The sequence below is a fragment of the Manis pentadactyla genome, chromosome 11, assembly GCF_030020395.1.
Source record: "Manis pentadactyla isolate mManPen7 chromosome 11, mManPen7.hap1, whole genome shotgun sequence".
Lineage (NCBI taxonomy): Eukaryota > Metazoa > Chordata > Mammalia > Pholidota > Manidae > Manis > Manis pentadactyla.
Window position 1 is genome coordinate 80118232 of NC_080029.1, and position 141834 is coordinate 80260065.

At 41.2% G+C, this 141834-nt stretch overlaps 4 protein-coding genes and 2 non-coding genes across 21 annotated transcripts; 5 read left to right on the top strand and 1 right to left on the bottom strand.

Moving 5' to 3' along the window:
- The first annotated feature begins 1300 nt into the window (after positions 1-1300).
- TEP1 (telomerase associated protein 1) lies at positions 1301-41498 on the top strand. 9 transcript variants are annotated; one of them, XM_057488626.1, is made up of 56 exons: positions 1567-1686; positions 5187-5687; positions 6789-6971; positions 7243-7377; positions 8218-8379; positions 8786-8947; positions 9237-9314; positions 9986-10110; positions 10326-10483; positions 13432-13541; positions 14064-14154; positions 14385-14571; positions 16929-17097; positions 17528-17686; positions 17871-17948; positions 18747-18877; positions 19207-19266; positions 20083-20241; positions 20901-21077; positions 21248-21368; positions 21928-22052; positions 22248-22361; positions 22452-22569; positions 22726-22920; positions 23046-23221; positions 23321-23477; positions 23590-23769; positions 24236-24328; positions 24578-24710; positions 24828-24978; positions 25228-25361; positions 25571-25659; positions 25933-26047; positions 26458-26698; positions 26889-27012; positions 27455-27579; positions 27707-27806; positions 28018-28173; positions 28317-28529; positions 28775-28928; positions 29035-29247; positions 29860-30020; positions 30218-30331; positions 31169-31276; positions 31631-31763; positions 31849-31925; positions 32052-32184; positions 32301-32437; positions 32597-32721; positions 33892-34035; positions 34173-34269; positions 34989-35094; positions 35197-35399; positions 35528-35632; positions 35860-35998; positions 41387-41498. In XM_057488626.1, the coding sequence occupies exons 2-55, from the start codon at positions 5211-5213 to the stop codon at positions 35980-35982; spliced, it is 7794 nt and encodes a 2597-aa protein (XP_057344609.1). In that variant the 5' UTR covers positions 1567-1686; positions 5187-5210; the 3' UTR covers positions 35983-35998; positions 41387-41498. The 9 variants fall into 9 exon arrangements, with proteins under 9 accessions (XP_036736441.2, XP_057344609.1, XP_057344607.1 ...); XM_036880546.2 differs by lacking the exons at positions 1567-1686; positions 41387-41498 and adding an exon at positions 1301-1433 and having other exon boundaries at positions 35860-36094; XM_057488624.1 differs by lacking the exon at positions 41387-41498 and having other exon boundaries at positions 35860-36094.
- PARP2 (poly(ADP-ribose) polymerase 2) lies at positions 40195-50738 on the bottom strand. Of its 4 annotated transcripts, none has more exons than XM_036880555.2 (16): positions 50600-50738; positions 49572-49730; positions 48563-48633; positions 47932-47982; positions 46437-46533; positions 45915-45990; positions 45107-45209; positions 44199-44361; positions 43807-43945; positions 42265-42328; positions 42049-42183; positions 41667-41794; positions 41405-41504; positions 40950-41048; positions 40584-40708; positions 40195-40465 (listed from the first exon to the last, which is right to left on the bottom strand). In XM_036880555.2, exons 1-16 carry the CDS (start codon positions 50640-50642, stop codon positions 40306-40308), a joined length of 1713 nt encoding a protein of 570 aa, XP_036736450.2. In that variant the 5' UTR covers positions 50643-50738; the 3' UTR covers positions 40195-40305. The 4 variants fall into 4 exon arrangements, with proteins under 4 accessions (XP_036736450.2, XP_057344619.1, XP_036736451.2 ...); XM_057488636.1 differs by having other exon boundaries at positions 50615-50734; XM_036880556.2 differs by lacking the exon at positions 40950-41048.
- Positions 50739-56630: 5892 nt separating this feature from the next.
- Positions 56631-79337, top strand: CCNB1IP1 (cyclin B1 interacting protein 1). 3 transcript variants are annotated; one of them, XM_036880614.2, is made up of 6 exons: positions 56631-56931; positions 62014-62090; positions 63091-63205; positions 69362-69695; positions 76238-76571; positions 78364-79337. In XM_036880614.2, the coding sequence occupies exons 4-6, from the start codon at positions 69399-69401 to the stop codon at positions 78564-78566; spliced, it is 834 nt and encodes a 277-aa protein (XP_036736509.1). In that variant the 5' UTR covers positions 56631-56931; positions 62014-62090; positions 63091-63205; positions 69362-69398; the 3' UTR covers positions 78567-79337. The 3 variants fall into 3 exon arrangements, with proteins under 3 accessions (XP_036736509.1, XP_057344620.1, XP_036736506.1); XM_057488637.1 differs by lacking the exon at positions 56631-56931 and adding an exon at positions 64609-64680 and having other exon boundaries at positions 57801-62090; XM_036880611.2 differs by lacking the exon at positions 56631-56931 and having other exon boundaries at positions 61770-62090.
- On the top strand, positions 62275-62351 carry LOC118909897 (small nucleolar RNA SNORD126). The gene has a single exon (XR_005023766.1). It is a non-coding gene; the product is annotated as a small nucleolar RNA SNORD126 (small nucleolar RNA).
- Positions 64039-64186, top strand: LOC118909896 (small nucleolar RNA SNORA79). Its single transcript, XR_005023765.2, has one exon. It is a non-coding gene; the product is annotated as a small nucleolar RNA SNORA79 (small nucleolar RNA).
- A 1905-nt stretch (positions 79338-81242) lies between the features above and the next one.
- TTC5 (tetratricopeptide repeat domain 5) lies at positions 81243-114385 on the top strand. Of its 3 annotated transcripts, none has more exons than XM_036880624.2 (10): positions 81243-81339; positions 84329-84461; positions 85378-85589; positions 85976-86150; positions 87195-87286; positions 98682-98738; positions 99343-99489; positions 99649-99863; positions 109359-109503; positions 111814-114385. In XM_036880624.2, exons 1-10 carry the CDS (start codon positions 81289-81291, stop codon positions 111931-111933), a joined length of 1347 nt encoding a protein of 448 aa, XP_036736519.2. In that variant the 5' UTR covers positions 81243-81288; the 3' UTR covers positions 111934-114385. The 3 variants fall into 3 exon arrangements, with proteins under 3 accessions (XP_036736519.2, XP_036736522.2, XP_057344621.1); XM_036880627.2 differs by having other exon boundaries at positions 85976-86126; XM_057488638.1 differs by lacking the exon at positions 111814-114385 and adding an exon at positions 108809-108861 and having other exon boundaries at positions 109359-109500.
- Positions 114386-141834: the final 27449 nt, after the last annotated feature.

Consider the following 141834-nt stretch of genomic DNA (forward strand, 5'->3'; position numbering starts at 1 on the left):
CAATGTGACCAAAGAAATTGACAGCAAAATGTTCTTTGGGGTGAAAGGATTTATTACCCGGCTTGTTCTCCTGGTGGTAGGTAAAGCACTAGCATCTCTGCCTCCACCCAGAGCAGTGGGCCAAGCTCTCTATATAGCACAATAATAGCTTAGTGCCTAAAGGTGTGGAAGTGGTAGCCTAGCAACAGACCAGTTACATCATCATGTGGTTTAAGTTCAGTGAGGATCCTGGCCATAGGAACCCCAACTTCCCCACAGGGGACATAAAAATATTTGTCATAGAAAGGGAGTGTTGGTGATAAGGGAGGCATCTTCCATCTAAGGAAGGAAGATGGAAACTGGCTTAATAATTGAGAAGATAGGACGCCTCTAATTCTGAGCTGAGGCTCAGCTGTCACCTGAGAAGGGTACTTCTATAAGGAAAGGGATATTTTCCAGAAGACAAATGATCTGTTTCACATGAGATAAGTGTATTTCTCCTGCTCTTTATGAAATAGCACTAGCCGTACCATCCTAAAGGTCACTTATGTCTTTCCTGAGCCTGGTCCCCACCTTCTGGAAAAGAGTTCTGCATTAGCAATTCAGGATGGCTCCAAATCAACTCTCTCCCAGTGGAGGTTGGCATGCTCTCATTTCACTAAGCCTTAAGCATTTCATATCTACACCTGGTCACTGGGCCATTGCTTTATAGACTTTCCATTTCCTTTTATTTCTATTTTCATCAAGTAACTTTTGGGTGACTTAATGTCTTGCCAATGGGTTTCAGCCCCGGGCAAGTTCACTATGGATTCAGTGTGACCAAAGAAAATGACAGCAAAACGTTCTTGGGGTGAAAGGGTTATACCCAACTTTATTTCCAGGTGGCAGGTCAGTCACTAAAATCCCATTCACTCAGAGCAAGTCTGCATGCAGCAAGCCGGTCTCTGTCTCTGGGCCCCTCTGAATGCACAGCCGTCCTCTGGGCCCCTCTGTCCACACAGCCGTCCCACACAGCCGTCCTCCGGGCCTCTCTGCACAGTGGTCCTGCACAGCCGTCCTCTGGGCCTCTGTCCTCGGCGCTGCCACCACTCCAGCCTCTGCTCTGCTCTCCTGCAGCCTTGCAGCTCTGCCACCGTGTCATGCCCAGAGCACTGGGCGGAGCTCTTTTTATAGAGTCCACAGCCATGTATTGCCCACAGGTGTGCAGTGAGCTAGTCAACCAGGGCCAGGTGAGAATACTGGCCACAGGAACTCTCATTTTATCCACACTTAAGAATCTGCTATCTTCGCTACGAGGAAAAAGGTGCCCAGATAGGCAGCGAATATGTCAAAATCTTTTTCATGAAACGGTGTCCGAAGATTAACAGGAGAAAATAGGAAATTCAGCAACAGCAGAATTTGATAGAAGGAAAAGCTTGAGGAACAGGAGAAAAGAGGATCGGGAAGAGGCAAAGGTGGGGAGCGGGGGAACTAAACTCGGGTCCCGGGAAAAGCTGCAATGCGCTCCCTGCACTCGCATCGCCCCCCGGGCATCACCTGCGGCGGCGCCCCGTGTCGGGCGGGCGCGTCTCGCCGGCGCGCAGTCCCCTCCCTGCCCTTCGCCTGCTCCTCCCTCGGCTTCCACGCTCCCCACTAGCCGGGAGCCCGGAGCCCGCAGCCCGGCTTCTGCTTCCCGGTGCCGAGAACTGAGCCCCGCTGGCTGCGCAGGTAGAAGCGGGCTGCGGCCCGGGCAGCCCGGGCCGGTGGGAAGGCCTAGCGCAGCCAGTAGTACCCCCACGGGGCTCGGGCGGGCGCCGGGGCGCTGGTCGGCCCGGCGGGCTGTGGATGGGGACGGGAAGTGAGAGGGGAAGGGGCGCCGCAAGCGGCGGGGAGGCGGGGAGCGGAGGGGAAGGGAGAGGCTGGCGCGGCGGGCGGTGGAACGACCGGAAAGAGGAAGGAAGAGCCCAAGCGGGAAGGAGTCTCTTACTTCCCGGCTCTGGTGCCCCTGGGGAGGAGAGAGTAGCTGGACGCCAGCAGAGGGGCGTGAGAGCTGGCGGTAGCGACGGAGCCCGGGGGGGGGGGGGGGGGGGAGAGCCCGGGGGGGGGGGGGAGGGCCCAAGCGGGATGGACCGTCAGACAGCCAACTGCAAAGTGAGGTGCAATGAATGTGTGAGCACGGCAAGGCCTCCAGGATGTACTAAGTCCAAAATAGTGTCTCAAGTATACTCCTCTTTGTGTAAAGTGTTAGTCTGGAGAAAGGAAAAACAAGGACATGCAAACAGAACAGAGAGATGACATAGGGGGAGAACAGACCAGACCCCAAAGTCCATGCCTTATATGGAAAGGGGACAGCTCTCCCTGAATTCCATCCTGATGTGCCAACTAAGACCCGGATGTCAGCCTCCTCCCTCTTGGAAGGAAAAAAGTTTCTAGTTGTCTATTACGTCACCTTTAGCCAATCATACCTCTCCACCCCCCCTAGGATAGCTTGCCCACTCCTCCCCCTCCTAACCCCTTATAAGCCCCCCACCTCCCTAACAGGGTGTGACTTCTCTGACCTGTGACAAGAAGGCCACAGAACCTCACCCGGGGGTATGTAAATAAATTACCTGGCCCTTTGTTGCCCCTCTCTGCCTGCTTATTCCGGCTAGAATTTATCTTACATAAAGAAAAATAAGAAAGGGGGGAGTTGGGGGGTGGGGTGGAGGAGATATATATATGTGCACAAAAAGTGTCTGAAGCTCTTCAGATAAAACTTAGCAATGGTTACATCTGGAGAATGGAACTAGTAGGAGTTTTTACTTTTCATTTGTGGAGGTCGTACATTTTATTTGTAGTTCAGCTGTATCCCCCTTCGCAAAAAATATTTAACTGTATTTTTCTGTTAACTTAATTTTTATTGTGAGATTTTTTTTTTTTAATCTTGAGTCAATTCTGGGTTATCCCACTTTTACCCTGCTGGCTTGTTATATAGTGCAAAGACAGGAGGGAAATGTACAGGGCACAGAGACCATCATTCTTGCTGTAATTTGCCCACAATTTTGTCCAGAGAAATACCCATTGTCATCCTGGGTCTGGCCTTCTGACCTTGCCTCAGAGGCTCCAGTCACTTCCTATGGCTGCACCAGAGCATGGGGTTTTGGCGTTAGGCTCCAGGCTGTCCTTGCTGGCCCACCCTCCCCATCTTCCAGAGTGACCTTTCTAATGGGAATGAGAGCACAGGACACTGCATGTCAGTCCATTCGAGTCTTCTTGAAGTATTCTACATTCCTGACCATAAACTCTTGCATATTAAGTAATTGGAACAACAAACTTAATCCTAAAATATTAAATGCAAAAGGAGCTAAGTATTTGTCCAAAAAAAAATAAGTAAATACATCCCTCATAATATAAATTCAAGCATTCTTTCAGGCAGAAGTTCTTAATTTGCCATTAATGTGGATTCTAAGAGATCCATGGATAGACTCCCTGAAATTTGAATAGAAAATAGTATATACTCATGTTTTTCTGTGAAGAAGCTCCATAGCTTTCACCAGATTCTCAAAAGCCCACTGACTAGGTATTGTAGAAACAATGGTGAAAAAGGCTAAAACGGGTCTGTCCTCAGGGACTTATTGCGATGGGACAAAAGACAGGCAATTACAATACAGGGGATGTTCTATGATAGAGGAGATGTGGTGTTGTGACGACATAGAATGGATGTTTTCTATGATAGAGGAGGTGGGGTGTTGTGAGAACATTGAGTGGGCCACCTAATGCAGACTAAGGGCTGTCTACAGAGGTTCCTTAGAGGAACTGACTATCACACTGAGGTCTGTAGAGTGAAAGAAAAAGTAGAATTTGGCCTGGTCAAGGAGGAGTTGGGGAAGGGGGTGGTCTTGGTAAAAAGGAAGAGTGTTCTAGGCAGCTGCATGTACATAGATCCAGAGTCAAGAGATATCTTGGCAGTTCATAAGCTACAAAGAGTTCTGTGATTGAAGCTTAGAGTTAGGAGTAGCAGTAAGAGAGAAGGCTGGGAGGTGATCCGAAGCCAGGCATACAGAGGTGAACAAGACAAAGGAGCTCAGGCCGTCAGGGAGTTTTATTTTAGTAAGGATAGACCATGAACATGTAGGCAAGTAGGCAACCAAAATAATTTTTTATCATGATAAAATAAACAAGGTGGCATAGTAAACAGTGGCTGATGCTCAGAGTTTATGTAACGAGCCCAAGGTCTTGAGTGTACATTAAATTCCCATCAGGATTCAAACTGAAGTCTGTTTACTCCAAATCCAAACCCCTGTAAGCAGAGGGAGCAAAGGAGGGGCAATGGATTTGAGGAAGAGGTGAGAGTGGGGGAAAGGTAATACATTTGGGATCTATGATGTTTGGAGTCTTTCTGAGCAAGTGGAGAAACCCAGCAGGCAAATGGATAAATGGGTGTGAAGCTCAGATGAGATCTAGGTCAAGTAACGTGTTTGTGAATTGTCAGTATAGAAATGTTATTTGGAGCCACAGAGCAGGTGACAGCACCCTGGGAAAGTATATAGAAGGATTAGAATAGAGCTCTAAGGAGCACCAGCATTCAAGGAACGGCTGACAGGGAACCCCAAGGAGGAATGGTCAGAGTCGTAAGAGAAATGCCAGGACAGTAGCACCATGGCAGCCAAAGGAGAGAGTTTCATGAAAAGAGTGACCAACATTGGCACAGTTGGCTTGAGAGATAAAGGATGTTGAGGACCAAGATGTGTCTAGTCTTGTTGTAACAAGAATTCCATCAGTTACCTAAGAGAAATAGTGGGGACAGAATCCTATTAGGTGGTTGAAGAGTGAGTAGGAGGCAAGGAAGTTGAGATGGTGAACGAGGACAGCTTGATCAAAATGTTTGTTTCTCTGGAGATAAGAGTCCAGAGTCCAGATTACAAGTTGAGATCACACTGAGCACTGAGGGTCTCCTTTACCTGTTCATGAGAAGACACATCCCTTTTCTCTCCAGTACCTGCCTTTTTTAAAAAAATTCCCTGTCCTTAAGCTTCTGCCTTACCTTTTCCCTACACCTCTCCCATAGAATACCCCCTGTATTATCTCTATGGAACACTCCTGAATACATCCTTAGAATGAACCCAGTCCTGGAAAAAGACATACTGGTCATTCTGTACCTTCAAGTCACTTGTACTGCCAGGAGGGCTATGGGAAAGATACACTACCACTTTTTGCAGTGAGGTGCTCATCAACTGTCTCTCTTCTAGGCTGATACTGGTTGGGATCCAACCATGGAGAAAGTTCATGGGCATGTCGCTGCCCACCCAGACATCCTCTCCTTGGAGAACCAGTGCCTGGCCATACTTCCTGACCTGAAGACTATGGAGAAACCACACCGGCATAATGCTACCCACCCAGACATCCTCTCCTTGGAGAACCGGTGCCTGGCCACACTTCCTGACTTGAAGACTATGGAGAAATTGCACGGGCATGTGGCTGCCCACCCAGACATCCTCTCCTTGGAGAACCGGTGCCTGGCCACACTCCCCACTCTAAAGAGCTCTGGGTCTGCCAGCCCCTTGCTCCAGAGTCTACAGACATCTCATCTGGGGCAAGCTGATCTAAGCAGCCTGAACGCTAGCAAGCACCTGCTCTCTGAGCCTCCAGTCTGGAGGACTCAGAGCCTCTCTGAAGGACTAGGCCTTTGGACCTACCCCAGGGCCTTGAAATCCCTATCTACCACAGACAGAGCTCAGGAAAAAGCTTTGGTAATAGCTCCAGGCCGTGTCCTGACTCCAGCCATGTCTCTTGGATGCTCTTCCTCAAAGCTTTTGGTGCCACAGGTCCCCTCTGTGCTGCCTTGTGTACCCTCTCTCTGCAGAGCCTCTTCCTGAGGTGCTTTTTACCTGAGGGCTGTCTTCATCACATTATTACTCTTAATCGCTGGTTCAGAGATTCTGGACAATAGAGCTCAATTTGGGCCCTGTCCTTAGAAAGCCTCTGCTAAGGACAGCCAGCATGCCGTTGCAGTAGTGGAGTCAATCAAGTGCTTTTGAGATCCTACATCAGGCATGAGATGCATCTGCTAGACTCTGGCCCACTTCCCTGTGTGTGCATGTACAAACACATGTCTACTTGTACACATCTATATAGTCATATTTAGTACACAGGTCAGAATTGGTAGACAAACCCACATTCCTTCTGTATAGTTTGGGATTTGGACTGGAAGAAAGACTAATCTAAGCGCTCTACTGTCTCTGCCAGTTATAAGCCATACAACCTTGGTTGGGCAAGACTCTTAACCTTTGAAGCTTTAATTTTCTACCTTTAAATTGAGGTCAATGAAAATCTCCCTAATAGGATTGTCAGGGTTATAACTACTGACATCTCACATTTATTTTGGGGTTTGCAATTTTCAGAGTCATCCATACGTTATCCCATTTAATCTTCTATCAGCCCCATCAGGTAGGTTGTAGGGAAAGGGGAAGTTGAAGCTCAGAGGTGAAGCACAGCAAGGTTGCTGGGGCATTGACATGGGACTTGTCCCATTTTCTTAATATCCAAAATATCTTAATAGCATCAGAGGAGGTGTGTTGTGAGAGGCCCCAGGTTCCTAGACTGGGATGCTAACGAGGAGGTGAAAGCAGGGGGAGGATCACAAAGCACCTGAGCAAAGGCTCAAAGTCAGGAAAGGTGCCACAGTGAGAGAGCACTATGTTAGGACACATCAGTGCTGAGGTATGAAGTGAGAGGGGTGGTGGTGCTAGAAATTAGATGGGGACTCTTCCATCCCTGGGAGCTGCTTCTACCCTGTCTGTGTTTGAGGGCCTGTGGGTGCTTGCTGGGACCATAACTGCTGCTATCCCCAGGGTCACTGGTCCTCTGCAGAAGAGAAAAGGCCAGAAGAGAAGGAATGGGCAGAGGATCAAATGCCTTCTTACAGTCTAAGCTTGGGAGAGGAGGAGGAGGTGGAGGAACTGGCCCTGAAGCTTACACCTGGGGGCTCTGAATCCTGTTCTGAGCCTACTGATCCAGCCCTTCAGGAAAAGAAGGTAAAGTTCCCAAGTTGGGGAGAGGTTGATGGTGGTGGAGGGGAGCTGAAGCAGAAGCCCTGCACAGAGGGAAGGGGGAGGAGGGAGCATCACCTGGCTCTTACTTCTCACTTCCTTATCCCCTTCTCTAACCTCTTGGTTGGACAAACATCTTCCTGAACCCGGGGTCCTGAACCCTGAACTCTCTGTCCTTGGTTTTGTAAGTTGGCTGAGTGGATGCTTGTGTTGGTCCTTATTACTTCTTTCCTTCTCTCTCTTTCCCAATTCCCAGATGGCTCTAATGAGCTTGCTGTGCTCCACTCTGGCTTCAGATGTGAACACAAAAGTTGAAGCTCATTCTACCCAGGCTTTCCTCCTTAAAGTCTGTAGTGAACTTGCCCCCTTGGAGCCTGAGTTTATCCTCAAGGTATTGTGGTGGGAAGGGGTGGGGGAAGCTGGGAGGTAGGGAGTGCGGTTCTGGTGTGTGATGGGGATGGTGACAACCTTCCTCCTGGGGGTGGATGAAGCTTCACTTAGGGAGTAGGAGCTCTGGGTGAGTCTGAGCCTAGCCCCTGGGGTTCTCAGAGTAGAGGAAAATGGGACTTGGAAAGAGTTTCCTAGGGTTCCTTTGTTTGGTAATACACTGGCTGAGTATCCCATGCTAGGCCTTGAGGGTCATACTCACAGATATAATGAAACTTGGATCTGGCTCTTAAGGAGCTTACTATAGTGTTAGAAAAGTAAAACACTCCCAAATACTATATAAATGCAAATAGAGTAGTAGACTGAATCTTTCAGTAGAGAAGGGGAAAAAAATGTTTTCTTGGAGCCTTTGGAAGATGACAAGTTTAATCTGCAGTTTGAACCCTGGGTAGGTTTTTGATAGATCTTGATGGTGGGAGGTCTTCCAAAGAGGGAAAAGGGCCTGACTGACTTGGGAGACAATCAAGATACTCAGGAGAAGACATACTACACAGGTGGATAAGGGTTAGATTATGGAGGATGGAGAATGTAGAATGTCAGGCCAAGACACTAGGACTTTCTTTTTTATTTTATTTTATTATTTTATTTTATTTTTATCTTATTTTGTTATCATTAATCTACAACTACATGAAGAACATTATGTTTACTAGGCTCTCCCCTACCCCAAGTAGGACTTTCTATTTTAAAGACAATGTGGAGGGCCAGGAAAGGTTTTATGCAGGCTGGTTAGATAAGTAAGTTAGTTTAGGGCATGGTGCTAACCCTCCTATACCCTGTGCCCCAGGCTTCACTGTACGCTAGGCAGCAGCTGAACCTCCGGGATTTGGCCAACAAAGTCTTGGCCATTGCTGCCTTCTTGCCAGTCTGCCGCCCCCACCTTCGAAGATATTTCTGTGCCATTGTGCAGCTGCCTTCTGATTGGATCCAGGTAGCTGAATTCTACCAGGTATGTCATTCAGTGCCCTGAGCTTCGGCTGTCACTTGGTCCCATCTCCTTGGCTCACTGCATCCCTGGAGAAAACTCTCAGTTTGGCTTCCCCTCAGTTGTCCTCAGCTGTGGGGAGGACAGCTTCTTCCTGGGCCAGGCTAGGTTGCCCAGCAGGGAGAATATGATTAAGAAGGATGGAACTACAGTTTGAGAAAAGCTGGTCTTGGGCTGGACCTCATGTTTACAATGAAGAAAGTGAGAATTGGAGGAGTCCACTGACTTGCCCAGTACCACAGAAACTGTCGTTTTTGAGCTGGGGCTGCAAACTCACTCCCTACCCTGTCTCACTGAATTGCATGAAGGGGTCTGGTTTTGTTTTGTGGGTTCATGTCAGTCTCACTACTGATGGTCTTCCCTCTCACAGAGCCTGGCTGAAGGAGAGGAAAGCAGGCTGGCACCCCTGCCTGCCTGCCTCCGTGCTGCGATGACTGACAAATTTGCTCAGTTTGATGACTACCAGCTGGCTAAGTACAATCCTCGGAAGCACCGGGCCAAGAGTCATTCCCGCCAGAGCCCCCGGCCCCCAGTTAGTCCCTGCTCAGCCCTACTTTTTCACAGGAAAGGAAGGGATGAAGGAACACGCTGATACTGGGGGACCCCACATTAAGCATCTGGCATGTTCCTACCACCAGGAACAAAAGGAGGCAGAGAAATGCAGAGGAGCAGGGCAGAGTTTAGAGGGCAGAGGGCAGAGCCTGCCACCTTCCTAGCTGGCTTCCTTTTTGGCAGAGATGGGCCTTTGTGGCTATAGGACTGAATCTCTCCAGAGACAACCTCCATTTCCCTTTTTGAAACTGCTTCCTGTGTCCCTACAGAAGACAGAGCTTCCATTTTCTGAGACACAGCAGTATTTGCCAAGGGGCCTTCAGTTTCTTAAAGACAAACAGAAGGAGGTAAGGGCCTTGTGCATTGGGGTTCTATATGTGCATGTACAAACTTTCTTTAACTAATACTTAGAAATGGAAATCCATTTGGTTTGGAAATACTAACAGTGGGTATGGTAGGCACATGCCAATTTCCCACCTGGGTGATTCTCAGGTGTGATTATGTGATTTTACAAGCAATGGCAGCTGAGTGAGTTAAAAACACTATGAAATATCTACCTTCCATCGGAAATTTAAAAAACAAATCAAATTTTTTTTTTACATTAATGACCAATTAGGCACTGCACTTGCCAGTGAGGAGTATGGAATGTGGATTCAGATGACTTGGTTTTGAATCCCACAACCACCACCACTTGTTAGCTATGTGTCCTTGGCTAAATGACATCCTCTGTTCCCTCAGATAGAAAATGGGGATAATAGTGCCTACTTCTATCAGTACCACTGATAGTTCAAACTTGTGTAAATGATACACAGTGACCCAAAGAGCTACTCTGTTATGCTCAATTCAGGAACCCTTGTTGCTGGAGCTTTTTACCCCCTGTTCCTACCCTTTGCCCAAATCTACTTTGGGCAAAGAAATTACTTTGTAGGTATAGGATGGTTTTAGGTTCTGGTTTCTGAAGAAAGTGATTATGATCATAGATTAAGTGACCCAAATGGGATGGGGGCTATTTCCACAGTTTGAGGCAACCTATAGTGCAGTACCAGAGAAAAAGACTCAGCCGAGGTTCACCCTGAAGAAGTTGGTACAGCGACTGCATATCCAGGAGCCTGCTCAGCATGTCCATGCCCTGCTGGGCTACAGGTGAGGAGATACACCCTGAACATACATCCCATCTGGGTAATCCTATGGCTTTTCCACACTGCAGCCCCAGTCCCTGTAGTTCTGACCCCAGAAACATTAGTTTCGGCAGACATGGCCTGTAAATATGACTGACTGGCTTTGACTGACTCACCTTTCCTTTTTTGAGTTATTTTCAGCTGGCTTCGAAATGATAAGCTTTTCCTTCTCTGTCCCAGATACCCCTCCAATCTACAGGCGTTTTCTCAAAGTCGCCTCCCAGGGCCATGGGAGTCTAGCAGAGCAGGGAAGCGGATGAAGCTCTCTCAGCCACAGACCTGGGAGCGGGAGCTGAGCTTGCAGGGGAACAAAGCCTGCGTCTGGGAGGAGCTCATCGGTAGAGTGGCCTTGACTATCACACTCCTTTCCTGTTCATGCCTCTGCCTTTGGACCCTGACTGGATTTCCCTGGCCTGATCCAGTTATTCTCTGGGCCACTGGTGGTATCACTGAAAATGATTGGACTTAAAAGGTTTGCCATTGAGCATGCACACAGGTGGATGTGGCTCCTGCTTTGAGCAGCATTGGCATCATGGATAGTTGTGTTTAGGTGATACACAGCCTTTATCAACACATGATGAAAGTCGTACCTTCTCTCAGATTTCACTCCATCATATCTGTGTAACTCACTGAGACAAGGCAGGACTGGCACACGGCCTGTGGGAAGCCTCACCACAATCTGTATTTAGGGCATGGATGTTTTAGGAAATTTGTCCACACTGATAAAAAATTCAAATCGAGGACCAATTCCTTTCAATCTTTCTTTCTCTCTCTTTTTTTTTTGTTAGTTTATGTGTAACTATAGAAGGCTCTTTCTATTCTGTTTTGTTTTCCTTTAGTTCCTCTTTTATCTGTGAAATTTTAGAGTCAGCTTCTCTCTGTTGAAAAATATCTAGCTGTAGACCTTTTGACTTCTTTGAGTTTTATAGACTTCATCCTTTGGATCTGCAGAAGCCCAAGCTGTCTTTTACCTTAGTTCTCTTTGAACTGCCACATGTAGATTGTACTCAGGGCATCACAAATTGCTCTGCTGCTTATCACTCCTCTCACTGTGTGGTTGTCACTGGTAGTGTGTGCATCAGAGTCACATGGGGAATTACACACACACACACACACACACACACACACACACACACACACACACACACACACACACACACACACACACACACACACACACACACACACACACACACACACACACACCCTGACAACCTCTTCCCCACTATTTGATAGAACTTCAGGTAGAGTAGGTAAAGACACCTGGATGGCAGCCAGTATGTGTAGATGATTCTAGTAAAAATCACCTCCACTTCCTTGGCCCTGAAAATTAAAACTGTGTCATTTATCTTGGTTGAGACAAATGCCCATCATTTAATCGAGTGATCCCCACAGTTTTTTGATCATATATTACAAAATAACTTTGAAGTACTCCAGAATGTATGTATATGTATTTTTTAAAATTTTGTAAATGTATTAATCATGTACTTTATGAAATATATAAATATAATTAAGTAAATATAGGTATGTAAGTAAATATAAAAAAGTAAAATATAAAAATATAAGGATAAAATATAAGATAAAATGTAGTTAGATACACAGACCCCTCTTTGGGGACCACAGGACTCATTAATAACTCATTAACAATTTTTGGGGGGAATGAAATCAGTGAATCTTTCAGTCGAAAGGATAAATATTCAATTTATTTTCTAGTATCGGACTTAATTTCTTATCAAAATGATCTAGAAAACTTTTATACAAGCAGCAGTTGAGAAAAACTTATGATTCGACAAAGGATACATGAGTTCATCAGATATCACACATTATTTACACAATGTAATTGTTCTACACGGTTTGCAAATCAAACTTATGACTGGAGAACCCTTGGCTGGAAAGATGAAAGCTTCTAGCTATAATTCAAATGAGACTTACATTACCTAAAAAGGGGGCCACCACTCTCCTGATGTAGGCACACTGGTGCCTAAGGGGGGGGTTGGGGCTGACAGACTTGATCTCTAACATGGTCTGAATGCACCCTTGGGGTACCTGGGAGAAGTGTCACACCTCCTCCTTATGTTTGCCTTTATCTAAAAGAAAGAATTTTTCCAATATATCCTATACAGATGGAACTCCTCTGGGTGCTTAGTCCCTGTGTCACATGGTAAGGAGCCACGTCTGATAGTGGAGGTTCACTGAGGGCGAGCAGGCCCCCCACCCCCCGAGGGTTGTCACGGTGCCTCTCTCTTTTCTTGGTTTCTGCATCATGTGACTTATCACAGCTTCTCTTTGAATTATAAATGGATTTAGAATTGTTATTATTATTATTGCGTATTAGCCAAATTAACCTAAAGTGACATAAGCCTTAAAAAGATTATTATTAAGAAACTATGACTTTAAGGCAATACTAATATCACAGGGACAAGTGAAGAATAAGAAAGTGACAGAGGTGAAATTCTTCTTCAGTGTAACTTTTTTTTTCTTTGCAATCATGTTATCTCCTGTGTTTATTTATTTTATTTATTATTATTATTTTTTATTTTGATACCGTTAATGTACAATTACTTGAACAAGATTATGGTTACTAGACTCCCCCTATTATCAAGTCCCCCTCACATACCCCATTAGAGTCACTGTCCATCAGCATAGTAAGATGCTATAGAATCATTACTTGTCTTCTCTGTATATATTCTCAATGCAACTCTTTTCCACCTATATTTCAATGAAAAGTCATGACTAATCAGATCCTACAAGAAATTTGCCAGAAAACTTAAAAACTATTAACTTAAAAAACCAAGAAAACTATTTGAAATACGGATTTACACTCACTGCTACTAATGGTGAACCTTATCTTAAGTGTATATTGTGCTTTGAAATATTAACTGATAATTGTACTACATGCATATGATTTATAAGTAAGCAAACATACACATACACAAACACATACTAGATGACTATTTTAGTCATCTAAAAAATTTGGAAACTATTACTCTAGGTTAGAGAATATATTTTGCCAGTTGAGCCCAATTTCAGACTGGAGCTGGCATGCAAAGTGACAACATAAGTTATTAAAACAGCCATCCCATAAACAGTGTTACATAAATTTTACTGCAAACCTCAGGCCAACCCTGTTTTTATCTTTCCAGGCCTTTGAAACATTTTGCATAGGAGAGCTCTTCATTCCCTCCATCTGCAATTTGTTGCATGACCTTGGAACTTCTTGCTCTAGTCTCTGACCTCTCTCTTATCCTCTGTTTGCTTTTCTCCCCCTATGCCTGATCTTCCACAGACAACGGGAAGCTTCCCTTCATGGCCATGCTTCGGAACCTGTGCAACCTGCTGCGGGTTGGAATCAGTGCCCGCCACCACAAGCTTGTACTCCAGAGACTCCAGCATGCGGTATGTGGGAGGGACAGGCAGAGGTGGGTGCCAAGATGCAGCCACACCTTTGGAAGCTCAGCTTTTCCTAGTGGCAGGGAAGGTCATGGGAAGGTCATGGCCACCAGCTATTTGCATGTGGGTCATAAACAGGTATGGAGATACAGATAAGATAGGTTGGGAGAGACAGGTCGGGGGCTTACCAATACTTTGAGAGATGAGAGTGTAAGAACTTGTTTGTTTTTCTGCAATCAGTGATTTACCAGGAAGCAGCACTTCTGTGATTTAACTGAGTGTGGTTTAACTGTGATATAAAAGAAACAGGGCTCCTCTGCTACTTCCTTTCCTTTTGTCTTTACTCCTCCTCATATTCTCACATGACTTTTTTCTCCATTCTTCTCCACCTTTCTCTGTATCTCTTCTCTAATATACATTTTGTTCTTGCTCACCTTCCCACAAATCCAGTGGTGTTTATCTCATGTGTCCCTGATGCCCTCTGTACCCCCTGGTCCTCTGCTCATGACCCCACCCATTGCTTTCTAGAAGTCAGTGATCCACAGTCGGCAGTTTCCATTCAGATTCCTTAACGCCCATGATTCTATCAACAACCTTGAAGCTCAAGTCAAAAATAGAGGTATTATCTCTCTTCTTCCAACTCCTATTTGTCTCTCCTATCTGAGAATAGATGGAACAGCAGCATGGACATTTTTAGCCTCTCGCCTTGTCTCAGGGTATAGGGTGGGGTGGGCAGAAGCCAGACACTTGCTGGCCTCATGGGTCAGGGCGCAGGACAGGTATTGAGGGGAGGACAAGAGGAGGGAATAGAAGCTGCCTGACTCAAGACACTTACCTGTTGCCTCACAGCATTGCCATTTCCTTCCAACACAAAACTGGTGAGTCGGATAATGATTAGAAACTCAAAAAATGTCAAGAGGCGTAGCTGTGGGAGGCAGCCTTGGAACCCAAGTCGTCGTGAACTTCGGGCAGCAATGATGATGCCTGTGATGTACGAGCAGCTCAAGCGGGAGAAACTGAAAATACACAAGGCCAGGTGTGTGTGTGTGTGTGTGTGTGCATGCGTGCACACACGCTATCTGTGTGCAAAGGGTAGGCAACAAGTGGTATCCTGATAGGGGCTTGGGAGGCATCTGGGAACCCCAACTTTTATTCTGTAAAGACACGCTTGTCAGTCACCTCAATGGCTCAGTTGCCTAATGCCATGGCCTCTTCTACAGCAAGCCTTGTCTTTAACATCATCCTAGAGAGACAGCATGAAACAAAATCTGTGATCGCTCTGTTACCTGTGATAATTTGATGAGATTCCATAGATTCTGAGTCTGTGTAGCATCTCCCTTTCTCTTAGTTTAGGCTGATATCCTTTCTGCTCCTGCCCTTGTTAATGGTTTTCTTTTTTTCTTCTCTGTGATACCTCTTGCTTTTCCTTTCTGTTTTTCTCGCTCTCTTTATTTTCTGACCCATTCACTTTCTCTCTTCTCTTGACATATATAAAGATAGCTATCATTGAGCAGACTCAAGTCAGACATAAAACCTGTTCTGTGAGTTTGATGAGGTCCCAGCACTCTGTCCTTTCAGGTTCTTTGACAGTATCTTCATTCACTTTCATTCAAGACAAATATTGGCCTCGCCTAACCTTCCTAGGACTCAGTGGCCAGGGATCTCCTGAATCAGTGAATCGGTGGCTGAACACAGGGCCATTTAAGAATCAAGCCTGCAGTGCAGTTCAAACGGTGTGCCTTGGCTGGCCAGCACAGGAGCCAGTAGCCGCATGTGGCTGTTGAGCACTTGAAATGTGGCTAATCCAAGCTGAGATGTGTTGGGTTTTGGTAACACTATGGGAAAGAATATAAAATATCTCATTCATAACTTTTGGATTAATTATGTATCCAGCTGAAAATATTTTTATATATATCATGTTGAATGTAATAATTTCTGTTTCTTTTTATTTTTAATGTGGTTACTAAAATTTAAAAATTATATATGTAATTTAAACTTCATTTCATTAATTGTAATTTAATTCTGTTGGGAAGCTCTGACACAGACTACTGAATTCTGTAGATTAAAGATTATTATGAAAAATTTTAAACATGCACACAAGTAATAAAAATAATATAATGGACTCCCATAAAACTGTTAGCCATATTAAGTGATTATCTAAATCATACCACACTTTCTTTCCTGATCCCTTTCTCTGTTTTGTTTTTTTTTGAAGATGTTTTAAAAGCAGATGCCAAATAATATGATACATTTTATTTCACCCCTCCATACTTTGCATGTATCTCTTAAAACAGACATTTTCTTACATAATTAGAATATCATAATATACCTAATACAACTGAAAATAATTCCTTGAGATTATCATTTATTATCTAGTCCACATTCAAATTTCCCAATTGTCTAAAAAGTATCATTTCACAATTTTATTCAAATCAGGATTCAAACAAGGCATATGCATTACATCTGGTTATTAAGTCTCTTAAATCCCTTTTAATCTTTTAATTGTTTTCACACCATTGATTTGCTGTGGAAACCAGGTTCAGGGTCCCCACAGACTGTCTCACATTTTAGATTTGTCTTTTTCTCCATGGTGTCATATGGCTTGTTTCTCTGTTTCGTGTATTGGCATAACTCTAAAGGCTTGAATAGACTTTTATAATTTAACTTTTTTCTTGCAAGAATATTTCATAGTGGATCCTTTGTATGCTTATCAGTGAGATTGTTGGTCTTTTTTTGCCTCCTAATAGGATACAGAATCAGGAGGTGCAAAAAATCTGGTGGTCCCACTCACAGTGATGCTAAGATTGATCAGTGCTTTTAGGTGACAGTAGCCTGGTCTCTGCACTGTAAAGTTAGTGGTTCATCCATGGATGATCTTTGCCTGAACCAGTTGTTTCATGAGCAGTTCCAGAAGGGTTTTTCTATCACCCTTCATGTTTATTAGCTGGAGTTCTAAAGGGAACCTCCCTCATCCACTGAAGCTATTCAGTTACCCTGAAATAGAGATTGTATTGGGAAGGTAGGATGAATGTACAATTCTTTCTCCTGTAATTGACAGTTTTCAGAGTAAGGAGTTAGTATTTGTTCTTTAAAATACAACTTAAAAATATGTAGCAGTTAAACCGTGCCTCATGAAGTAAGTGTGGCAAATGATTTCAGAGAGTGGTCTACAGATGGCTTCCCTCCTGCCATGAGAAGGGGTTAGGAGAGTGCTGCCCAAGGGGGGCAAAGGGAAGTTCTACCCCTGTTTTCCCTATGAAGGCAGGGGAAGCAGGCTGTGGACTACAGGTGAAGACTCAATAACTGAGTGGCAACTTCTTGACTACCCATCTGCATCAAAGTGGCAAAGAGAGAAGTCCCTGAACCCTCTGTCTGTGTCTTTCCTGCCCGCAGACAGTGGAAATATGATGGTGAGCTGCTGGCTCAATATCGACAGGCCCTGGAGGCAGCTATGGACCTCTCAGTGAAGCACAGCCTGCCCCCATTGCCAGGCCGCACCCTCTTGGTCTACCTGACAGATGCTGATGCAGACAAACTCTGTCCCAAGAGCAACCCACAAGGGGTAAAGAACATAAAAGGGCTGGTGGTGGTAGGATACTGGGGATCCTGAGAAGTGTCCCTGGTTCTCCTAAGCAAGCACTTGGAACTGAAGTAAATGAAATGCTTTTGCTTCCCAGCATCAGACCTTGGTTCCTATGGACAATCCTAGAATGACATTTGGCTGGTACTTAAATTTCTCAACGCGGTCACCAAACTGTGTCTCACTTTCACCTCCCTACATCCCAGTGTTGAATTTGGGCAGGGATCCCAGTCCCTCTCCACCTCCCTCCCTGGTCAGCTCTTCCTGAGGGCTGTGGAAGCTGTCCCCTCATAACTGGGGATTTTGCTCCCTTCCCCCCACCAATGGAGGTGTGTGACCTCCAGGGCCAGATGGGCAAGTGAGGATTTCCAGAAACAGGAGCCTTTCTTCAGTCTGATGCTTGTCCCATCAGCCCCCACTGAACTATGTGCTGCTATTGATTGGAATGATGATTGCACGCGCAGAGCAGGTGGATCTCGTACTATGCGGAAAGGGTGCTCTGAAGACCACTGTGCTGAAGACAGAAGAAGGCATCCTGGAGACTGCCATCAAACTCCAGGCTCAAGTCCAGGTCAGACCCCTACCCCCACTATGCAAAAACGTATGAATAGACACAGGCCTGGGAACAGTCTGAATGGTCAGGGAAGGTTTGAATATACATAGTTCTGAATGTTCCCCAAGCAGAAAATGGTGTTTGTTGTGTATGGATCATCTCCCATGCAACTATGCACATAACATGAGACCCTTTCCTTCAGGAATTGAATGAAAAGAATGAATGGTCTTTGTGTACTTTTGGGAAGTATCTGCTGTCTCTGGCTGCACAAAGGGTCCCTGTGAGTACTGCCCAGTCCCTGAGAAAACATCCTCTCCCCCACATTTTCTTCCACAATGGATGTATCTCATTTCTCAAAGCTAACTTAAACTATATGGTATCCAGACTGGCTCCTTGAGGGCTGCAGCCCCCTACCTAATGCTGGTAAATGCTTAACAACCAGCTCTCTGGGAAAATGAGTTTTGGTTAATAGCATTGTCTAATTTCTGTTGTGTAAATACTCCTGTCACAGCTGATTTGAAGCTACCAGCACAATGTCTGTGAATGGAGTTGGGAAGAGATGCTCAGTAGCTCACCAGTATATAGTGTTTGCACAATGCAGGTAAAATAGATTTATATAAGATCAAGTGTTAAGTGTAGGTAAGGGTAAAATGTAGTAAAATAATTAGGAAGTGGTGAGTTTTGATTATTACCTATGTGTTTAATACAATTTATTTATAAATGTATATTATAAAAAATATTTAATTTAAGTTTATACAATTTAATATTTAATAGTGGCCATGTTTAATAACTGGCTCACAAAATTCCTAAAGACTCAACATTCAACCCTTGTGAAATGGAATGAGCCAGATACAGCACACCCCTGCCCCTTGCCAACATCTGATTTGATGCCCCTCCAAGTCAGGGTGTAGTGGCGTCCCCCCATCCTAAGTGCTCTCAGCAGAGGCAGTTTCCATCTCCCTCAGAGTTCTCCCAACTCCCCAGTTCTCAGGGATTTCTTTCTTGATGTTCTTAGCTTTATAGCATCTCTTCTATCTCTCCGTTCCCCGGTCTCAGCCCCTCCCCTTTCGCTCTACAGGTGGACAGGGTCATCCTCTTTGGCCAAACTATGACTGACAAGCTGATAAATGAGGCCAAACAGCTCTTCTGGCGGCACGTGAATTCCAGGTGCCTCTTTGTTGGTGTTCTCCTAAGAAGGAACTATTATATGTAAGGATGCTTACATTCTTTGCCCAATGCCAGAAGAGAGTTATCCATATTTTCTCTCTACCCCTACTAAAGCTTGGGACACTCCCACTCACCAGTCATTGTCCCACCTCTGCATTTTACCTCTGTTGCACTTCAAGTGCTAGAACCTTCTCTGAGGTCTTCATCCTAGTGCTCTACCAATTTGCAAGGGTCAACCCCAGCCCAACCTAGCACATAACCCATTAAAAGTGCAAGGGTGGGGTACCCATCCTAGAGTGTTAGGCTAGGGCAGTGACTCTGTGTGCCTAGCTCTATTTCTGATTGGTAATGGCTGTTTCTTCCATTGCCAGATTACCAGATTTGAATCCCAATGATGTGACACTCTCAGGCTGCACTGACGGGATACTGAAGTGAGTACAGTACACTGAAGAGGTGGGGGCTTTGTTAAAACATCTTCAAGATTATCTGTGGCCTCCACTCTGTTTACTTCCTTTTTAAAGCAAAGATAAAAAGCTATTCTTCTTTTATAGCTGTCTAGGCATAACAGCAACACTGTGTTCCAGGGATGCAGGCCTCTTCTATCTTTCTCCACCATTCTCAAATTCTCTGCCTCTATCTCATGGTTCAAGATGGGGACATGGGAGATTGCACTATTAGCTTTTAAGGGAAAACTCCAGTTGGTCACATCACTTCTATTCATTTTCTGTGGTTTCTGTTTGATTCTTGATCTAGAGGAAATCCCGTGCTAAATTTATTTATGCCAAGTTTACAGAAATCTTTTCACTTTGTCTTTCCTTCATGCTTTCACTCTCATTTACTTGTTTTTCTGCTTTTTTTTTTTAGATGTCACCCATTACCCCCAACTCTATTTAGGAGGCCTCATGCACCTTACTCCTCCAGGGGGGTTTCATGGCAGGTATAGAACTGACCAAGCCCAGACTGTGATGGCCTTAATCTTTACACCTTTATGAGCCTAATTGCCTCTGACCCAACAGAAAACCTATGATGACCATGCACAGTAGGAGGGGCTAGAGCTGGGTTTCTTCTCTGTCCCTTCATTCCTGTGGTTCTGCTCCCTCATTTATTTTAAGTCTACATTGCTTCTGGTCATCTTAAGGAGCTCCAGTTAACTCTGTGGCCTCACCTAGTCATATCTGTCCTTAAAAGACCTTCCTGATTCTGACTCTGGTATTCTGCTCTTATTTATTTTGTTGAATATGTATCAGGTTCATTGCAGAGCGTGGGGCCTCCCATCTTCTAGAACATGTGGGCCAAATGGACAAAATATTCAAGATTCCACCACCCCCAGGAAAGAGAGGGGTTCTGTGTCTTCGGCCACTGGAAGAGAATATGCCAAGCTCCATGGCTCCTATGTCCCAGCCTGGGTCAGTCTGTGTTTCTACGTGTCTGTGAATTGGGAGGGGCTACTGTCAAAACAGAAACTAGGTGACTGAAATTCTGGCTTTTGCAATACTGATCTCTTTCCTAAGGCAGGCTTCTTCTTTCCTAGGCAGGGGCTTCTCTAAGACCGAAAATTGTCAGACAATGAGCATGTTTCTTTCTCTACTGGGGAGAGGGAGTCAGAATGTGAGGTCGGCAACAGGCACCTTGGACATAGCCAGGGCTCAGGCAGAGGGCTTAGCAAAAACAGGCTCTGGCTTTCTCATCCTGGTTTTGCCAAATAGTAGCTTAAATCTTGGGCTAGTTGCTTAATTTCTTAAAACTGTACTTTTTAAATCAGTAAAATAGATATAATGTTTGTGCTTACCTCATAGTGTTTTCATGAGCATTCCATGGGCAAATAGTAAGCACATACAAATCATTAGCTGACACAGAAGGGTGCATGAGAAATGGCAAGCAGGGTTTAATATCCCTGGCTGTGCAGTTGAGGCTACAAGCAGTTATTTTTTGGATGCCTAGTGGGTATCCCACCACTGCCTGTCATGCTGGCTTGTGTTCAGTGCTGAAGGGTGAGCACAATTGTGGCTGTGGAATTGGGCGGAGCTGATTCCTAGACCTAGCCCAGGCCTCTGTTTACCCCCAGGTGGCGCAGCATCCGGCTTTTTATTTCCTCCACTTTCCGAGACATGCACGGGGAGCGGGACCTGCTGCTGAGGTCCGTGCTGCCGGCATTGCAAGCCCGAGTGGCCCCCCACCACATCAGTCTTCATGCCATCGACCTGCGCTGGGGCATCACTGAGGAGGAGACCCGTAGAAACAGGTCTGGGGGCCACAGAATGAGGGCTTGGGTGGTGGAACTGAGGTGGGCAGGGTTGGGACTGAGGGCTGAGGGCAGGGGGGTGCTCCTTGGTTCCTAACAAGAGCAGCCTGCCTTCACTTTGCTCAGTTTCTCTTAATTTGTGCCTGTATTGCCTGACACAATGCCTGCAGACAACTGGAAGTGTGTCTAGGGGAGGTGGAGAACTCACAGCTGTTCGTGGGGATTCTGGGCTCCCGCTATGGCTATGTGCCCCCCAACTACAACCTCCCTGACCATCCTCACTTCCACTGGGTAAGACAAACAGCAAGGTTGGAGCAGGGTCTGGGGAGGAACCACGGTCTGCTAGCAACCCTGGGACTATGTACAGCCAGGTCCTTGAGACTTGAAGTGAAACACAGGCAGACAGTTCTGTGAATGGCCCAGTCCTAGACGAGGGAATTCCCTAGAGGAGTACCCCCGGGTTGGCCAAAGGATGAGAGAGGTAGGAAGGTAGGTCTGTTTAGGTTTTGCCATCAGATGAATCTGGGTTCTGATCTCCCTTCTTCACTTACAGATTGTGTGGCTTTGTGAGAAATGGCTTAATCCTAATCTAGGTTCAACTTCCCCATATGCTAAAGAGAAACAGTGGTGTCTCCATTGCAGGTTTTCTATAAGAATTAGAAATATTTTTTTTAAAATGCCCAACACATGATAGGCACTCAATACATGTTATGATGAGCTATATTTTATTGGCTTGTGTCTGGAGAGAGGAAAAGTCCTGAGATGAAGGTGTCCTGGGTCTCTGCAAGTCTTGGGGAGGGGTTAGAGTGGCCTAGCACTCACCCAACCGCCCTCTACCCTCTCCCTGCAGGCCCGACAGTACCCAGCAGGCCGCTCGGTGACAGAGATGGAGGTGATGCAGTTCCTGAACCGGGGCCTCCACCGGCGGCCCTCTGCCCAGGCCCTCATCTACTTCCGGGATTCTGGCTTCCTCAGGTGTGCCTTCTGTCGCCTCTGGGCCTCAGTCTCTAAGAGAGGGCAGACAGACTTAAAGAGCTTGCCTTGTGGCTGAAGTCAGGAGATCTCCACTTGAGGAGTTTCAGGGAACCACAGCCAGGTCTGATGGTTGGCGGTTGGAGAGAGGCTGGAGTCTGAGTCCAGCCCCACTCTTGGGTTATCTTTGGTGGTCAGCTCTGTGCCAGATGCCTGGAAAGCTGACTTTACCTCCGAGTCTGAAGAGGCTGCACATCGGATCTCAGAACTGAAGAGCTACTTGAGCAGACAGAAAGGGATTACCTGTCGCAGGTGGGCTGGGGCGTAGGAAGGCCCCACTTGGAGAGATGTGGTGAGGGGACAGGCTTGCTCTGACTCTGCTTGTGCTTGCTTTGCCCACAGGTACCACTGTGAGTGGGGTGGCGTGGCAGCCGGCCGGCCCTTTGCTGGGGGACTGGAGGAGTTCAGGCAGTTGTTTCTGCAAGATGTGTGGCATATGATCCAGAAGCTTTACCTACAGGTGAGCAGGAACACTGGTGGCGAGGGCAGTGGAGAGGGGGCAGGGTTGTTTGGGTAGCCCTGGGGGGAAGTAACTTGGTGGGATTCTGGGAGTTTTAGGCCTAGGGGTCCTGAAGGGCATGGGAATGTAGTCAGTCACTGCCCCATGTGCTCTCAGCCCGGGGCCCAGCTGGAGCAGCCAGTGTCCATCCCCGATGATGACTTGGTCCAGGCCACATTTCAGCAGCTGCAGAAACCACCGAGTCCTGCCCGACCATGCCTTCTTCAGGACACAGTGCAGCAGCTAATGCTGCACCAAGGGAGGCTGAGCCTAGTGACCGGGCAGTCGGGACAGGGCAAGACTGCCTTCCTGGTATAGAGTCTTGGGAGCCTGGGCAGGAGGGAGGGCTGTGTGGGCTAAGGAGGACTGAGGCGGCAGTGCACGGGGAGCTTGTGCATGTAAACTGTGACCATGTTTTCTGTTTGCTTCCCATGCAGGCATCCCTTGTGTCAGCTCTACAGGCTCCCAGTGGGGCCAAGGTGGCCCCCTTAGTCTTCTTCCACTTTTCAGGGGCCCGCCCTGACCAGAGTCTTGCCCTTACGCTGCTCAGACGCCTCTGTGCCTATCTATGTAGCCAGCTGCGAGAGCCACATGCCCTCCCCAACACCTACCGGTGGGTGTCTCCCCATGAGCCCAGCCTTGCTGATGTCACATGATATTGCCCTGGTGTCTCCCTCTCCTGCTGACCCTAGGCCTTGCCCTCCCTGTGCAGAGGCCTGGTGTGGGAGCTGCAGCAGACTCTGCTGCCCAAGTCTGCTTGCTCCCTGCAAACTGGCCAGACGCTGGTGCTGATCATCGATGGGGCTGACACGTTGGTGGGCCAGCACGGGCAGCTGATCTCAGACTGGATTCCAGTGACCCTTCCCAGGGTAAGTGTGAGGAGGAGGTGGGGCTGGGCTGCAGTAGGGAGGAGAGGTGCCTCTCCAACACTGTTCCCTGCTTTTCCTTCTGCCTCCCTACCCTTTTGCCCAAATATCACAGCGGGTGCATCTGGTGCTAAGCATGTCTACTGACTCGAGCCTAGGGGAGACCCTTGAGCAGAGCCAAGGGGCCCACGTGGTGGCCCTGGGGCCTCTGGAGCCTTCTGCCCGGGCCCGGCTGGTGAGAGAGGAGCTGGCTCTGTATGGGAAGCGGCTGGACGAGTCACCTTTTAACAACCAGGTTGGACCCAGGCCAGGGCTGGTGGGTGTGTGGGGTGAACCTGGGAGCTGTGAGGGCCCAGGGTGCTGAGGCTGACAGTTGCCCCAGACAGACTGCTCTTTTGTTTTCTCAGGAACTCTGTACCAAAGGAAGTTGCTAATAAGATTAACTGTGATTCTTTTTAAAATCACCCAGGGTTTCCCCCTGGTGAATGGCCTCCCAGGGCCTGTCCGGGTGAGGGGGTAGTAAAACATGGCTACTGGGGGGTAGGCTGAACCACAGGGGCTACCCAGCTGGGGCTGGCTGGGCAGGGCAGCGTAGGGAGGGGATGGCTGTGTTCTGGGGTAGTGCCCTCAGGTGACGCCTGCCAGGCCTCTCAGAGAAGGAACTGCCCTGAAATGGGCGCGGCGCTGAGTGGAGCACGGGGCTGAGGGCTGGGTGCGGTGGGCCCTCTTGTCCCCATCCTGAGTCCCCTGAGTCCCTTCAGATGCGGCTGCTGCTGGTGAAGCGGGGGTCTGCCCTGCCACTCTACCTGCGCTTGGTCACCGATCACCTGAGGCTCTTCACACTCTATGAGCAGGTCAGCGGCGGATGTAAACCCTCCCTCCTCATTCTCTAATTCCTGATCCCATTTCCCATTCAGCTCCTTTTATTCCCACCCTTTGCCATCTTGGGACCACCCATTCTCCATGGTGATCACCTCACCCCTGCCCCCACTTCTCTCCCTCCCACTGTTCCTCTTCCCCTGTTCATCCTTTCCTATGGCTTCTCCTGCTGCACCCTCTCCCTGTCCCCCACTGACTGAACCCCAGTCTCCATTCTCTCCCAGGTGTCTGAGACACTCCAGACCCTGCCTGCCACTGTTCCCCTGCTTCTCCAGCACATCCTGGGCACCCTAGAGCAAGAGCATGGCCCTGATGTCCTCCTCCAAGCCTTGGCCACCCTTGAGGTCACACGTGGCGGTCAGTGCTTGGGGCGGGTTGGGAGCCTGAGAGCTTGGAGGTTGGGTGACCCTCATTCAGTTGGGGCTGGGTGTGCTGTGTGGTTTGGTGAGGGCCTCAGAAAGCTGGGGTTTCCAGGGCTGACTGTGGACCAGCTGCATGGAGTGCTCAGCGCATGGCGGATACTTCCCAGGGGGACCAACACCTGGAAAGAAGCAGTGGCTGCTGGAAACAGCAGGGACCCCTACCCCATGGGTGCATTCGCCTACCTGGTCCAGAGTCTACGCAGGTACAGGTGCCCCCAGCTGAGCTCCCGCAGACCTCCTGTGCCTTCCCATCTTTGAGCCAAGGCCCTGTGTGGTCCTTTCTTCACCCTATCCTACCCTTGGTATAGCCTCTGACACCTGACTCCCAAACCCTGAATGGATGACCACTCAAGTTACCACTATTTGAAGTGGGAATGGGAGCCCACAGCTGTGCCAGAATGCTTACAGGCCTCCTCCCACTCTCCTGCCTTCTCTCCCTCACATGAGGACAGTTTGCTAGGGGAGGGCCCCCTGGAGCGCCCTGGTGCCCGGCTCTGTCTCCGTGATGGGCCCCTGAGAACAGCAGCTAAATGTCGGTGTGGAAGGAGGCCAGGGCTGGAGAAGACAGCACACCTCCTTGTCGCAGGTGACTGCCGCCCCCAGGCCTGGGGTGCTGAGTGAGGGGCCTGGGCCTGGAGGCCAGGACCACCCCTGGTACTCCTCAGTGGCTGGCTGGTGCCCTCCCCTGACACCCCTGTGGGTGGATGGCTCTTGCTGTAGCCTGAGGGATGTGATCTTTGGAGATGGATGCTTCAGGGCTGAGCCCGTCTCAGTGTCTGTTCCTACGGCCTGCAGCTCAGCTCTGGAAGACGTGTGATTCTGATGCCTCAGGTACCTTCCGAAACTGTCCTCCTGAGGCCCTGGGAGACCTGCCTTACCATCTGGTTAGTCCATAGACCCCATATGCCACTTCTTTCCAAGCAACCCCTTTGACTATCCTAAGACTCCTCTCCCTCTTTACCACCATCACCATCACCACTGCCCTCCTCCCAAATTCTCTCTACCTTTCTCCTTTCAGTTTTCCTGCCCTCCTCCTTCAGGTCTTTTGTCCCAGCTCCTACATCAAGGTCCCAGCTGCCCAGGCAGAGACTGGGACTAAACCTTCCCTCCTTACCAGCCTCTTCACATCCCTAATGAATCCAGTCTGACCTTCTCAGCTCCAGAGTGGAAACCATGACCTCCTTGCAAAGTTCCTCACCAATCTTCATGTGGTGGCCGCACACCTGGAACTGGGACTTGTCCCTCAGCTCCTAGAGGCCCATGCCCTCTATGGTGAGATAGGGGGCTTCTGGGTGTGTTCATGGGGGCCCACTCATGGGGAGGGGTAAGGGAAAGAACAGTCAAATTTCCATTCCAAGTTGAAAATGCCAAGAGGGTAAGCAAGTGATTTGCAGGAGACCTTTTGCCTAGATCTTAGACCAGAGGTTCTTAAACTTTATTTAGTGGGTATAAAATCACCTGGGAAAGTTCAAATTGTAGATCTCTGGGTCCCCAGATTTTGGTTCCCTAGGTCTGGAGTGGGGCCCAAAGCTTTGAATGTTTAACAGGTGCCCCTGATGTGGACTCAGAGGGCTGCACTTTGAGCCTTACCTTTCTAGATATTGACATTTAATTGTATTTGGTGCTGGGGTTAATGGGAGTCTGGGCTGGTTGCCCAGTGACATTCTGTATCTCTTCCATAGCTGCCTCAGTCTCTGAAGAGGAACAAAAGCTACCTGAGACTGACCTTGCTGTATTTCACACCTTCTTGAAGCAGCAGGCTCCAATCCTCAGCCAGTACCCCCTACTCCTGCACCAGCAGGCAGCCAACCAGCCTCCTGACTCACCCCTTTGCCACCAGGCCCCCCAGCTCTCCCCGCGATGGCATCACCAGCACATCCTGCGGTGGCTAAATAAACCCCACACCACGGGGGGCCAGCAAAGGTAAGACCCTTGACACTGGAGTCTGCTCAGCCCATCAGGGAGCTAGTGCAGCCCCATCTGACACTGGAGAGTGAAGGACTCATCAGAATCACTGTGCAGAGGGGGGATTCAGATACAGAAATGCAGAAATGAATTCCATTCGCCTCCTTCCCCACATTCCTTTTCCTCCTTTTCTTTCTCCTTTGTCTAGCTCCAGCCTGTTTCTGGCAGTTTTCTCATCCCCCACAGCGGTGGCCTTCTCCCCCAGTGGGCACAGAGCTGCTGTGGGCACTGCTAATGGGATGGTTTACCTGTTGGATCTGAGAACCTGGCAGGTATGGCACTCAAGGAGGGCACTTTGCCTTCCAAAGGGCCTCACAGAATGCCTTGAACCCTAAACAAGCCAAACCCACCTGTTATCACCTGTTTGATTCAGCAACTTCACTTCCCTCCCATCTGATCAAAAGGGCTTAGTCAAAAAATTAATCACACTGCAAACACCTGCTGTACACCTGCCATTCAAGGCACTGTTCCAAGTGTTGCAGAGAACTCAGAGCTTAGGACATGGCTTTTGTGGAGCTGGAGTGGGTCCCAAAGTTTTGCACTGTTTACAGGTTCCTGATGTGGGGCCAGAGGGCTGTACTTGGAGATTTTTGTAAAGACTTGCATGAAGAGCCAAGGGCCCTTCCTGCCTTGGCCTCCTCTTTGGTTGGGCTTGGCGTGGCTGGATGTGGGGGTCCAGGGATGTCCTCAGTGTGCTTCCTGCTGCTGCCACAGGAGGAGAAGTCTGTGGTGAGCGGCTGTGATGGGGTCTCCTCCTGCTCGTTCCTCTCAGACAATGCCCTCTTTCTTACTGCCTTTGATGGACTCCTGGAGCTCTGGGACCTGCAGCATGCTTGTCGGTAAGGGGTCCGCCCACCCTGTCTCACAGGGAAGGCCTTCTCTGTTCGTCAGAAACCCCAGTGGAGGGGAATGAGGGAGTCTGTGGCCAGGGGGCCCCAGTGGCCTAACTTTGTCTCTGGGGGATAGGGTGCTGCAGACTAGGGCTCACCGGTTCCAAATCACTGGCTGCTGTCTGAGCCCAGACCAACGGCTGCTGGCCACTGTGTGCCTGGGGGGATGCCTCAAGGTACGGACAAGGGGCTGTGGTGTCTGAGTGGCCCTAAACTCCAAGTCAGCTGCATGAGGTTGTTCTAGCATGGCAGAGGCGGCTGCTGCTTGGCCTGGGGAGGCCGTCCCTGCTGAGGGCAGGCGACTGGACAAGATGGCTCCAGGAGCTGACTGAGAAGCTCAGGCCTCCATATTCAGCACCATGATTCCTCTCTGTCTCTATCACCCAGCTGTGGGACACAGTCCGCGGGCAGCTGACCTTCCAGCACACCTGTCCCAAGCCCCTGAACTGCGTTGCTTTCCACCCAGAGGGGCAGGTAATAGCCATCGGCAGCTGGGCTGACAGTTTCAGCTTCTACCAAGTGGACGGGCTCAAAGTCGCCAAGGTGAGAAGGTCCTGTGTAGCCCTGAGGGAGGAAGCACAAGAGGGTGGGAGCGGAAGGTGGGGAACGACAGGCATCCACGTTCTGTGTCACTGGGCTTGTGTTGAGAACAGGCCCTGACATTTCATTTCTACCTCCCTGTGTAGGAATTGGGAGCCCCAGGAGCTTCTGTCCGTACCTTGGCCTTTAATGTGCCTGGACGGGTTGTGGCGGTGGGCCGGCTGGACGGGGTGGTGGAGCTATGGGCCTGGCAAGAGGGCGTGCGACTGGCTGCCTTCCCTGCCCACCACGGCACTGTTGCTGCAGCCCTTTTCCTGCATGCTGGCTGCCAATTACTGACAGCAGGAGAGGATGGCAAGGTCAGGCTTCAGAGGGCTGGTGGTGGATTCCCAGGGCTGGCAGCAAAGGCAGGGGCCATTTGGGTGAAGACGAGGCATTCATTGGAGAGACTGGAGGAGCTTGGCAGGCATGAGCTACAGGGCGAGGGGTGCATGTGATTGTGGCAGCTCCCAGGAGAAGAGTCTGTGGCAGAAGGACTCTTGCCGGGTGGCTGTACCTCTAGGGGTAGAAGTGCATGGCTTTAAGCCTCCTTCTTGGCCTTCAGGTTCAGGTGTGGTCTGGGTCTCTGGGTCAGCCCCGCGGGTGCCGAGGTTCCCTTCCTCTTTCTCCTGCCCTCTCTGTGGCTGTCAGCCCGGATGGTGATCGGGTGGCTGTCGGGTACCGAGCAGATGGCATCAGGATCTATAAAATCTCTTCAGGTACCAAGAGGAGAAGAGGTGGGGTGTTTGAGCCTTTGGAAAGAGCCCTTCCACCCCTGACCCCACTTCCAAGTGTCTTACAGTTCTGTTTTCTGTCATTCTCTAGGTTCCCAGGGGGCTCAGTGTCAGGCAGTGGGAGTGGCAGTGTCTGCCCTGGCCTGGCTGAGCCCTGATGTGTTGGTGAGCGGCACAGAGGATGGGTCCCTGCAGGGCTGGCTGCTCCAGGAAAGCTCCCTTCAGGCTCTCTGGCACCTGTCCAGATACCAGAAGCCCGTGCTGGGACTGGCCACCTCCCAGGAACTCCTGGCTTCTGCCTCAGGTACTACTGGGCAGTGGGATGATTCATTTTAGATATGTTAATGCCATCCTTCAACTTACATGAATTTGTGTATATATACTACATGCATATATAGACTTTTTTGTATAACCTTCAGTGTGTTTTTAAATGCATTTATCTCGCATGATCAGTCTACACTATTTTGTCTTGTTCTCATGCCCTGATTCTGGGACTTCTTTGTAATCCCTGTGATCCTGAGTCTCGGCCCCATAGGAGACTTTGCTACATAAAGGGCTAGGTTTCCCTTCAGAGGCAAGTGATGCTGAGCTGAAAAGGCAGAATGGCCTTAAACCTCGCTAGGTAGAAAGCTTGCTCTAAGTGACACCAGGCCCTTGAGAAGAGTGAGGTCTGGAGGTACAGTTGAGACTCAGACAGCTGGGAGTGCCTGGTGTCCCCGTCCTGTGGGCACCCCCCTCATATGGGCACCAACCCTATCCAGTCCTGTCCACAGCTGGTGACCCACTGCGTTCCTCCCTAGGAGCTGTGCCCTCAGACACCATCCTCAACCAGCTAGACTGCCTTTTCCTTTGGCCTCCAGGGTGTGTCTCATTTCCTGTTTCAGAGAATCTTCCTCTCTCCTTATTTCCAATGCAGAGGATTTCATGGTGCGGCTGTGGCCAAGGCAGTTGCTGACATTGCCACAAAAGGCAGAAGGCTTTCCCTGTGGCTCTGAGCTCAAGGGACATGTGGGCCCTGTAAGCTGCTGCAGCTTCAGCTCTGATGGAAGCAGCCTGGCCACTGGGGGCAGGGACCGGGTGAGCCCTCTGCCCATGGGGCCCAGCCCCTGCGGTTCCTGGATTCTCCATGGCTCTCTCTGGGTTTTTGCTTTGCCAAACCTCCTGTGCTGGATCTGTCCCCACCTCTTTCCTTGACGCTTCTTACCTGTAATGGCCCTGGTGTTACAATCTCCTTCCTGTGGCCCTGACTGCTTCCTTCCTTGGGTCCTGTACAGAATCTCTTCTGCTGGGATGTGAGGACACCCAAAACCCCTGTTCTGATTTGCTCCTTCCCTGCCTGCCACCGTGACTGGGTCACTGGCTGTGCCTGGACCAAAGACCACTTAGTGGTGAGTGAAGGCTGGGAGGGATCCCTAAGGGAGGACAACACCCCCATCTCATCCTATTTCCAACAGTCATAGCTAACACTTACAGAGCACTTTGTGTGTAGTGCCTCGTTTAGTCTTTAAACACCTTCTGAAGAGAAACTCCTATTAGCTCTATTTCACAAAGATATCTCCAAGGTCATGTAAGTGATGAAGCTGAACCAGTAAACTTACTGACAAGGAAGCCCATGCTCTTAACAAGAACACAGAACTATCTCTCCCAGGGCTTAGGATGCCCTGTCCCTGCAGGTAAAGGGTACTGCTGTCACTCCACTGGTTCTAAGACCAAAATGAGTCTCAGGTGATGCACTCAGAGTGTTTTCCAATGCAGAGTCCCCACTTTTCAAAAAGAGATGAGAAAGGAGTGAGTGTCAGTGGAATAGGTGGTCATAATCTACCCTACCTCTGCCTTCTTGGCAGCCAGACCTTTCCCTGGCATTGCAGACTCTTCACCTTTGTCTGGGTTTGTTGACTGACATTATGTTAATAACAAGGACAGTAGCCACTATTTATTCAGTGCTCAATATATACCAGGCAGTGTGCTAAGTCTTCTCTATAGGTGCATCAGCCCACAACAACCGAATCAGATAGGTACCTTATTAATATCCTCAATAATGAAACCTAATGCTCAGAGAGATGAACTTGCCCCAGAAAATGAAGTAATGAATGGTGAAGTTAAAATCTGAATCCAGGACAGCTCTGCTCTTAATACCGAGGCTTACTGCCCTCCGCCCAACTTTAAAAGCATGCAGAACTGCTTTGCGGGTGCTGATAATCCCGCTTGAACCTCTGACTCTCCAGATCTCCTGCTCCAGTGATGGCTCTGTGGGGCTGTGGGACCCAGAGACGAGACAGCAGCGTGGTCGGTTCCTGGGCCATGAGAGGGCCGTGAGCGCCGTGGTGGCCATGGTGAGCAGGCATTGGAGAGCTCGCCAGGTGTCTCTGGGAAGGTTGAGGGACCTGGATGCACTGGACACAAGAAGTATAGAGAATGAGATGCTGGTGCCTGGAGTAGAGCAGGATTAGGGTTGAGGCTGAGGACTGGTGTAAGGGGAAGGAGAGGGGAGAGTGAAACACAGCATTTTAGAGTCCTAATCTCATGGCAGCGGTGCAGTCCTGAGCCCCCTCACCTCTCCATCCCACAGTTCTCCCCATTCTTTGATGCCTTCTAAGCCCTTGCTCAGCCCGAACCCCTGTGGTAGGAGTTACACTTGCTATGTCATGCTAAGCATGACTTTGCACTGATCCTGTGCTCTGAGGCAGGAAGAGCACGTGGTGTCTGTGGGCCGAGATGGGACCTTGAAAGTGTGGGACCATCAGGGTGTGGAGCTGACCAGCATCCCTGCTCACTCAGGACCCATCAGCCACTGTGCAGCTGCCCGGGGGCCCCCGGCAGGTAAGGAAATGTCAGCTGCCTTCCCTTCCCCACTGCCTCGTGCCCTTCTCCCCTACTTCTCCCCTCTGACTCAGTCTCTTATCAGCTGGCCAGCCTGGGTCAGAGCTTCTGGTGGTGACCGTGGGTCTAGATGGGACCACACGGCTGTGGAATCCACTCTTGGTGAGTTCCCTTGAAAGCACAGAGGTTGGGGGCTGGAGAGGACATAGTGGGACAACCTCCTGTACCCATAAGCAAGGGGCTACTTGTGTCATCCCCCACTGTCCCCTCTCTATCCTGCCCTCCTAGGTGTTTCACACACATACCCTCCTGGGACACAGTGGCCCAGTCAGTGCAGCTGCTGTTTCAGAAACCTCAGGCCTCCTGCTGACCGCTTCAGAGGATGGTTCCATACGCCTCTGGCAGGTACCTAAGGAAGCAGGTGAGTGAGGCATGAAAGAGGGGTGTTAGTGGGACCAGGAAGACCAAGGGTGGTCTGACATCTCAGTATCCCAGCAGTGGTCCAGCTCCTAAGGAATCACTTCCTCTCTTCTCCAGGTGACACATATGTACCCACGAGTTCCACAGCCATCACTGCTGTGGCCTGGGCCCCAGATGGTTCTGTGGCAGTGACTGGGAATCAAGCTGGGGAGCTGACCTTGTGGCAGGAAGCCAAGGCTGTGGCCACAGCACAGGTGCGCTGGGGCAAACTCAGTTCCTTGCCTATGTGTGTTCTGCCCTAGCTATGCATGTCTTGGGACATGAGGGGCTTAAAGATTGCACAGATGCCTGGGAGGGGAAAGTGGGTTAATCTTGGCTCCTCAGAAACACCACAATGAACTTTTATTCACTAGGCTGCAGGCCGCATCAGTGCTGTGATCTGGTACTCAGCAGGCACCCTGATTGTTCTCAGTGCTGATGAAAAAGTCAGTGAATGGCAAGTGGAACTGCAGAAGAGCTCAACATCCAGAAATATCAGGTGAAATAAGGCAGCTGGGTAAATATGATATGATGGCTGTCTCCTTAAACTGAGGATTTTGCTTGAATCACTCCACCTCTATTTCTGAACTAGGTCAATAGGATGACAGTAAGCAGAAAAAAGTCTCTAGAAAATTGTTTTTATTTGGCTTCTCATCATCATATATAAAAAACATATAAATATATATAATCTAATAATATCTAATATATAACAATAATTGTCAGATACCTACTTTTGCTATGCTTTGGGCCAGTGTGAACCATATTGATATGACTTTAATTAAGGAAGGAAACAGTAGAGGAATGTGTATTTAAGCAAACTGCCAACTATATGCAGAGTGATTTGTGCTATAATGAATCTGTGCTATAATGAAGATATAGTTATATATAATATATATTAATTATATATACCATATATAATTTCACATGTATATGAAATTACTGGAGCTCCAGAATTTGAGAAATTTATGGTTTACCAAAGAGGCACTACTTGAGGTTGGGCTGAAAGAATAAATAGGAGTTTTCTGGGCTAGTAGGGAAGAGAATAGTATTTTAGGAAGAGGGAGCAGCATTGACAAAAGGCATGGAGGCATGAGAGTTCATGGTGTATTCAGAGTGTAGCCAAGTCTTTGGGTTATTCATGGGAGGGGATTGGATTGAAAAGATAAACTGGGGCCAGGCTGTAAGGGCACAGTGCTAAGAATTTTGAGCAGAAGAATTGTCTGAATTTTAGACAGAGATCCTTAGTGCCAGTGTGGAGGAGGGATAACAATAGAGAGACATTATAAGAAGAGAGACCACTTTTACATCTGTTGGAATAGTGTAGTGCATGGAAGACATCATGTGGGCCCTGGGCTGGGCTGTGGGGATGAGGAGAGATATAGATTTTTGCCGGTGTTGCAAGTAGAATCCACAGTACTTATTGATCAGTTGGCAGTTAGGAGGGAAGGAAAAGACAAGAATGTTAGAGATCCCTAGTTTGAGCAAGTAAGGGGATGGTGATAATAAAAACTGATATAAGAACAACAGGAAGTGGAACAAAATTTTTAGGTAAGGTAATACATTTTGGTTTGTACTTCACTCCTAAGGAATTCATGGGGAACTGAGGCTCCTGACTGAGATGGACTAAAGTAGGATCTTTCTCTGCCCATGTAACTTTTTTGAGCTACAGTCTTCACCTGAGCCAAGTTCTGCAGGAGGACTTAGGGTTCCTGACAGGTGTGGGCCTGGCCCCGGATGGTCACTCCCTCATCTTGGCCACAGCAGATTTGCAATTACTGCACATGAAGCCAGGGGATGCTCCCTCTGAAATCTGGTAAGATCACAATGCTGTTTCCTCTCAGGCTAGACAAAAAGAAAAATGGGTTAGTGGTTACCCTGAGGTTGGGTCTAACTTAGAATAAAACACTGGTTTTGTTCCTGGGCTCAGCCTCTTTCTTTCTTATAAACCAGGAGAAGCTATGATGAAGACCCTGTGATGCTGTCCACCCACCAGGACTATGGTGTTTTTGCCCTGCAGCCAATGGGCCTTGGAATTCTTTCTTTCTTAGTAAGTCCTGTTTGGCTGTGTGTCAAAACAAATGTTGTCCAGGACCAGTATTTTAAACCTTGGGGCCATAATGGAGGATAAGAGGAAGTGAAAGGCAGTTGGTTGGTTCTAAATCCCCTCTCTTCCTTCAGCCAAAGCAGCTGTACATAGCAGCATTCCATGTTGGGTTTCCCTGCAAGATCTCATTGATACAAAAAAGGATTCTAGTATTTAACAAGTCATGGGAAACCATAAACCTAGGAGTTTTCTTGCATTTTTTTCATGTCTCCCTTGTACTGACAGTGTATTAGCAGTGTCTGGAACAATACAGACATATCGCGTAGATACTATGTTGGGTGAAAGAAGCCAAGCACAAAAGAATACATATTATATGACTTCACATAAATGAAGCTAAAAAACGAGCAAATTAATTTATGGTAACAAAGTCAGAATATCATTAGCTCTGGGGTGGTAAGTGCTCTGGTTCTGACTGGGAAGGGGCATGAAGGCAACTTTCTGGGGTGATGGAAATGTTCTACATCTTGATCTGGGCAGTGATTGCATGGATTGTACATGTGTAAAAATTCACTGAGACGTACATTTAAGATTTGTGTGCTTTATGGTCTTAAAGTTACAGTTAAGAAAAGAACTCCTTATCAGCCATGAGCAGAAAACAGTTGCTTTGGCTGGCTAAGATTAAGTGATATGAATTGGCTAAACGAAATTATCTGTCCTTTCAGAGGCAAAAGGAATCAGGAGAGTATGAAGAGAGCCTGAACTTTCATCTGAACCTAGATAATCCTAGTGGGCGCCTAATATCAATAACTCAAGCCAAACCTGAATCTGGTGAGTGGTGATGGGAGGCCCCACGGAGTCCTAGGAGATGCCTAGGGGAGGATGATGAATCGTTCAAAGGCTGAGACCTGGCTCTAACCCTTGAAATGGCAGAGTCCTCGTTTTTGTGTGCCAGTGAGGATGGGATGCTATGGAAACTAGCCAAATGCACCCGTGAAGGAGAATGGACCACAGATAACATCTGGCAGAAACACATAAAAATGCCTGAAACCAAAACTGCAGGGACAGACCCATCTATAGATACTGATGTGGATAGCTGGTCACCAGACCTTCTAAAGACACGGCAGTGTACAAAGGTGAGTTTGAAGAAAAGGTCACCAAGATAGGGCAGGAAGTGCTAGGTCTGGTGCAGCAGTCTTTGATGCTCCCTCACCTGAGGGGGCCCTCTGAGAACTCACCATACCTGTTCCCCTTCCTCTTGGAGATTCACTTGGGTGCTGTCACGGCCCTCCATGTGCTGCCTGAGTTGCTGGTGACAGCTTCAAAAGACAGAGATGTTAAGCTGTGGGAGAGACACAGTATGCAGCTGGTAAGTGTGTATGTGTGTGTGTACAAGGAGGGCTAAAGGGATGTTAGAAGAAAGCAAACATGGGGTAAGAAAGTGCAAAAGACCAAGATTCTGTTTTCTTCCATCCTTGCCATAATGTGTGACTAACCTGTTTCTAAATAAAAGGCATCAATGTGAGAGTAAAGAACGTTAGTAAGGAGGCCCTAGGCTTGTAGCCCTCATTTCCCCTGTTTTTGTTCCTGTTGTAGCTAGGCCTGTTCCAATGCGAGGGGGCAGTGAGCTGCTTGGAACCCTGGCTGGGTCCTAACGCTACCCTGAAGCTTGCAGTGGGAGACACACAAGGCAAGGTGTACTTTCTGTCCTGGGAATGAAGATGCACTGCTCAGGGTAAAGATCCCACTGGTACCAGAGTTGTGAAGTCAGAAGACACCAGTGGCTACTTTCTTGATAAAATTATAAGAATAAAGTGACATAATATCTCAAGTGTGGTCATGCTTGTGTTCTCATGTAGATGTGGGCCAAGAGGGAAGAATATGGGTGTTCTCATGTTTCTTTTCTGATTCAGCATTAATCTTTACTAGAACTGCAAGAAAGTGAATCAGATTTCTAGTAGATATTCTTGGGAACTAGACTTTAGAATTTTTGTACCATTGTATCAGATACCATAGGAATGACTGTGATGTGGGCCAGCACATACTTTGAATCGAGCTGAGGAGCACTCACTTGGTTAAGGAAGAATAAGCGAAGGAAGAGAGAGTTAATAGGGTCCCCAGGCAGGGCACTTAGAAAGAACTGGGATAGAAGTAGAATAATACTAGGTTCCTCTCACAGAAACAGCCCCATCTACTCAGAACCAGCTGCCCAGAAGAAGGGTGAGAAGCCAGGGCACTGAAAGCAGAGTTTCTTGGCCTTCACCACCTCTGACACAGCTCCAGCAGCCATGTGACTTGCAAAGCATTAGTCAGCCTAGTAGTTTGTGTTCTTGGAAGAGACCACAAAAGTGCCTCACTTGCAAACTGAAGTTTACAAAGATTAAAATGAGTTGAAAGGCAGGACATTTATGCCCCCGGACTTACCATGGACTGTGACCTTTTTTAATTTTTAATTTTTTTATTTTGATATTGTTAATGTACAATTACTTGGACAACATTATGGTTACCAGACTCCCCCTATTATCACATCCCCCCCCACATACCCCATTACAGTCACTGTCCATCAGCATAGTAAGATGCTATAGAATCATTACTTGTCTTCTCTGTATATGCTGCCTTTCCTGTGTCCCCCCCCCACTACATTATGTGTGCTAATCGTAATGCCCCATTTTCCCCCTTCTCCCTCCCTTCCCACCCATCCTCCCCAGTCCCTTTCCCTTTAGTAACTGTTAGTCCATTCTTGGGTTCTGCGAGTCTGCTGCTGTTTTGTTCCTTCAGTTTTTGCTTTGTTCTTATACTCCACAGATGAGTGAAATCATTTGATACTTGTCTTTCTCTGCCTGGTGTGTATTTCACTAAGCATAATACCCTCTAGCTCCATCTGTGTTGTTGCAAATGGTAGGATTTGTTTTCTTCTTATGGCTGAATAATATTCCATTGTGTATATGTACCACATCTTCTTTATCCATTCATCTACTGATGGACATTTCCATTTCTTGGCTATTGTAAATAGTGCTGCGATAAACATAGGGGTGCATATGTCTTTTTCCAACTGGGTTCCTGCATTCTTAGGGTAAATTTCTAGGAGTGGAATTCCTGGGTCAAATGGTATTTCTATTTTTAGTTTTTGAGGAACCTCCATACTGCTTTCCACAATGGTTGCCCTAGTTTACATTCCCACCAGCAGTGTAGGAGGGTTCCCCTTTCTTCACATCCTTGCCAACATATGTTGTTCTTAGTCTTTTCCATACTGGCCATCCTAACTGGTGTGAGGTGATATCATTGTGGTTTTAATTTGCATTTCTCTGATGATTAGCAATGTGGAGCAACTTTTCTTGTACCTGTTGGCCATCTGAATTTCTTCTTTGGAGAACTGTCTGTTCAGCGCCTCTGCCCATTTTTAACTGGCTTATTTGCTTTTTGTTTGTTGAGGTGCATGAGCTCTTTATATAATTTGGATGTCAACCCCTTATCAGTTATATCATTTATGAATATATTCTCCCATACTGTAGGATGTCTTTTTGTTCTACTGATGGTGTCCTTTGCTGTACAGAAACTTTTTAGTTTGATATAGTCCCACTTGTTCATTTTTGCTTTTGTTTCCCTTGCCTGTGAAGCTATGTTCATGAAGAAGTAGCTCATGTTTATGTCTAAGAGATTTTTGCCTATATTTTTTTCTAAGAGTTTTATGGTTTCATGACTTACATTCAGGTCTTTGATCCATTTTGAGTTTACTTTTGTGTATGGGGTTAGACAGTAATCCAGTTTCATTCTCTTACATGTAGCTGTGGACTGTGACCTTCTTAAGTAAAAGTTCTAGATCTTGTTTTCCTGCAATTCTATCTTAGGGAGGAAGAATTTCCCTGAGGCCCTTTTCTTTCCAAGGATTAAGGAAGGGCTAAGGGTCTTCTGTGCCAAGAATTCAAGGACTTGTATATAATAAGCCAGAGCTGTTGGAAGATTTGTTCTGGGTTGGAAGGGTTCTCTCAGAGAAATACCACTGCCCTCTGGTCTGGAAATGAGTTTTGAGGATTTGGGAGTTGGTGGATACTGCATTTTGTTCTCACCTTACCCTGATTCCAGTTTTTAGTGAAGAAATTACCTGAGAGACTTTATTTCTCTCAGTGCCTCATCGTCTCCCTCAGTCAGAGGGTATCTATGCACAATCTGTTTTTGAAATTTAGAGCAGAGCTACTCAAAGTTTGGTTTATGGACTAGTGTCAGTCAACAAATTGTTAATGGTTCACAAAGAAATATGTATGGAAGTTGAAAGTAAGCATTTATAAACTGTTTTGTAATTTGAAGTTTTTATCCCTCCTTTCCCTCCTTGTTACACTGTATCAGAGGCATATGATATCAAAGTGACTTATTACTGGTGATGTTAGCCTTGATCACTTTTAAGGTAGGGTGATGTTTGCCAGGTTTTTTTTTTACTGTATCTCTTTCATATTCCATTAGGTGCAAGTCACTAACTCCAGCCCATATTCAAGGGGGAGGAGGAATTAAACCTCCAGGAGAGAGATCAAAGAATCTGTGGTCATATGTTGAAATCACACAGTAATCTAGCAATTTTCAGATAGTTTTTTTTGAGACTATGCAAATATCCTGTTTCACTGGCTCATTTTAGCATTCATCCATCCATCCTGACTGTAGCAATTATGTGGTTTTGTAATTATTCTCTTATTTCCCTCAAGCCTTCTACATTAACTGAAATTCTTGTTTTTATCCCTGCTTTCCATTTTTTAATTTATTGAGTCATTCACTTACATCACTCTTTCTGTGGGTTTTCCATAGATGTCCTTTATCAGGTTGAAGAACTTCCCTTCCATTCTTAGTTTGTTGAATGTTTATCATGAAAGGGTGTTGGATTTTGCCAAATGATTTTTTCTGCATCTAATGAGATGGTCATGTTTCTGTCCTACACTGGTTGATTTTCCCATTTTGAACCAAACTTGTGTTCCTATGATAAATCTCACTTGGCATATAATCCTTTTTATATATTGCTGGTTTAGGCTTGGTAGTATTTTATTTTGCATCTATATTCTTAAGGGATATTGCTCTGTACTTTTCTTTCCTGGTGGTATCTTTATCCGGTTTTGGCTTCATATTGCCTCATGTGTTGGTAAGTATTTTCTTGTTTTTTGGAAGAATATGTAGTCTACTTCAATTTTAATGGTGGCATAGTATTTCAATGAGTGAATATATTTCATTAGTTCCTAATCTATGGATCTTTTTGTATATATCAGTGCTGCAGAGACATAAGCAAACGTACATCTGTAATTTTTAGGTCAAAGGGTGTGTACATTTAAAATTTTGATAGGTATTTTTAACCTGGTCTCTAAAAAATGACAGGCTGTGTTCATTTAAATAACCTTCAGAGTTACCTAAGGAAGTGTGTATGTGTATATCTGTATTGTATGTGTTTTGGAAATAACCTGAAGTCACTGGATCTGACTTGGACTGTGGTACGTCTTAGATAGAGCAGGTTATGTCAAAACTCATTCTTCTCTCTTTCCTCCCTGAGATGTATTTATACTAAGTGACAGTCCTATAAGTGCTTCCCAAACTTTTGGACATCTGCTGAGTCCTAGGATGCTAAGTGGTCAGAGACCTGGTCTGAAGTTGGTAAACTGGGGGAAAAATGCAAGTGAGATGATTTGAATGGGAAAAAGGGAACAATTCAGCCTTTTCTACACCGATACCCTTCCTGCAATACACAACAAACTTCAGTTTACAGAAAAGTTCAATTAAATGGGGAAAAGCGTCAGTTTCCATTAGCATCCTTCAATGCACAGAGGCTATTTATTCAGCTGTGAAAGAACAGGATCCTGAGTAACTTGCAGCTGGCTGTGGGAAACAGAGAAAAACGTGTACTTCCTGTCTTGGAAATGAAAATATACTAACAGAAGAAATAAAGGCCAAACAAGCCAGTGAGATTTGTACTATTTTTATTACATAAAATATCAGAAAACTCAAAATGTTATAAATTGTATATATTCTTGCTTGAAGAGTGTATCTTCTCTGGCTTATTCAATATCAACTTCACCACAGCTGCAGGAAATTAAATCGAATCTTTAGAAGGTATCGCATACGGACCTGGTTGGGGCTATAGACAACAAATTCATTGTAGTTGAGAGTATAACCCTCTGGATTTAGAATTCCCGTGTCATTTGCTGGTCCTAAGGGCACTGTACTCCCATTCCTGCCAAAGGGAAGAAAGTGGGTCAATGTCTGCCTCTGGTTCAGAAGCTGGAATTCAGAAAGTAGAGAGTCTATCTGGCCAGGAAGAGCCTTCTGGTCCTCCAGGTTCTGAGACTTACAGAGTGATAAAGGAGGCAGGACTGGGAGCCATCCTGCCCAGCCCCTTGGTGCTGTGCTTGCCTTGAAGTAATGCTTCTGCCACAGGATTGGCCTCTAGTAGCTCATTACTCTGACCCAGAGCTACCTGCAAAGCAAAAGATGTTTGAATGCCCATATCCAACTGGAATTTGGATGGCTCTAAGTCAAAATGGAAAATCCCATCAGTACTTGCTCACCCTGCTCCAGCAGAGGGATCCAAGGCAATGGAAATTGCCTTGACTCCTCTCTCAAGTTCTCCCAGGTGAACTGCTTGGTTCTGGGGTCAAATTTTTCTCTTTGGAAAACAGGAACTAATAAGAGAGACCATGGATGTATTCCTGCCTCACCTCTGATAAAAGCAACAATCCAGTATCCTTTAGGCGAGAAGCAAAGCAGTAATTGGCACTCTTGGAAGACATGTCGGCAAAGTAGATTCCTTTTCCAAACTGAAATACATAAACACCAAGGTCAGCTGCTTAACCCACTGTTTAGAAGGAGGCTGACACCACTGACCCTGTGTCTCTATTATCTTAAACACAATAGTCTTTTCTTCATTGCCACTCACAATTCTGTTCCAGAGAAGGCAGGCATACTGGTAAATCTCTCCTTTTTTGGGGTAAAGAAAGGATATCTTTAGGAATTTAAAGAAAGAGGGACGTAGTAACAAGTGTCAGGATTATTGGTGAACTGCTTTAATTCTTGGAAAGGATACCACCTAATTCTAATCTAGAAAAAAAAAGACTGAGAAAATTATTGTACCCTTTTCCTTTGTGCTTCTTTCCAGGGTTCAATTTCTACTCACCATGTAGCCTGTGATGGGTGCTTCAGGTGGAGCAACTCGAAGCCCATGGCTCAGGATTCCCACCCAGTTACTCAGCCTGGAACCATGCCATAACAGCATCCTAGTGAAAAGCCATTGTTATTATACTTCCTGTTGCTCTCCTGCAAACATAAGCCATAAGCATAAAAAAGCCAACAGTTGCCTCTGCCATCTTTCTCTATAAGTTTCATAACTGTACTTCAAACAAGGGATTATCTTTCCAAATCCAAAATTAAACTGAGACCTGTTATGAAGGTCATCTCTGAAGGCTTCTTTTTCACCCTCCTTCTCTACTTCAAAGACATCAAGCAAGGTCATAGTATAGTCACTGTGTGTGGGAGCATGAGTAGACTGTAAGTACTGGGAAATTACCTGTGAAGAATGAGAGAAATGGCTGATGTGACTCTATAGAGAACACGGTGAAGAACCTCAGGCCTTCTGGTATAAAGTGGCAGACCTTATGTCTCCCAAATTGTCTCACAAGGCAGTTAGAAAAAGCTCTAACTTTCCAAATTCCTGGTAAACAGAAGGTTTGTGTTATGCAAAAGTTTGCTCTTAGAAGCAGTGAGAACAGTGGGATGGGGAAGGGTAGGGCTTAAAAGTTGGAAAATGATCATTTTTCTTACTTTGAACTCATAGCTTTCATGGTCTAGAGGGTGCAGGGCACAATGTAATTTTCTATAATGTTGGTCCAATGGGTGTTCTAGACTTTGCAGCTCTGTCTTTACCAGCTTAATGGCAATTTCAATGTCTCCCAAAGCCTGAGAGGATGAGATATAGAATCAATTTGGGAGAAACCTGGAACAAGAGATTTAATACTTCCCAATCCATACATATCTCACCTCTAGTAGTTGTACTTTGTCTGACAGTTCTTTCTCTGTCCGGATTAATGGAGGAGTATGGAGTCTAAGATAGAAATATAAGCCATGAGTTCTCTGATGTGTGGACCAAAGGCACATGACTAAAAATAACAGACTAAAGATAGTTCCTTTTGGAAATAGGTATAAGAAACTGGGGTTTTCCAATTGAGAGAGAGATCTGTAGACTTTAACTTCCAAACATATGAAAGGATATTATGTATACTGAGTAGGACAAACTGTAGAGATTTTGACATTTGGGACTAGAGTTAAAATTCATTTTTATAGGATCCTTTGTTTTTTTATATAAGTTTCAAATGTATGGCTTTATAATTCGACATGTGTATATACTACAAAGTGATCACCACAAATCTAGTTACCATCCATCACCATACAGTTGACATCCTTCACTCAAGTAACCTACTTCATAACCCCTTTCCCCTCTGGTATCCACTAGTACCTATTCTTTGTACCTATGAATTCGGTTTTCTTTTTCTTTGTTTGTTCATTGGTTTGTTTAGATTCCACATATGAATGAAGTCATATGGTATTTGTCTTTCTCTGCCTGATTTCTTTTGTTTAGCATAATACCTTCAAGGTTAATTCCATGTTGTCACAAATTGTGAGATTTATTCTATTTTCATCGCTGAATAATATTCCAGTGTATATAAGTACCATATCTTCTTAATCCATACATGTATTGATGGATATTTGTTTCCATATCTTGGATATTGTAAATAATGCTACAATGAACATAGGGGTGCATTTATTTTTTTGAATTAGTGTTTCCATGTTCTTCAGATAAATATCTAAAAGTGGAATGGTTGGGTCATAGTTCTATTCTTAATGTTTTGAGGAACCTCTATATTGTTTTCCATAGTAGCTGTACCAATCTGCAGCCCCACCAACAGTGTATGAGGGTTCCCTTTTCACCACATCCTCTCCAACACTTATTTATTATCTTCTTGATAATAGCCAAATCTTTTCTTAAAAATTGAGTCAATACCAATAAGGAATAGTTTGGACATAATCCTGTCTAGAAGCAGAAGTAGACCTGTTGATCACTCAGGGTTATTTCTAGGTCACAGGGCTCTATAAGCAATAGCAAGAATAAAAACAGAATAAGCACGAGAATACAGACTCAACAAAGATAAATATTTATATACCTACCATCATTTGAGTTCACAGAAATGGTGTTAGTGTGGTTACAGTCACTTTAAAGAATAGGAAATAGGGGATAATATGCCTGAAGGTATTTTATTTGTTGCTTGGATAGCCAGACCAATTTTCTCTTGATTTGGTAGTTTCCACTTGGTCAGAGAGTATGGTTGCAATCAGACTAGAATCTTGCATCCTATACTTATAAGCTGATTAAATAGGCTATCTATAAATCATTTCGGCTCTGTATCTATTTAAGATGATCATTTCCTTAGAAATGAAAGACTAAAAAGATTATAGTTGCTGCGGAGTGATGCAGGGGATATGGTTGGGTAGAAGACCAAGGTAAAGTAACAGCACAGGCCTTACCCAAAGTCATGTGGGATCCTGGTGTAGAATTCATTGCATGCTTCTGTGAGAGCTCGTCCATGCTGGCCATCTCGAATACAATCCTCAATTTTCTTAAGAGACTGGTAACCTGCCTTGATTTGTGCCACGGTCAGCTTCCCTGCAGGACCAGCCAGATCAGACTCAACAACCAGGGTCACATCATGTAAATTAAATTTATGTGCCTGCCCAAAATAGGTTCTCACCTTTCAACTTCCAAAATAGTTCCTCCTCCCCTCACACAACCTCCCACCCCGTATCTTTTTCCTCATTCAGAGTATCAGCAAGCTTTAAATCCTGATGGTGATAAAATATCCCATTAAAAGAACTAAGAAATATGAAGAGAGAATGTAAGGTAGAATCTCAAGTCCTACCAAGTGGGGCTTTCTTGGTATCATATTTCATTTCTACCATCATCTCTTCCATTGCTTGGACATTACAGATCAATTTTATTAGCTCCTGTACACGAAGATCTAGCTGTGACTCTAGTTTCAAGGCGGATTTAAAAGATTCCTCTTTTTTGGTTTCCTCTTCATGCTATAGCAAAAATTAAAAAGTAAAAAGAAAAAAAACCCATAAAATCTGAGAGGATCTATATTAAGTTCTCTGCAAGGACTGGTTCTGTAACATCCCTGGTGGGTGAACATCACCCTCTGTTTGAACATAGGCTGATGTTCAAACATTATTCCATTATTAAGCTAGTAAGAGTACTCAGTGTGAGTCCCCCTTCTAGTCCTACTGCATCCCATAGTTACGCACTCAGAATTAAGTCTAAAATCTCTCCTAATATGATGCTGTTAATATGTAAACACAGCTATTATGTCTCAAATCTTTTTATATTAAAAAGACTGATATCTCTCCATTTTTCAGATATGTGATAGTTTTTAGCATCCTTGTTGCACCTCAGTTTGTCAAAATTAATTTTTTTCACTGTGGTATATAACCAAAAGTGAAGACAACTTTAAATGTAGTTTTATCAAACTATTTACTACTCTTCTCTTGATCCATAACCTTAAGCTTCTGAAAACAATCTAAGGTTTTATAAAATAACATTAATAGTAACAGAGACTAGAAAAGCACATTCTATCCTCATTCTACAGTTCCTCTAAGATTACAAAATTTAGAGAAAGTTACCTGAGGGAACTTTAATTTTTACTTAGGTGGGATACAGCAAGACTCAAGATATCCTAGTTTATTCTAGTCTTGGATCTGGTCTAAACTATTCTGCTAGACTCCCCCCTGATTAAGAGGAAAGTTCCCTCGCCATATGCATAGAGTATACCTGAGTATTGGTGGAATAGTCCATTTGTAGTAAATCGTATTTTCCAGGCACCTTCTCAAACTTCTCATGGTCCTCCCAATTGTTTTTTGTTTTGTCATGGAATCTGTAGAGTCCGAGGTGATGAGAAAAGCTTTATCAATAAGGGTCTGCTATTAGAGATGGGCTTACAATTGTTTCCTTAGACTGAATACTCCCAAATTTTATTTCTCGTAACACAGCTCTTTTACGTATCGACTTTCCATAAATAAGGATTCTGAATTAGGACCTGAATGGACAGAAAAGCTCTGGAGACAAAGGGAGCAAAAAATGGGAGAAAAGGACCTGTGAACTTCCCAAAGGCCCCAGAACACCAAAAAAGCCACTGCGATTAAAGACAAAGATCCCTATACAATATCCTTCTCTCGAAGAAATGTTCCCAGAGACTCCAGAAAGTTCTTCAGCTATGTCATAGTAAAAGAATTTTTAAAACTCAAGTTGGGTATTCTCATACCACTTTTTCCAAATTTCCTAAATTGTTGGTCATATGCTAAATACATTATATTCTTCTGTTTTTAGTCAATTTCAAGGTTCTGGATGATGTAATCCCTAAGGATGCAGTTTGGTATTCTAGTCACAAAATTGTCACAATGTAAAAACATTAACATTTAGGCCAAATCACACTTACAAAATTCTTAAAAAGGTAACATCCAAGAAAATGTATATATATATATATTTTAGTATCATTAATCTACAATTACATGAGAACATTATGCTTACTGGACTCCTCCCATCACCAGGATATTTTTTATACTCATTTCTTAGCACTCACTTCTTCTGAAAGATTTCCTTGGCCTTGTTGAGGTCCCCTGAACAAGTCACCAAGCTGTGCTGCCCCATTTTCCCAACTGCAAAGTAAATGCCACACATAAGATAGTTCCCTGCTTCTTAACCCAAGTCCCTAATAGGAACAAGCCAGCTTTCTAAAGTCTCTCTGCTTAGTATCTGACATGTGGGTAGGAAGGGAAGAAAGGAAAAGTGAAAGGGCTTAGGGAACTGATCCTGTTGATGTTAGTTACCTTCTAATATTAGTTACAGTCGCTGAGCAGCATCAGCAGACAATCACAGGAGCTTTCTCAGCCTCTACAGCCTGTTCTCAGTTCTTCCAATGAGAGCCTCCTATTGAGGATGTATGCCATTCCCCAATTTCAAGAACAATTTGATTCCTAAGCCCCTCTCAAATTACAGAGCCTCCATTCTACCAATTTAAACCCAGAGGGTCTTTTGGTTACTCACTAAGTTGCTTCTGGCTTTTTGAATGACAACTCAGAAAATCCGTAATAGAAGTCATTACCTCGGCCCCATCTCATCCACACACTGAAGTTCTTGTGGGCATCATCTTCTAACAGCTGGATAAGATAGTACTTGTTGTTGTTGAACTGAAGATTGGTCTATGATGAGTAAGAGAAATATGAACATAAAAGGAGAGAAGTTCGCAAATAGAAGCTACTTAAATGAATGACTCATCCTTGGTCACAAGTGCCAGTAATTGCTGTGAGGAAGACAACGGGACAAGAAAATCAGATGCCTGTAACAGTAAGGATAGGAAGGAACTGGGTTTCAATATTAAGCATTAGATTCCTAGGAATTAAAACTGGAACCTGGAAACTTCCTAAAACTATCTACCAACCTCAAATATCCTATATTGATTGGCTCCTGTTTTTTCCTGCCTCGGGTCCCTCCATAGATATTTCCTAGGCCACGTGTGCTTTCCAACTCCCAATCTATTCCCAGTAATTGTTTTCCAAATGGAAATAATTTGGTGCCCTCCAAGGACTGTAACTATTATGCTTCTTTGTTTAGACAACTTTCTCTTTAATAGTTCTAATTACAGTTTTGGTTAGCTGCAGCAATTTGGCAATGAGCTGAGAGAAGAACAATGTTAGGAGACAGAAGATAGGCAGAAACGACTGCCACATCTGTCTCATACCCAACCTATCCAACTTGGAGACATTCAGAGAGAATGTGGCTAGTATCTAAAAAGATGCATCCTGTGAGTACCTCAGCGTGGAGAGTGTGTGGCCCATGATAAGGAAGAGCAGCTGTGCTGTAATATAGGCTGAGCCCTGGGTATCCAGCCATTCTTCTTTGTTAAATGTGCTGCCCCTTCCTAATTCCTGTATGCTCACATTATCAAGTCATTGGCTATTAGAACAAAAGGGGGCCTTAAGATCTTTCCTATCTGCTTATGATATTTTAAGTGAAAGAAATAGTAACAAAAGAATACTAGGTAGCTGGTTAAATTATGTATGATGGATCAATAAATTCAAATATGAAGAGATATTCAGGAAATAGATCAACCAGGAAAATGTATGATTTATTCAAAAGAAAAATAAAGAGGAAAAGTTTAATTAAAAAGAAAAAATTAATAAATCTGCATAAAAATTAAAAATTTCAATAAGGGCAAAAAGTATACCACAAGGACACTCAAAAGGCAAATGACAAATATGTAAAACATATAAAAATTTATATTAGAGACAGAAGACTATTCTCCATATTGTATAAAGTTCCTGGAAGCCAGTAAGTAAAAGACCAACAATCTATTAAAAAATGTGCGAAATGGTATGAACAGAGAATTCACAAGTTCAAGAAAGACACGAAATCTGCAAGAAGATCTTCTCAGGAGGATTCCACTATTAGATAGAATGTGCTAGGGCTGAGTACTTTAGTGTCTGAACCACTAGTGGCTAAATATAAGGGATTTTCAAGTTAAAGACCTGGGCAACGGACACTATCATCCATAATTATCAAAAAGACATTGTCATAAAGAGAACAGTTTTTCCCCTTACCTGATTTAGCATGACATCATAAACATCATTCCCTTCACAGTATACATGGGCCTAGAGAAGAAAAAACTGACTTTAGTATATAGTCTCAGCTCTGATGAGCTCCTAAATGGGGTTCTAAGTTTTCTTCTGCATCAAAGTGTCATTATCCAGCACTAGCAACATCGATCTTCCAGGGAAAGAAATGCAAAAGTATGTTCTTCTACACATAACCTGTCATTCCTATAATGAAAGCACGTTGCCTTTTTGTAATCACAGAAGCATAAATGATTCTAACTCAGCTAAAGGATTCTGCTCCAGAGGAAGCCTTTCTTCTGTTCTTCAAATTATTTTCCCATTCATTAGTAACTCATGCCGTACCAGGGCACAGCCTCATCCGAACAAAGACAGTTCTTTCTTGATAGTGATATAATTTTCTAACTGGGAAAGAGAATGAGGTATGGAAAATGGATGACAACCCCAGAAGTTAATCACTCTGTTTATTAATCCAAAACCCCACTACTCCCACCACTGTTAGCCTTGGAGAATATTTTGGAGATGATTCCTAAAACAAATACCAGCAATGATCAGAGAGGAATCCCAAACAAAAGAACAACTGCTTTCTGAGACATCAATGGGCCAAGCAATCTCTTACCTTTCCCACCTTGGTTGTGCACTCTGGGTCCACGGGAGCTTTGCCTTTTAACAGCAATGTCTTCGCAGACTCTGAGGAAAGATAGATATGTACTATGGCTACTTGTATAGGAATTAAAAATAGCTGTCATGGTTAGAAACCCAGCATAATTAACTTTGCTGTTCCCAAGCAATCCTGATCTGTCTGGTCTCACTCCATTTCAAATACCTGAAACTAAAGATTCTCAGAAAGCAAAGACAGGCACAGTCGCAGGGGGGCCATTAGGTGAGAAATTGGGGGTCAACAGAGGTGAGGCTTACAACCTCACACCCCGTTTTGAGAGAAATCTTCTGCATCCGTGGATGTTTTGTTGCCCTTGTCTAGCTTGGATTAATACTTAGTCTTATAGGCACACACCTGATCATCTACACTTGTCTTCTTACAGCACTAACTTATGCTTTCTATCTTTATCTTGCATCTACCTACCACTTCAGCATTTTATTTAAAAAAATAAAATAAAATAAGGGAGAAATGTGGGATTCACATACAAATCAAGTATAAAAATCAAATGAATAACCATATCTGACTTGTTTATAGTTCATGATGCGTGATCAAAACCGAAAGTTTCTGTGATATGACTGCCCTTGCACTGTTCACCATGTAAGAACTTATTCACTATGTAAGAACTTATTCACCATGTAAGAACTTGTTCGTTATGCTTCAGAAAATTGAAGACTGTTGAGAGTTAGGGTTGGGGTTGACTAATGATTGTGCATTGAGTCCCCTATACAGAATTTTATTGTTGTAAACAACCATTTGATCAATAAATATGAGAGGTGCCCTCTCAAACAAACAAACAAACAAACAAACAAGATTCTCAGAAAGCAGATTAGTTCGGTGGTATGAAAGTCAATTACATCTTTAAGAAAGCAAGAAATAACAGTTGAAAGAACAAGATACCTCCCGTCTTCACCTCTTCCTGAGACCCTCTTACCGGCCTGTCCTCCCCGCCGTACCACAGGAACCTGACCTTGCTTGTCTTCTGTCCTGTCATTATCAGCCTCTTCTCCAGCAACAGGCTGCGTTTTCACCCCCTGCCTCTGGCATCTTCGAGTTTTCTTTGCAGAAGGGTCTTCTGTAGCTGTATTGCCATTATTAACTCTTTCCACTTCATTTAACGCTACAGAAGCTATGGGCAAGAATGGGCAAAGAAGCAAAGAAAAAAAAAAGAATGAGTACACACTGAATCTTTGAAAAAAAAACATCTTTTTAAAGAAATGGTTTTTAAGACAGTTTTGTAAGTATACAAAAAAATAACTGCCACACTACTGTACTTGATAATAGTCTGAGTACTCGCTTCCTCAAGTGCTATTCTAGTAGAGAGAGCCCCAGGGATCTTGTGAGTTCATAACCTGAGGCGTAAGTCTCCCTTCTCTCTTCCGTTTACCTGTGCCCCAATCCCTATCCTCAAACTACCTAAGGTGGTCTGAGATAATGGTTAGAGTGCTCTGGAGTCACACCTTAGAGCCCAGAGCTGTCTCTAATACCTGTGGAACCCTGTTGCCCCAACTGTAAAATCCAGATGACAACGATGGTACCAAAATGGCAGGGTGGACCTACACATTTAAAAACTTGGAACACAGAGTATGACATTTCATCCATTCTAAGACTCGAATTTTACCATCTCAAAGTGGGATGCATCCTTCAATGGATGACATTATAAGCAGTAACTCACATTTTAATTCAAGTCGTTTTTCCTTCCTTAGTGGTACATAAAATAATGATGCACCTTACAATTAATTTTTTAAATTGTATGACAATTGGTATTTAAAACGGTGCTGGCACTATGTTAGTTGTTACAGGTCCACAGGTCCTTATACACAATTGTAATCTAAAAAGCTCTGAAAACCGAAATTTTAAAAATTTACCACTAAACCTAGCTGGGTAGTCAACTGCGAGACAGCGGGTGCTGCGAAGGGGAAGAGCTAGAGCAGAGGGAACCTCTCCTTTCCCGACTTCCCCCCCCCCAGCATTTGCCCCACACTACGCGCTCGGAACCTCGCGGTACGCAACTTCTCGTTCCCCGCCGCCGAGCCGCCATGGAACCCGAGCGGTCGCGGTCACGTCATCAGCTCTCTCCCGTAGTCGCCAGCCCCGAGTCATAGGGCGGGAACATGCGGCGCCCATGCGTCCAGGGGAGGAGACGCCTACGCGCGACAGGGGAGGTATACCGCACGATATTTGCATGTTGCCATGTATTCTGGGAAGTCACCATAACCATTATATGGCTTTAGGTGGGAGAGCCTTATAAATGCGGCTGCGGGCCGCTTTCCGCCATAGGGCGGAGGGAAGCTCATCGTTGGGGCCACGCACTGAGTGCTCTGTGTCACTCTATCCCTTGTCCCCTGGGAAGGTCTGAGTCTAGGGCCAGAAGCGGCCCTAACAGGGCCCTCCCTGAATTTCGGGGAGGTGAGTTCCCAGAGAGTGGGGCTCCGCGCGAGGGCAGACTGGGCAGGAGATGCCATGGACCCCAACCCCAGGGAGGGGCCTGGCGGATGCCTCCTTAGCCGGAGCTTGGAACAGACTCACGGCCGGCGAAATGAGTTCAATGGCTGAGGTGAGGTACCCCGCACGGGGGCTTCATAACCCAATTCAGACTACTCTCCCCCGTCCTCTTTTGAAAAAAAGCTCCGGCTAAGAAAAACTATAAGCGCTAGTAGAGCAGATAAATGAAGGTTTGAGCTTGACGAGGGAAGAGGGTAGGAAAAACTGCAGCCCTTTAGGGAAGTGGGGAGGGATGCACGTCTCGAGAGAAAACCAGAGTGCTAAAGAACTCGGGAGCCTCTGAAGGCACGGAAACCTGGCAAACTAGATGTAGAAAGGCAATTGGTGACGTTGGTCAGGGGTTTTTAAATGCTTGGGTGCCACCATCCCTCGGAAGGTGGGGCAGTGTGCTTGACAGATCCCTTATTCCCCATGCAAGGAGCTGACTAGTTCCGCAACTCAGCCGATGAGAAATCCTCATGGCTCTGAACTCTTGCTTTTCTCCAATGGACTTTCATTCGGAACAATACCTTCCAACTTTCTCCTTCTCCATAAAATAATAGGCTAATCTTCTTTGTTTGTTGGACTTTCTTATGGTTTTGCTGTAGCTTGCATGTCCCAAACTGCAATTCTCTGCCATTCCCAAATAAACCCATTTTTACTGGTGAAACACCTGTTTTATTTTTCAGGTTAACAATTCTTAAATAAAAAGAAAAAATTCGAGGAAAAGCACAAAGGAAACCTACAGAATGTTTAAAAATTGAATGAAATGTACTTAACATATAAAGAGCTGTTTTGAAGTCATAAGAAAACCCAAAACTTCTGTAGATAAGTGGACAAAAAAAAAAAGAATAAACAGTTTTCATTATGATAAGTAAGTACATGGGGATAGGCTCACATAGTATAAAAATGCAAGTAAAAAGTATTCCACAAAGAAGAAATTCAGATGGCCAACAGGCACATGAAAAGATGCTCCACATTGCTAATAATCAGAGAAATGCAAATTAAAACCACAATGAGATATCACCTCACACCAGTTAGGATGGCCACCACCCAAAAGACAAACAACAACAAATGGTGGTGAGGGTGTGGAGAAAGGGGAACCCTTCTACACTGTTGGTGGGAATGTAAATTAGTTCAACCATTGTGGAAAGCAATATGGAAGTTCCTCAAAAAACTCAAAATAGAAATACCCTTTGACCTAGGAATTCCACTCCTAGGAATTTACCCTAAGAATGCAACAGCCCAGTTTGAAAAAGACATATGCACCCCTATGTTTATTGCAGCACTATTTACAATAGCCAAGAAATGGGAGCAACCTAAGTGTCCATCAGTAGATGAATGGATAAAGAAGATGTGGTACATATACACAATGGAATATTATTCAGCCATAAGAAGAAAACAAATCCTAGCCTTTGCAACAGAATGGATGGAGCTGGAGGGTATTATGCTCAGTGAAATAAGCCAGGCAGAGAAAGACAAATACCAAATGATTTCACTCATTTGTGGAGCATAAGAACAAAGCAAAAACTAAAGGAACAAAACAGCAGCAGACTCACAGAACCCAAGAATGGACTAAGAGTTACCAAAGGGAAAGGGACTGGGGAGGATGGGTGGGAAGGGAAGGATAAAGGGAAAATGGGGAATTATGATTAGCACACATAATGTAGGGGTGGGGAGCACGGGGAGGGCAGTATAGCAGAGAAGACAAGTTGTGATTCTATAGCATCTTACTACATTGATGGACAATGACTGTAATGGGGTATGTGGTGGACTTGATAGTGGGGGGGGATCTAGTAACCACAGTGTTGCTCATGTAATTGTATATTAATGACACCAAAAAAAAAAGTATTCCACAGGTCAACTGACCTACTCTCTTCAGTAACTTATTGTCACATGAAAAAATAATAAGGTTGGCACTATTCTAGATTAGAGACTTTTGAGGCACAAAGACCAAATGCAGTAGTTGGTATTTGGATGCTTTTTTAAACAACCAGCAATTATAGATTATTTGGGAGCAACTGGGGTGTGTATACATGGACTAAGTATTAGATGATTTTAGGGAATTATATACTAGATGTGACAGTAGTATTGCAGTTATGATAAAAGGAATGTACCTTTTAAATGTATGCTATAGTATTTAGGGTGAAATGTCATGATATCAGGAATTTGCTTTAAAATACTTCAGCCAAAATAATCAAATGAGAAAATCTGACAAAATATAGCCAATTATTAAAACTAGGTAATAATCTAGGTATAGATGCCTATTACATTCTTCTCTCTGCTTTTCTGTATGCTTAAAATTGTCATAATAATTGAAGATAGGATAAGAAAAAAATGATAGTCAAAAATAAGTGGAACTAAAGAGAACTAACTGTGTACATCAAGACTTCATATCCTAGTAAGTGAATGTTTTAGGTGATATTACTAATTATAATATATTCCTGAGATTTATTTACATTTTCTATTCTATGTGTAGTCTAGCTCAACATATTATAATGACAGGGAAATGGATTAGTCGAGCTAAATGTGAAAGTACATGATTTCTGGGAAAGTCTACACTTTTCAAAAAGTCACATCTATAAAAAGGAATTTATGATACCTAAGATTAAAAAATAGGCTTTTAAAATAGAAAGGGACTCTTCCTAATGACCAGTTGTTTGGGTTTGTGTCACATTGGACTGAGCAACTAGCACTCATGTCCTGATAAAGAATCATTTGGTTCATACATAAGATCATGCAACCTCAAATGGCTGAAGCAATTTATAAATAGATATGATTTATTTTCTTTATCTGAGTTCCAAGAAGGTGTAGAAATAGTATGTAGAAAATTTTCTGAAATACAGAAGTACATAAAGTATAATGAGGAGAAACAGGAGCAGAAGAAAAATGAAGAGGAAGACAGGAGGAAGAAGGTAAAGGGGAAAAAGAAGAGATGAAAAATCTAAACAGTAGTATGTGCAGAATGTAAATGTAAATTTACTCTTTGGCCTTGTAATCATTATATTTGTTGTGTCTGCTTTTTAAGGAGCTTAAATCATTAGAAAAAAATCTGATGTTTTATATTTGTAATAAATTTGTTCGACTTCTGAAATAAAATAGTAGCAAAGTTTCAGAAGACCCCCAGAGCCTGACCAATGGGGAAGAAAGAAGAAAAGAGCTATCTGCATGAGTATGGATGGGGAAAGGTGGGCAGGGCAGGGAATCAGAGGTCCAGAGAAGAAGGAAGGAGTTAGCTAAAAGGCCTGGTGAAGAAGGACTGTGATGAATACAAAATGGCCTAGTATCATCCCAGTATCTCAAGATCAGGGACTTCATGCCAGAAGGAGATGAGCCCTAAGGAAGAATGGAAGTGAAGGAGAGGTGAAGAGAAATATTAGTGCAGGAGCAACAGAGATATAAACAGAGTAGCTGCCACAGGAGGCAACTAAGGGCATGAGAAGGAAGGTTTCTGAAAAGGGATGTTAGGGGGGAGTTTTGTGCTGTCTTTTGCTTTTTTTGTTTTTGTTTATAATGGTACCAGGAAGAATTGGGGATAATGGGTTAAATCTGTGATATCATATAATCTTTATATCATTTGGTGACTGTAGGTATGTAACCAATATGAATTCTTCCACAAATTCAGAGTGTCTTTGGAGGGTGGGAGATTGTTGTCTCCCAATGTGTTACTAAGAACAACACGGCTCTCTATTCACTTGAATTGTCCAAGAAGTTCTATGGTTGTGACTCCCACATCCATCCCAAAACACAGTCTGATGAGTTCTCCACTTTACTGCTTTTCCCTCACAAGGTGTGGCCACCCTATCTCATGCTGCTGGAATGATGATCTCATTCAAGCAGATCATTACATAGATGGATCATCAATTTTCTTTGCGGTCAGATGACTTGTTTAATGCTAAGCAAAAACAAGAATGTCCCACTTAGAGACTCTCAAGGCTCCACATTTTTAAGATCCCTTTGCAGGATTGTAGTATCAGCTGATCTCAGGATCACCAACCCAATGGACTTAGGACCCAGAGCCTTTCTTCACTCCCTTCTCCAGGACACTTCAGAGACTGGGGAGCTTTTCCTTTTCAACTCTTAAAACACTTAGGATTTGTGCATCTCTGCCTTTGTTATCTTGGAATTCCAAAGCTCTTTACTAAGGTAGTTCTCCTACAGTGATTTCAAAGAGCCCTACACTCATCCTTCTGGGATTCCAAAATGATCCACTGGCATCTCTCACTGAATTAGAAGAAAATCTACCATGTAACTTGCTACCGTGAAGAAGCAGGACATGATTAGTGAGTATAGGTCGGTGACCACACAGAATTTAGGAGCAAAAAACTGACTTGCATTGCTTTACTTGCATCCACAAAGAATTGTGTGATGTATGGACAAGTAAAACAGCATAAGTAAACTCACACAAGCAGTTACTTGCTTTTTCATCTCCTTTATGTGTAGAACTGGGGAATGAGCAAGAAAGGTAGGAGGACATGAATTTAGCATGTGCTGAGGCTAGTCATTATGCTAGGCTCTTTCATATATTTGTAAATATGTTAGCGAGATAGATGTTACTATGCTAATGATACAGAGGAGAAAATTGAGTCTCAGAGAGTTATAGACATTCATTCCAGATTGTGCAGCTAGGAAATATCCTGGAAACTACCACAATTTATGTGGAACATGTCCCAGAATATCCTTGTGCAGCACTTTGAAAAAGAGATTTTCATTTCCTCCTGTAAGGGAAGAAAAAGTTTTCCTCAACCCTTTTAGGATCCCTGGCTGCCTCTGAAAATTAGAGTGACAAAGACAGATTAACAGGAGAAAGGCATATAAATTTTGTTGAATTCTCAGGTGTATGCGGGAGACTTCACAAATGAATGAAGACCTGAAAAAGTGAATAATGCAGGAAGTTTTTATACCATTTACACAAAGAACAAAATTGTGAAGAATTGACAAGACAAAGGAATGTGAGCTAGGGGTAGTAAATGCTGAAGAAGTAACTAGAAAGGCAAGAGTGAGCTGAGTTCAACAAGGTTTGTTTATACACCTAAATTTTACTCCAGAGCCTAAGCCTTTAACCACCCATCTTTTTATCCACTAAGCCTGTTAACTGGCATATTACCCTGAAGGTAAATTCTAACTTGATTGGATCTACACTGTTTATAATGAAACCCATTACCTTGCACAAATGAACCATATTGAAGTAACAAAAGGTGTGGGAAATTATCGTGAAGGAATGAAGATTGTTTGCACTATGTCCACCTAAATAAGAATGTGTGTAGATAGCTTAAATTAGCCTGTGTTTACCTGTGCTAAACTTACTACTTGAAAGGAAACTTGGTTTTAAAAATGCAGTCTAAAAACAGTGCAAGTAGCATCACTGGTCCCTCAGGAGACCAGTAGGTGAAGGAGGGGCTTGAGTGATTTCAGCACCTTTTAAGGTAAAGAAGGAGGTAATCCGCCTTTAATTCAGTAGCCAATCAGGTTCTGAGGCCATTTCTCAAAGCCACTTCCCGTCTCTCCACTTTCTTTCCGTTTTGGAGGTGGGTTGGTGAGTGTGAACTTAATTTTGCTCCCTAATTGTTTTGAATTTCTCTGCCCTTCGAGCCTTGTATCCTGTTTGCAGGCCTGTACTTTGAGCAAGCATTGGAGTGTGTGTGAGCCCTGAGGCGATTAATTTCAGCTGTGGAGATGGGGGAAGGCAGTACATCTGCACTGCCTGGCTTGTTTCCACGTGGGCCTCTGCAGTCCTGGGTCTACCTTCCCTGAGATTTGGTGACCCAGGAACAATAGTCTCTGCTTCACTACAGAGTGCTTGTGTTCCTGGAAAACGTCTGAGTTCATATTGCTTGGAGGGGAAGGTATTCTTATTCTGATGTTTTGAATTATCTCCCTGGGTGAGGGTAGATCTTGGGAAGAGTTCAGACTAGTAGTTTTAATTCTGTGCGGGCAGGGCCCAAGTCCTAATTGGGTTCGTGGGAGCTGAGGTGGACGTTGTCCTTGCCCTGGGCTTTGCTCAGAGCATCCTGGCTTTCCTGGTGAGACAAACTCTGAAGTCAGATGATTTTAGTGAGCCCTAAGAGGAGCTCCCAAATTTAAAGCACCACCGTTGTTAAGGTGCCCTAAAAAGCTTAAGATGTACTAAAAAAGATAAGGGGTCTTAACTCACTTCCAACCTAAATCAAATTCTAGTGCCTCAGTTTACTCCAGTGACCTTGGGTAAGTCAGTGAACTGAACCATTCTGAGGCTCAGCTTTTGAAGATCAAAATATAGGAAGGTCAGGCACTAGTCAGTGTATAATAAATGCTAGGCACCTTCTAGAAGCAGTGAATATTTTGGATATCTTTTTTCCTCATGAAAAGTTTTGCCTGGTGACCTTGAGTGTAATTTCACCAGATTGCCATTTTTCTCTTCGCTATATGTTAGTGTGAGTATAATCAATGTGTTGCTTAGCCTTACAGGCAGGTGAGAAAGATTAGTGGATAGATGGAATGTAGTAATGCCACTTGTAGACCTCCCATAGTCACTGTAATGCTCAAGCTTTATTGTTTAGTTAATGTTATTTGAAGAGGTTATATTCATGAACATTCACATGGTTCGAGATTAAAAAGGGATCAGCGTATATATTAATAAAGCAAAGTCTCCTAGGCCACCTGATTTCCCTCCCCAATAACACTGTTAAGTTTGTGTATCCTTCCTAAAACAGTTTATATTTAACCCTTGCCTCTGCTATACATACTGTAACATGTACCCTTCTTTTCCCACTTAAGATTTACAAGTGAGTAATAAAGGTCTGCATTCATTAAAATATAGTAAAAGTAGTACAGTACAGTAATCTAATGTATATACATTATTTATTTACCCTTTATTGGTGGACATTTAGGTAGTTTATTATCTTGTTATTTTCCCCAAATGAATGAGTAATGTTATACATAAGTCATGTTTCACATGTCATGTTTCAGTTGGGCTCTGATGTGTAGTTAATAAGGACTTTAAATATGCAGTGCTTCCAGTTACTTGTATTCAGTTTGTGCACCAATGATGACTAGAAACCAACTAAAACCCTAAATATCTAGACTGATCAAAAAAGGATTTTTCTATCAAAAGCAAAAGCATGCTGATGGTTCTTAATGTGAATATATCTTTGCCCACTTAAGTTTAAGGAAGGGGTGGTTTATTCTGCTGTGAAACACACATTAATTGCTGAGAAGTAATAACAGCGTGAGGTGGAGAAGCCACATTTCCAGTGTTTATTTAGCAAAAGGCATGCCGGATATCTTCCTGAAACTATGACATTGAGTAAGCTCATATTTTAGCATTAAGTTAGGAAAAACAAATGTTTTTGGAATGTAAACATGTAAAATAAGGGCCTGTGGGAATTCTGCCGAAACTATTTATTTTAAAAGTCTTCAAAGGCAAGTTTTCCAGTTAGGAGGTTTTGCTGATGAGAAAAATTAGTTCAATAGAAAGATGCTATTGTTATTAAAGATTAACTATATAGACTATATCAGAGTCTCCATTGTTAAGTAGGAATGAGGAAAGGGGGGAAGCAAATTTAAAAAATTTTTTTCCTGAAAGACACAGTATCTTGTATTTGGAAGAGCCATTATGAATAGAATGACTTTTCCTGGCTTCAAAATTATTGTGAAAGTGTTGAAATTTTTAGGCAGAATACCTACATGCCAGCTACTGTGCAAAGTATTTTATATTTATTTTACCTCAAATATTTATTCTACACAACAGTCCTAAGAGGTAGGTGGTATCCATCTGCTGTGGAGCCCCTAAGTCAGGTGGACTTGGATTCAGAAATTTGCAGCAGGAATGGTCAAAGGCTAATGGAACCATAAAGGCAAGTACTTGAGATATGATGCATTAAAGTGTTCTCTGTGTCACATGTACATGTGTTTTTTATCTAAAGAAGAGAAGAGGTTCTTTAAATTACTATTGTATCCCATAATGCTAGACCCACAGTAGGTACTGAGTAAAATTGAGCAGTAATATAATCTTAAAATGGAAACATCAGCTGATTTAGATTATCAATTTGTAGTTTTGTATCAGGCTTTCATGAAGTTTCTCCTCACATACATAAATGTACCTTTTGGCCATGGGCACCAGTACTTTGAATCACTTACTTCCCACAGGGAAAATAAAAGGAGTGAACATTGACTGTTTATGGGGTATTAATAAAATACTTTAGCTCCCTAAAAACTCAGAATATGAAATTGCCTTCACGTGGTAGAATGCCACTTGCTGAAACGTGTTTAGAATCCTTCAGGGAGCTTCACACTCGGGAAAGGCATCACACATTTAACATCAGGATTGATGTGTGAGGCTATGTGCCAAGGACAAAGAGTAGACTGTCTGCAATCTGGGTTTAGTTTGTGAGATGAGACAAAAAAGAGAAGTTGAACCCTTAAATCTATAATTGTTCTCCAGTAAGAAGTACTTGGATCATGGAGTTTTGAAGTAGACATTGTTAAAACTATAGAAACCTGACTTCATATCTTGCTTCCTGTCTACATTTCTTTAGTTAATCTCATGCTGCTGATCTAAAAACATTTTGCATAATTAAACATTATTCAAATATAGGAAAATAAAGGAGTACATCTGAGGTACAACATCTCAGTTTCCTATCTCCTGAGCCAGTATGTCATTCTCATTACTTTTTAAAGCAAACCACCCTATGTAGCTATGCTTATTTCATGCAGGAAGTAGCATGGTAAAGTGAAAATAGGGAGGTTCAACAGAACTGGACTTAAATCCTAGCTCTTAATAGCTAAGTGATCTTAGGAAATTTATTTAACTTCTATGAGTGCCAAATTTCCTTGTAATAAGGGGTTGTTATAAAGTTTGAGTGACATGATTTCTATAGTTCCTGACAGATAGTAGGAATTTCTAAGAATGATAGCTGCTGCTACTACTTTTTGTCAGCTTCTTTAGTCATAACCATCCTTTAAGTCACAGTTGTCCAACAGGACTTTCTGTGATGATGGAAAATGTTTTATATTTATATTGTCCAATATAGTAGCCATTAGACACATGTTGCTATTGAGCAATTAAAATGTGACTTGTATGACTGAGGGTTTTAATTTTTAACTTAATTTAAATTGCTGTATGTGGTGTTACCTATTGGACAGTGCAGTTTTTTTTTATTGAGATGTAATTGTCATAAAACATGCTAGTTTCAGATATACATGATTTAATATTTACATATGTTGTAAAATGATTACAGTAAGTCTATTTGAGATTATCACCACACCTAGGTATAATTTTTTTTCTTGTGGGGAGAAGTTTTAAAGTCTAATCTCTTAGCATCTTTCAGATTTACAATATAATATTTTGAGTGCGGTTTTAAGGCTCATTCAAAATCTACCTCTTCATGAAACCTTCCTTTAACAATGATACTTCTTAACATTACTCTATCACCTCTTTGGTACTTACCATGGACATTAATTCTCATGAGTCTTGTCTTTCCAGCTGGATTGTATCTGAGGTCATGAATTTTTAAATCTCCACATTGCTGTATGAAAAGGAACATGATAAAAATATAATTGGAGTATGTTTTAAGTAGTAACTTTGAAAAGATCATTAAGTGTAATACAAAAACCTTGCTAGTTGGTAATTAGGTGAAGAATAAGGAATAGTGTGAAGGTTGCCTGTAGTGAGGAACTTCGTGTCCTGCAAGTTCAGATTGCACTTGAACTCTGGAGGAGGAAATTAAAGCCTCTTTCTTGCATTGCCATCTTGTGGCCAACGTGGGCCCCAAATGACGCTAACCCAATTTTTGCTGTGTCAGGGTAAAGTGTTCTTTAGTTTACTATGGTAAAAGTTTGCCAGGAGTAGAAGTTAAATACAGTCAGCATTGGCTCAGATGAAATTGAAACATGCTTTGAGAAAAAAGCTGACTATTTTGGTTTACCTTCTCATTTATTTGAATCTTATGCATCTTTGGCTCCTTCCTTTTCTGTCTCTTCCTCCTTCTCGTCCTCTCCGTCCTCTCTCCTCCTCCTTCTTGTCTTCTTAATGATTTTTGTGAATTTAATGACTGGTTACAATTGTTTCTGTAGTCACACACTCTGTGGACTTGGAGAGGCTGGCATTAACCCATGCCATGTATACCCCATCTCCCTGAATTTGTTTACATGGCTGCCAAGCCCTGTTTGCAGCCAGCCCATGGCTCCTACCTTTGGCATACCTGTTCTCTTACTGTGAGACTGTTGACTTACAACTTTCAGAGGTGGGTTAGACTAACTCTAAAGTTAAACCCAAACTTCTAAATTTATACAGAAAGCTGAGTGTCTTGCCAATGGGTTTCAGCCCCGGGCAAGTTCACTATGGATTCAGTGAGACCGAGGAATGACAATGAAACATTCTTCGGGTGAAAGGGCTTATATCCAACTTTATTCCCCACCGTGGCAGGTCGATCACAAGAATCCCTAGTCTGCATGCAGCAAGCTGGTCTCTGCCTCTGGGCCTCTCTGCCCCTGCAGCTGTCTCAGTCTCTGTCCTTGGTGCTGCCACCACTCGTCTCTGCTCTTCTGCAGCCCTGTAGCCCTGTGGCCATGCCACTGTGTCGCCCAGAGCACTGGGTGTAGCTTGTCACACAGAGTCAGTAGCAACATATTACCCACATGTGTCTAGTGAGCAAGCCGACCAGGGCCACATGAGAATCCTGGCTACAGGAACCTTCACTTTATCCACACTGAGTTTGTACAGAAGTCCTGCCCTAATCTGATACTGAGTTTGGGCATTTGATGACATTCCCCAAACAGATGGGTCAATTTATATTACTGAATGGAGATTCAAATAAAGAATGAACAGTTTTCCTTCAGGTTAATTTTCCTTGAGACTATATGGGTGTGACTGGGTATGAAGTAGGTTGGTGTTCATTCAGATCATGTAATCTTAACCTCTGTGTATTTATTATTCTTTTATTTTCCAGAGATGATGCTAGGTAGTTGACAGATCCTATAATTGAACTTGATTCCTAGAGAGAAGCTGATTCATCTGGAGCCAGAGGTAAGTGTAAAACAAAACCTTCATTTTTACCACCTTTGGAGTTCTAATCACTTGGCAAGTTTTGGGGCTCAGTGTTCTTAGTGGCTGAAATTTGGTAGTTGAAAGAGCCTTAGTTCTAACCTTAGGAGTGTTTTTTTGGCTTAGGGATGAGGAGCCTGTGCTTTGCCCTTCCCTAGTCATTTACAGTTTGCCATGATGAAATGCATGTTAAGTCCGTGTTTCAGCTGATCACCCTGATTAAACACATGCTCTGAGCAGACTAAAGCTAGGGCAAACACCTGGAATTGGATTCTGATGTTTGGATTTCCTCCAGGGATCTAGCCCCTGATCCCAAGTAATTTGTAAGTCTTTGAATTATGAATTTGATACTACAGCACTTTGTTATGTTTTGATCTTTCATGGTATCTTTGAGATAGACTAGGGTCAAGAATCCTCAACCTAAAAATTCATACACTACAGAAAAAGCACTGGTAGCTAGTGTAATTTTATCAACCACTTGGCAATTTTGAATTAATCACTATTTTATTAGTTTATATATAAGGTGAGAATCTCAGAGATGGTTAACCAATTTTGTCAAGATCATGTAGTGCAACACTATATGGTCACATAAGTTATGATACAGGTGTTTCTTGAAATGGAAGGGTGTTTATGGCACATGAAATTAAAAACAAGTTACAGAGCAATATGTGTAATCCATTTTATGCTTAAACACTTCTATATACTTGTGTTTATTTGAGACATCATCTGGAAGGATATACTCAAATACTAGGAATTATTGTCTCCAGAATTGGGTCCTATAGGTGATCCTGTTACCTGTTTTTTCTGATTTTATTATGTTCATGTATAACTGAAAAGTTAGCTTAAGAACCTAATGAGACAGACTGTTCTTTACCAGTGCCTGCATGTTTCAGCAGAGAACAGGATGGAATATAGGAAATAGAAAAATTTCAAAGTAGCACCAGCACTTGAAATACTTAGTTTTTGGCTATGTCTTTTGCAGAAATGAAATTTCTGGAGACTGAAACTAGACATGCATCTCACTTTCCCAGCCTGGAACTCTGGGCTGCTGTAAGTCCTGGATGTACGGTAGATGATGACAGCATTTTTATTTTACGGTAAGGCTTATGTTGAAATTGAAAAGCTTTGACATATACATGTGAATCTTTGTGACTTCATGGCTAGCTACTACAAATTCTATTTTTTAAGAAGTCAGGTAAAGATACTGAGAGCAAGCATAGTGTAGTACTTATAGGTTCTGGAGTAAGGCTGGGCTCAAACCCATCCTCTATCATTTAACCAGCTATATAACCTTGGCAAAATATCTCAGTGTTTTAGTGCCTTTATATCTTAAAAGATGATGATAACAGTACCTGACTCAAAGCAATAGTACTTGACTTTGAACACTAAATTAGCTAATGTGTGGGGCTTAGAACATTGTTGAACATATGATAAATGCTCAATAGATGTTAGCTATTTTATCATTAGAGTCCATGTGTGTGTGTAAATATATATGTATATAATCTTAGATTTTGTAGTACTTAGCAAATTCTGATACCCACCTAATAGGTTGTCAGAAATTCTCCATTTGTATTGCTATGTGCATCTTTCTGCCAGTTGGCCTATACCTCATTATCTTTGTCCCCAGCACCCAAAGGTTAATTTACTTCTAGAATTAGACAAAGAATAATAAACTGTAGTGTTTATCCCTATAAATAAAAATTATATCCCTATATAATTTTTCCAGTAACACTTTTTTTAGTTGATTAATCTTGTTTTTGGCACTAATATGTTTATCATCTAATTCCTCATTTTGTCTGTCTAGCTGGAAAAGTTGATATTTAATAGTTCCTCCAGTACTTGGCTCTTTAAAAGTTTAGATGTAGTGATTCCTGTGAGTCACTTAATAATCTTTATTAAAATGTTTACTTAAATGGTCAGAGGTAAACTTTGATGGCTGTTCTTCTCACTGCTTGGAGCCTTCGGTAGTGGGATTTTAGTCCATCAGATATTTAAGCTGACTTATCTTCACTCAGGGCACCATGGGGATGGGTTGGCTGTCCGTTAGTGCCTTCTGATTTTTGCAGAGTCAAACAATTACAAAGCAGGTGGTGATTCTAGATTAAGGGAAGTGCCTGTGATTAAAATAAAAAATAAAACATTTTAAAATATAAAGATACAGTTTATAGAGACCCCTTTGATGCAGTCATATTCAAATAGCCCTGATCTAGGACTATGAAAGGAAAGCTTTAGTCAGTTGATTCTGGGAGTTACTAAAATATCTGAAGTCATTTATGTTTACATTTTAAATGGTTTTCACAGTTTTCTACTGAAGTGGTTGTTCACACATATCAAGATAGTATTAAAACTACTGTTTTCTTTGTAGCATGAAAATAAATGACTCTTCAAATTAAAGTGGAAGCCGACTTTTCTCACCAGAAAGGTGAATCTATAGAATCAACTTGCAAAAATGTAAGAGGCAGCAAAGGAAAGAGTAAAATATTTCTTCTGTCATTTGTAGATTCTTCACTAGATTGTAAACTCCATGAGCAGAAGAATAATTTTCTTATCTTTAATGCCTGGTGCAGAATAGGTACTCAAAAATATTTGAAGTGAATTGATATCTCCATTGATTTTTGTTGTTGTTAAAGTCCTTGGAAAATGCCAACCATTTTAATGGCATTTCATCAAATGTTTACATGGACTAACATGGACTAAATGTTTACATGTACTTAAATTTTGACTCTGATGTAAAATGTATATATATAGGTGATGCTGGGGTTCTTGTTTGCAGAGCCGAAGAATGAGCTTCACAGTCAAGGTAGGAGAGCAAGGTACAGGCTTTTATTTAGAGATACAGTGAAAGGACAGAGCTCCCAGCTCACGCCAGGAGGGGACAAGAGAGTCCATAGTGTTGCATTTAGGGGGTTTTATAGGCAGCTGAGGATTTTTCGAGAACATGAAAAAGGGGTGGGGACTTGTTAAGTGGTTCCTGAATATTAAAAATTAACTTAGCTGTAAGGAATTTCCTGTCTTGATTTCTCTCTGGGACACTGGCGCCTTGGTCTGGCAGCATATCAAAAGGCTGCCTGCTCAGCCCCCAAGGTGGGCTGAGGTATTGTCTACTTGCTAAAGAATCTCTGCCTCTTGAACTTCTGGGTGTTAAAATGCAATCTTATCTTTAAGATGGAATTCTTCCTGCCCTTTACTATGCTGTTTACAGCTGGGTCTGCATGCTAAGTTAGTTGCTCAGTTTGCAGAATCACCTCTTCAGATCCGAAGGAGGAAAGACAGCACATAGACCTGGGCCTTTTAGCATGCTAAAGTGAATCTTCTACATGGTTACAAATGTTTAGCATAATAAAACGTGTGCTACTCTTCTTTATCTGGGGAACATTAACTGATTTCACTGAAGAATGATTCTAGAGCTCAATGTTAAACATAGAGTTTTAGCAGGGGGGGTTTCCTTGCATGTAGTTACATTGCTCTGACTGCAAATATCCCGCCCTGCCCCCTCCAGAGGCCCTCACCCTACTCTGACTACATCCATGGTCCCTGTCTCATAGGTACATTAAAGTATCTGTGTGCCAATGAGTCTACTTTAAACTCTTAATATCTGATTATGATGTTTGATCCTTAAGGGACAATGAAGAATGGATGCCAAAACAACCTATGTATGTGAGGAATAGATACATAAAAGCTTACTGATATTTAATAGGAAATCTTTTAATATTAACATTTTATTTATTGGATATTTATCATTGACTTAAACTGCACATACTGCTCAAATATGATTAAAAAGTCATTATTTCTGCCTCATGTAATTGTAGATTAATGATACCAAAAAAAATCATTATTTGTGCTTTGTATTTAATGTTGAAATATTCTCAGTATTTTGGCTAAATTATACTTAGATGCCCTTTTTTTTGCCCTATGTACTGTATGTACATCCATGAAAGTATATTTAACATGCAAGGGGTACAAAATACACATCCAAATATTGGAAGTCTGATACACTTCACTGTGTTTTGGAATAAAATTTAATACTCATGCTTAAACCATATATACAAATGGTATGCAACTATAATAACTTCTGTTAGAATATGAAACCTATAGATTAAGATTCTTCTATTAAAAGAAATACAAATATCAAATTAGTTTTACAGTAGATTATGCTAACAGTCTAAAATTCAAAGATAATAGAGAAAATTAACTATTTCTGAAACTTAGAAATGTTGCACATAAATATGCATAATACAGCTGATAGGTATTTAGGATAGCTACACAAGATCAAAATCAAACTTTATGGGAAAAAATTGTTTTTGAAAGATGAAAGTAACTTGTTATTAAATGGTGTAAGTAATGTGTAAGCGCAAATTGTGCTGTCAGTTTATGCAGACTCTTCATGTTAGAAAGAATGGATTAAACATACATAAATGAAAAGCAAAGATTTAAACCTATGGAAAAGAAAGAATATGATCCCAGTTTGTACCACTAGAATTAACTTAATCACTCTACACTTGGAAGACATTTTAGGAAATGTATGAGGGCCAAGATGATCCTAGTAAAAAGTTGTTTAAATTAGGGGAGGTTTTTTGTTTGAAGGAGAAAGATAGCACTAAGGCTTATATCCTAAGGACCCCCTAAAGCCCTTCTCAGCTTAATTTCTCATATGAATTCTAATAGACATATTGAGCAGAAAATTCTACAGTAAGCACAGAACAGAAAAAAGAAAAGTGACAGGTAACAGCCTTAGGGTAGAACACATATTAAATCAACATGCAGGTCCAGGAAGGTACACAGGCAGATCACCTAAAAAAAATATAACTGGTTCTGTTGCTTCATTTCAAACAGTGTAATGAATATTAATAATGCAGACTATAAATCAAGGAAAGTAATCTCTTTAAAATTTATATAGAGAATGTGTGAAAGCTGGAAAGATTTCTGTTTCAAGATGGGTAAAAGATAAAATGGCAGAATCTGTCTTACCATGGAGGTCATAGCTGTCCCATTGTAGGTATTATACATTTCTGGGAATTTTCTGAAACTACTTAGTGTGCTGCCCAACCAGCACTCCCCAAATTTTCAGGACAAACACTTCCATGCACCCAGAGGCCAGAACTCAAGCTGTTAACAAAAACCAGTCCTTGTCAACAAACTCGAATTACAGAACAAGGTTTTGAGGAAAGGAAAGAATACTAAGTTGCCAGCAAATGAGGAAGTGGCAAGCAAGTGCCTTCAAGGACCACTTCCCTGAAAGCACAAGCAGTCAGGGCTTTTAAAGGTGAAATCGTGGGAGAGACCAAGATGTTGATGATCACAGACACAGGAAGGAGCAATTTGCAAGGATCTTGGCAGACAGCCCTAATTCAGTTGTGCTTTGTTTTTCTTATCAGTTCCTCCTCAGCATCCTGAGACAGGATGTCTTGGGTTCTGCAAAATCAGCTTTCTGCTTATCTTTGACCCGGGGACTTAGAAAATAGAACAAAAAAAAACTACCACTTGTTAATGGTGACAAGGATTTGGGGGCTACCTGAATTCATGTTCAAATTAATGTATTAAATTTTAAATCCAGGCATTTAAGTTTTCCACTCTTACGAATCTGCCCCTGTTAGCTTCTCAGCTGACTTTGACCTCAAGTGTTAACACTCGTGAGAGCTAGGATATACTCTCGTGCCAGTCGAGGCTGGTAAAGGGCACCCATTGATGATATGTACGGGACTCCCAAGTTGGAAACCTATACCAAACTCAGTCGGATTCACGGCTTCATAGCAGCTGAGAGTCGCCTGCGTGGTTGGGGCGCGGGCCGGAATCTGCTCACCACAGGCTGGCGGGTCCCAGGATGCTGGGCTGCTCCAACACCCGCGCCCCGCCCCTTCCCGTCCGCCCCGTCCTCCGCAGGCTCTGAGGGGAGCCTGCGCTTGCGCTCTGATGTGGCGTCGCTTGCGGCGCGTCCTCGCTAGTTGCGGAGTAGTAGAGGCCGCGACGTTTTCCTGCGCTTCTCAGGCTTCTCAGGCTTCTCAGGCTCCTCAGCTTAGGTATTTATGTTACTATTATTTTGTTTGGAGAGCGCGGGAAGTGGGCCGAGAGTTACAAGGTGAAGTTTCCGTGAATCTAATTCTCAAAAAGTTAGCTCTGGATTATTTGAACAGCTCACTAAATTGGCTCCTTCCTCATGGAAAATTTGGAATTAGCCGCACCTCTCGCTCTGCCTTGAGAAACACCTCGACTTCAAAACTGTTCCTTATCGTCTGCCCCCTCTGCGCCCCTGCTAGAGGTAAAATAGGCCTTGTCATTTCGCGTGCCAGCGGCCATTTACCTGTGGAGGCTCCCGAGCGGGGACATTCGGAGTAAAGGTGGCAGAGTGTCCTCGTTGGCCCCTATGAACAAGGCAACATTCTTGACAGAATTTGTCATTGATAAATGTGAACATTTTTCCTTGGTGTTTAATTGGTGTGTCACTATTGTTTTATACAATATGATTTACTTGGTATATCAAAAATACTGCTGCCCATTTTAGATTAGTAAAACTCCAATGAGAGTCGACACTATATTGATGAATAACTTAAAAGCATTTTTTTAGTTTTACAAATGTTTTTAAATGGAAGTATAGCATTGACTAGTATATATATTAATAGGTGAATTATTTGATGATAAAACACTTTATCTGTCATTTTACAGATGCTCAGGCTTCATAGTGGTCAGTTACTTCGATGAATAGGTTTTCATTTAATATGATAAGACTACTACTCTTAAAAATAGTCAAGGCAACACAGGTAAAGAATCAGAAATCAGTATATATGAAAAATCTAACAATGTAACTTTAAATGCTTTGCACTAAAAAGCGGCTGAAATCAGTACCTGGACTTTTAAAATATCTGCCAAATGTGAGAAGTGATACTAAAATATTCTGGCAAACTTATAAATAGGCAATACATTTTGATTTTTGTTTAGGTACTGAGGAATAGCAAAAAACACTAATTTTTGTTTGTACTTTGTAGATGTTCCTAAACTTTTTTTTCCATTCACATATTACTTTTGGCTTTAGTAAGATTGGAATCACCTGTGTATTTAGCTTTTAAAACTTTTCTTCATGAACTTTGTAGTGGTTTGCATAAAGGAGGAGTACAATTAATATTGTTGAGTGACTCAAATTAATATAACATTGATTATAATAAATACAAAAAAAATACCTTATAATAAAATAAAAACATTATTTATTTCGTTTTCACTACAGTTTGACTTATTTGGCATTTTCATTTATCCCTTATTAGGATTCTCTTCAACGTCTTGTAGACCTTACTATCTATTATGTCTTTGTGTGAAGACATGCTGCTTTGTAATTATCGAAAGTGTCGCATCAAACTCTCTGGTTATGCGTGGGTCACTGCCTGCTCTCACATCTTCTGTGATCAGCATGGCAGCGGTGAGTTTAGTCGCTCACCAGCTGTCTGCCCTGCCTGTAACAGTACCCTTTCTGGAAAGCTAGATATTGTCCGCACAGAGCTCAGTCCATCAGAGGAATATAAAGCCATGGTGTTGGCAGGACTTCGACCAGAGATTGTATTGGACATCAGCTCCCGAGCACTTGCCTTCTGGACATACCAGGTTAGTATTTAGGCTTGTGTAGGGCATGTAATTTGAGGCATATTATTTGAATGTTGAGGAAGGTTCAAATGTTTTCCCTTTACTTGTATGTATTTGCTTCTTATGAATATGTGGAAAACTTTCCTTTTAATAAATTGTTTTTTTAAAAAAGTAATATATTTATTGCTTAAAATCCAAAAGGAAGAAAATTAACAATCACCCATAATTTCATCAGAGATAACCATTGTTAATATTTTTGTTTATGTCTTACTAGACTTTTTCTATGCATAATATATGTATTTAAATATTTTGTCTGTACAAAAACAGGATAATACCACACTTACTGGTTTTGTGGCAAAGTTGACAATATATTTTGCTTAAAATATTATGAAGATTTTACTAAATATTTTTAAATTAACTCCTATAATCATAATTTTAATAGTTGCACTGTATCATAACTTATTTCTAAGTTATAAAAAATGCTCATCATCAAATTCACATACTTAATTATTTGCTGAGATTAAATTCCTTAAAGTGGATAAATGCATTTCAAAGTTTTAAAAATTGCAGTATTTTTAAATTGCCCACCAGTTAGTCCATATCAGTTTGTGTTCCTTTAAGAAGTGTATGAGGGTGCTTGGTTTTCCATGCTGTCTTCTCATCAGTTAGATAAGGGCAAAATGGAGTCCCATTGCTCCTAATGTATTTTTTGGGTTACTTTTAGATGAACACGTTTTTTTGGTATTTTAAATACATTTTTCTTTTATAAGTTGCCTGTTTCAGTTTGCATATTTTAGTTGCTGTAGGTATTTTTTTCCTATTGATTTGTAAGAATTCTTTGTATATACTTAGATATTGCAAGAAATTTTGTTCTTTCACTTTTATTAGTCTTCATTGATTTTTCTAACATACTGAAGCTGAAAATTTCTGTGTATTTGATAAAATCATAATACTGATGATTGCATTGTATCAATTTTTTCTAAGTTATTAAAAAAAATGGCCTATGATAAGCATTCTTATCATCAAATTCATATCCATAAATCTTTCCCTTTATGATTTCTGCCTTTGGTGATTTCTTAGGAAGTCCTTCCTATGGAAAACTTTAATCATATCCTTGAGTATATTATATCTTGTATATGCATTTATTATAATGCCTCTTAAAGTTTTTATTTGTCATCTGTTAAGTAAATATTTTCATTATATTTTCCTGGGTAAGTTATCCTTTTTACAAGTACCTGTATCATCTTACGCTTACCTTTATTGTATTACTTATACTGAACTGTAATTGCTTACATACTTGTTCATCAGCTCTAGTTGGAAGAGTTTTAGGTCATGTTTTGAATCCTATATCTCTCTGGGTCCTCAGTGACCACCATATTTGCTGATCTTAGTAAATACTTAGACTGAATGAATAGATATTATATCTTTTAAGTAGATTACCATTTTGGATGTAGTATTGATTGAACATGTACTTGTGGTATTGTTTTCATTTTTTCAGATATGGTGGAAACCAGTGAATGAGTTAGGTAGCCAGAAATGAATTTTTTCTTTACTTCATTTATTCATTTTTTCTTAGTCATTCAAAATATACTTTTTGAGTACCGGGAAACATTTATACGTCATGCACCTTCTTAGGTGCTGGATATACAATAATGAACAAAACAGATGAGCTTCTAGGATGCTATATATAGTTAAGTAGAAAAAAACCCCCAGATATTTACAATACAGTTATAATGCCTACAATGTTAAGAGAAGTACAAAATGCTAAAGGACCACTTGTAGGAGGGGTAACCCAGACTTGGTGGACTTACATCGAACTATATTGAATAGGAAAATTAAAAATGGTTTTAAAGAAAAGGAGAGTGTTCATATTTTACTTTCTTTAAATAATTAAAGGAAAGTGAATCGAAAGATACACCAGATTTGGTTTTTGTGTGCAGTAGTTCTCTATTGCAATTTAATAAGCTTAGCTTAAACAGCAAATTTAATGGCTTAAAACAACACACATTTATTGTCTCAGTTTCTGTGGATCAAGAGTCCACACATGGACTCTGCTTAGGGTCTCACAAGGCTGTAGTCAAGCTGTTGATAGGAACTGCAGTCTCATCTGAACCTTGCCAGGGGAAGGATGTGCTTCCAAGCTCATGTGGCTGTTGGCAACATTCACTTCCTAATGGACTATTAGACTGAGGGCCCTTTGCTTTTTAATGGACTTAACTTTTTCAGCAGTTTTAGATTCATAGCAAAATTGAGAGGAAGGTGCAGAGATTTCCCATTTACTACCCTTCCCTCCACTGGTTTAAGTAGCCTTTCCCATTATCAATATCCCCCACCAGCTTGGTACATTTGTTCACACCACTGTCACCCAAAGTTCATAGTTTACATTAGGGTTCTCTCTTTGTGTTATACATTCTTTGAATTTAGACTAATATTTAGTGACATATTATGATATTATTAGACATAGTTTCACTGCCGTAAAAAATCCTCTTGTGTACTCCCTCTTCATTCTTCCTTCTCCCTGACCTCTGGCAACCAGTGATCTTTCTACTGTTTCCCTAGCTTTGCCTTTTTCAGACCATCATATAATTGGAATCATACAGTTTGTAGCCTTTTGGAGTGGCTTCTTTCACTTAGTAATACGCACTTAAGTTTCCTCCATAGTTTTTCATGACTAGATAGTTCATTTCTTTTAGTGTCGAATATTATATTCCATTGTTAGATGTACCACAGTTTATCCATTCACCTACTGAAGGATATTTTTTGTTGTTTCCAAGTTTTGGTAATTATGAATAAGCTGATATAAACATCTGTGTGTAGAATTTAAGTTTTCAACTCCTTTGGGTAAATATCAAGGAGCATGATTACTAGATTGTGTGGTGAGAATGTGTTTAGTTTTGTAAGAAACTGCCAAACTGTCTTCCAAAGTGGCTGTAACATTTTGCATTCTTTTTTTTTTTTTTTTAAATAATTATTTTTTTATTGAAGGGTAGTTGACGCACAGTATTACATTACATTAGTTTCAAGTATACAACACAGTGGTAGAACATTTATACACATAATTCTAGGTTCCAGCTATCACCCTACCAAGCTGTTACAATATCTTGACTATATTCCTTATGCTATACATTACATCCCGGTTACTTATTTATTTTACCATTGGAAGTCTGTCCTTTTTTTTTTTTTTTTTTTGTGAGGGCATCTCTCATATTTATTGATCAAATGATTGTTAACGACAATAAAATTCTGTATAGGGGAGTCAATGCTCAATGCACAATCATTAATCCACCCCAAGCCTAATTTTCGTCAGTCTCCAATCTTCTGATGCATAACAAACAAGTTCTTACATGGAGAACAAATTCTTACATAGTGAGTAAGTTACATAGTGAACAGTACAAGGGCAGTCATCACAGAAACTTTCAGTTTTGCTCATGCATTATGAACTCTAAACAGTCAGTTCAAATATGAATACTCATTTGGTTTTTATACTTGATTTATGTGTGGATACTACATTTCTCTCTTTATTATTATTATTTTTAATAAAATGCTGAAGTGGTAGGTAGATACAAGATAAAGGTAGAAAACATAGTTTAGTGTTGTAAGAGAGCAAATGTAGATGATCAGGTGTGTGCCTGTAGACTATGTGTTAATCCAAGCTAGACCAGGGCAATAAAACATCCACGTATGCAGAAGATTTCTCTCAGAACAGGGGGGGTGAGGTTCTAAGCCTCACCTCTGTTGATCCCCAATTTCTCACCTGATGGCCCCCCTGCGACTGTGCCTGTCTTAGGTTGTTCCTCCCTTGAGGAATCTTACCCGTCTCTGGCTAACCAGTCATCTTCCGGGGCCATACAGGGAAATGTGAAGTTGGTAAGTGAGAGAGAAGCCTTATTGTTTGAAAAGGTTAGCTTTTTACATCTTTGCATATTTATGCCCTGTGGCTTCTATGCCCAGCATTTGTCTTGAGGTATCTTTACCACTTGGAAGAATTATGATACTCGATAAATTTGATACGAGGCACGAATTCTATTTAAGGGTTGTAATTAGGAAGGAAGAAGAAAAGCTGTAGAAGTAGCAGGCGGAAGAAAACATGGGAAGATTGATTATTTCTTTGGCATATCTTCTTGTAGAGTAACTTCAGCATGAATAGGTTTTAAGCTACTACTTAAATTGCGCACACACATTAACATAATAGGAGTATAGTTACATAACCAAAGCATATCTGTAATTACCGGCCATCTCCAGTGAAACCAAGAAATCCAGTTAGGCACCTTAGGCATTTGTGAAAACTTATCTATGACATGGTGGATATTGTCCAACTGAACTTGAACAGTCTGAGAGAAATCAGACAAATTAAAACAACCCATTCCTGGGGACTGTTCACATGCCATATGTTCTTTTAACAGTAAATAGTCTGTAGTTGTAAGATTTTGGAGCGCTACAATTTGCACTTCTCCTAATTCTTGGTTGAGTTCCTACAGTATAGATCCAGTCAAATTTGCTGTTTTACTGTATGCACAGGCCAGTTTAGATATCTCCTTCCTCATTCCCATGGCAAGTCCAGGAACGGGTGGGATGAGTGCATCTACAGCTGTAGCAGTGCGTGGATCTTTGTTGGGGTTTTTTGATGATCATCTTCTGGCATGAGTCTTCCAGAGAGTGCTGATGTTGGAAGTTCTTTTTCATATCGTATCTTAGTTCATTTTTGGGGTAGCCCAATTAGGCTTTGATCCTCTGTATAAACACAAACAGACCCTTTGCCTACACTTTTATATGCCCTTTATACCCTTTTGTAGAACTCGTTGGAGGTTACCACACAGGAACTGCCCTTTTTTTTTTTTTTTTTTTTCTTTGTTTTTGGTATCACTAATCTACACTTACATGACGAATATTATGCTTACTAGGCTCTCCCCTATACCAGGTCTCCCCTATAAACCCCTTTACAGTCATTGTCCATCAGCATAGCAAAATGTTGTAGAATCACTACTTGCCTTCTCTGTGTTGTACAGCCCTCCCTTTTCTCCTACCCCCCTTGCATGTTAATCTTAATACCCCCCTACTTCTCCCCCCCTTATCCCTCCCTACCCACCCATCCTCCCCAGTCCCTTTCCCTTTGGTACCTGTTAGTCCATTCTTGAGTTCTGTGATTCTGCTGCTGTTTTGTTCCTTCAGTTTTTCCTTTGTTCTACATTTTGCATTCTTATCAGCAATGAATGAGAGTTCCTTTTGTTCCACATCATTGCCAGAATTTGGTGGTGTCAATGTTCTGGCTTTTGACTATTGTAATAGGTGTATAGTGGTATCTCATTGTTTTAATTTACATTTCCCTGACTGTATATGATAGGGAGCATCTTTTCATACATTTGTTTGCCGTCTGTTTATCTTTGCTGAAGTGTCTGTTAAGGTCTTTGGCCCATTTTTTGTTTGGGTTGTTTGTTTCTTTGTTGTTGAGTTTTAGGAGTTCTATGTATATTTTGGATAATTATAGTCTTTTATCAGATATGCCTTCTGCAATTATTTTCTTTCAGTCTGTGGCAGGTTTTTTCATTCTCTTGACATTGTCTTTCACAGAGCAGAAATTTTTTAACGGAGTCGAGATTATCATTCTTCCTTTCATAGATTATGTCTTTGGTGTTGTATCTAAAAGTGACCACTAACTCCAAGGTCATTTAGATTTTCCCCTATGTTATCTTTTGGGAATTTTATAGTTCTGTTGGCAACATTCACTTCCTAATGGACTATTAGACTGAGGGCCTTTTGCTTTTTAATGGACTTAACTTTTTCAGCAGTTTTAGATTCATAGCAAAATTGAGAGGAAGGTACAGAAATTTCCCATTTACTGCCCTCCCCTCCACTGGTTTAGGTAGCCTTTCCCATTATCAACATGTAGAAATGTAATTCTACATTTAGGCCTGTGATCCATTTTGAGTTAATTTTTGTGAAGGGTATAAAGTCATGTGTAGATTTATTGTGACTCAGTATTTTGCTGGCTGTTGCCCAGAGGCTGCTCTCAGTTACTTGCCCTGTTGATTTTCCCAACATGGCTGCTTATATCCACAAAGCCAGCAAGTGAGAGAATGTGCTAGTAGGACAGACCTTGTAGTATTATGTAATATACTCATGAAGTGACATCCTGCCATTTTTCCTGTATTCTGGTTGGGTCCTGCCCACGCGCAAGGGGAGAATATAAATACCAAGAGTCAGAAATAATTGGAGGCTATTTTACAATCTGTTTACCACGCTATCGATTATTTTAAATATAGGATTATATTTCTTAAAAACCTTTGGGTTACATGTTATTTGTTAAGGTTAGACAAATATTTCTTTTGTTCGTGTAATGGTAGTGGTTTGACATTATTCCTCTAGATTTTTTTCTATGCATTTGTGACATGTTATTTTCCATAATAACCATCCTACTTTATGTCATGATTACTTCTTAACTGGTTCTAAATGTTGAAGTAATAACATCCCAGTATAATCATCTTTTCTTTTTGGGTTTGTATAAAGTTTTATATTATACAACTTTGTACTTACTACTTTAAAAATCTTTTTTCTCTTTGGGATAGGTACATCAAGAGCGTCTTTATCAAGAATACAATTTCAGCAAGGCTGAGGGCCATCTGAAACAGATGGAGAAGATATATACTCAGCAAATACAGAGCAAAGATGTAGAATTGACCGCTATGAAAGGGGAGGTCACCTCCATGAAGAAAGTGCTAGAAGAGTACAAGAAAAAGTTCAGTGACATCTCTGAGAAACTTATGGAGCGAAATCGTCAGTATCAAAAGCTCCAAGGTCTTTATGATAGCCTTAGGCTACGAAACATCACTATTGCTAACCAAGAAGGTACCCTTGAGCCATCCATGACTACACAGTCTGGTGTTTTTGGCGTCTCTTTAGGTAAGAAAGGACATGTGGTATTAAGTATCAGTTTATTAAATCAGTGATTTTTCACACTGGCTCTGCACAGTTCCAAGTGGTCAGTGGAGACTCCAAAGGCTTAGAGTGGTGATAGGCTCTAGGTTCTTCATCCATGTACTCACCTGTACATCTTTGCTTTTGTCTGTTTAATATGCTTGGTTTAAAGTTACATCTTCAATTTGAACAGATAGTTTATGTTTCCAAAATAAAAGTTTGTAAGTTTCTACTTTAAATGAAAGTCTATTAATTATAGGAATAATAATAACTGCCATTTATTGATTTCTTACTAAGTGCTAGGCACCATTATAGTTTTATGTGTATTCATGTTATTTTTAAAACTTCATGAGGTAGGTATTATTATTCTGTTTTACAGATGAGGAAATGGAGGCATGGAACGTTTAAGTACATTGGTCAATCTCACAAAGATACCTTCTGAGCCCATACTCTTAACCATTTGCTATCCTCCAAGAAGGTCATGTTTCAGTGTCTTTCACATGGCAGTACTGACTGCACAGTTCTTAAGTTAGTATCTGGTTGGTTGGTTTGCTGTTTTGTTTATTTGTTTAACCCACATCAAGTATTTATCAAACATGTTTCATGTGCCAGGCTGCTAGGCATAATCCTAGGCCATGAGGATATGGAGATTATCCAGATAGGATTCTTGCCTCTGAAAGTGCACAGTCTAGGATGATACTCTTTTCTGTTTGTTAGGTGCCTTGGTGGAGGCAGTGAATCTTATATCTCTTCCTGAGTTCTCCCCGTTATATTACTCTTGATATAACTTGAGTTTTGCTATACTATTAATATAAATTGTTATGGCATACAAAAAGGTGAAGCATTTAGGACTGGATTTTCCTAAATACTTATTTTTTGAATTTTATTGTGGGCTATGAAAAAAAATTAAATGGGGAAGAAGATGATATCCTAGAAAAGACATGCAGTAAGGATATGAGGAATATCAGATGTAAGAACTGAAACAAAAACAAGTTTCTGCTTAACTTTCAGTTAATCATATATTATTATTTAGTCAAAGTGCTACTGTATATGGGCATTGTAGACGTTATTTTTTCCTTGTCACTATCCACATTTATTTTTTTATTTCTTTCATATTTACTAATTCTTCATTTTACTCTCTTTGTGCACACTTACCTTTTTGCTTTTACGTCTTGTTGCCATTGTTGTCTTGAAGCAAACATAGCATTCTCCTTTAGTTATGTGTTCCCTTTAAAACTTGTGGAAGCCAAGGAGTGGTTTAGTGGAAATTGTTAAATGATCATTTAATCAGATTATTGTCTGATTTTTTTTCTTACGGCTATTCTAATTGATCTTGGGTCATGAGTATGTGCCAGTTTTTCATAGTTGTCATATATTTTCTACAGTGCCTATGACAATCTTTAAAAAAAAATTTATTCTTAAAGAACCTGGGACAAAATGTTTCACATGCACATGTATATATATATGATACTCCTTTAAAGTAGATTAAATAGATAACAAGTGAATAAAATAGCTCTACTAAGAGCATATTCCATGGTGTCACATGACTTCGTCATGAGGTCATGGCTGTCATTGAGAACTGTGTCACAGAAGGAAGTACAGAGTATATACTGTGGGGTGGGGCAATTGTCCTTTTTTAAATCCAATATCAGGCTTATATTTTATCTGTCTCAAAGAGTTCTATTAAAATATTTAGTGAATGACTTCTGTGTTTTTTTTGTACCTAAATCTCTGTAAGGTAATAGATGCTTAAGTTTTTCCCTTATTTTTTTCCTAGGGAACAACTCCAAGTTTCCTTTGGACAATACTCCAGTTCAAAATCGGGGTGGTGGAGATGGAGATTTTCAGTTCAGACCATTTTTTATGGGTTCTCCCACAGCACCTGAACCCAGTAACAGCTTTTTCTGTTTTGCCTCCCCAAGTCGTGAATTAGAGCAACAGCAAGTCTCTAGCAGGGCCTTCAAAGTAAAAAGAATTTAGCTTTTATAGAGTGTTTCTCTGTTCACTTTCAGTGATATGATTTGAGTCACCAACCTCCTTGTGCTATTGTCTTTAAAGTTGTCTTCACATTTTCAACTTACAAAAACCTCAGGAGCTGTGTGGCTTTAGAGTCTGGTTTCTTTTTCTGTTTCCATTATTTTAAGGCACGAGCATTTTATTAAACTCAACTTCATTGTGAACTGTTGAGTTTTCACCAGTAGTGAAAGGATTACATTATTATTGCATGTTTTCTGGATCACCATTTGCTTCTGCCTGAGCTGTTTCGGATTGAGCTGTGTGTTTATGCATAAGCGTATAAGTACCTTTGTTGTATGTTTACATGTCACTTTAGGTTTTGGTATTTATGCCTATATGTATATATGTGTTCCCTTACATTGATATTTTGCTGTATCTGCCTGTATATTTATATGAAGATTTTGGTCTCAGGAAATGGCAGATGAGTCTGTACCTTGTTATGTAGGTGTGTACATTTATTTGTGTATATTTATGTATTTGTCCTTTTATTAACTTGTTTGGAGTTGTGCTCATGTTAGTGAATGAGTTCAATTTGATGCAAGTAACAGTCATTATTTAACAGTAATTCACATTGATAAAGTAATTTTGTAAAGTTGATTATTTGGCATTATTTTAAAATTAACTCATTTATTTGCAGTTGTCTTCAGTGTATTAATTTAGAAATGTGCTTCTGCAGAAAACTTAAAATATGTTACTGATCCTAAGAGACTATGTTAATTAAAAAACTTAAAAAGATTTATTCCTTGTTTTTCTTTATTAAATAGCAAGCATTTATGACTACTATCACAGATACCTTGTTTAAAACAGAGCCAAGAAAGAAATTTGAAGTACATTCTCAGTAACTTTATATCCTTTCAGAGGCAAGACTTGAGAGTATACCAATTGAGGAGGCAGAATATCGGGATTCTAATAGTGGTTTTTCCCATAATTGGTTGTGCAAGTTTGAGTTTACATTTTCTGGGCCTTTGCTTCTATATCTGTAAAATGAGGGATTGGATCGAATTATTCCATAAGTCTTTTGAACTTTTAACTTTTGTGATTTGTTCTTATTGGCCTGGGAGGAATTACAATGGAATTACCCTAAATGACAAATCCCATTGTTTTTTATGTAATAAAGTCATTGAAATTATTTGAGGATATTTTATATTTTGTCAGTGAGGAAAAGCGAATACTCTTGCTTTACATAATTGAATAGTAAGCAACTAATGTTTCTTCTGGGGTATAGAATATAAAAGTCTCTTCAAAAGTGTTTTAATGTACCCCAAAGTTAAAGTGGTGTTTGGGAAAGCAGATGAAAATCTTGACTGAAGTTTTGAAACATCCCTCCTATTTCATAGCTAATCAGATTTTATAGGTTATGGCACAAAGTATTTTTCTTTATTCAATTTCAATTTAAAAACATTAAAAACATTAATGAATTAGAAAATCACAGTAATAAACATATTACATATGAACATAACACATTTAGGAAAACTGGAATTTTCCCCAAATACTAGAAGAGTGGCCCTGTACATTTTTGCAGATATTTTTTAATAGAATACCATTAGACTCAAATCTGCAGTTTTAAGTTTTGTTGGAAAATGGTTTGAGGATATAATTTTATGTGCATTCATGATTTCTGCCTTGAACATCTGCCTTGTTAGGTTCACCTTACAAGGTATGGCTGCAGGAGCTATTATCACATGTTTTGAGCCCCACAAAGGCCATTTCCACCCAGTTTCTCAGTCGACTGTAGAAACTGGGTGGAATCACTTGAAGTGCAAGTAAGCTACAATTAAAACTAAATGGAAACTTTGTTGGGATTATTACATGCTACTTAAAAAAAAGTTAGAGTTTAATTCATGTGTTGTAACTTCAAAAGCTACAAAAAGGCATACAGTGGAAAGTTACTGTTTATAAACCCTGTCCCCCAGCCACTCTCCCTTTTTGAATTGGTTACTCTTGACTGTCTTGTGTCTCTTTCAGGGATAGTCTATGTGGAAGCAAATAGGTTTTTGTTAAAAAATGTTTATATTTGAATAGGTAGTACATGAACATGATAAATTTCACAATGTACACAGTACTTTTCTTTGCTCACTGACAATTCTCAGTGCCCCTGTTTCCCTCTCTAGAGACATTGTTTTTTTTTTATGTATGGATCCTAGATATAGTCTATCAGTAAGCCTTATTAGTGTATTAATATGCTATATGTATTAGTGATGGCTTTCAAAATACCATCCCAAGTGTTGATTTATTAGGATAGTGTGTTCAAAATGATAAAATCATTGTAAAGTTTGGAAAATATTCAGAGTGGTTACCTTACCATTGTACTTGAAATATCCTTAAATATTTTAAACTTGTAAAGCAGGCATCCACCATCTTAACCTTTCTTTTTTGGGGTATTGTAATCTTGGTGTAAATAACCTAGTAAGATATGAAACAAAACGCATGCAGTTAAGCTGAGAGCGTTTTGTTTCCATGATTTGTCAAAGAAGATTGATTGTGAACTCAAAGGTGAATACAAAGCATCTTTGAGCTATAGGCTTTGGGTTAAATTGGTTTAGAGTGATCTTTGAAAACGAGCTCCTCCACTCAAGTGCAGGGAAGCCGCCGGTGCCCTAGATGTCGCTGTGGCTCCATGATGTCGGTGGGTATGAGTCTCTCTGGTTATAAAGTTGGGGGCGGAGAAGCCGAGAGTGGCTGGGAAATGATGGCTGATGAAGAGGAGGAAGTGAAGCAGACCTTGCAGAAATTGCAGGTGGGGCCGTATATTAAAATCTATACGTTAAAATCTATATTTGTTATTTCGGAAGAAGCCCAGAGCCCAGTCTGTCTAGTACCTGCGCATTCCGTGGCACGTGCACACACCGGCTGTGTCGGAGCGGTTACTGTAACAACTCCCTGGGGTGCTGCCGCAGCCAGAGCGGCCGCTTTCCCCGGCCGGGGGAGGAGCGCGGCGGGTGTGTCGGGACCTCCTGCTATTGACCTGCTAGCACTTAATTTCAATCTCGCCTGGAAGAGAATTTGGTGCTGCTTTGTCCCTGAAAATTCTTAAGAATTTTTTTTTCTCGAGTCACTTATAACATACGCTTACGTATGGCTGCTGGAGCTATTATCACGTTTTGAGCCCCACAAAGGCCATTTCCACCCAGTTTCTCAGTCAGCTGCAGTTGTGACTAGGATTCGTCTTTTGTACTTTGTAGGTAGGAGCTAACTAGTTGCATGGCTCTTATCTTTCCTTTAACGACCCAAGATTTTTCTTAAATCTTAGCAACTCAGTTCTTTGCGTTCTGAGATGACCTGGAACTTAAAACATTAGACCTGTGACAGGCTTGTAACTTGCTGAAAGGCTTCTGATGTAGATGTTTGAATATTGGTGAGACTTACTGGTTTCTTGAGCAATTAAAAATAATACCACTTTTTAGAGTGAGCTTTATCTTACAGATGACTTGAATCAGTTTAATTTATTTCCTAGTGTGACTGGCTGAAATTAGATATTCCCAGTTCTGGCTCCATATGGAGACATTGTGGTATATTTGTCTATGTATAGAAAAAAATTTGAAAAATTATATTAAACAGTGGTTATCCCTGAGGTGGTTTGGGGAGTGATTATGAGAAATGTTTTACTTTGTAGTTTTTTACATGTCCTTATTTGAATTTTAATAGTTTACATATGTTGATTTTGTCATGAGAAAAAAAGTTATCAAAAATACTCCAAAACAAAACAACAACACAACAATGTATTTCATGTTTGCTTTAACAAGTAAAGCAATAATGACATCCTCTCTAAAATAACTAATTTGCAGCCATAACCATTGCAGGGCAAAAGGAGATAGGTTGTAATTTTTGCTGAGAGCTGCCTTTTCCTGGGCTCATTTGTGATAGATGCAGGATGGAGGATACTTGAGGTGTCTTGGGATGGGTGGGGAAGGTGCAGGACTGGAATAGAGAAGTGGAATAGAGAAGAAAAAATAGTGATGTTGCTTTCTTTGGGAAGGGTGGTGAGCTTTGATTTCATTGTTACATTTTAGGGTACAGGGAATGTATAAAAAGATATTTTTCAAACTTATGGACCATTTTCATTGCAGTCATCTGGGGTGCTTGTTAAAGAGAAAAATGTTGAGTTCTGCAAAAACTACTAAAATCAGGATCTCTAAAGGCTGGGTCCTAGAAATAATACACACAGTAAAATTTGAAAAGCACTGTTGTAGAGAGTGCTAGTCCATTCTTTTCATTCTGGGTATGATTTTAAGTTAAATTTAAGTTCATTTATACACATTTATTAGAGACGGGGATGATTCATTAATTCATTCAGTCAGCATATTTAATGAACGCCTATCATGTCTGAAGCTGTTGTAGTGCACGGATGTAGCTCTTAACAAAACAGGTTAAGCCCCTCCCATCGTGGAGCTTACATTCCAGTGGTGGAGACAGACAATAGACAGTTAATGAATAGGCCACATAATTTCAAACGATAAGTACTATGAAGGAAAGGAAGAGTCATACAAGTGGGCAGAGGAGGAAGGGGTTACTTTACTTTGGGTAGTCAGGGAAAGCCTCACTGAGAAGCTGATATTTGAACTAAGATCTAAATGGTGGTGAGGAATGAGCAAGGCAAAGATCTAGGCAAACAGTGTCCAGGCAGAGGGGATAAGCATGGTGAGCTTGGTGGATCTGAGGAACTGAATGAGAGCCAGTGTGGCTTGTGTATTTGTAGGAGGGAGAGTGATAAGTGAAGTTTGTGGGAGGGTTAGTAGTGGGAGCTCAGGTTAAATAGTCTCCTAGGCTGCAGTAAGGAGTTATATTTTATTTTGTCTGCAGTGGGAAACTATCTGAGGACTTGGGATGTACGTTTTTCTAAGGTTACTCTGACTACAGTGAGAATGGAGAGGGTAGAAGTAAGATGACAGGTAAGAAGCTACTGCAATAGTCCAGGCAAGTAATGGCACTGATTTAGTGCAGGACAGATGCAGAGATGGAGACACGTAAATGGATTTAGGATGCGCTGCAGAGGTAGTTAAAACTTGATGTAATTTTATTGTCTATTTCTGCAGCTATTCAGTTTCAGGAAAGAATAGATGATGGAAAGCTTTGACTGGTGTGACAGGAAGACTCAGAGATAGAGGTATTTGAAAGAGGAAGGAGAACATTTACTTGGAAGAATGCAGGAGAGCAAGAAGGTGATTTGACAAAAACCAAACTGAACCAAACCAAATGCACAAGTATTTAAACAAACAAGATCCTTTAAAAACACCAAGGTTATCAAGCTTAAATTGGTCTGTTTGTCATAGAAAACAACTTTCACATGGTATCATATTCACGAAGATCATGTGTTTTCAGTTACCAGCATAGGAAAAATCAGGGATAGGATTGTTTTGTTAGAAAGTCCAGTTTTAAGGGTATATTTGGAAGTTTTATACTTTGGGAACCAGTATTGGATAGGGTTATCTTACTAACTTACATCTTATCTCAAGTTGCAAAGTATTGCCCTCCTTCTGACTGTGGTATGGGAAGTGCTTAGTCATATGGGAAGCCTGCTGGGGTTGGGAGAGAGAACTGTCAGCATGCTGCAGAGACTGGTATGGGACGCTGGCATTTTGATAGACCTGTCCACCTGCCTCTTGTGTCATTCTGAGGTGAGATAGTCAGTTTTTCTAGGCCAAGAGCTGGAATGGCTAGCCAATCTCAAATTTCCTTGTCTGGCATTCTCTCCACTTAATCGTACCATCCATCCTTACACTTCCCAGGAACTGGTCGATCAGCTGTATTCATTTCGCGAGTGCTATTTTGAGACACATAGTGTTGAAGATGCTGGAAGGAAACAACAGGATGTGCGGGAGGAGATGGAGAAGACCCTGCAACAGATGGAGGAAGTAGTGGGTATGAGTCCCAGGACTGCATGCAACCCCCTGCCTGCCATTGAGATGTGAGAGTTTTGCTCTCTCTCTCTGAAGAATCTTTGGTATCCTATTTGTGGCTGCTATGGGATGGTACAACAGAATATTTTTCTTCTAAGGGTCCCTTGTGCTATCAGCCCTCTGAACTAATTTTTGTTAAAGTTTGATTATAGCCAATGTCATGAAGTAAAAGAGCATACGTGCTGCTTGAACTATTGCAGAAATCTTAACTGACCTTTCTATCTCTAATTAATTTTACTTCTAAATCAACGTATGTAATGACCTTGGATGTTATTTTTATTAGTTCATGCGTTTAATCTTACCCTTTCTGTCTGCGTCTTGCTCAAGTAAAAGATTCCTACTATTGACTGATTGAAGTCTAAGCCCCCTGACCTGGTATTCAAGTTTCCGTGGTCTGACTTTTTTTTTTTCCTACCCTTTTTTCTCACTCATAGAGAAACTTTTGTTTCATTCAGGTTGGGCCAACCATTCTCCCATGAATGTGCCACTTGTATTCCTTCCTCTTTCTGTGTCTTTGTTTACTTCATTTTCCTCTCTAGGAGTCTTGTCTTTTCTCCTTTTCACTTTTTAAAGCCCATTTATTGGGTGTATGCTATAGGCTCCCTTTCAGTATTGTTTTAATTTTCCATGTATATGCTTTGTCATTTCACTAGATTGTAAGCCCCTCAAAGGCAGGAGTAATGCTTTTTGTGTTACCCTCCTACCTAATATGCACTCCACATATGGTAGGCATTCAATAAGAGGTGTGTTCATAAAGATCTTACTCAATTACTTCATTCCTAGATCTGTCATGGGGTTATTCCTTGAAAGTGGCCCCATCTTGTCTGTAAGACTGCCTGGGTTTTCCACTCCTTTCTCTTTCTCTTTTTGCCTTCTAGGCTCTATCCAGGGTAAGGCGCAGGTTCTGATGCTAACTGGGAAGGCGCTGAATGTGACTCCTGACTATAGCCCTAAGGCCGAGGAGCTTCTGTCAAAGGCTGTCAAGCTGGAACCCACGCTAGTGGAAGCCTGGAACCAGCTGGGTGAGGTGTACTGGAAGAAAGGCGACGTTGCAGCTGCTCACACCTGCTTCTCAGGAGCCCTCACCCACGTGAGCTGCCCACTGTCCCCTCAGAAAACACAGATGGGGAGGATGGGGTTCTATGAATTTCCCCGGGATATGAATATGAGTACAACTGTGTTGGAAGTAGGAGAACAGAATCTGAAGAGAGGAAGGGTGTGGGAGCAGACCTGAATAAGGAAAACAGGTACAGGCAATTGAGAAAGGAGATGATGATGAGATTAGGTTCTGGGGTAGATAAGAAGAAAAGAAATCCTTGTAGAAATAAAGATGATCCTTGTGGGTGAGGGTCTAAGATACCTATGGCAGTAAGAATTAAGATGAAAAATTAGATTTAGAAGAAGCCTGAGATAGAATAGATCTGGAAAGGAGAAATAGAATCAGTAAGGTTGAGTCTATGTCTTCTCCTTTTGCAGTGCAAGAACAAAGTGTCCCTTCAAAACCTGTCAATGGTGCTTCGCCAGCTCAGGACTGACTCTGGAGATGAACATTCTCGCCACGTCATGGACAGTGTCCGGCAGGCTAAGTTGGCTGTGCAAATGGATATTCATGATGGCCGTTCCTGGTGTGAGTGCTTTCAAAAGCTCTCCATTGAGTTTCTGGGGCTGTGGTTCTCACCCATGGCTATTCTACAGAGTCATCTGGAGCCCATCTGTTGAGTCTGACCCTAAGTGTCAAGCCAGGGCATCTTTGTTTTGAAGAAGCCCAAAAGGTACTTTGATGAACCACTATTCTAGGACCTCTTAGATCATTTCATCCAAGAGGAGAGGCTTATGTTTCCACATAAGCAAGGCAGCTTTTGTGCAGTCTGTTTAAATTTCTCCTTTGGGCCCGCATTTGCCTTTTTATCTAAGTGGAATTTGGGGTTTACTAAATAGGCTGTCATCATTGGTTTGTGTCAGATGTGGGGCCTTTCCAAGAGGCTTTTGAGGGTGACTAAAATAGGTTATCTTGAACTTGGGCTCTGAGATGTGATACACCACTGTCTTTCTCAGTTTTGTCTCCCTGCTTAGGGATGGCTAGAGTGGGCTGAAGTTGTGTTTCCCTTCTCCCATGTGGAAGGCTAGAGCCAGTTGGAGTTGGTTATTTCCCTTCCTCCGGTAAATTATGCTCTGATAAAACCCCTGGTCAACTAGTTTCTCCTGAGGGAAGGTCTTGATAAGAGGGAATCACTTATTAAGTGCTCCAGAATATTCCAAAATGGTTCCTTTCCCCCTCCCCCTGCTTAAAGTATGAGGGGATTTTCATCTGATATTTGCTGTGGGAATGTGGTTGAGCTCCTGGAGGTAAATCTCATAATATTGTGGGGTCTTACTATGCCTGGGACCCCTAGAGTTTTTAACTCTCAGATCTGCCCATGCTGAGCTGCCAGCAGTTTGTCACTATAGTTCGAGTTTTCTATGCCGGCACCATTCCCTGTGGCAGCTCTCGAGTTTTCTACTCAGGTAAGCCACAGCTCCCTGTATTCACCTGTCTGTCTCTCCAGTTTTGGGGGCAGCAGTTTGCCCTGTCTGGTCCTCTCTCTATTGGATCCAAGAAGAGTTGTGAGTTTTTCAGTCTGTTCAGGTTTTTACTTGTTAGGGTGGAGTGGCAACTTCCCAGCCCCTTGCAGCCCTGTGTTTGTTTCTCTTTCAGATATCCTGGGGAATGCATACCTTTCTCTTTACTTCAGTACTGGCCAGAACCCTAAGATCTCCCAGCAAGCCCTCAGTGCTTATGCCCAAGCAGTAAGTATTTATGGTTACCCAGGCCAGATGAACAGAGGCAGCAAAGAAGCAAAAGTATTGCTCAGTCCTCCTGCAGTGCTTCAGCAAGCAGCATGGCAGTGCCTGTGGGCATCCAGTGTGTGGTTCTATACAGCTGTCTCTGCAGAGGCAACTGACTTCTTATAACTGGAGTATTACTTGCAGTGGGTACCTCAGTGCTGGGTAATTCCTTGAGCTGTCTGGATTTCTTACAGGTTTGAATAACCAAATCACAGAGCCCATCCCGACATGTTCATCTTCTGTAATGTGAAAACAAGTCTGTATTAAAATGTTGATTAATATTTGTGTTTATTTCTAAAGGGAAATGAGAATTCTAATATTTAAGTATAAGTTAAGCACTATCCCCAGATGAACCACTGGATATCGTTTTGGGTTTCCCACAAGCTAACATAGAAAACAGCCTGTAGCCCATTTTGCATCATTTCCTGGGGATTTGGATTCTTTGGAAGCTCATGCTTTCCGATAATTTTTGTATCTATAGTCACTTGTGTGGGGTTTCCTTCAGGCCTTGTGAACCTCATTACTCCTTTATTAGAAGGACCTCATTGGCCTTCTGAGCACTCTTTACTTAGTTAGGGCTTGCATTTACCTTTCTTCTTTAGCTTTCTGCTTTTCTTGACAGAGAGAATTCTTTTTAACTTACCATTAGTTACATTGCTCTGTGTGTCAGAATAAAGAATACATTCTTAGTTTTTTCACCCAGAATTTCACTTTAAAATGTGTTAGAACAAATTATTTAAACAATTTTAATTCTTTTTTTTTTTGTGTGTGTGCTTTTGCATTGTGCCAGGCAATTGATAGGATTAAAAATAAAGTGAATGTAGGCAACAGTTTCTTCACGGCACACTAGTCTGCAGTGGTGTGTGCTTTCTCATCATCTGCTTAAGTTAGAGGATCAGAATTTGATTCTCAGTGTGTTTTAAGGGTATATAGACTTTGCAACACGATTCTGCCTGTGTCTAGAACTGGGCTCTTGGGCTGAGGAAATGCATTAAATCCACACTGTTTCTTTCCTAGGCTTTTTTCATTTATACCATCTCCTCACTATTTAAAAAAAACTTTTTTTTTATCAGAATACTTTTACATATTTTTTTGTTACAATTTTTAAAATTAAGGTATTATTGATATACACTCTTAATGAAGGTTTCACATGAAAAACAATGTGGTTACTATATTCACCCGTATTATCAAGTCCCCCCCATATACCCCATTGCAGTCACTGTCCATCAGTGTAACAAAATACCACAGAGTGACTACTTGTCTTCTCTGTGCTTCACTGTCTTCCCCATGATCTCCCTCACACCATATGTACTAATCATAACACTCCTCAATCCCCTTCTCCTTCCCTCCCCACACGCCTTCCCTCCCCACCCGCCTTCCCACACCCTTTCCCTTTGGCAACCACTTGTCCCTTCTTGGAGTCTGAGTCTGCTGCTATTTTGTTCCTTCAATTTTCCTTTGTTCTTATACTCCACAAATGAGTGAAATCATTTGGTACTTGTCTTTCTCCGCCTGGCTTATTTCACTGAGCCTAATACCCTCTAGCTCCATCCATGCTGTTGCAAATGGTAGAATTTGTTTCTTTCTTATGGCTGAATAATATTCCATTGTGTATATGTACCACATCTTCTTTATCCATTCATCTACTGATGGACACTTAGGTTGCTTCCATTTCTTCGCTATTGTAAATAGTGCTGCAATAAATAGGGGTGCATATGTCTTTTTTTTTTTAATCATTTTGTTATCAATCTACAATTACATGAAGAACATTATGGTTACTAGACTCCCCTCTTCACCAAGTCCCCCCACAAACTCCATTATAGTCACTGTCCATCAGCATAGTAAGATGCTGTAGAATCACTACTTGTCTTTTCTGTGTTGCACAGCCCTCCCTATGGCCCCCCCCCACATTATACATGCTAATTGTAAGGCCCCCTTTTGTTTTCCCCGCCCTTATCCCTCCCTTACCACCTATCCTCCCCAGTTCCTTTCTATTTGGTAACTGTTAGTCCATTCTTGGGTTCTGTGAATCTGCTGCTGTTTTGTTCCTTCAGTTTTTCTTTGTTCTTATACTCCACATATGAGTGAAATCATTTGGTACTTGTCTTTCTCTGCTTGGCTTATTTCACTGAGCATAATACCCTCTAGCTCCATCCATGTTGTTGGGAATGGTAGGATTTGTTTTCTTCTTATGGCTGAATAATATTCCATTGTGTATATGTACCACATCTTCTGTATGCATTCAACTACTGATGGACACTTAGGTTGGTTCCATTTCTTGGCTATTGTAAATAGTGCTGCGATAAACATAGGGGTGCATCTGTCTTTTTCAAACTGGTCTGCTGCATTCTTAGGGTAAATTCCTAGAAGTGGAATTCCTGGGTCAAATGGTATTTCTATTTTGAGCTTTTTGAGGAACCTCAATACTGCTTTCCATAGTGGTTGAACTAATTTGCATTCCCACCAGCAGTGTAGGAGGGTTCCCCTTTCTCCACAACCTCGCCAACATTTGTTGTTGTTTGTCTTTTGGAAGATGGCGATCCTTACTGGTGTGAGGTGATATCTCATTGTGGTTTTAATTTGCATTTCTCTGATAACTAGCGATGTGGAGTATCTTTTCATGTGTCTGTTGGCCATCTGAATTTCTTCTTTGGAGAACTGTCTGTTCAGCTCCTCTGCCCTTTTTTTAATTGGATTATTTGCTTTTTGTTTGTTGAGGTGCGTGAGCTCTTTCTATATTTTGCATGCAAGCCTTTATCGGATCTGTTATTTACAAATATATTCTCCCATACTGTAGGGTACCTTTTTGTTCTATTGATGATGTTCTTTGCTGTACAGAAGCTTTTCAGCTTAATGTAGTCCCACTTGTTCATTTTTGCTTTTGTTTTCCTTGCCTGGGGAGATATGTTCATGAAGAAGTCACTGATGTTTATGTCCAAGAGATTTTTGCCTATGTTTTTTTTGAAGAGTTTTATGGTTTCATGACTTACATTCAGGTCTTTGATCCATTTCAAATTTACTTTTGTGTATGGGGTTAGATAGTAATCCAGTTTCATTCTCTTACATGTAGCTGTCCAGTTTTGCCAGCACCATCTGTTGGAGAGATTGTCATTTCCCCATTTTATGTCCATGGCTCCTTTATCAAATATTAATTGACCATATATGTTTGGGTTAATGTCTGGAGTTTCTATTCTGTTCCACTGGTCTGTGGCTCTGTTCTTGTGCCAGTACCAAACTGTCTTGATTACTGTGGCTTTGTAGTAGAGCTTGAAGTTGGGGAGCGAGATCCCCCCCACTTTATTCTTCCTTCTCAGGATTGCTTTGGTTATTGGGGGTCTTTGGTGTTCCCATGTGAATTTTAGAGCTATTTGATCCAGTTTTTTGACTGTATTAATTGTTCCTAGCCAAGAGCATGGGATGAGTTTCCATTTGTTAGTGTCCTCTTTAATTTCTCTTTAGAGTGTCTTATAGTTTTCAGGGTATAGGTCTTTCACTTCCTTGGTTAGGTTTATGCCTAAGTATTTTATTCTTTTTGATGCAATTGTGAATGGAATTGTTTTCCTGATATTTCTTTCTATTAGTTCATTGTTAGTGTATAGGAAAGGCACAGATTTTTGTGTGTTAATTTTGTATCCAGCAACTTGGCTGTATTCTGATATCAGTTCTAGTAGTTTTGGAGTGGAGTCTTTAGGGCTTTTTATGTACAATATCATGTCATCTGCAAATAGTGACAGTTTAACTTCTTCTTTACCAATTTGGACTACTTGTATTTCTCTGTTTTGTGTAATTGCCGTGGCTAGGACCTCCAGTACTATGTTGAATAACAGTGGGGAGATTGGACATCCCTGTCTTGTTCCTGATCTCAGAGGAAAAGCTTTCAGCTTCTCACTGTTCAGTATGATGTTGGCTGTGGGTCTATCATATGGCCTTTATTATGTTGAGGTATTTGCCCTCTATACCCATTTTTTTGAGAGTTTCTATCATGAATGGATGTTGAATTTTGTTGAATGCTTTTTCAGCATCTATGGAGTTGATCATGTGGTTTTTGTCCTTCTTTTTATTTATGTGGTGGATGATGTTGATGGATTTTCGAATGTTGTACCATCCTTGCATCCCTGGGATGAATCCCACTTGGTCATGGTGTATGATCCTCTTGATGTATTTTTGAATTCGGTTTGCTAATATTTTGTTGAGTATTTTTGCATCTATGTTCATCAGGGATATTGGTCTGTGATTTTCTTTCTTTGTGGGGTCTCTGCCTGGTTTTGGTATTAGGGTTATGTTGGCTTCATAGAATGAGTTTGGGAGTATTCCCTCCTCTTCTATTTTTTGGAAAACTTTAAGGAGAATGGGTATTGTGTCTTCTCTGTATGTCTGATAAAATTCCAAGGTAAATCCATGTGGCCTGGGGTTTTTGTTCTTGGGTAGTTTTTTGATTACCACTTCAATTTCTTTGCTCGTAATTGGTTTGTTTAGATTTTGTGTTTCTTCCTTGGTCAGTCTTGGAAGGTTGTATTTTTCTAGGAAGTTGTCCATTTCTTCTAGGTTTTCCAGCTTGTTAGCATTTAGGTGTTCATAGTAGTCTCTAATAATTCTTTGTATTTTTGTGGGTCCATTGTGATGTTTCCTTTCTCGTTTCTGATTCTGTTGATCTGTGTTGACTCTCTTTTCCTCTTAATAAGTCTGGCTAGAGGCTTATCTATTTTGTTTATTTTCTCAAAGAAACAGCTCTTGGTTTCATTGATTTTTTTTTTCTATTGTTTTAATCTTCTCAATTTTATTTATTTCTTCCCTGATCTTTATTATGTCCCTCCTTCTGCTGACTTGAGGCCTCATTTGTTCTTCTTTTTCCAATTTCGATAATTGTGACGTTAGTCTCTTCATTTGGGTTTGTTCTTCCTTCTTTAAATATGCCTGGATTCTATATACCTTCCTCTTAAGACTGCTTTTGCTGCGTCCCACAGAAGTTGGGGCTTTGTGTTGTTGTTGTCATTTGTTTCCATATATTGCTTGATCTCTATTTTAATTTGGTCGTTGATCCATTGATTATTTAGGAGCATGTTGTTAAGCCTCCATGTGTTTGTGGGCCTTTTTGCTTTCTTTGTACAATTTATTTCTAGTTTTATACCTTTGTGGTCCGAAAAGTTGGTTGGTAGGATTTTAATCTTTTTTCAATCTTTGGTAGGACTAGGCCCTTTCTGTGGCCTAGTTTGTGGTCTATTCTGGAGAATGTTCCATGTGCACTTGAGAAGAATGTGTATCCTGTTGCTTTTGGATGTAGAGTTCTATAGATGTCTATTAGGTCCATGTGTTCTAGTGTGTTGTTCAGTACCTCTGTGTCCTTACTTACATTCTGTCTGGTGGATCTGTCCTTTGGAGTGAATGGTGTATTGAAGTCTCCTAAAATGAATGCATTACATTCTATTTCCTCCTTTAGTTCTGTTAGTATTTGTTTCACATATCCTGGTGCCTCTGTGTTGTGTGCAAATATATTTATAATGGTTATAACTTCTTGTTGGACTGACCCCTTTATCATTATGTAATATCCTTCTTTATCTCTTGTTACTTTCTTTGTTTTGAAGTTTATTTTGTCTGATACTAGTACTGCAACACCTGCTTTTTTCTCCCTGTTGTTTGCATGAAATATCTTTTTCCATCCCTTGACTTTTTTTTTTCAATTTTGGTAATTATTATTCAATGATCATTCATCTTTATTTATTTATTTATTTTTTATTTTACAAATATTTATTCAACACCAGTTAAGTGCCAAACATAGCATATGAGGTCCATTATTTAGTTTAGTTGGAGACACACACACAGAAAAGTGAGTATTTGAGAGAATAAACTGAGTGACAGGCTTTAGGACAGTTATTCTGGTAGTAAACAGTGTCATCAAGACCTAGTAGAAGTTCAGTGTCAGGGAAACTTAGAGTTTCTCGCTGATCAACAATGATCAAATAAAACCTTAAGCTTCTTGAAAATGTGTCACCCAGGGTTGTTTTCTGTTTCACTTAGTTTTTTTTTTTTTTGAAGAACATTTTGTTTACTTGGCGCTCCACTACCCCAAGTCCCCCCACAAACCACATTACAGTCACTGTCCATTAGCATAGTGAGATGTTGTAGAATCACTACTTGTCTTCTCTGTGTTGCACAGCCCTCCCCTTTCCCTCACCCGCCACATTATATACGCTAATCATAATACCCCCTTTCTTCTTCCCCGCCCTTATCCCTCCCTACCCTCCCATTCTTCCCAGTCTCTTTCCCTTTGGTAACTGTTAGTCCATTCTTGGGTTCTGTGATTCTGCTGCTGTTTTGTTCCTTCCATTTTTCTTTGTTCTTATACTCCACAGATGAGTGAAATTATTTGGTACTTGTCTTTCTCTCCTGGCTTATTTCACTGAGCGTAATACCCTCTAGCTCCATCCATGTTGTTGGAAATGGTAGGATTTGTTTTCTTCTTATGGCTGAATAATATTCCATTGTGTAAATGTACCACATCTTCTGTATGCATTCATCTACTGATGGACACTTAGGTTGGTTCCATTTCTTGTCTATTGTAAATAGTGCAGCGATAAACATAGGGGTGCATCTGTCTTTTTCAAACTGGGCTGCTGCATTCTTAGGGTAAATTCCTAGAATCAAATGGTATTTCTGAATCAGCATTCCTGAATCAAATGGTATTTCTATTTTGAGCTTTTTGAGGAACCTCAATACTGCTTTCCATAGTGGTTGAACTAATTTACCAGCAGTGTAGGAGGGTTTCCCTTTCTCCACTACCTCGCCAACATTTGTTGTTTGTCTTTTGGAAGATGGCGATCCTTACTGGTGTGAGGTGATATCTCATTGTGGTTTTAATTTGCATTTCTCTGATAACTAGTGATGTGGAGCATCTTTTCATGTGTCTGTTGGCCATCTGAATTTCTTCTTTGGAGAACTGTCTGTTCAGCTCCTCTGCCCTTTTTTAAATTGGATTATTTGCTTTTTGTTTGTTGAGGTGTGTGAGCTCTTTCTATATTTTGCATGCAAGCCTTTATCGGATCTGTTATTTACAAATATATTCTCCCATACTGTAGGGTACCTTTTTGTTCTATTGATGGTGTTCTTTGCTGTACAGAAGCTTTTCAGCTTAATGTAGTCCCACTTGTTCATTTTTGCTTTTGTTTTCCTTGCCTGGGGAGATGTGTTCATGAAGAAGTCACTGATGTTTATGTCCAAGAGATTTTTGCCTATGTTTTTTTTGAAGAGTTTTATGGTTTCATGACTTACGTTCAGGTCTTTGATCCATTTCGAATTTACATTTGTGTTTGGGGTTAGACAGTGATCCAGTTTCATTCTCTTACATGTAGCTGTCCAGTTTTGCCAACACCAACTGTTGAAGAGGCTGTCGTTTCCCCATTTTATGTCCATGGGTCCTTTATCATATATTAATTGACCATATATGTTTGGGTTAAGGTCTGGAGTCTCTATTCTGTTCCACTGGTCTGTTGTTCTGTTCTTGTGCCAGTACCAAATTGTCTTGATTACTGTGGCTTTGTAGTAGAGCTTGAAGTTGGGTAGCAAGATCCCCCCCACTTTAGTCTTCTTTCTCAGGATTGCTTTGGCTATTCGGTTTCTTTGGTGTTTCCATATGAATTTTTGAACTATTTGTTCCAGTTTGTTGAAGAATGTTGTTGGTAATTTGATAGGGATTGCATCAAATCTGTATATTGCTTTGTACAGGATGGCCATTTTGTGATGATATTAATTCTTCCTAGCCAAGATCATGGGATGAGTTTCCATTTGTTAGTGTCCTCTTTAATTTCTCTTAAGAATGTCTTACAGTTTTCAGGGTGTAGGTCTTTCACTTCTTTGGTTAGGTCATCTCTTGAGTTTTAGTCTGTGCATGTCTTTGGGTTTGAGGTGAGTCTCTTGTAAGCAGCATATAGATGGGTCTTGTTTTTTTATCCATTCAGTGACTGTATGTCTTTTGATTAGTGCATTCAGTCCATTTCCATTTAGGCTGATTATCGATAGGTGTGTACTTATTGCCATTGCAGGCTTTAGATTTGTGATTACCAAAGGTTCAAAGTTAATTTCTTTACTATCTAAGAGTCTAACTTACCTCACTTAGTATGGTGTTACAAACACAATCGAAAGATTCTTTTGTGTTTCTCCTCTTTTTTCTTCCTCCTCCATTGTTTATATATTAGGTATCATATTCTGTACTTTTTGTCTATCCCTTGATTGACTTTGCGGATAGTTAATTTAATTTTGCATTTGCTTAGTAATTAGCTGTTCTACTTTCTTTACTGTGGTTTTATTACCTCTGGAGACAGCTATTCAGCCTTAGGAACACTTCCATCTATAGCAGTCCCTCCAAAATAGACTGTAGAGATGGTTTGTGGGATGTAAATTCTCTCAGCTTTTGCTTATCTGGAAATTGTTTAATCTCTCCTTAAAATTTAAATGATAATCTTGCCAGATAAAGTAATCTTGGTTCCAGGCCCTTCTGCTTCATGGCATTAAATATATCATGCCACTCCCTTCTGGCCTGTAAGGTTTCTGCTTAGAAGTCTGATGATAGCCTGATGGGCTTTCCTTTGTGTGTGATCTTATTTCTGTCTCTGGCAGCTTTTAACAGTCTGTCCTTATCCTTGATCTTTTCCATTTTAATTACTATGTGTCTTGGTGTTGTCTTCCTTGGGTCCCTCGTGTTGGGAGATCTGTGGATCTCCATGGCCTGAGAGACTATCTCCTTCCCCAGATTGGGGAAGTTTTCAGCAACTACCTCCTCAAAGATACTTTCTATCCCTTTCTCTCTCTATTCTTCTTCTGGTAACCCTATAATGTGAATATTGTTCTGTTTGAATTGGTCACACAATTCTCTCAATATTCTTTCATTCTTAGAGATCCTTTTTCTCTCTGTGCTTCAGCTTCTTTGTATTCCTCTTCTCTAGTTTCTATTTCATTCATCGCCTCATCCGCCGTATCCAACCTGCTTTTAATACCCTCCATCGTGTTCTTCAACGATTGGATCTCCGACCTGAATTCATTCCTGAGTTCTTGGATGTCTTTCTATACCTCCATTAGCATGTTGATGATTTTTATTTTGAACTCCCTTTCAGGAAGAGTCACAGGGTCCACATCATTTAAATCTTTCTCGGGAGTTGTATTAATAATTTTACTCTGGACAAGGTTCCTTTGGTGTTTCATATTTGTATATGGCGCCCTCTAGTGTCCAGAAGCTCTATTCTGGAGCTGCTCAGCCCCTGAAACAATGTCAGGGGTTGCAGGAGAGTGGTATTGGTTCCTGGGGGGAGGAAAGAGCTGTTCCCCGCTTTCCCGCTTTTGTGCCTGTCTCCACTGCCTGAACCAGTGGGCCGAGCACACAGATACAAGCGTTTGTCCCAGAGCAGCCAGATATGGATCCCTGCTTTCCATAAGTGGCCGGAATCCCAGTCTCCCCAGGAACTTCACCTGTCCCAGCTTTCTAATCCTGTAATCCGAAGAGTATGAAGAAAGCACCATGAAATGAAGGTTTGTGCTCCCAGTGCGGATCTCCGGAGCTAGGTATTTAGCAGTCCCAAGCCTTCCACTGCCTCCCTGCTCCATTTCTCTTCCTCCCACCAGGGAGCTGCGGTTGGGGAAGGACTCGGCTCCCGCCAAGCCACAGCTCTGGTACTTTATCCCGTTCGGTGAGGTCTGCTCTTTTCTCCAGGTGTATGTAGTCTGGCGCTGTCCTCTTTCCTGTTGTTCTTTCAGGATTAGTTGCCCTGACTATATTTTCTAATTGTATCCAGTTTTAGGAAGAAGCCTGTGTCTCTCCTCTCATGCCGCCATCTTTAATTCCCCAGGCATATGTCTTTTTGAATCTGAGAACTTGTATTCTTTGGGTAAATTCCTAGGAGTGGAATACCTGGGTCAAATGGTATTTCTATTTTTAGTTTTTTGAGGAACCTCCATATTCCTTCCCACAATGATTGAACTAGTTTACATTCCCAACAGCGGTGTAGGAGGGTTCCCCTTTCTCTGTATCCTTGCCAGCATTTATTGTTCTTAGTCTTTTCGATGCTGGTCATCCTTACTGGTGTGAGGTGATATTTCACTGTGGTTTTAATTTGCATTTCCCTGATAATTAACAATGTGGAGCATCTTTTCATGTGCTTGTTGGCCATCTGAATTTCTTCTTTGGATAATTGTCTGTTCATATCCTCTGCCCATTTTTTTAATTGTGTTATTTGCTCTTTGGTTGTCGAGGCATGTGAGTTTTTTATATATTTTGGATGTAAACCCCTTGTTGGATACGTTGTTTACGAATATATTCTCTCATAGTGTCGGATGCCTTTTTGTTCTGCTGATGATGTCCTTGGCTGTACATAGCCTTTTAGCTTGATGCAGTCCTATTTGTTCATTTTCGCTTTTGTTTCCCTTGCCCAAGGAGATGCATTCAGGAAAAAGTTGCTCATGTTTATATTCAGGAGATTTTTGCCTGTGTTGTCTTCTAAGAGTTTTATGGTTTTGTGACTTACATTCAGGTCTTTGATCCATTTCAAGTTTACTTTTGTGTATGGGGTTAGACGGTAATCTGTTTTCATTGTCTTGTATGTAGCTGTCCAGTTTTGCCAACACCAGTTCTTGAAGAGGCTGTCATTTCCCCATTGTATGTCCATGGCTTCTTTATTGTATATTAATTGAGCATAGATGCTGGGGTTTATATCTGGACTCTCTAGTCTGTTCCATTGGTCTATGGGTCTGTTCTGGTGCCAGTACCAAACTGTTGTGATTACTGTGGCTTTGTAGTAGAGCTTGAACTCAGGGAGTATAATCCCCCCAGCTTTATTCTTCCTTCCCAGGTTTGCTTTGGCTATTAAGGGTCTTTTGTGGTTCCATATGAATTTTAGAACTATTTGCTCTAGTTCATTGAAGAATGCTGTTGGTATTTTGATAGGGATTGCATTGAATCTGTAGATTGCTTTAGGTAGGATGGCCATTTTGACAATATTAATTCTTCCTAACCACGAGCACGGGATGTATTTCCATTTATTGGTATCTTCTTTCATTTCTCTCATGAGTGTCTTGTAGTTTTCAGGGTATAGGTCTTTTACATATTTCTTCTGTCTTTATACTATTGCATGGATAAATTATAATCATATTTTAAAGTTTCATCCACCTACAAAAACCCCTACAACCTTGAGGTTTCCGGGACTGAGCACTATACCACTCAAGTAATTACTGCATGACAGTGTGGGGATAGGTAGCATTTTGACCAAGAAGAGACTTGAGTTTTTCCCAGGAGACCATGGTCTAGGACATGTTGGGCATGGCCATCCTGAAGCCTGAGACAGGATCCACTCATGGTCTTTTTATCCCACTGTAGGAGAAGGTTGACAGGACAGCTTCCAGCAATCCTGATCTTCATCTGAACAGGGCAACGGTAAGACCTGTGGGGTGGCGGTCTTCTGTAGTCGAATAAATTACATCTCGGTCTTAGTCTGTGAGGATAACTGATTGTTCAGTTGAGTAGTGACAAGGTTGAGTACAAACTGTGAGAGGAAAACCAGATTATTTCTAGGAAGAGCTAGTTCAGTTTGACTTGTGTCTGGGTGGAGTCACTGGAGGGAAAGGAGAAAGGAGAAGGAGCTGAGGAGGTGGGAGGGTACATAGAGGATGGCTGGGAGCAGTTTAGGAGACTTTTCTGAAATTATGAATATAATTTACCATAAATATATAAATACAATTTCAATATAAATATAAAAATAAAATGAACCAGTATATGCAACTTAACTATTTTAGAATTTGAAAGTTAGCTTCTTTGAAATGGTTTCATCTTTGTGTTTATAATCACCTTGATCAGGAAGGATTGGGCAGGAAGAAGGCATTGCCATCTCTTCAGGGTATTCATTATAGAGAAGGAAAACAACTGGGAAGGAAAACAGTTTATTTTTCTACATTCCTGGCCCACTATGCCATTATACCCCTGCAATAGTTTATGTTAAATACGCTTATAATTGGGAGGTTTTTGGTTACTTCCTGTGCAGTTACATAAATATGAAGAGAGTTATGGGGATGCCTTGGAGGGCTTTTCTCAGGCTGCAGCACTGGACCCTGCCTGGCAGGAACCCCGGGAGCGAGAGCAGCAACTCCTGGACTACCTGAATAGATTAACCCGCCTCCTTGAGAGCAAGGTAAAGATGTGTCTTTTTTTGGATCCTACATTTTTATTCTGCTGTGGATCAGTAAAATAAGAATAGAATAGACTGTAGTAGAGGTGGGTAGGTGGGAGGGAAGGAGTGGCCTCTGGGAGAGTGACTAGTCTCTAGTTTCTCTGTTTTCCCTTCCTGTAGGGAAAAGTGAAGACCAGAAAACTACAGAGCATGTTGGGAAGTTTGCGCCCTGCCCACGTGGGCCCTTATAGTGACGGGCGCTATCAGTCAGCATCCGGACAGAAGGTGACCCTGGTGCTCAGGCCGCTGAGTGCACTGCAGCCTGGTGTGAACAGCGGTGCTGTGGTCCTGGGGAAGGTGGTGTTCAGCCTCACCACAGAGGAGAAAGTTCCTTTGTGAGTGTTTCTTGCCTTTCCTCTTTTTCATCCTTTTGAACTGATTGATCTTATGTCCCAGCCTTTCTGATAGTCGAGCACATGGTTAGTGGTCAGAGATCAGAGTTATACTTCCCTTCTGTGACTGTCCCGTGAGCAGGTGTTGTCTAGGTGCTGTCTGACAACCTCTATATAGATACTGTCACCACCTACTTTTTCCCTGAGCTTGGTGCTCTGTGGATTCCTACATCTATAGCTGAAATTAAAAAAAAAAATTTTTTATTAAGGTACTATTGATATACACTCTTAAGAAGGTTTCACATGAAAAAACAATGTGGTTACTACATTTACCTATATTATCAAGTCCCCACCCATATCCCAGTGCAGTCACTGTCCATCAGTGCAGCAAGATGCCACAGATCCACTATTTGCCTTCTCTGTGCTACACTGTTCTCCTGTGATCCTCCACACCATGTGTACTAAACATAATTCCCCTCAATTCCCTTCTCCCCTCCCAACCCACCCTTCCACACCCCTCTCCTTTGGTAACCACTAGTTCCTTCTTGAAGTCTCTGTTTATAAGACAGATGGAAACCTTGAAATTCTCTTGCTTCTTTATGTTTTCATGATCAAAGAAGTTCAAGGAGGAAGAATCCTCAGTCCTGTCTAGGTATGCCTAGACAATTCTGGAAGGTGATCTTTGAGTTAGAATTTAAGGCCTGGTGGTGAGATTGTCTCAGATGTTATTCAACAGATATTTAACTGAGCATCTTCTATATGTGTTCTAGGGAGTAAAAAAAGGAAAAAGAAATGTAAAGGACCCAAGTGAAGGGTGCTTGTAGTCTTGCAGAGGAAATGAGTTAAGAATATTCATTTAGAAAATTAACTCTTAAAAAATTAGGGGTTAGTCAGTGCCATCACTCCTTGGTCCTTTACTTACTTCCTAATTGCTGGTAGACTTGTTTCCATTTTTCTTTTCTACTGAAATTGTTTTTTCTAGGATCACAGGTCTGATCCAGAAGCTCCATAACATTCTGCCTTCTCTCTCACTATTCCCTTTCATATTCCTTCTGCTCCATCCAAACTGAAGTACTCACAGCTACCATTAGATGCCTAAGTTTTTTTTCTCTGTGGCATTTTCTAGAGGTATATGCATGTGATGAGTTGAAGTGCAAGAAGAGAGTTGAGAAAAGTTTAGTTAACTAGAGCAGACCCTAGAGCTAAGAGGAATGAGGAAGAGATATATGAAGGTAGGCTTTAGGGGGCCTTGAGAACAAGTACATGTAATACTTTGCCACATTTTGATTTCTCTTTTTCTTAACTTCTAAATGTTAAGTTCTAGGAGGACTCTGTTTTTGTTCCTTTCCTTTTTTTTTTCTCTTTTATTTTGGTATCATTAATCTACAGTTATATGAGGAACATTATGTTTACTAGGCTCTCTCCTTCACCAAGTCCCCCCCACAAACCCCATTACAGTCACTGTCCATCAGCGTACTAAGATGCTGTAGAGTCACTACTTGTCTTCTCTGTGTTGTACAGCCCTGCCCGTGCCCCCCCATATTATACATGCTAATCATAATGCCCCCTTTCTTTTTCCCTGCCCTTGTCCCTCCCTTCCCACCCATCCTCCCCAGTCCCTTTCCCTTTGGTAACTGTTAGTCCATTCTTGGGTTCTGTGATTCTGCTGCTGTTTTGTTCCTTCAGTGTTTTCTTTGTTCTTATACTCCACATATGAGTGAAATCATTTGGTACTTGTCTTTCTCCGCCTGGCTTATTTCACTGAGCATAATACCCTCTAGCTCCATCCATGTTGTTGCAAATGGTACGATTTGTTTTCTTATGGCTGAATAATATTCCATTGTGTAAATGTACCACATCTTCTTTATGCATTCATCTACTGATGGACATTTAGGTCGGTTCCATTTCTTGGCTATTGTAAATAGTGCTGCGATAAACATAGGGGTGCATCTGTCTTTTTCAAACTGGGCTGCTGCATTCTTAGGGTAAACTCCTAAAAGTGGAATTCCTGGATCAAATGGTATTTCTATTTGAGCTTTTTGAGAAACCTCCATAATGCTTTCCACAATCGATGAACTAATTTACATTTCCACCAGCAGTGTAGGAGGGTTCCTCTTTCTCCACAACCTCGCCAACATTTGTTGTCGTTTGTCTTTTGGATGGTGGTGATCCTTATTGGTGTGAGGTGATATCTCATTGTGGTTTTAATTTGCATCTCTCTGATGACAAGCGATGTGGAGTATATTTTCATGTGTCTGTTGGCCATCTGAATTTCTTCTTTGGAGAACTGTTTGTTCAGCTCCTTTGCCCATTTTTTAATTGGATTATTTGCTTTTTGTTTGTTGAGGTGCATGAGCTCTTTCTATATTTTGGATGTCAACCCTTTATCGGATCTGTCATTTATGAATATATTCTCCCACACTGTAGGATGTCTTTTTGTTCTATTGATGGTGTTCTTTGCTGTACAGAAGCTTTTCAGTTTGATATAGTCCCACTTGTTCATTTTTGCTTTTGTTTCCCTTGCCCGGGGAGATATGTTCATGAAGAAGTCACTGATGTTTATGTCCAAGAGATTTTTGCCTATGTTTTTTTCTAAGAGTTTTATGGTTTCATGACTTACGTTCAGGTCTTTGATCCATTTCGAATTTACATTTGTGTTTGGGGTTAGACAATGATCCAGTTTCATTCTCTTACATGTAGCTGTCCAGTTTTGCCAACACCAACTGTTGAAGACGCTGTCATTTCCCCATTGTATGTCCATGACTCCTTTATCATATATTAATTGACCATATATGTTTGGGTTAAGGTCTGGAGTCTCTATTCTGTTCCACTGGTCTGTGGCTCTGTTCTTGTGCCAGTACCAAATTGTCTTGATTACTGTGGCTTTGTAGTAGAGCTTGAAGTTGGGTAGCAAGATCCCCCCCACTTTAGTCTTCTTTCTCAGGATTGCTTTGGCTATTCAGGGTCTTTGGTGGTTCCATATGAATTTTTGAACTATTTCCAGTCCGTTGAAGAATGCTGTTAGTATTTTGATAGGGATTGTATTGAATCTGTATATTGCTTTGGGCAGGATGGCCATTTTGACAATATTAATCCTTCCTAGCCAAGAGCATGGGATGAGTTTCCATTTGTTAGTGTCCTCTTTAATTTCTCTTAAGAGTGTCTTATAGTTTTCAAGGTATAGGTCTTTCACTTCTTTGGTTAGGTTTTTTCCTAGATATTTTATTCTTTTTGAGGTGATTGTGAATGGAATTGTTTTCCTGATTTCTCTTTCTATTGGTTCATTGTTAGTGTATAGGAAAGCCACAGATTTCTGTGTATTAATTTTGTATCCTGCAACTTTCTTGTAGTTTTGGAGTGGAGTCTTTAGGGTTTTTTATGTACAATATCATGTCATCTGCAAGTAGTGACAGTTTGACTTCTTCTTTACCAATCTGAATTCCTTGTTTTGTCTAATTGCTGTGGCTCGGACCTTCAGTACTATGTTGAATAACAGTGGGGAGAGTGGACATCCCTGTCTTGTTCCTGATCTCAGAGGAAAAGCTTTAAGCTTCTCGCTGTTCAGTATGATGTTGGCTGTTTGTTTATCATATATGGCCTTTATTATGTTGAGGTACTTGCCCTCTATACCCATTTTGTTGAGATTTTTTATCATGAATGGATGTTGAATTTTGTCTAATGCTTTTTCATCGTCTATGGATATGATCCTGTGATTTTTGTCCTTCTTTTTGTTTATGTGGTGGATGATGATGGATTTTTGAGTGTTGTACCATCCTTGCATCCCTGAGATGAATCCCACTTGGTCATGGTGTATGATCCTCTTGATGTATTTTTGAATTCAGTTTGCTAATATTTTGTTGAATATTTTTGCATCTATGTTCATCAGGGATATTGGTCTGTAATTTTCTTTTCTGGTTGGTTCTTTGTCTGCTTTTGGTATTAGGGTGATGCTGGCTTCATAGAATGAGTTTGGGAGTATTCCCTCCTTTTCTATTTTTTGGAAAACTTTAAGGAGAATGGGTATTATATCTTCTCTATATGCCTGATAAAATTCTGCGGTAAATCCATCTGGCCTGGGGGTTTTGTTCTTGGGTAGTTTTTTGATTACCACTTCAATTTCTTTGCTTGTAATTGGTTTGTTTAGATTTTGTGTTTCTTCCTTGGTCAGTCTTGGAAGGTTGTATTTTTCTAGGAAGTTGTCCATTTCTTCTAGGTTTTCCAGCTTGTTAGTGTATAGGTTTTCATACTAGTCTCTAATAATTCTTTGTATTTCTGTGGGTCCATCGTGGTTTTTTCCTTTCTTGTTTCTGATTTTGTTGATCTGTATTGATTCTCTTTTTCTCTTAATAAATCTGGCTAGAGGCTTATCTATTTTGTTTATTTTCTCAAAGAACCAGCTTTTGGTTTCATTAACTTTTACTATTGTTTTATTCTTCTCAATTTTATTTATTTCTTCTCTGATCTTTATTATGTCCCTCCTTCTGCTGACTTTTGGCATCATTTGTTCTTCTTTTTCCAATTTCTATAATTGTGACGTTAGACTATTCATTTGGGATTGTTCTTCCTTCTTTAAATGTGCCTGGATTGCTATAATACTTCCCTCTTAAAACTGCTTTTGCTGCATCGCACAGAAGTTGGGCCTTTGTGTTGTTGTTGCAATTTGTTTCCATATATTGCTTGATCTCTATTTTAATTAGGTTGTTGATCCATTGATTAATTAGGGGCATGTTGTTAAGCCTTCATGTATTTATGAGCCTTTTTGCTTTCTTTGTAGAATTTATTTCTAGTTTTATACCTTTGTGGTCTGAGAAGTTGGTTGGTAGAATTTCAATCTTTTGGAATTTACTGAGGCTCTTTTTGTCACATAGTATGTGGTCAGTTCTGGAGAATGTTCCATATGCGCTTGAGAGGAATGTGTATCCTGCTGCTTTTGGGTGTAGAGTTCTATAGATGTCTGTTAGGTCCATGTGTTCTAGTGTGTTGTTCAGTGCCTCTGTGTCCTTACTTATTTTCCATCTGGTGGATCTGTCCTTTGGAATGAGTAGTGTGTTGGGTGTCCTGAAATGAAAGCATTGCATTCTATTTCCTCCCATAATTCTGTTAGTATTTGTTTTACATATGTTGGTGCTCCTGTATTGGGTACATGTATATTTATAATGGTTATATCCGCTTGTTGGACTGACCCCTTTATCATTATGTAGTATCCTTCTTTATCTCTTGTGACTTTTGTTTGTTTTGAAGTCTATTTTGTCTGATACTAGTACTGCAACACCTGCTTTTTTCTTCCTGTTGTTTTTCCATGTCATGACTTTTATTCTGTGCATGCCTTTGGGTTTGAGGTGAGTCTCTTGTAAGCAGAATATAGATGGGTCTTGCTTTTTTATCCATTCTATTACTCTGTGTCTTTTGATTGGTGCATTCAGTCCATTTATATTTTGGGTGATTATTGAAAGATATGTACTTATTGCCATTGCAGCCTTTAGATTTGTGGTTACCAAAGGTTCAAAGTTAGCTTCTTTAGTATCTTACCGTCTAACTTAACTTGCTTATTGAGCTATTATACACACAGTCTGATGATTCTTTGTTTCTCTCCCTTCTTATTACTCCTCCTCCATTCATTATATGTTAGGTGTTTTATTTTGTGCTCTTGTGTTTCCTTTAACTGCTTTTGTGGGTAGTTGATTTTATTTGTTGCCTTTAGTTAGTATTTAGTTGGTCTGCTTTCTTTGCTGTGATTTTATTTTCTCTGGTGACATCTATTTAGTCGTAGGAGTGCTTCCATCTAGAGCCAGTCCCTCTAAAATACCCTGTAAAGTTGGTTTGTGGGAGGCAAATTCCCTCAACTTTTGCTTGTCTGAGAATTGTTTAATCTCTCCCTCGTATTTAAATGATAATCGTGCTGGATACAGTATTCTTGGTTCAAGGCCCTTCTGTTTCATTGCATTAAATATATCATGCCATTCTCTTCTGGCCTGTAAGGTTTCTGTTGAGAAGTCTGATGATAGCCTGATGGATTTTCCTTTGTCGGTGAACATTTTCCTCTCTCTCTGGCTGGCTTTAATACTCTGTTGTTTTCCTTGATCTTTGCCATTTCAATTACTATGTGTCTTGGTGTTGTCCTCCTTAGTTCCCTTGTGTTGGGAGTTCTGTGTGCTTCTGTGGTCTGAGCAACTATTTCCTCCCCAGTTTGGGGAAGTTTTCAGGAATTATTTCTTCAAATACACTTTCTATCCCTTTTTCTCTCTCTTCTTCTTCTGGTACCCCTATAATGTGGATATTGTTCCGTTTGGATTGATCACACAGTTCTCTTAATATCATTTCATTCCTGGAGATCCTTTTATCTCTCTCTGCATCAGCTTCTATGTGTTCCTGTTCTCTGATTTCTATTCCGTTCACAGCCTCTTGCACCTCGTTCATTCTGCTTTTAAGTCTTTCCAGAGATTGTTTTATTTCTGTATTCTCCCTCCCAGCTTTATCTATTAGCTCGTGCATTTTTCTCTGCAGCTCCATCAGCATGGTTATGACCTTTATTTTGAATTCTTTTTCAGGAAGATTGGTTAAATCTATCTCTCCACATTCCCTCTCGGGATGTCTGGGTTATTCTTGTCTGTATCAAATTTTTCTGCCTTTTCATGGCGATAGAGGTATTCGTAGGCAGTTGGCACATGTGTCAGCTGGAAGAACAGAGTCCTTTCCTGCTTGCCAGTCGCCTTCCCTTCTTGTGAGAATGGCAACCCCTAACGGCTTGTGCTGGGCTGCGGCATGTGGAAGGGGCTTCTGAGTCTGGCTCTGGAGGCTGTGAAGGAGGCTCTGCATGGCTGCTGTGGGCCGGCTGCTCTCAGGCTGCTCCCCTGCTGTGGCAGGGCTACACTGGAGGGGGAACAGGCGGGAGGCTGTTTATCACCGTGAGGGGCCTCTGAGCTGCACTGCCGCCCAGGGGGTTAGTCTGGAGTTCCCTGGGCTTCCCAGCTGCTGGGCTGAGTGTGCCTGGATGCTTCCGTCCAGCTGTGGGACTCCTGTCCCTTTAAGACTTTCAACAAGCACTCGCTTTTCTTTTGTCCCAGGGGCACCGGCTGTCGGAACCCACTCGCAGGTTTTACTGTTTTGTTTCCGTGTGTCTGCACTCCCAGTACGGATGACTAGGGCTGGGTATTTAGCAGTCCTGGGCTCCCACTCCCTCCCGTCTCTGACTCCTCCCACTGGGGAGCTGGGGGGAGGGGCGCTCTTGGGTCCCGCTGGGCTGCGGCTTGTATCTTACCCCCTTAGTGAGGTGCTGGGTTCTTGCAGGTGTAGATGTGGCCTGGCTGTTGTACTGTATCTTCTGGTCTCTCTTTTAGGAATAGTTGTATTTGTTGTGTTTTCAAAAATATATATGGTTTTGGGAGTAGATTTCCCCTGCTCTACTCAATGCTGCCATCTTGGCTCCTCCTTGTTCCTTTCCTTTTTTCTCTTTTCCCCCTTACCAGGAGGGCAAATAGGTGCCAACTATGGTCACATGGCAGCGGCTGCCTGACTTATTGACTTACTGGTAGAAGGATTCTAGGGCTTTGACTGGATTCATCAGGAGAATTCTGTGCTTGATTCCAGTGTTTGCTGTGAATGGGGGTGCTGAGTGATGGCTTGAGCACCGATTATTCACCATCTCATTTATAGATCATCTCATATGGTGATGTGGTGATGTCTTATAAACCCAAAGCTTTGCCTGCCTCCTTTGTGCTCACACATGTATTTGCAGCCCAGGCATCATTTACAAGTTTTGGATTATATTTGGAAATCTCTGACTCAGTGTGTTCAAAATTATTCACTTCTTTCTCTGTAAATCAACTTCACCTCCCAGAATTCCTTATCTGTCAATAGCACCACCTCTTTTCAGTCACTTAATTAAGATTTCTGAAGTTGTTCTAGAATTCTTCATTCTCCTGCATTGTGGCAATCACCAAGTACAATATATTTGCTTTTTGTCCCTACTTCTCTGTCTCTGCTAATTTAATTTGGCCCCTTATCACTTGTCCAGTTGGGTCTCCTTACTCCTTGTTTTTTCTCCATTGTTTCATGGTGCAGTGAAATACTACCTAAATGCAAATCCAGACATTGCCATTTCTTACATAAAATCCCTTACTGGTACTCTGGTACTTCTAGGATAAAGTAAACTCCTTAGCTTAGTTTTGTATGCAGAGCCCTTTGTGATTGTTCCCTGCCTACCTCTTTTCTTTATCTTCTGTCACTTCCCACTTGAGCCTTTTGTTCCAACCAAGGGATTATTTTATAGGTTTTGGAATAACTATTTTCATGCCTTTGTGCCTTTACACGGTCACTATGCCTGGATACTCTTTTTGGTGCTTTTTGATATAGACAACATTTTCCCCCCAATATTTTATTATAAACAATTTCAAACATACAGGAAAATTGAAAGGATTTTACAGTGAACATCTGTGCACCCAACTACCTATATTCTATACATATTTTACTATATATAGTTTATCACACATATCCTCCTGTTTATTCATCCATTGATCTATCTTATTTTTAGTTTATTTCAAAAAAAATTACAGAGATCAGTATATTTTCCTCTAAATACTTCAGCATGCAGTCATTAACTAGAAGTCAGTATTTGTATATGATTTTCTTATATGAAATTTATGTACAATGAAATGTACAAACCTTAGTGTGCATATGCTGAGTTTTGACAAAGGTAAACCCCTGTGTAACCCAAATACCTGTCAAGCTAGAAAATAATACCACCAGCCCAGGAAGTTCTGTCATGTTCTTTCCCAGTCAAACCCTGTTCCCCTCCCCGCAGAGGTTTTTTATTTCCACTGAGGATCAGTTTTCCTGTTTCAACCCACCTAATTTTTCATCCTTTAAGATTGTTTGAGGGTCTCTTCCTCAAGGAAACCTTCCCTGCTCTCCAGTTTTGACTTAGACATTTCTCCTTTGGGTTCCCATAGCCCAGCCTTTGGCTTCACTGAATTCAGCACAGAGGAGAAGCAATTCTTGCACTGTAAGTGATGGTTTAACTCTCTAACTCATGCTAGACTGTGAGCTTACTCATAGCTGGATCAGTGTCTTTCTGCTAAGCACAGTGCTTGACCCATAGTAGGTATTCAGTGAAAGTTTGTGGAATTAAAGTGAGAGTGATGGTTAGGGAGTTTGAAGGTTGTGATAGTTGAATTGATAGAGCAGGAAGTAATGTTTCAGCTGCAGCATTTTGAGCTAGTTCATTGTTAATATTTATTGAACGGCCTCAGTGTGCATGTGTCCCAAGTTCTTGGCAAAGTGACAGATTGATGAGTTTTATGGATGTTCCCTAAAGATACATGTCTAAGACAAATGAGGACTCAGATGTACATTGTAAATGATGGTACCTGTCATGGTTTTCTAAATAAGTAACCGCGAAAGCATTTGTTTATTTTGCTAGTATTTTAAAACCACTGTTTCTGTTCTTCTTTCCTGCCTATTTTCTTTTTTCCCCCTTTCCCACCCATCTTCATCTGGCAGTACATTTGGCCTGGTAGATTCAGATGGACCCTGCTGTGCAGTGATGGTGTATAACATGGTGCAGAGTTGGGGAGTGCTTATCGGGGACTCTGTAGCCATCCCTGAGCCCAACCTTCGGCTTCACCAAATTCAGCACAAGGGAAAGGTGAGTGATAGCTAGGATTCTTAGGCTCTGAAAGTGGGACCAAGTTATCTCTTTTCAGATATATGTAAAGTAATGCATATATATATATATGTATGTGTGCATATATATGATATATATATATATGATGTACATATATATAATTTTATTTTTACTAATAAACTACTGTTAAGCAAAAGAATTAAAAAAATGAACAAAGACAAATATTTTAAATTACTTTGTGGAATCTAAAAAAAGCTGAACTTATGAAAACAGAATGGTGATGTCTGCAGGCTTGGGGGTGGGGGAATTAGGGAGATGTTGTTTTTTGGGTACAACCTTGAAACAGGGAGCTAAGTAAACCTTGGAGATGTAATGCACAGCACAGTGATTGTAGACATCAGTATGGTGTTAACATTCTTCAAAATTGCTAAGAGGCTAGATCCTAATTGTTTTCCCACCATAAAAAAGCAATGCTTATGTGTGATGGAGGTGTTAGCTATTGCAGTGATGATAATCACATTACAGTATATAAATGTATCAAATCAACAAGTTATATACCTTAAACTTATACAGTGTTATATGTCAAGTATCTAAAAAATAAAAATTTAAAAAATAGACTAAAATATTATTCAGATATTATTACTATTAAAAATTGGTATGTATACCTCCAGTCTTTTTCCTTTACATAAATATATACATATATTCATATGTATATTTTTAGTCGTGAGTATATGCAAGTGTTTGTGAGCGTTTCCTGTTTTGCTACTTCTTCTACAACATTATTTTGAATTGACACATAGAGATTGTGGTGAAGATGATGGTAGTTAACATTTACTGATTACTGCACTGGCTACTAGACACTGTGCTAAGAGCTCTACTGTCTGCACTGGATCATGGAGTCATCACAAAATCCTTACGATAGGAGGTATTTAACGACTTTTTCACCATTTAGATCAGGGGTTGGCAAACTGTGGCCCATTGACCAAATCTGGCTCACCTCGTTTTTGTATGTCTAGTGAGTTAAGAGTGGCTTCTCTATTTTTAAATGAAAAAAATTTTAAGAAGATGAGTTTGTCTTACATGAATAGTAGAGGAAATTCAAGTTTCAGAGTCCATAAGTAAATATTTTTGGAACACTGCCACACTCATTTTACTGTTGTGTGTGGCTGCTTTTGCAGTGTCAGAGTTGAATGGTTCTGTGATAGACACCATAAGAACCACAAAGCCTAAAATATTTATTTGTCCCTTTATAGAAAAAATTTGCTGATCCCAGATCTAGGTTATTTCTAATTTTTTCCTATTATAAAAGTAACATAGTAAAAATTTTCATATCTGCTCATATCCATGATTATTTTCTTAAATGAATTTCTAAGGTAGAATCCTGGCTCCAAAGGATGTACAGAATTCTAAGACTTTTGATACAATGGCCAAATAATTTTTTGGAAGGTTTTACCAGTTATTACAACAGGGAGTGTGAGTTATATTTTCTCTGTAGTTTTCTTCTCAACTCTGGGTAGAAGTTTTTCAAAGATTTATTTGCCGATTTTTACATGAAAAAATACAGCATCAATATTGTTTTGCTTTGGCTTCTTGATTACTGGTGAGGTTGAACATTTTGTCCTTTTACTGTATTTCTTTGATAAATTTTATTTTTTTCTTGTCAGTTGCCCATATTCCTGTTAGAATGTTTTAAAAAATTGATTTATCAGAACTGTCTAATTTACCTTTTTACTTTGACTTGAAAGAACCTCCTTCTTACTCCCAGTGGGACAAAATGTTTTGGATGATCTTTTAACATGTTTTATAACTTTAAGTATGTTTGAACTGACCAAGTGAGCTGATATCTTTTCTGTTGTTGGGAGAATGTGTAAACCACATATTCTGTTTCTCCCTCCTGATACCAAGAGAGAAGTTACTTTAGTATATATTGTCAGATTAATTTAGGGCCTTACAAACACCTGGACTGAGTTTCTCAGAATTTCCCCCGGCTCTGGTGGCTGCCATGCATATCTAGTTTAAGTGTCGACAAACACTGAGAAGGGCGGGTTCTCAGAGCTCGTGGCACCCTTTCATTAGGCAGTGCCAGGAACCTGTCTTTTGAATCAGAGAATTGTTCCATTCTTGTAGTGACACTATTGGCACCCTACTTGCCCCAGGTTCTCCTTCTGAAGATTGAAACTTTGGGGAAAAAACATCCCCTTTGTAAGTTCGCTTTGTTTAATGCGAGATGGAGGTAAGAGGGGAGAGAAGAGAACGTCACAGGTATCCTTGTGCTGGAGTTTCTTCTATCTTAGGGTCTGTAATGACTCTCTGTATAATTGTCTTTTCTAGGAATATTCCTTTTCCAGTGTTCGTGTGGAGACACCCCTCCTGCTGGTGGTGAATGGGAAGCCTCAGGGCTCCAGCAGCCAGGCGGCTGCCACAGTGGCATCCCGGCCCCAGTGTGAGTGACCTTACTTGACTTGAGTGGAGGCGAGGAGATAAGCTCAAGGGCACTTAGCAGCTGGACCAGCCACAGCCAGGGGCTCATCCAGGTTTGAGGATGTTCAGATGATGACTTTTCCTCCCTCTGCCTTGTCAGACACTGTGTCCCTTCTTTCTCCCCTTATATTTCAGCTCAATCCAGGGCCACATACTCCCCTGGTATATTCTCCTGCCTCTTTCGTTGCTCTTCTGTATTTTAGGCAAAGAGCACAGAATTGGTAGAAGTGTTGGGATCTTGCCATGGGACAGAGTCCCCAAGATTCCTGTTTTTGGTTCCTTCCTGAGCCTTGTGTATATATCATTTCAGTATTTATTGCTAAAGGAGGAGGCTTAATTTTTTAGTGGCCTGGTTTGTTTGAAGTTTTTATTTTATTTTAAAAATTAGGTCTTTCCCCTTCTTTGGGGCTGGCGCAGAATTAAATATGTTTGGAAAAAAATACTGTGTTGTTTGTCCTGTTTCATTCTCTCTAGGCTTAGTTTCTTGTTTTAAGATCACTTTTAACCTATTAGAGTACTCCTCCCCCTTTATTTTCTATATACAGAATACTTTATTTCTCTCCCAGTTAAAAGGATTTAGGCAGCAGGCAGCCCAGGCCAAGACTGGTAGCTCCACGAGTTGCTGGAAAGCAGCTTCTTCCATTTCCCCATCCTGTCATCCCTCAGGGTGGTCCTCGTCATGGCCCAAGATGACAGCACTGCTATGTAGTAGTGTTACTAGGCTGGAAGAGTTGGGTAGTGTTACAATAGTGTGACTAGAGAGGGCGAGATACTCAGTTTCTTTAGACTAATGACACTTTTCATAATAGTTTCTCTTAATGGCCTTGTGGGAAGATGGGAAAACATGAACGAGGGGAGGATTAATGACCAACTGAATGGTTAGAAGCAGAGAATATGTAAATGGATACATATTTGTTTATTTGGAAGACTTGCAGTGATAGGGCTCAGGTTTGGTCCTTGGTCCAGTCCTGTTGAACTCTTGATCAGTGACTCATTCAATATTCAAAGAATGTAAAACAAAGGACTCCTCAGAGCATGGATGACAGAATAAGCATCTATCTAAAGAAGTTATAAGGGCTGAATCTAAGATAAAAGTTTGAAGTTCATGCTTTTGGTCCAAAAAGGCCAACTTTCTGAGGTGTATCTTGAACATTACATTTAAAGAATTACTAGGAGTTTTAGAAGGTAAGATAAAATCTGTGAGTAACTAGTATGCTATGGTTGCAAAGACACTCTTTTGACTGTACCAAGAATCTCTGGTAGCCAGAGGGAAGAGTTTTTAACAGTATCAGGTCACATGTGGAGCCTTATGTTCAGTTCTGGGTGTTCATTTTGAGGCCCACAGCAATGCAAGAGTGATCAGGACCTTGAAGGGGTGTAAAATATCCCGAGAAATGGTTGAAAGCAACTGGGGAGAAAGATAGGGGTTGTGAGTGTGTGCATTAGAGTCAGTAGCGAGGCAAGACCCCAAAACTACTACTTTTACTCAAGTCCTAAGATGAGTTGACTTACTCTGTGTATTTCCAGGCAACAGAAAAATGCCCAAGAGGTGATAGAGAAAGCAGAATTTAAAAGATTTTATGATGTTTGTGTAAACAAGCATGCAAAATATGTATGTACAGTTTAAAAGAGTAATTAAAATATCCATGGAAATATCCACCTGGCTTAAAAACTGGAACATTACTAGTATCTTAGAAGTCCTGTGTGCCTCTCCATGATCTCATCTCATTTGTTTTCATTGCTATATAATGTCTCACTGTATGATTATGCCAAATTTCTTATCCTACAGTTAAAGGATATTTTGGTTTCATTTTTTTGCCATCAGGGCAGTACATTATTAATATCCTGTACGTGTTCTGATATGGAAGTGCAAGAGTTTCTTTTATAGCAGTGGTTCTTTTCCAAGAGTGATCCCCAGACCAGCAGCCGCAACATAACCTGGAACTTCTTGGATACGCAAATCCTCAGGCCCCAAATCCTGAATTAGAAACTCCTGAGGAGAGTCCAGCAATCTGTGTTTAACAAATCCTCCCAGTGATTCTGATGCACACAGATGTGTGAGAACCACTGTTTCAGATACTGGTTTAAGAATGGAGTTGCTGGGTCATAGAGTAGACATATGCTCAACTCTTTTGAGAAATACTGAACATTTCCAAAGTGGTTATACCAATTTATGTCTCCACTCTCAGTGGGTGAGTCTTCCTAATGTTCCTCATTCTCTGATGATTGCTGTTGTCTTCTCTTTAGGGGTTGAAAATTCAGGAGATATGAACGATATCTCCTTGTGGCCTCTATTTGCATGTCTCTCACTGTTAATGGGTTTGAGCATATTTTCATTAAGTTACAAGCCACTAATATCCACTAATATTTTCTCATGGTAAAATGACTACTTGTATCTTTGCCCACTTTTTTTTTTTTTTTTTGTAGATAATTATTTTTTATTGAAGGGTAGTTGACACACAATATTGCATTACATTAGTTTCAGGTGTACAACATAGTGATACAACATTTATATACATGATAATTCTAGGTACCAGCTATCACCATACCAAGTTGTTAAAATATTTTGACTATATTCCTTATGCTATACATTACAACCCAGTTACTTATTTATTTTACCATTGGAAGTATGTACTTTTTTTTTTTTTTTGTTTGTTTGTTTGTGAGGGCATCTCTCATATTTATTGATCAAATGGTTGTTAACAACAATAAAATTCTATATAGGGGAGTCAATGCTCAATGCACAATCATTAATCCACCCCAAGCCTAATTTTCATCAGTCTCCAATCTTCTGCGGCATAACAAACAAGTTCTTACATGGTGAACGGTACAAGGGCAGTCATCACAGAAACCTTCGGTTTTGCTCATGCATTATGAACTATAAACAGTCAGTTCAAATATGAATACTCATTTGATTTTTATACTTGATTTATATGTGGATACCACATTTCTCTCTATTATTATTATTTTTAATAAAATGCTGAAGTGGTAGGTAGATACAAGATAAAGGTAGAAAACATAGTTTAGTGTTGTAAGAGAGCAAATGTAGATGATCAGCTCTGTGCCTGTAGACTATGTGTTAATCCAAGCTAGACAAGGGCAATAAAACACCCACGTATGCAGAAGATTTCTCTCAGAACAGGGGGGGTGAGGTTCTAAGCCTCACCTCTGTTGATCCCCAATTTCTCACCTGATGACCCCCCTGCAACTGTGCCTGTCTTAGGTTGTTCCTCCCTTGAGGAATCTTACTTGTCTCTGGCTAACCAGTCATCTTCCGGGGCCATACAGGGAAATGTAAAGTTGGTAAGTGAGAGAGAAGCCTTATTGTTTGAAATGGTTAGCTTTTTATTTCTTTGCATATTTATGCCCTGTAGCTTCTATGCCCAGCATTTGTCTTGAGGTATCTTTACCACTTGGAAGAATTATGATACTCGGTAAATTTGATATGAGGCACGAATTCTATTTAAGGGTTGTAATTAGGAAGGAAGAAGAAACGCTATAGAAGTAGCAGGCGGAAGAAAACATGGGAAGATTGATTATTTCTTTGATATATCTTCTTGTAGAGTAACTTCAGCATGTATAGGTTTTAAGCTACTACTTAAATTGCGCACACACATTAACATAATAGTATAGTTACATAACCAAAGCATACCTGTAATTACCAGCCATCTCCAGTGAAACCAAGAAAACCAGTTAGGCACCTTAGGCATTTGTGAAAACTTATCTATGATATGGTGGATATTGTCCAACTGAACTTGAACAGTCTGAGAGAAATCAGACAAATTAAAACAACCCATTCCTGGAGAATGTTCACATCCCTTATGTTCTTTTAACAGTAAATAGTCTGTAGTTGTAAGATTTTGGAGCGCTACAATTTGCACTTCTCCTAATTCTTGGTTGAGTTCCAACAGTATAGATCCAGTCAAATTTGTTGTTTTACTGTATGCACAGGCCATCTTAGCTGTCTCCTTCTTCATTCCCATGGCAAGTCCAGGAGCTGGTGGGATGAGTGCATCTACAGGTGTAGCAGTGCGTGGATCTTTGTTGGGATTTTTTGATGATCATCTTCTGGCATGAGTCTTCCAGAGAGTGCTGATGTTGGAAGTTCTCTTTCATATCATAATCTTAGTTCATTTTTGGGGTAGCCCAATTACACTTTGATCCTCTGTATAGACACAAACAGACCCTTTGCCTACACTTTTATATGCCCTTTATACCATTGTGTAGAACTCATTGGAGGTCACCACACAGGAACTGCATTTTTTTTTTGTTATCATAAATCTACACTTACATGACGAATATTATGTTTACTAGGCTCTCCCCTATACCAGGGCCCCCCTATAAACCCCTTTACAGTCACTGTCCATCAGCATAGCAAAATGTTGTAGAATCACTACTTGCCTTCTCTGTGTTGTACAGCCCTCCCTTTTCTCCTACCCCCCCATGCATGCTAATCTTAATACTCCCCCTACTTCTCCCCCCCCTTATCCCTCCCTACCCACCCATCCTCCCCAGTCCCTTTCCCTTTGGTACCTGTTAGTCCATTCTTGAGTTCTGTGATTCTGCTGCTGTTTTGTTCCTTCAGTTTTTCCTTTGTTCGTATATTCCACAGATAAGTGAAATCATTTGGTATTTCTCTTTCTCCGCTTGGCTTGTTTCACTGAGCATAATACCCTCCAGCTCCATCCATGTTGCTGCAAATGATTGGATTTGCCCTTTTCTTATGGCTGAGTAGTATTCCATTGTGTATATGTACCACTTCTTCTTTATCCATTCATCTATCGATGGACATTTAGGTTGCTTCCAATTCTTGGCTATTGTAAATAGTGCTGCGATAAACATAGGGGTGCACTGATCTTTCTCATACTTGATTGCTGCATTCTTAGGGTAAATTCCTAGGAGTGCAATTCCTGGGTCAAATGGTAAGTCTGTTTTGAGCATTTTGATGTACCTCCATACTGCTTTCCACAATGGTTGAACTAACTTACACTCCCACCAGCAGTGTAGGAGGGTTCCCCTTTCTCCACAGCCTCGCCAACATTTGTTGTTGTTTGTCTTTTGGATGGCAGCTATCCTTACTGGTGTGAGGTGATACCTCATTGTAGTTTTAATTTGCATTTCTCTGATAATTAGCGATGTGGAGCATCTTTTCATGTGTCTGTTGGCCATCTGTATTTCTTTTTTGGAGAACTGTCTGTTCAGTTCCTCTGCCCATTTTTTAATTGGGTTATTTGTTTTTTGTTTGTTGAGGCGTGTGGGCTCTTTATATATTCTGGACGTCAAGCCTTTATCGGATGTGTCATTTTCAAATATATTCTCCCATACTGTAGGGATCCTTCTTGTTCTATTGATGGTGTCTTTTGCTGTACAGAAGCTTTTCAGCTTAATATAGTCCCACTTACTCATTTTTGCTGTTGTTTTCCTTGCCCGGGGAGATATGTTCAAGAAGAGGTCACTCATGTTTATGTCTACGAGGTTTTTGCCTATGTTTTCTTCCAAGAGTTTAATGGTTTCATGACTTACATTCAGGTCTTTGATCCATTTTGAGTTTACTTTTGTATATGGGGTTAGACAATGGTCCAGTTTCATTCTCCTACATGTAGCTGTCCAGTTTTGCCAGCACCATCTGTTAAAGAGACTGTCATTTCGCCATTGTATGTCCATGGCTCCTTTATCAAATATTAATTGACCATATATGTCTGGGTTAATGTGTGGATTTTCTAGTCTGTTCCATTGGTCTGTGGCTCTGCTCTTGTGCCAGTACCAAATTGTCTTGATTACTATGGCTTTGTAGTAGAGCTTGAAGTTGGGGAGTGATATCCCCCCTACTTTATTCTTCTTTCTCAGGATTGCTTTGGCTATTCGGGGTCTTTGGTGTTTCCATATGAATTTTTGAATTATTTGTTCCAGTTCATTGAAGAATGTTGCTGGTAGTTTCATAGGGAATGCATCAAATCTGTATATTGCTTTGGGCAGGATGGCCATTTTGACGATATTAATTCTTCCTAGCCACGAGCATCGGATGAGTTTCCATCTGTTAGTGTCCCCATTAATTTCTCTTAAGAGTGACTTGTAGTTTTCAGAGTATAAGTCTTTCACTTCTTTGGTTAGGTTTATTCCTAGGTATTTTATGTTTTTTGAGGCAATTGTGAATGGAGTTGTTTTCCTGATTTCTCTTTCTGTTGGTTCATTGTTAGTGTATAGGAAAGCCACAGATTTCTGTGTGTTGGTTTTGTATCCTGCAACTGTGCTGTATTCCGATATCAGTTCTAGTAGTTTTGGGGTGGAGTCTTTAGGGTTTTTTATGTACAGTATCATGTCATCTGCAAATAGCGACAGTTTAACTTCCTCTTTACCAATCTGGATTCCTTGTATTTCTTTGTTTTGTCTGATTGCCGTGGCTAGGACCTCCAGTACTATGTTAAATAACAGTGGGGAGAGTGGGCATCCCTGTCTAGTTCCCGATCTCAGAGGAAATGCTTTCAGCTTCTCGCTGCTCAATATAATGTTGTCTGTGGGTTTATCATAGATGGCCTTTATTATGTTGAGGTACTTGCCCTCTATTCCCATTTTGCTGAGAGTTTTTATCATGAATGGATGTTGAACTTTGTCAAATGCTTTTTCAGCATCTATGGAGATGATCATGTGGTTTTTGTCTTTCTTTTTGTTGATGTGGTGGATGATGTTGATGGACTTTCGAATGTTGTACCATCCTTGCATCCCTGGGATGAATCCCACTTGGTCATGGTGTATGATCCTTTTGATGTATTTTTGAATTCGGTTTGCTAATATTTTGTTGAGTATTTTTGCATCTACGTTCATCAGGGATATTGGTCTGTAGTTTTCTTTTTTGGTGGGGTCTTTGCCTGGTTTTGGTATTAGGGTGATGTTAGCTTCATAGAATGAGTTTGGGAGTATCCCCTCCTCCTCTATTTTTTGGAAAACTTTAAGGAGAATGGGTATTATGTCTTCCCTGTCTGTCTGATAAAATTCCAAGGTAAATCCATCTGGCCCGGGGGTTTTGTTCTTTGGTAGTTTTTTGATTACTGCTTCAAGTTTGTTGCTGGTAATTGGTCTGTTTAAATTTTCTGTTTCTTTCTGGGTCAGTCTTGGAAGGTTGTATTTTTCTAGGAAGTTGTCCGTTCCTCCTAGGTTTCCCAGCTTGTTAGCATATAGGTTTTCATAGTATTCTCTAATAATTCTTTGTATTTCTGTGGGATCCATCGTGATTTTTCCTTTCTTGTTTCTGATACTGTTGATTTGTGTTGACTCTCTTTTCTTCTTAATAAGTCTGTCTAGAGGCTTATCTATTTTGTTTATTTTCTCGAAGAACCAGCTCTTGGTTTCATTGATTTTTTTCTATTGTTTTATTCTTCTCAATTTTATTTATTTCTTCTCTGATCTTTATTATGTCCCTCTTTCTGCTGCCCTTAGGCCTCATTTGTTCTTCTTTTTCCAATTTCGATAATTGTGACATTAGACCATTCGTTTGGGATCGTTCTTCCTTTTTTAAATATGCTTGGATTGCTATATACTTTCCTCTTAAGACTGCTTTTGCTGTGTCCCAGAGAAGTTGGGGCTTAGTGTAATGTTTCCTTTCTCGTTTCTGATACTGTTGATTTGTGTTGACTCTCTTTTCTTCTTAATAAGTCTGTCTAGAGGCTTATCTATTCTGTTTATTTTCTCGAAGAACCAGCTCTTGGTTTCATTGATTTTTTTCTATTGTTTTATTCTTCTCAATTTTATTTATTTCTTCTCTGATCTTTATTATGTCCCTCCTTCTCCTGACCTTTGGCCTCATCTTTTCTTCTTTTTCCAATTTCGATAATTGTGACATTAGACCATTCATTTAGGATTGCTCTTCCTTTTTTAAATATGCTTGGATTGCTATATACTTTCCTCTTAAGACTGCTTTTGCTGCGTCCCACAGAAGTTGGGGCTTAGTGTTGTTGTTGTCATTTGTTTCCATATATTGCTGGATCTCCATTTTGATTTGGTCATTGATCCATTGATTATTTAGGAGCGTGTTGTTAAGCCTCCATGTGTTTGTGAGCCTCTTTGCTTTCTTTATACAGTTTATTTCTAGTTTTATGCCTTTGTGGTCTGAAAAGTTGGTTGGTAGGATTTCAATCTTTTGGAATTTTCTGAGGCTCTCTTTGTGGCCTAGTATGTGGTCTATTCTGGAGAATGTTCCATGTGCACTTGAGAAGAATGTGTATCCTGTTGCTTTTGGATGTAGAGTTCTATAGTTGTCTATTAGGTCCATCTGCTCTACTGTGTTGTTCAGTGCTTCCGTGTCCTTACTTATTTTCTGCCCGGTGGATCTATCCTTTGAGGTGAGTGGTGTGTTGAAGTCTCCTAGAATGAATGCATTGCAGTCTATTTCCCCCTTTAGTTCTGTTAGTATTTGTTTCACATATGCTGGTGCTCCTGTGTTGGGTGCATATATATTTAGAATGGTTATGTCCTCTTGTTGTACTGAGCCCTTTATCAGTATGTAGTGTCCTTCTTTATCTCTTGTTACTTTCTTTGTTTTGAAGTCTATTTTGTCTGATATTAGTACTGCAACCCCTGCTTTCTTCTCGCTGTTGTTTGCTTGAAATATGTTTTTCCATCCCTTGACTTTTAGTCTGTACATGTCTTTGGGTTTGAGGCGAGTTTCTTGTAAGCAGCATATAGATGGGTCTTGCTTTTTTATCCATTCTGTTACTCTGTGTCTTTTGATTGGTGCATTCAGCCCATTAACATTTAGGGTGACTGTTGAAAGATATGTACTTATTGCCATTGCAGGCTTTAAATTCGTGATTACTAAAGGTTCAAGGTTAGCCTCTTTAGTATCTTACTGCCTAACTTAGCTCGCTTATTGAGCTGTTATATACACTCTCTGGAGATTCTTTTCTTCTCTCCCTTCTTTTTCCTCCTCCTCGATTCTTCATATGTTGGGTGTTTTGTGCTGTGCTCTTTCTAGGAGTGCTCCCATCTAGAGCTGTCCCTGTAAGATGTTCTGTGGAGGTGGTTTGTGGGAAGCAAATTCCGTCAGCTTTTTTTTGTCTGGGAATTGTTTAATCCCACCGTCATATTTGAATGGTAGTCGTGCTGGATACAGTATCCTTGGTTCAAGGCCCTTCTGTTTCATTGTATTAAATATATCATGCCATTCTCTTCTGGCCTGTAGGGTTTCTGTTGGGAAGTCTGATGTTAGCCTGATGGGTTTTCCTTTATCGGTGACCTTTTTCTCCCTAGCTGCCTTTAAAACTCTGTCCTTGTCCTTGATCTCTGCCATTTTAATCATTATGTGTCTTGGTGTTGTCCTCCTTGGATCCTTTCTGTTGGGGGTTCTGTGTATTTCCGTGGTCTGTTCGATTATTTCCTCCCCCAGTTTGGGGAAGGTTTCAGCGATTATTTCTTCTAAGATACTTTCCATCTCTTTTCCTCTCTCTTCTTCTGGAACCCCTATAATATGGATATTGTTCCTTTTGGATTGGTCACACAGTTCTCTTAATATTGTTTCATTCCTGGAGATCCTTTTATCTCTCTCTATGTCAGCTTTTATGTGTTCCTGTTCTCTGGTTTCAATTCCATCAATGGCCTCTTGCATCCTATCCATTCTGCTTATAAACCCTTCCGGAGTTTGTTTCATTTCTGTGGTCTTCTTTCTGGCATCTGTGATCTCCCTCCAGACTTCATCCCATTTCTCTTGCGTATTTCTCTGCATGTCTGTCAGCATGTTTATGAGTCTTATTTTGAATTCTTTGTCAGGAAGACTGGTTAGGTCTGTCTCCTTCTCTGGTGTTGTCTCTGTGATCTTTGTCTGCCTGTAGCTTTGCCTTTTCATGGTGATAGGAATAGTTTGCAGAGCTGGGACGAGTGACGGCTGGAAGAACTTCCCTTCTTGTTGGTTTGTGGCCCTCCTCTCCTGGGAGAACCATGACCTCTAGTGCCTTGTGCTGGGGAGCTGCGTGCAGACAGGGTTTCTGCTTCCTGCCGGGCTGCTATGGAGTTAATCTCCGCTGTTGCTGTGGGCGTGGCCTGGCTCGGGCAGCTACTCCAAAGTGGTGGAGTTGCGTTGAAGCAGGAGCGGCCTGGAGGCTATTTATCTCCGTAAGGGGCCTGCCTGCTCCCTGCAGCCCAGGGGCTAGGGTGCCCAGAGTTCCCCGGATTCCCTACCTCTGGATTAAGTGTCCCGGCCTGCCCCTTTAAGACTTCCAAAAAGCACCCGCCAAAACAAAACAACGACCACAGAAAAAAAAAAAATTTTTTTTAATTAAAAAAAGAAAAAAAAAAGGTGGCCGCTCGTTTTTCTTTATTCTCCGGCGCCAGCCTCAGGCATCTGCTCACCGGTTTGCTGCCCTGTTTCCCTAGTATTGGGGTCCCTATCCATTTAAGACTTCCAAAAAGCGCTTGCCAAAACAAAACAAAACAAAACAAAAATTGGTCCTTTGTCCTTTGGCACCCGGCCTCCGGTGCCCGCTCACTGTTCTTGCTGCCCTGTTTTCCTAGTATCCAGGGTCCCCAGCGCACGCACTGTGTCTGCACTCTGGCCCGGATGGCTGGGGCTGGGTGTTCGGCAGTCCTGGGCTCCGTCTCCCTCCCGCTCTGCCTATTCTTCTCCCGCCGGGAGTTGGGATGGGCGCTCGGCTCCCGCCGGGCCGGGGCTTGTATCTTACCCCCTTTGCGAGGTGCTGGGTTCTCTCAGGTGCGGATGTGGTCTGGGTATTGTCCTGTGTTCTCTGGTCTTTATTCTAGGAAGAGTTGTTTTTGTTATATTTTCATAGATATATGTGGTTTTGGGAGGAGATTTCCGCTGCTCTAGTCACGCCGCCATCTTCCGATCCACCTGCCCACTTTTGTATTGGATTTCAAATGGATTTGTAGGACTTATTTATTTATCCCTGTACTAATCTTTTGTCATTTTATGTGCTATAAACATCTTACAGTTTTTAGCTTGTCTTACTGTTCTCTGTATTGGATCTTTTGTTAAACAGAGTTCTCAATTTCATTGTTACTGAATTTATCTTTTCTTTTATGGTTAGTGTTATTTGTGTTTTAAGAAGTCCTCCCTATCCTGATGTCATAAAGACATTTCTCCTGTATTTATGGTTTTAACATTTTGCTCTTTTCTTTCATTATGACTTTTCTTTATGTTGTGGTGTAGGTATATAATTTTTTTTCTTAATTAATTGGCCCAGCACCTTTTATTAAGGAATCCATTCTTTAACCACTTATCTTTAAAGGCTAATTTGTCTTAAACCAAGTTTCCATGTATATGTAGGTCTGATACTAAGCTCTCAATTCTGATCTATTTTGGTCTATTTATTTCTATGCCAACACCACAGTGTCTTTTAGTTTTATATAAAGGGCAGTATCTGATCAGATAAGTTTCTTCATGTTGTTCTTAACAAGTGGCACATTTACATGTTATAATTAGCTTGTAAATTTTCTTGAAAAATTCCTCTGGGATTTTGACTGGGATTGCATTCAATTTATAGATCAATTTAGGAAGAATAGACAGTTTTATAACTTTGAATCTTATTATCTTTGAGTTCCTTAATTTATTTAGGTCTTCAATGTCTTTCAGTATAATTATATACTTTTTTCCAGAAAAGTCTTATGTATCTTTTATTAGATTTATTCTTAAGATACTTCATACTTTTTGATACTATTGTATAAGTCAGTAGTATAATTAAAAATTTTTTATTTGCTAACTGCTTGGAAATAGAAATATAATTAGCTATCTTATATATTTCTGTGGCTGTTACCTTTTTAGAACTCTCTGTTTCTAATAATTTGTCCATTGATTCCTTTGGGTTTTTTTGGACAAATAATGACTATTTTGTGTCTTCCTTTCCAATCCTTTTTACCTTTTATTTTGTTTTCTGTACTAGTTAGGATCTCTAGTATGCTGAATACAGGTGATGATTGCAAGCATCCCTGGGGCTTGTGTTGTTCCTGTACTTAAGGGACATATTTTTAATAATATTTAAGAAGACGTTTGTTGTATGATTTTTTACCTCATCTTAGATTCCAAGCCTGTTTTGAGTTTTCATTATGAAAAGGTGTTAAATTTAATCCAATGCTTTTTATGCATTTATTGAGTTGGCAAATGATTTTTCTCCTTTAATCTGTTAATGTAGTGACTTAAAAGTATTCAAATTTTGATTAGTAAACAAAACATAATATTCTTTTGTACAAACCTCACTTGGTCAGGATATGTATCATTTCATATATTGCTGGATTCGCTTGTGTAATTAGAATTTTGTATCTGTGGGTTACAAGTGATACTAGCTTGTAAGACTGGTTATGTATCAAAGCTAGGCTAGCCTCATTCAGTGAGTAAAGAGTGTTTCTTTGAAAAGTTTGTATAAAACTGGCTTATTTTTTTGTAGTAGAACTTGCTATGAAGTTATCATCACCTGACATTTTCTTTATGGGAAGATTAACTACTGATTTAAATTCTTTGTTATTTATTGAATTGAATTATTCAAGCTTGCTCTTGATTCAGTTTTGATACTTTGTATTTTTTTAGTAACAGCCATTTCACTTAGGTTTTTAAATTGACTTTCCTAAATTATTTGTACTATGTTTCTTATTTGTTTATTCTCTGTGGTATTAGTAATTTTGTTCCCATTTTCTCTACTGGTATTGTTTATTTGTACTTGATCTTTTTTCTTTCATCAGTTTGCCTCTACTAATAAGTCTTCAAGGAACTTGGCTTTGCCTTCATCTTTTACATGTTTCTTCCTTTTTCATTAATTTTTATTTTTATCTTCATAGTATCATTTTTTTCCCCTTCCTAATGTTATAAGAGTGCCTATTTACGAGCTGGGGTATTGTTTTTATATCTGATAGACAACATGACATTCCTTTATTTGTGATTGTGATTAATAAAATACTTGTTTGCTACTTAGGAATTTGATATGAGTTGTAAGAGGGCATCCAAGACTGAGAAAACTAGATTAAAGGAAAAAATTTAGGGAGATATATTTAGGAAATTATATAGCACTTTGTGCATTCTGTATTACATGGCACATGTTTTGTATTATAACTACTTGGTTATGTTATATGGCTGAACTCTTTAAGGACACTCATTCATACTTATCTTTGAGTTCTAGACATTATTATATATGTGTGTTAAGTGTTGGACATTAACTGACTCAACAAATGGCTGGCTGGCTGGATAGATGGTGGGTTAGGAAAATAGGATATCTTAGACAAATATAGAGGATGTTGACAACTTATAATCATAATAATATTATTTTGAAACTATTAGTTATAAAGAAGATCCTATAGAAAAGAGCTCCTACTTTGTTAGTTGCCTCTCTTGTAGGTCAGTGTGATCTTTACCTTTCAGAGAAACAGTGAAAATTGTGCTATTTTTTTATCAGACATATGGAGCATGGAGGTCAGAATTACAGAAGGATGGGATATATCAGTCATGGGTCAATCAGGGGAGCAGAACTTTTTAGAGTTATGGGATGTGGGATTTATCATACAAATTAGACCTTATGCAGTTGTCAGAGAAGCTGGAGAAGTAAAGCTCCAGGAGGAAGTTAGGAGTCACCAGCAGCCAATGAGAAGTCCCACTGAAATGGGACTGCACAGAGAATGCTTGTGGGGAGGTCTGTTGGAGTCAAAGCCTCTGTGTAAGCACAGCCTCTGTGGGTCTGCGGTGGGCCTGCAACCACTCTTGGCTAGCCAGGCCAGCAGTAAAGAAGAGCAAGACAGAGTGGAGGAGAGTGAGGACAAGCTGGAACCGGCACCTCTGTGTCTTACACCACCTCTTGCCATGATGACCTTCAGAGTAATGGCTACTGATTCCTTTCCACCTTGTACATTCTGTGAAAATACCTTTAGTGGCCAACTCTAAGTCAGAATTATGCAGGGAAGAGGACTCTTAATACAGTCACAGCTTAGCAGGTTGACAAACCAACACTGAGCTAGAAGGGTCCTTGAAGAATAGGACAGAAGTTGAGGGTTAAAACTAGGTTCTACAGGGGGAGGAAAAGGGGTCTAATGACAGTGGTTAGGGTAAGAACCGGAGGGAGGAAAGCCTGAATCTGAGAATTGATTCAACAAAAGTGTTGAATCTGAGAGGGCAATCATGAATGCAGTGAACCCAGGAAGGTGCCGCAGCACAGACTTTCTGAGCTGTGGGGATGATGAAAATAGCTGTGGTGGAGAAGTCAGAATCTTGAGTCCTACTTCCTACATGTACACTTCTTCCTCATTCCATCTTCAAGTGATGCTGGCCTTAGTTCTACCCGTGGCCTACTGCTTTTCTTCCCCAAAACATTTTCCATGGACCATTTCATTTTAGCCATGTGTACTATGACCAAAGTACCAGTTTTTCTAAATCTACATTTCCAGATCTTTTGCCTTAGCACTAGTGATAAATTTTCACCAACTTACTAGGTCGTGTGTGCCGTAGACACTTTAAATCCAGTGTGTCTAATATGGAGCTCATTGTCTCTATTACCCCCTCTGTGGTCTCTGTGCTAGCCGTTGACATCACCAGGTATTTAGCTATCCAAGCTAGAAATCTGGGAAGCCATCCCTGACAGTTTCTTCTTCATTTCCAATATCCAGTCTGTCATTGGATATGTTGATCATATTCTTAAATATCTCTTCATTTGTTTCCTTCCCATTCATATTATCTTAAGTTTGGTAGTTCAGCATTTCTTGCCTATTGCAATGGTCTTCTCAATAGTCAAAATCTTCCTTTCTCCACTTTTTTTTTACTTTTAATAATAATGATCATAATAGTAGTATTGTCCAAGTTTATAAGCTGGTAAGTAGCAGAGCTAATTTTTGAAATCTTAACTGTGATTGTGCTTCAAGGGCTGGGGGCAAGTTTCTGTCTCTCTTAGATTCAGTGTCCCCATCTGTAAAATGGAGACAATATTACTACCTACCTCGTAGGATTGCTCTGAGTATAAATCGAGCTAACACATGACCTACACATGACAGGACAAGCAGAGATGAGCAGGGCAACACTGGATTATGCTGGGATGCAGCTGTATTTGGAGCTGCAATTTGAACTTGGTGGTCCTGACTCTAGAGTTTGTCCTCATATCCATTATGTTAATGCATTCTTCTGCTGTCTCAGAAGTGGGAAATCTGCCAACAGTTTCACCTTTCTTAAACACAAAGCTGATCGTATTATAGTAGTTCCCCTGCCCGCAGTCAATAGTTAACGCGTTCTGGGGTTTGCTTCTCCGTGGTTTCAGTTAACTGAGGTCCAGAAGCAGGTGATCCTCCTGAGCAGTCATCAGAAGGTCACGATGCCAGTCATTCACCTCACTTCATCTCGTCATGTAGGCATTTTATTGTCTCACATCATTACAAGAAGGGTGAAAACAGTGCAATAAGATATTTTGAGAGACCACATTCACACAACTTTTTTTTAAAGTATATTAGAATTGTTCTATTTTAGTATTAATTATTGTTGGTAATCTTACTGTGCCTAACTTATAAGTTAAACTTTATCATAGGTTTGTCTGTATAGGAAAAAACATTGTGTTTGTAGGGTTTAGTACAATCTGTGGTCTCAAGCCTGTACTTGGGGGTCTTGAAACATATCCCCTGCAGAAAAAAGGGAACTAGTGTGTTTTCTTAAAATACTGTCAACAGTTCTGTAAGTCCAGTAAGACACTCCTTACATGGGCCACAGCCTTCACGTTTTTGGCATACTTATCACCTCATTTCTCCTCTTATAATTCTAATGCATGGCACCCCAACATATTCTTAATATTTGAAAATTCCCATGCTCTTTCACACCTCAGTAATTTTGTTCATGTGATTCCTTCTGCTTGAAGTGTCATCCTCACTCCTGGAGATTCAGCTCAAAGGACATTTGTTAACCTCTTTCATCAGACCTCTCTGAGCACACATGAAGTAGATTTTGATGTTTTTCTCTATACTTTTAGAGCACTTATGACATTGTATTTTAATTATTTGTCAGTTGTCTGTAGGCTGTGAACTTTTAGGAAGTACTCACCTTCATGGTCTTTGATCCTCGTTCAGTACCTGACATTAGGTGCTCAATAAATTTACGTAGAACCAGTGACTGAACTTTAAAAGGCATGTATGCTGTGCCCATGCAGTCTCCTGTTTTAGGCCATGCGTGGTAATGACTGCCCCTTGGTGTCAGGATTCTGTTAGCACTTTCCTTCTCTACTACTGTTTCACCTCTATCTATGATTTGTAGAGTCATAGAGTATCAGTGTTGAAAGTGACCTGAGAGACAATTTCTTCCAACACTCCTATCAGTTAATTTCATACATTTTCTCTCTCGATGAGGGTGGCTGCATTGCCCACTGTGTTGTAGGTCCTCTTACCTTTCTTCTTGTGGGAGCCTGTCTATGTCAGGCCACGAAATTTCCTCTGATATCCAGGAAGGGGAGTTCTTTCCTTCCGTCAGGGCTGGGCCGGCCTATTGAGTATTAGGGACTACAGCCCCTGGCTTGGCAGGTTTTGTGGCCTTCATTCTTTGTAATCTTGATCCTTTATGCTGAAGTATTAGCTTATTTTTCTATTCTCTTAAAATATTTGAAAATGCTATTTTTTTCTAAACGAAACTATATTGTTAGGATCACTCCACCTCTAAGCCAGAATCACATTTTCAATTTTCCTGTCACTTGGTTTTCAGCATACTCTCAGCTCCTGACATATTTGCATAGAGCAGCAAAAGTGGGGAAGTTCTCCAGAGAGTTATGCTTGTGCATGTGGATGGGGTGATGGAATGGGCAGTAAGTGGGAAGATATAGGAGAAAGAAAACTGCTCTGGCCTCTTACCCAACATGGGTGGCAGCACTATACAGTGGGAAAGAGAACTGGATTGTGGTTTTCTGCTCCTTTAATTGTAACTCTTTTTCATTTGTTTTCAGAAAGTCATATATACAACACTGTAAAAGTTGTAAAGTTACAGAAAAAGGAACAGAGAAAAAAAGTTTCATTTCTACTTCTGACTCCTGGCTGCCCTGCTGTAGTAACCACTCCATTTTCTTATGTTTTCCCTCCCCCAGGGATAGTATATATATATAAACATATATATATATATATATATATATATATATATAAGCATCGTGGCGTATCACTTAAAATACACAAATACTACTGCCTCTGTGATTTTAAGCAAATCTCTTGAATTCAGCATTAACTTTTAATTCTGTGGTAGAAATACTAATACATACCCAGCAAAACCCACATGGATTTTGGGACAAACAGTGGAGTACTATTTGTGAATGTGTTTGAAAACCAATTATTTTACAAGTACAGAATGGAGGAGAGGGCAGTCATGGAAGTAGCGTTGTTGTACACCAAGGACAATGAGTCATGTGTGACCTGACTTGACAAGTATGATTCTGAATCAGGAGCAGGGCTATTGTGCCAGCAGCACCCTGCCTGACTCTGTTGGATATGTTTTCCAGCCTGCAAGTCCCTGCCTCTCTATGGCATGTTCTTGGGGTTTTCTACTTGGCTAATCAAGAAGATACCACCACATCTTAATTGTCAGGTGTGTGTGCTCTTGGGATGAGAAGTGGAAGCGTGCCAGAGTGGGACGCCTCTGCCTTCCTCCCTCATACCTTGCCTTTGCTCCCTCTTTGTGTTCAGGGAGTTGGTACTAGAACTTGGATGATGCAACAGTTCGTGCTAGCTGCTGTGGGATCCATTCACTTTTAATTGGTAGTTGCTAGAATAATTTTTCCCTCCCTCACCCTGACTGCCTTTTCTAATTGGCTCTCAGGGGCCTCCAACTCCTGCTTAAATCAATCATAGCAGGGCTGCTGTGGAAAGTCCCAGACTGGTGCCTGGGGACCCCAGGTCCTTCTGCTATGACTCTTCAAATTTCTAATCTGTTGAAACAACTTTGCCTTTAGATTAGGCCTGTGGGGATAGGGATCCTTTGGGCATTGCTTTCACAGAGGCAGCTTGAATGGTGCCAATCTCTTCTAGACTTGGCCAACTTCTACTGTGTTTGGCCTGGAGCTTTTTGTTTCTCCTGGCAGAGAGAGGAGAAGAAGAAATGGGATTGAGGTGTCCAAAATGGGCCTGGTGAATGATGGGAGAAATGCATAAATGAAAATACTTAATCATATGTGATGAATGTGAGCCTTGACATTTTGGTCCCCAGACTGCTTTTCTATGCCAAATAGCTTGTGGAAAACTTACTCTGTCTGCTTCTGTTTGTCACTGCCCAAAGGAGAGTGAACACTGGTCAATCAGTTTTGGCTAATAATCATTATTGGGTTACATTTTAAAAATTATTTTAAAAATAGACTTTTTTAGAGTGGTTTTAAGTTCACAGCAAAACTAAGTGGAAAGTACAGAGAGTTGTCATATACCTTCTGCCTTCATACATGCATGCCTCCCCTACTATTAACATCTTGCACAGAGTGGTACATTTGTTATATCAAAGAACTTACAATGACACATCATTATTACCCCAAGGACCATAGTTTGCATTGAGATTTTCTGTGGGTTTTGACTCTTGATGTATGTTCTGTGGGTTTTGACAAATGTATTGTGATGTATCCACTATTATAGTGTCATACACAACAGTTTCACTGCCTTAAAAATCCTCTGTGCTTTATCTACTCATCCCTCCTTCTCCCCTACACCCTAGCAACCACAGATCTTTTTACTGTCTCCATAATTTTGCCTTTTCCAGAATGTCATATAGTTGGAGTCACAGATTATGTAGCCTTTTCAGGTTGACTTCTTGGGTTGCATTTTTACATAACATTTAAAAATAATTTTAGTATGATTTTAAAGCTATAATAGAGAATAAATATATCTCCTTCTGGCATACACCAGTATGTTTGTGTGAATTCTTTTTGAACAAATGGATACTGCTAAAGGAAATTGTCCTGCTACCAGTTCACTCTTGGAGACGCAGTGCAGTAGTGGACAACTTTGACTTATTACCAACACTCTTTGGCCAGACCACAGTCAAGGTCCAGGATGGAAAACTTCCTAAGGGTTGAACTGTGAGCTTTTTGCTGAATGATGAGGTGGTTGTTAGCTTACAGATGAATTTGCTTATAAGGCTGTGTCTTGGGATGAGACTGAGAAAAAAGGCTTAGTCTATGTAGTTTCATCAGTGCTCACTGAGAAATGCATTTGAGATAAAGCAACCATATGTATATGTTTTTTATTACTGTGTAATAGATAAGTGATTTGTAAATTATTTTAAGTATCTTCCAAGAGATTATGATCTCTTCTGGGTAGGAAATACATCTTTCTAAAATGTGTCCTTAGCTCTACCATGGTGTTTGTATAGTACACACTCAATAAATATTGAATGAATAAACATTATTCTGTTGATTCCAATTCTCTGAATGTGTTTTTTCTATTCTTACTTTAGATTTAGAAGATGAGGTTCTAACATTTTTTTCATCTATTTTACGTTTATATTGATAGTGAAGGTAAACAAAGTGGCTTTATATGGTCCTGCTTATCTCTGTTCAGGGCAGGGTGGCTGTAGAAGACTAACTGGGATTCCATTGGATGCATATGGAAGTAGATCCAGAGGCTGGGATTTCAGAGCATGGCCTCACTAGATGGGAGGGAGCATGTGTGGTCAGGAAAAACTATGCTTCCCGGGAGGTAAGGAATCCCAGTGAGTGTCTAAGCCTCCCAGTCTTTGTGCTCCTGTCCTGGTGTGGGCCATTTTCTCTTTGCCTTGCCAGGGGGTTGAACAACTGAGAGGGATGACCTTATGCTTTCTTTTATTTACTTGACTGTTGCTGTAGCCTAGTTCATAAGTTGACAAACAAAAGGCAGGCCTTTCACATTTTCACTGGTTGTTCCTAGACTCAGTTTCCGGTTACATTCATAAATGTGGACTCAATACCTACTCCAGGATTGGATATAGCAGTATATGAGTTTTAGATGAATAAGGTCATTCAGCTAGTAAGTGGTAAGTCTAAGCTTAAATCTGTGTCTCCTGATACCAAGTCGAGTACTTTTGACACTCTATCAGGCTATTTTGTGGGGTTCTTAGATCAAAGTAAGAAAATGAAAGGAATGATGTGCTCTTATTTAAACCCACAAAAAGATAATGCAGGAAGGACTAAAATTCTAATAGTTAAGATTAGTGTGTACAGTGTCTAGTTCTCCTTAGGTGTTTAGGTTTAATTTTTTTTTTTTTTGTAGATAATTATTTTTTATTGAAGGGTAGTTGACACACAGTATTACATTACATTAGTTTCAGGTGTACAACATAGTGGTTCAACATTTATATACATGATAATTCTAGGTACCAGCTATCACCATACCAAGTTGTTACAATATTTTGACTATATTCCTTATGCTATACATTATATCCCGGTTACTTATTTATTTTACAATTGGAAGTGTGTACTTTTTTGTTTGTTTGTTTGTTTGTGAGGGCATCTCTCATGTTTATTGATCAAATGGTTGTTAACAACAATAAAATTCTGTAAAGGGGAGTCAATGCTCAATGCACAATCATTAATCCACCCCAAGCCTAATTTTCATCAGTCTCCAATCTTCTGAAGCATAAGGAACAAGTTCTTACATGGAGAACAAATTCTTACATAGTGAATAAGTTACATGGTGAACAGTACAAGGGCAGTCATCACAGAAACTTTCGGTATTGCTCATGCATTATGAACTATAAACAGTTCAAATATGAATACTCATTTGATTTTTATACTTGATTTATATGTGAATACCACATTTCTCTCTTTATTATTATTATTTTTAATAAAATGCTGAAGTGGTAGGTAGATACAAGATAAAGGTAGAAAACATAGTTTAGTGTTATAAGAGAGCAAATGTAGATGATCAGGTGTGTGCCTGTAGACTATGTGTTAATCCAAGCTAGACAAGGGCACTAAAACATCCACGTATGCAGAAGATTTCTCTCACAACAGGGGGGGGGAGGTTCTAAGCCTCACCTCTGTTGATCCCCAATTTCTCACCTGATGACCCCCCTGCGACTGTGCCTGTCTTAGGTTGTTCCTACCTTGAGGAACCTTACCCGTCTCTGGCTAACCAGTCATCTTCCGGGGCCATACAGGGAAATGTGAAGTTGGTAAGTGAGAGAGAGGCCTTATTGTTTGAAAAGGTTAGCTTTTTATTTCTTTGCATATTTATGCCCTGTGGCTTCTATGCCCAGCATTTGTCTTGAGGTATCTTTACCACTTGGAAGAATTATGATACTCGGTAAATTTGATATGAGTCACGAATTCTATTTAAGGGTTGTAATTAGGAAGGAAGAAGAAAAGCTATAGAAGTAGCAGGCGGAAGAAAACATGGGAAGATTGATTATTTCTTTGACATATCTTCTTGTAGAGTAAGTTCAGCATGTATAGGTTTTAAGCTACTACTTAAATTGCACGCACACATTAACATAATAGGAGTATAGTTACATAACCAAAGCATACCTGTAATTACCAGCCATCTCCAGTGAAACCAAGAAAACCAGTTAGGCACCTTAGGCATTTGTGAAAACTTATCTATGATATGGCGGATATTGTCCAACTGAACTTGAACAGTCTGAGAGAAATCAGACAAATTAAAACAACCCATTCCTGGGGAATGTTCACATCCCTTATGTTCTTTTAACAGTAAATAGTCTGTAGTTGTAAGATTTTGGAGCGCTACAATTTGCACTTCTCCTAATTCTTGATTGAGTTCCAACAGTATAGATCCAGTCAAATTTGTTGTTTTAGTGTATGCACAGGCCAGCTTAGATATCTCCTTCCTCATTCCCATGGCAAGTCCAGGAGCTGGTGGGATGAGTGCATCTACACCTGTAGCAGTGCGTGGATCTTTCTTGGGGTTTTTTGATGATCATCTTCTGGCAAGAGTCTTCCCGAGAGTGCTGATGTTGGAAGTTCTTCTTCATATTGTATCTTAGTTCATTTTCGGGGTAGCCCAATTAGGCTTTGATCCTCTGTATAAACACAAACAGACCCTTTGCCTACACTTTTATATGCCCTTTATACCATTGTGTAGAACTCTTTGGAGGTAACCACACAGGAACTGCCTTTTTTTTTTATATCACTAATCTACACTTACATGACGAATATTATGTTTACAAGGCTCTCCCCTATACCAGGTCTCCCCTATAGACCCCTTTACAGTCACTGTCCATCAGCAAAGCAAAATGTTGTAGAATCACTACTTGCCTTCTCTGTGTTGTACAGCCCTCCCTTTTCTCCTACCCCCCCATACATGCTAATCTTAATAACCCCCTACTTCTCCCCCCCTTATCCCTCCCTACCCACCCATCCTCCCCAGTCCCTTTCCCTTTGGTACCTGTTAGTCCATTCTTGAGTTCTGTGATTCTGCTGCTGTTTTGTTCCTTCAGTTTTTCCTTTGTTCTTATATTCCACAGACAAGTGAAATCATTTGGTATTTCTCTTTCTCCGCTTGGCTTGTTTCACTGAGCATAATACCCTCCAGCTCCATCCACGTTGCTGCAAATGGTAGGATTTGCCCTTTTCTTATGGCTGAGTAGTATTCCATTGTGTATATGTACCACATCTTCTTTATCCATTCATCTATCGATGGACATTTAGGTTGCTTCCAATTCTTGGCTATTGTAAATAGTGCTGCGATAAACATAGGGGTGCACTAATCTTTCTCATACTTGATTGCTGCATTCTTTTTTTTTTTTTTGTGAGGGCATCTCTCATATTTATTGATCAAATGGTTGTTAACGACAATAAAATTCTGTATAGGGGAGTCAATGCTCAATGCACAATCATTATTCCACCCCAAGCCTAATTTTTGTCAGTCTCCAATCTTCTGAGGCATAACAAACAAGTTTTTACATGTAGAACAAATTCTTACATAATGAATAAGTTACATAGTGAACAGTACAAGGGCAGTCATCACAGAAACTTTCGGTTTTGCTCATGCATTATGAACTCTAAACAGTCAGTTCAAATATGAATACTCATTTGGTTTTTATACTTGATTTATATGTGGATACCACATTTCTCTCTTTATTATTATTATTTTTAATAAAATGCTGAAGTGGTAGGTAGATACAAGATAAAGGTAGAAAACATAGTTTAGTGTTGTAAGAGAGCACATGTAGATGATCAGGTGTGTGCCTGTAGACTATGTGTTAATCCAAGCTAGACCAGGGCAATAAAACATCCACGTATGCAGAAGATTTCTCTCAGAACGGGGGGGTGAGGTTCTAAGCCTCACCTCTGTTGATCCCCAATTTCTCACCTGATGACCCCCCTGCAACTGTGCCTGTCTTAGGTTGTTCCTAGCTTAGTCTCTGGCTAACCAGTCATCTTCCGGGGCCATACAGGGAAATGTAAAGTTGGTAAGTGAGAGAGAAGCCTTATTGTTTGAAAAAGTTAGCTTTTTACTTCTTTGCATATTTATGCCCTGTGGCTTCTATGCCCAGCATTGATCTTGAGGTATCTTTACCACTTGGAAGAATTATGATACTCGGTAAGTTTGATATGAGGCACGAATTCTATTTAAGGGTTGTAATTAGGAAGGAAGAAGAAAAGCTATAGAAGTAGCAGGCAGAAGAAAACATGGGAAGATTGATTATTTCTTTGATATATCTTCTTGTAGAGTAACTTCAGCATGTATAGGTTTTAAGCTACTACTTAAATTGCACACACACATTAACATAATAGGAGTATAGTTACATAACCAAAGCATATCTGTAATTACCAGCCATCTGCAGTGAAACCAAGAAAACCAGTTAGGCACCTTAGGCATTTGTGAAAACTTATCTATGATATGGTGGATATTGTCCAAATGAACTTGAACAGTCTGAGAGAAATCAGACAAATTAAAACAACCCATTCCTGGGGACTGTTCACATGCCATATGTTCTTTTAACAATAAATAGTTTGTAGTTGTAAGACTTTGGAGCGCTACAATTTGCACTTCTCCAAATTCTTGGTTGAGTTCCAACAGTATAGAGCCAGTCCAATTTTGTTGTTTTACTGTATGCACAGGCCAGCTTAGATATCTCCTTCCTCATTCCCATGGCAAGTCCAGGAACTGGTGGGATGAGTGCATCTACAGCTGTAGCAGTGCGTGGATCTTTGTTGGGGTTTTTTGATGATCATCTTCTGGCATGAGTCTTCCAGAGAGTGCTGATGTTGGAAGTTCTCTTTCATATCGTATCTTAGTTCATTTTCGGGGTAGCCCAATTAGGCTTTGATCCTCTGTATAAACACAAACAGACCCTTTGCCTACACTTTTATATGCCCTTTATACCCTTGTGTAGAACTCGTTGGAGGTTACCACACAGGAACTGCCCTTTTTTTTTTTTGGTATCACTAATCTAAACTTACATGACGAATATTATGTTTACTATGCTCTCCCCTATACCAGGTCTCCCCTATAAACCCCTTTACAGTCACTGTCCATCAGCATAGCAAAATGTTGTAGAATCACTACTTGCCTTCTCTGTGTTGTACAGCCCTCCCTTTTCTCCTACCCCCCGATGCATGTTAATCTTAATACCCCCCTACTTCTCCCCCCCTTATCCCTCCCTACCCACCCATCCTCCCCAGTCCCTTTCCCTTTGGTACCTGTTAGTCCATTCTTGAGTTCTGTGATTCTGCTGCTGTTTTGTTCCTTCAGTTTTTCCTTTGTTCTTATATTCCACAGATGAGTGAAATCATTTGGTATTTCTCTTTCTCCGCTTGGCTTGTTTCACTGAGCATAATACCCTCCAGCTCCATCCATGTTGCTGCAAATGATTGGATTTGCCCTTTTCTTATAGCTGAGTAGTATTCCATTGTGTATATGTACCACATCTTCTTTATCCATTCATCTATTGATGGACATTTAGGTTGCTTCCAATTCTTGGCTATTGTAAATAGTGCTGCAATAAACATAGGGGTGCATCTGTCTTTCTCAAACTTGATTGCTGCATTCTTAGGGTAAATTCCTAGGAGTGGAATTCCTGGGTCAAATGGTAAGTCTGTTTTGAGCATTTTGATGTACCTCCATACTGCTTTCCACAATGGTTGAACTAACTTACATTCCCACCAGCAGTGTAGGAGGGTTCCCCTTTCTCCACAGCCTCGCCAACATTTGTTGTTGTTTGTCTTTTGGATGGCAGCCATCCTTACTGGTGTGAGGTGATACCTCATTGTAGTTTTAATTTGCATTTCTCTGATAATTAGCGATGTGGAGCATCTTTTCATGTGTCTGTTGGCCATCTGTATTTCTTTTTTGGAGAACTGTCTGTTCAGTTCCTCTGCCCATTTTTTAATTGGGTTATTTGTTTTTTGTTTGTTGAGGCGTGAGAGCTCCTTATATATTCTGGACGTCAAGCCTTTATCGGATGTGTCATTTTCAAATATATTCTCCCATACTGTAGGGATCCTTCTTGTTCTATTGATGGTGTCTTTTGCTGTACAGAAGCTTTTCAGCTTAATATAGTCCCACTTACTCATTTTTGCTGTTGTTTTCCTTGCCCGGGGAGATATGTTCAAGAAGAGGTCACTCATGTTTATGTCTAAGAGGTTTTCGCCTATGTTTTCTTCCAAGAGTTTAATGGTTTCATGGCTTACATTCAGGTCTTTGATCCATTTTGAGTTTACTTTTGTATATGGGGTTAGACAATGGTCCAGTTTCATTCTCCTACATGTAGCTGTCCAGTTTTGCCAGCACCACCTGTTGAAGAGACTGTCATTTCGCCATTGTATGTCCATGGCTCCTTTATCAAATATTAATTGACCATATATGTCTGGGTTAATGTCTGGATTCTCTAGTCTGTTCCATTGGTCTGTGGCTCTGCTCTTGTGCCAGTACCAAATTGTCTTGATTACTATGGCTTTATAGTAGAGCTTGAAGTTGGGGAGTGAGATCCCCCCTACTTTATTCTTCTTTCTCAGGATTGCTTTGGCTATTCGGGGTCTTTGGTGTTTCCATATGAATTTTTGAATTATTTGTTCCAGTTCATTGAAGAATGTTGCTGGTAGTTTCATAGGGATTGCATCAAATCTGTATATTGCTTTGGGCAGGATGGCCATTTTAACGATATTAATTCTTCCTAGCCACGAGCATGGGATGAGTTTACATCTGTTAGTGTCCCCTTTAATTTCTCTTAAGAGTGACTTGTAGTTTTCAGAGTATAAGTCTTTCACTTCTTTGGTTAGGTTTATTCCTAGGTATTTTATTTTTTTGGATGAAATTGTGAATGGAGTTGTTTTCCTGATTTCTCTCTCTGTTGGTTCATTGTTAGTATATAGGAAAGCCACAGATTTCTGTGTGTTGATTTTGTATCCTGCAACTTTGCTGTATTCCGATATCAGTTCTAGTAGTTTTGGGGTGGAGTCTTTAGGGTTTTTTATGTACAGTATCATGTCATCTGCAAATAGTGACAGTTTAACTTCTTCTTTACCAATCTGGATTCCTTGTATTTATTTTGTCTGATTGCCGTGGCTAGGACCTCCAGTACTATGTTAAATAACAGTGGAGAGAGTGGGCATCCCTGTCTAGTTCCCGATCTCAGAGGAAATGCTTTCAGCTTCTCGCTGCTCAATATAATGTTGGCTGTGGGTTTATCATAGATGGCCTTTATTATGTTGAGGTACTTGCCCTCTATTCCCATTTTGCTGAGAGTTTTTAACATGAATGGATGTTGAACTTTGTCAAATGCTTTTTCAGCATCTATGGAGATGATCATGTGGTTTTTGTCTTTCTTTTTGTTGATGTGGTGGATGATGTTGATGGACTTTCGAATGTTGTACCATCCTTGCATCCCTGGGATGAATCCCACTTGGTCATGGTGTATGATCCTTTTGATGTATTTTTGAATTCGGTTTGCTAATATTTTGTTGAGTATTTTTACATCTACGTTCATCAGGGATATTGGTCTGTAGTTTTCTTTTTTGGTGGGGTCTTTGCCTGGTTTTGGTATTAGGGTGATGTTAGCTTCATAGAATGAGTTTGGGAGTATCCCCTCCTCCTCTATTTTTTGGAAAACTTTAAGGAGAATGGGTATTATGTCTTCCCTGTATGTCTGATAAAATTCCGAGGTAAATCCATCTGGCCCGGGGGTTTTGTTCTTTGGTAGTTTTTGGATTACCGCTTCAATTTCGTTGCTGGTAATTGGTCTGTTTAGATTTTCTGTTTCTTCCTGGGTCAATCTTGGAAGGTTATATTTTTCTAGGAAGTTGTCCATTTCTCCTAGGTTTCCCAGCTTGTTAGCATATAGGTTTTCGTAGTAGTCTCCAATAATTCTTTGCATTTCCGTGGGGTCCGTCGTGATTTTTCCTTTCTCGTTTCTGATACTGTTGATTTGTGTTGACTCTCTTTTCTTCTTAATAAGTCTGGCTAGAGGCTTATCTATTTTGTTTATTTTCTCGAAGAACCAGCTCTTGGTTTCATTGATTTTTGCTATTGTTTTATTCTTCTCAATTTTATTTATTTCTTCTCTGATCTTTATTATGTCCCTCCTTCTGCTGACCTTAGGCCTCATCTGTTCTTCTTTTTCCAATTTCGATAATTGTGACATTAGACCATTCATTTAGGATTGCTCTTCCTTTTTTAAATATGCTTGGATTGCTATATACTTTCCTCTTAAGACTGCTTTTGCTGTGTCCCACAGAAGTTGGGGCTTAGTGTTGTTGTTGTCATTTGTTTCCATATATTGCTGGATCTCCATTTTGATTTGGTCATTGATCCATTGATTATTTAGGAGCGTGTTGTTAAGCCTCCATGTGTTTGTGAGCCTCTTTGCTTTCTTTGTACAGTTTATTTCTAGTTTTATGCCTTTGTGGTCTGAAAAGTTGGTTGGTAGGATTTCAATCTTTTGGAATTTTCTGAAGCTCTCTTTGTGTCCTAGTATGTGGTCTATCCTGGAGAATGCTCCATGTGCACTTGAGAAGAATGTGTATCCTGTTGCTTTTGGATGTAGAGTTCTATAGTTGTCTATTAGGTCCATCTGCTCTACTGTGTTGTTCAGTGCTTCTGTGTCCTTACTTATTTTCTGCCCAGTGGATCTATCCTTTGAGGTGAATGGTGTGTTGAAGTCTCCTAGAATGAATGCATTGCAGTCTATTTCCCCCTTTAGTTCTGTTAGTATTTGTTTCACATATGCTGGTGCTCCTGTGTTGGGTGCATATATATTTAGAATGGTTATGTCCTCTTGTTGTACTGAGCCCTTTATCAGTATGTAGTGTCCTTCTTTATCTCTTGTTACTTTCTTTGTTTTGAAGTCTATTTTGTCTGATATTAGTACTGCAACCCCTGCTTTCTTCTCGCTGTTGTTTGCTTGAAATATGTTTTTCCATCCCTTGACTTTTAGTCTGTACATGTCTTTGGGTTTGAGGTGAGTTTCTTGTAAGCAGCATATAGATGGGTCTTGCTTTTTTATCCATTCTGTTACTCTGTGTCTTTTGATTGGTGCATTCAACCCATTATCATTTAGGGTGACTGTTGAAAGATATGTACTTATTGCCATTGCAGGCTTTAAATTCGTGTTTACCAAAGGTTCAAGGTTAGCCTCTTTAGTATCTTACTGCCTAACTTAGCTCGCTTATTGAGCTTTTATATACACTGTCTGGAGATTCTTTTCTTCTTTCCCTTCTTGTTCCTCCTCCTCGATTCTTCATATGTTGGGTGTTTTGTGCTGTTCTCTTTCTAGGAGTGCTCCCATCTAGAGCAGTCCCTCTAAGATAGAGGTGGTTTGTGGGAGGTGATTTGTAGAGGTGGTTTGTGGGAAGCAAATTCCCTCAGCTTTTGTTTGTCTTGGAATTGTTTAATCCCACCGTCATATTTGAATGATAGTCGTGCTGGATACAGTATCCTTGGTTCAAGGCCCTTCTGTTTCATTGTATTAAATATATCATGCCATTCTCTTCTGGCCTGTAGGGTTTCTGTTGGGAAATCTGATGTTAGTCTGATGGGTTTTCCTTTATAGGTGACCTTTTTCTCTCTAGCTGCCTTTAAAACTCTTTCCTTGTCCTTAATCTTTGCCATTTTAATCATTATGTGTCTTGGTGTTGTCCTGCTTGGATCCTTTTTGTTTGGGGGTTCTGTGTATTTCCGTGGTCTGTTCGATTATTTCCTCCCCCAGTTTGGGGAAGTTTTCAGCGATTATTTCTTCTAAGATACTTTCCATCTCTTTTCCTCTCTCTTCTTCTTCTGGGACCCCTATAATATGGATATTGTTCCTTTTGGATTGGTCACACAGTTCTCTTAATATTGTTTCATTCCTGGAGATCCTTTTGTCTCTCTCTATGTCAGCTTCTATGTGTTCCTGTTCTCTGATTTCAATTCCATCAATGGCCTCTTGCATTCTATCCATTCTGCTTATAAACCCTTCCAGAGTTTGTTTCATTTCTCCAATCTCCTTTCTCGCATCTGTGATCTCCCTCTGGACTTCATCCCATTTCTCTTGCGTATTTCTCTGCATGTCTGTCAGCATGTTTATGATTCTTATTTTGAATTCTTTTTCAAGGAGACTGGTTAGGTCTGTCTCCTTCTCTGGTGTTGTCTCTGTGATCTTTGTCTGCCTGTAGCTTTGCCTTTTCATTGTGATAGGAATAGTTTGCAGAGCTGGGACGAGTGACGGCTGGAAGGACTTCCTTTCTTGTTGGTTTGTGGCCCTCCTATCCTGGGAGAACAGCGACCTCTAGTGGCTTTTGCTGCGCAGCTGCGCACAGACAGGGTTTCTGCTTCCTGCCCAGCTGCTATGGAGTTAATCTCTGCTATTGCTGTGGGCGTGGCCTGGCTCGGGCAGCTACTCCAAAGTGGTGGAATTGCGTTGAAGCAGGAGCGACTGGGAGGCTATTTATCACCGAAAGGGGCCTCCCTGCTCCCTGCAGCCCAGGGGTTAGGGTGCCCAGAGATCCCCGGATTCCCTACCTCTGGATTAAGTGTTCCGCCCTGCCC

Excerpts from the sequence above, each read along its gene's own strand:
- TEP1 (XM_036880546.2), top strand. The coding sequence starts at position 5,211 with ATGGAGAAAGTTCATGGGCATGTCGCTGCCCACCCAGACATCCTCTCC. Across the intron at positions 32,185-32,300 it reads GCAGGTACCTAAGGAAGCAG|GTGACACATATGTACCCACG; the intron begins GTGAGTGAGGCA and ends TCTCTTCTCCAG. Across the intron at positions 32,722-33,891 it reads TCAACATCCAGAAATATCAG|TCTTCACCTGAGCCAAGTTC; the intron begins GTGAAATAAGGC and ends TTTGAGCTACAG.
- PARP2 (XM_036880555.2), bottom strand. The coding sequence starts at position 50,642 with ATGGCGGCTCGGCGGCGGGGAACGAGAAGTTGCGTACCGCGAG. Across the intron at positions 47,983-48,562 it reads GCACAACCAAGGTGGGAAAG|GCCCATGTATACTGTGAAGG; the intron begins GTAAGAGATTGC and ends TTTCTTCTCTAG. Across the intron at positions 41,049-41,404 it reads CACCCATCACAGGCTACATG|TTTGGAAAAGGAATCTACTT; the intron begins GTGAGTAGAAAT and ends TATGTATTTCAG.
- CCNB1IP1 (XM_036880614.2), top strand. The coding sequence starts at position 69,399 with ATGTCTTTGTGTGAAGACATGCTGCTTTGTAATTATCGAAAGTGTCGC. Across the intron at positions 69,696-76,237 it reads TTGCCTTCTGGACATACCAG|GTACATCAAGAGCGTCTTTA; the intron begins GTTAGTATTTAG and ends TCTTTGGGATAG. Across the intron at positions 76,572-78,363 it reads TGTTTTTGGCGTCTCTTTAG|GGAACAACTCCAAGTTTCCT; the intron begins GTAAGAAAGGAC and ends TTTTTTTCCTAG.
- TTC5 (XM_036880624.2), top strand. The coding sequence starts at position 81,289 with ATGATGGCTGATGAAGAGGAGGAAGTGAAGCAGACCTTGCAGAAATTG. Across the intron at positions 86,151-87,194 it reads GTGCTTTCAAAAGCTCTCCA|ATATCCTGGGGAATGCATAC; the intron begins TTGAGTTTCTGG and ends TTTCTCTTTCAG. Across the intron at positions 87,287-98,681 it reads TCAGTGCTTATGCCCAAGCA|GAGAAGGTTGACAGGACAGC; the intron begins GTAAGTATTTAT and ends ATCCCACTGTAG.